Source organism: Mesoplodon densirostris, chromosome 10 (assembly GCF_025265405.1).
Source record: "Mesoplodon densirostris isolate mMesDen1 chromosome 10, mMesDen1 primary haplotype, whole genome shotgun sequence".
Taxonomy (NCBI): domain Eukaryota; kingdom Metazoa; phylum Chordata; class Mammalia; order Artiodactyla; family Ziphiidae; genus Mesoplodon; species Mesoplodon densirostris.
In genome coordinates this window covers 20,730,191-20,874,369 of record NC_082670.1, presented here as the reverse complement: position 1 = coordinate 20,874,369, position 144,179 = coordinate 20,730,191, and the positions used below count along the sequence as shown (strand labels likewise).

The following is a 144,179-nucleotide window of genomic DNA, read 5'->3' as shown; positions in this document are numbered from 1 at the left end:
TAGGGTGGGCTGCGGGGGAGGGGGTCAGGAGACATTAACAGCTCCAAGTGCTTGGTACACAGTTGACTTTGACCTGTTGAAATGCATTGCTGAGAGTTAGCAGTTCAATCCCACGAACATTTTTGGATATCTTCTAAGTGCTAAGGTTTGGGATACAGAGATTGTCCTGTATGCTGCCTTCAAGACTCCACACTTCCACTGCAGGGGGCGCAGTTTCGATCCCTGGTCGGGGAACTAAGATCCTGCATGCCAGGTGGTGCGGCCAAACAAACACACAAACAAACAAAAAAACCCCACATGACTTGTCAGATTCACAGATTCACACCATACCCAGGGCTCTGTTATTGTTTCCTGAAATCATTTCAGCGGTTCTTTCCCTGGCCTTAGCCCTTTCTCACACACACACACACACAGACACTCACACACACACACACACTCACACACACACGCCCATGGGTACTCAGCTGAATACCTGAGGGGCCCTCTGCAGACCTCAAAGTTCTCTCTTGGTGCAGAGCTCTTGTCTTTCGTGTTCTGCCCCACAAACCCTAACTGCCCCGAACTCTCCAGACCCTCAGGTGTTTCCTCAACTCAGGGAGACTTTTGGAAAGGTGTCCCTTTCCTTCTCTGTGACCTGAAAATTCTCTGAACAATAAGCTGGGGCAATCATTTGGCTTACCTTATCTGTTTGTTTCTTGGAGGTCACCATTCTTTGTTATCTAATTTGTTTTGAGAATTGTTCCTTCATATATTTTATCTTTTTTTTTTTTTTGGTTGTTTCAAACTAGAGGGTAAATATGGTTCTTATTTACTTCATCTTCCAGAAGTGGAAATGTATGAGTCATTCTTGATGCTTTTTTTTCCTACTATTTTTGGTTTTAATTTACATTTCTCTGATGACTTGTGATGTTGGGCACTGTTTCATGTGGTTATTGGCCCTTGGTTTATCTTTTTTGTTGAAATGTCTGTTCAAATCTTTTGCCTTTTTTGTTTTAGTTGGGTTCCTTATCTTTTTATTCTTGAATTGTAGGGATTCTTGAGTTGTATATCATGGACATGAGGTTTTCAGCAGATATGTGTTTTACAAACATTTTCTCCCAGTCTGTAGCTTGCCTATGACTTGTTATGCAGAAGTTTAAAACTTTTTGATGAAGTCTAATTTGTTAATTTCTTTTTTTATATGGTTATGCTTTCTGTACCATTTCTAAGAAATCTTTGTGTGCCTCTAAGTCCTGAAGTTATTTTCTGTGCTTTCTTCTAAAAGCTTCATACTTTAGTGTTTAAGTATGTTTTATCTCACATTAATTTTTGTATATGGTGTGAGGTAGGGTTAAAGGTTAATTTTTTTCCTCCATATGAGCACTCAGCTGTTCCAATACCATTTGTTAAACAGTAACAAATGGTTTGTATTGTGTTCCATCAACCTAATTTTTCAATCATTTACTAGTACCACAGTCTTGATTCTGGAGCTTTACAATAAGTTTTGAAGTCAGATAGTATAAGTCTTCCAACTTTATTCTTCTTTTTCAAGATTGTTTTGGCTATTTAGGTTGTTTGTATTTCCATATACATCTTAGAATAAACTTGTAAATTTCTACCAAAAAAAACTTAGATTATGATTAGAAATGCATTGAATCTATTGCAGTGACAGATCAGTTTGGAGAATTGATATTTTAACAACTGAGTCTTCCTACTCTTGATATTTTAATGTTCCTACTTATGCAGGGTTTTAATTTATATATTATATAATTAAATTTTAATGGAATACTGGATTTAATATTGTTCTAGGATTTTATCCATTGCATCTATATATTTATATTTATTGGTACAAAGATTTTTATATTATGTTATCTTTTTAATGTCTGCAGCATCTATCGTATATCCTCTTCTTTCTTCCCTATAATGGTGATTTATGTCTTCTTCCTTTTTTTTTTCTTGACCAATAATAGTACTAGATATTTTTCATTTTTGTTTTGACCTTTTCAAAGAACTAATTTTTGAATAGATTATTATATATATATATATATCTTTATTGGAGTATAATTGCTTTACAATGTTGTGTTAGTTTCTGTTGTACAACAAAGTGAATCAGCTATAAGTATACATATATCCCCATATCCCCTCTCTCTGGAGCCTCCCTCCCATCCTCCCTATCCCACCCCTCTAGTTTGTCACAAAGCATCTAGCTGATCTCCCTGTGCTATGCAGCAGCTTCCCACTAGCCATCCATTTTACATATGGTAGTGTATATATGTCAATGTTACTCTCTCACTTCATCCCAGTGAAGTGAGATGAAGTTTGTTTATTTTGCAGTTCTTTTTCTAACTTCTTGGAATTAATATTTAGCTCATTAAATTTCAGAGTTTCTTTTCTAGTGTCAGCATTTACCTCTAAATATTGCTTCAGTGAATCCCCTGGGTTTGTTATGTATATTTTCATTAGTACCTAGTGCTAAATATTTTCTCATCTATTATGATTTATTTATGACCAATATATCACATAAATATCTGTTTCTTAATTTCCAACAGTAAATTTTATTAGTTATTGTTTTGGTTTTGATTCTGAGCTTAGTTGCATTATAATGTATGCAATATTGTATCTCTATATGATATTATCTCTTTGAAATTAGTTGAGATTCAACCTGTGTATGATCAGCTATGGTAACTGGATAACTGTTACATATGTGCAGGAAAATGATGTATATTCTGTAGTTGTTGAGTGGTATGTTATATATGATATATGTTGTATATATCATATAGAGGCAATATATAAAATTATATATTATAAATATATAGCATATCATATATGTTATATATCATATAGAGGCATTATATATGAACAAAGGCATTGCATATGATATTATATATATACTATTTAATGTATCATACAATGTTATATATGATATTGAGGCAGTATATATGTTACATATGATACAGAGAATAAATATATATATATTTGGTTGTTTCAAACAAGAGGGTAAATCTGGTCCCTATTACTCCATCTTGGCCAGAAGTGGAAATACATGAGTCATTCTTGATACTTTTGTTTCCTATTCATTTTTGGTTTTAATTTACATTTCTCTGATAACTAATGATGCTGAGCACTTTTTCATGTGCTCATCCACCATGTGTGTGTGTGTGTATATATATATATATGTGTGTGTATATATATATATATGTATATATATATATCTCCATTATGTCAAGTTTATTAACTGTGTTATTCAAACCCTCTTCATCGTTACTAATTTTTTCCCCCTGACGTATCCCAACATGTATTTGTGCCTTTGGGGGGCTAACACTTTTCTGATGATGGCTCTAGTGAGTCTGGAAACTTCACAGATACCATCATTAGGATAAAATTCTTCCTGAAGTCACTCCCTGAGCTAATTTATTGCTTTCTCTTGAGGGAAAAGAAACACCACGCGGGATCTGCCACGAGAGTCCTGGTGGAGGGAGAGTGGGGGGCAGGGAGCCTCGGTGCGGGGCTCATGGAGCCGAGCGCCCGCTCTGCGCGCAGGGTCGCAGGAGGCACTGGGGAGGTTTCGCCTCGGCGGAGGGTGCTGGGCGGGTTCCCAGATGTCCCTGAGCCATCAATAGTCTGTGACGCGGCGGGGAGGAGCCTTTCCCGATGTAACGGGACGGGGAGGAACCGTTCCCTAGTTCCCTGTCCTGACGCCGGTACCTCCTGACCCCACGCGGTTCCCAGCCAGGCACCTCTGGTGGAGCCTATTTAATATTCCCTTGACTGGTGCCTCTCCCTCCTGCCCCTCCGTGTGCAGCCATACTCCTGCAGTGCCTGCTTCTCCGGTGGTGCATCTGATCAGGCCACTCGCCTCCTGACCACCCTTCCTTAGTTCCCACAGGTGAGAAGGCCTCACTCGCTGCTGGCGAGCCGCGCCCTCCACGCCACGCACTTCCTGCTGCGCTTGCGCACTCCTAATTGCTAAAATACATTTTTAATCGGCTTATGCTATCAGTTACTGAGGAAGCATTTACAAGTCTACTATGATTTTGAACTTGCTTTTTACTCCTTATAGTTTGTTAATATATCTTGAGGCTGTTATGAGTCCATGCAAATTTAAAATTATCAAGGTTTCTGGTGAACTGAACCTTTTATCTTTATGAAATGCCTATCTCTGGCAATGTTTATTGCTTGAAATATTCTTTCTCTATTGTCAGTGTGGCTCTGTCAGTGTTCTCTTGGTTAGAATTTGCCTTATACCTCTTTTATGCATACGTGATATATGTATAAGTATGGAAACAGACATATTTCAGGCCGCAGTTCATAGAATTGAATTCATGATAATTTTATGGACTTTTAATGCTGTTGTTTTGGCTTATGGTGCTTTGGCTGTTTAGTTATTTTGTACTACAAGATCCTCGATGCTTTAGAATTTTACCTGCAGAAATCGTCTTCATTTGGATTAGAGGTGGAGTCCTCCAGAGAGGGTCTTCATTTGCTTCTTCCAGGTTTATGGGAACTAATAGTCTAGGGTCACTGAAAATTAAATCTTTCTCCATTTCTCCCAAGTAGTGTGAATTCAGGCTGAAACCATTCATGAAGGCCAAGTTCTGTTTTTTGGTTTTTGTTTTTGTTCCTTCTAGACTGATGGTTTAACCCACCCAGATGCCAACTTTTGATGAGAAGATCTATTAGATTCCTCAGGTTGGGCAGGCTCTGGGTGGTGTCTCTGGAGTCCTTTTGAGGCTATGACTTCAAAACTCAGTCTACGTTTCCCCTTTCCCTCTTGTTTGGTAAAGAGCTGGTTATAGTGCTCCCTCAATATCCCTACAGATTTCTGTGTCTTCACTTAATCCTTGATTTGAGAAGTACTAACTTCTTCTGTGACAGCTTATTGACTCTTTTAAGATTTTTGTCTGTTTTTTGTTGTTTTCAACAAGAGGATCCATTCAAGTATTTAGCTCACCACCTTACTGGAAACAGAATCTAAATTTGGTAGATGGCACATCAAACTCTATTAGGTGGCTGACTTATGCTTTTTCCCCTGTCAAGTAATTTTATATCTCAGTACACTATAAATGAGAAAATTTGTTTTCTTTAACTGAATTCCATAAAGAGAAGTTGGAAGGGTGAAAGGCCTTAGTATGTGATAACTGTTTTAGTAACATTTTTAGCATGGGCCAGTTTAAAAAGAGGACACCACAAAGTTTTGAAGAGGATACCACAAACCATTGACATCTGTCCATTAGAAACTGCCTGGGAAACTTGACTTTTTTTATTTTTAGCCTTTACTTCCCTTTAGATTATATTTCTTTTCAGGTAGCCTTCTTTCAAAAGTAAAACCACACAAACACATGATGGTGAGTTGATTGGTTCCCCCAGCCTCCAAAAATGTGTCTAGTCAGAACCTCTGAATATGACTTTATTTGGGAAAAGGGTTTTTGTAGATACAATTAAGAATTTTAAGATGAGATCATCCTGGATTATCCGGTTAGACCTGACCCTAAATGGCAAGTGTCTTTATAAGAACAGAAAAACACAGACAGGAAGAGGAGAAACAGAGATAAGAAGGTGATTTAAAGATGGAGGCAGAGACTGAAGTGATGATCTGTGAGCCAGGGACCGTCAAGGATTGCCAGCACTGAAGCTAAAAGAGAGGCATGGACGTAAAGGCAGGGTCCTTTACAACCCCCAGAAGGAACCAACTCTGCTGACACCTTGATTTCGGACTTCTGGCCTCTAGAACTGTGAGAGGATACATTTTTGTTATTCTAAGCCACCCAGTTTGTCATCCTTGGCTATGGCAGTCCTAGGAAACTCAGAACCAAGTTTGTAGACTCCCTCTGCTCCAATAATTTTGAAAAGCCTGCAATCTAGTTTCCCTTCAAGCATGATTAAGGAATGACAATCAGGTGAGGGAACTAACATGTAATGTCTCTGGGCGCCCCTCCCAACTTCAAGAGTTTCCTGGTTGTGAGGATTAAATGTAGTGCATGCTTAAAGCTTTATACAAGTATAAAGCCTTTCCTGACTATTACTGTCACTTTTTTTTTAACATGCTAGCCTTCAAACGTGGCACTTGCCATCAGCTTCCTCTTCATCTTCAACTATGGCAGTGTTTTTAATGTTTGACCCTGCCGCTTCCTGCTTCTCCCTCCTTCTTACATAAACATTGAAATAAGGCTCCCTGAAACTTCCCAGAGTGACTCTGAACTTGGCAGAGAAGTCGTTTTTATCCAGTGAAGACCAACCACAAAATAGCTCCTGGAATTTGTGCAGCAAATTATAACTTAGAACCTAATTTTGCATATCTTGTTTATCATCATGGCAGCTCTTTGAGGGAGGTATTATCATGACCATTTTATTAATAAGAACAGTATTTCTCCAGGTAGAATCAAAGAACTGGATCTGGAAGGAACCTTGGCACTGCTGGCCTGACCATTTCATTCACTGATGAAACAGTTCTTGAGTAACTATCATATACTAGATTGAAAGAGTTTCTGGAAATTCAAATGTAATCAATATGTTCCAGGCTCATCTGCTGGTGAGCAAATATATATCATTCCCGGCAATAGTGTAGCAATTTTGTAGCATTAGTAAAGTGGATATTAATTTTAAAGCAAAGTAATTATAAGTAGAATTTTTGGCACACTGCAAGTCAAAAAATATAAATGAACAATATGTGTTGTAGAGCCCTATTTATGTTGGTATCTATAAATCTACTTCATTTCTAACTGCTATATCCACAGAAGGTTGTGCCATAATTTATTTTCTCATCCTTCTATTGGATGTTCAATATTTTGTTGGAACAGACGTCTTTTTGTACAAGTGCTAAAGTACTTCTTAAAAAAAACCAAACTTATACTAGAAGTAGAATTGCTGAATCAAAGGATACTCACATTTAAAATTTGCTAGATACTGTCAAATTTCCCCCTAAAGTTACCAATTTATACCCTATGAGCATTATGAACATACACCTTTCCCAATGTGCTCACCAACACTGAAAAATATTCATCTTTAAAATTCTGTCAAACTGAAGGGTGAAAGATAACTCAATCTTGTTTTAATTGATGGGAGGAGGGCAGAGGAGAAGGTTAGGGGAGGTTTTCAGTTTCTTCTCTTTATATCTGTTGGGAGACAAATCTGGATGGCCTGAGTACCTATCTCCTTCTACCAGGCTGAGCTGGCTGGGGCCAGTCTGTAAAGGGGCAGCAAGACTTTTGGCTGATGCTAGCATTCTGGGTATACAAAGGCACTTCAGGATAATTCCAGGGCCTTCCATATGCAGACTTTGACCTTCACTATAGACCCAGGCCCTCAATATGCATTCTCCCTACTCTTCTTGCTGGACCTAAAAATCCTGTTATTCATTTCCCAGGACCTGGAGAACCTAAGTATTCCATAGGCCAACATACCTTTGCGACAACATAAATGTGTAATGTGGCAACATCTTTGGTGTGAGATCATGTTCTTTCTCTTGTGAATCCAGACTACTGTCAGAGGCTGGCCCTTCTCGGCTGCACATTGGCCATGGTGGGTACAGATTATCTCTGCCTGGCCCAGGCTATGGGGAAATGAGAGTTGGGGGATTCCATGTGCTCTATTGCTTCTGTGTAAGTTTTCTCTAACAGACTCTATAACTGTACTGTGTGGAGCTACTTCTGTGTCTCTGTGGCCCTCTAGCCTGACAAGACTTGTAATGTTTTCCTTTTATACTAATAGAAACTTAATTTAAGTATCACGTGAGTACTTTTTTCCCCCAGTATTTATTATGCTCACAGAGCCTGTGGGTCAGGCATTTTCAGTCAGGGCACCGCCGCAGGGACAGTTTGTTTCTGCTACGTGCTGTCTGGAGCCTCAGCTGGAAGACTCGAGGGGCTGGGGATGGAGTCATCAGAAATCTCACTCCCTCACGTGCCTGGAGTTGCTGGACACCTACGCATGGTTCCTTCATGTGGCCCAGGCTTCCTTATAACATGGTGGCATCCAAGGACAGGTCCCAAAGAGAGAGGGCCAGGTGGAAGCTGTATGATTTTAGACACAGCTTCAGAAGCCACGAAGCATCACATTTGTCATATACTCCACTGTTTGGAACAGTCACAATCTCCCACCCAGATACAAGTGGAGGGAACACAGATCTCAGTGAGAGGAATGTCAGTCTCATCGTAAGAACAGCCTCGTGGGAAGGTGCTGCCATTTTTGGAAATACAATCTAATTCCTGGCAACTCATTCTTTTAATTTCCAAACTGGAAGATACTTGGTCAAATATTTCCCACCAGAAAAATGTAATATAAGATTGGAACAGCTGGAATGATAGGGGGATCACACATTTATCTCCCTAAACTAGAGTCTAGTTCCAGTAATTATTTAATCATATATCTTTCATTTATTGTAGCTGCCCCGGAAATAAATATCTTAAGAAAAATGATTTCCCTTATATTTATTATGACCTTCAAAATTGCTGATCCTAAATCTGACTACACACAAAGTTGGTATATTCCTCTTAATGCTTTCTCAGTACTTAGGATGGTCACCAGGAAGATGAGTGGCTAGAAATGCCTTTACTGCATTGTAGGTGATGACCCTAGATGTCAAATCTGGACATAAGACCTGACCATTTGAACAGGATAGTCATATTTCTTGCAGGTGGTACTCTTTAAGTATTAGTCAATGTCATATATTCTTCATTGAATTTAGTGCTGGAAGAATGTATGCATCAGGTGTTTTTTTTTTCTCTCTCACAACTTTACATTTAATTTCTGATCCTGGAAATTATATGTACCTGTATACACATCTACCCCTTTTAAACTAAAAATCCTGCCTCTCCATGTTTACATAAGAAATTCAGTTGTTCGTAGTTTGGAAACTAGAAATGGAACGGGCCTCAGAAGGAAAGAAGATAACACCCAGAGCCACAGTCTTCACAGCATAAAGGCGGAGGGGGAGTAAGTTCTCAGGCCTGAGAAACACTGCTCTTCTATTCATGTGCTAGATGGTTCCTGGCCCTGTGCATCAGATCAGTGTGTCAGTTCAAGAAACTCTGGTCTTGAACTTGAACAGAAAGAGAAGTGGAACCCAAAGAACCAGCTGCAAACTTCTGCTTCTTGGGGTTACAATTCTGCAACTTAAAAAGCATGATTTGTTTCCCACACCTTAACTTCCCTCTCACAGACAGCAGGGCAGTTCTGTATCATCACTCTCTTTTAACGCACTGCCTCGCTCCGTTCCCCAGCATACACGACGATTTAGTCAATCCTGGATTGAACTGCTGCTGTCCGTACAGGGTGTGTGTAGCTAGTAGAGCTCAGTATGGCAGCATTCGATTTCACAGGAGCCAGGTGTCACAACAGAGGAAGAGAACGTGTGTCTGTCCTCATCCGAGCATGTTTCAGTTTTGATGCATCGCAGGAAGAGGACACTGGTGCTTTATTAAGAGGGAAACTGAATAAGGTAATGTGCTTTACTGATGTTGGCTTGTTTGGAAAATAGGAATATGAATCCATTTAGCCTTAAGTTTTAACTTTTTTCTCACAAGTTGAATATTTAAAGTGTGGCTCAAAATTAATGATTACTGACTACATCAACATTAATATAGTCAAATCTTGCTCTTTTTGTTTAACGTATAGTATATCTTTTCCTATCCTTTTACTTTCTATCTTTCTGTGTCATATCTGAAATGAATTTCTTACAGACAGCCTGTTGTTGGTTCATGGTTTTTCATTCTCTTTGCAAATTTCTGTCTTGTAATGACTGTATTTAGACTACTTATATTTAAGGTAATTTTTTTTGTTTGTTTTTTGTTTGTTTGTTTGTTTTGGCCTCACGGCCCGCATGGCATGTGGGATTTTAGTTCCCCAACCAGGGATCAAACCCGTGCCCCCCTCAGTGGAAGCACGGAGTCTCAACCACTGGATCGCCAGGAAAGTCCCTAAGGTAATTGTTGATATGTTAGAGCTTATATCTTGCATTTTATTTTTTGTTTTGTTTGTTTCCTCTGTTTCTTGTTCCTTGGTTTCTCTTTTTGTACCTTCCTTTGGTTGCTTGAACATGTTTTAGGATTCCATCTTGGCTGGAACCGAGAGCTGTTGAGTAATTTTTTTTTTTTTGTATTGTAGTAAAATATATATAAAACATAAAATTCACAATCTTAACCTTTATTTATTTATTTATTTTTTTGTGGTATGTGGGCCTCTCACTGTTGTGGCCTCTCCCGTTGCAGAGCACAGGCTCTGGACGTGCAGGCTCAACGGCCATGGCTCATGGGCCCAGCTGCTCCGCGGCATGTGGGATCCCCCCAGACCGGGGCACGAACCCGTGTCCCCTGCATCGGCAGGCGGACTCTCAACCACTGCGCCACCAGGGAAGCCCCATCTTAACCATTTTTAAGTGTACACTCAGTGGCATTAATTACATTTACAAGGTTGTGAAATAATTACCACTATTCCAGAACATTTTCATCAGCCCAAACAGAAGCTATGTATTCATTAAGCAATACCTTTTTCATCATCTCAAACAGAAAATATGTCCCCATTAAGAAATAACTCCCTCTCTCCTGCCCTTGGTAACTCTGTTCTACAGTATTGCATCTAAATGAAATTGTACAATATGTGTCCTTTTGTGTCTGACTTATTTCACTTAGCATAATGTTTGCAAGTTGTATGCATGTGGTAGCATGTATCAGAATTTCGTTCCTTTTTTAGTGTCTGAATCATATTCCATTGTGTATATATCACATTCTGTTTATCAACTCGTCTATGGATGGACTCTTGGGTAGTTTCCACCTTCTGGCTGTTGTGGATAATGCTGCTAAGAACATTGGTATACAAGTATCTGTTTGAGTCCCCGCTTTAAATTCTTTTGGATACATACCTATGAGTGGAGTTGCTAGATCATCTTGAATAAGTTTTTAAAACATGAGAAGTTTTCCAAATATTCTATGACAGCAACGAGACTGATTGTCCCAGAACTCAGAAGGGACAGATGAGAACAATGTCGTACAACGCCGCCATAGAGGACTTACTCCTTGTGTTCTCCTTTATGGCATGATGTCAAGGAGTTCCTCAGAGTCCTTCAGTTACTACTATTATCACCTCCTGAGCCTTTCAGAAGTGTGGGTGGTGAGGGGAAGGTGTTATTTATCAGCACCTAAAGGGTCTCTCTATGCAGGGTATGCTGTTTGGTGAACCAGGATCAGATTAGAGGAATGCAAGGATTTCCAGAAAACCTTTTTCAGGACATAGATTGGAGAAAGCTTATAAATTCCATAAAATTAGAGTTTACTGGAGTCAAGGATCAGAAAGAATTCAGTTTCACTGATACAGAAACTGGGTTTCTATTACCAAATTTGCCACTAACTGGGCACAAAACTTTAGGAAAGTGACTTAACCTCATCCAACAGTGGCAGGGAGAAGAGCAGGAGGGTTCAACTGGATAATGTAAGGTTTCTTTCAGCCCTAAACATCTATGATTTTTAAATTTCTTGTGGATTTCTTTTTCTCTAGATCAAATTTTTGTATAAAGCCTTGATTCTAGGTCCAGGCTTTGTTGATTTATGGAATGAGCGAACGCCAAATGTCTCATTCCAGAAACTCTTGTTTGTGTTTACACCACCACGCATCTACTTAGCTCAAGATATGCACCCTGAGTTTATCTAATATAACAAATATGTCCTCAGGATATGAACCATACTACTGGCCAGAGGTATTGGATATTGTCACACTGTAGATTCTGTTGTATTTTATATTATAAAACTTCAGAATAACAGTGGTTCTCTTAAAACCCATTCAGTCTCTTTAGCTGATTTCCACAAATATTCTCACCCTTTACAAACATCCAGCTCTTTCTATAAACTCTTGCATTGGTTTTGACTGAATTTCCCCTAGAAATTATAGTAGTATAGGTTTAGACGCAGCTTGGCCCTCCTTCCCCTCTGAGGACAGGCTTAAGTGTCCCTCTTTGTTATTTTTAACAGCACTCAGTGTATCCATTCATTCATTCAGAAATATGCACCATGCTAGGTGTTGGGGATACAGCAATGAACAAGGCAAGCATGACCCCTGCTTTCATTTAGCTTAATGTCTAGGGATGAAGACAGACATTGAATAAGTAATAATAGGCATGCTGCATATTAAGAAAGAGAAATGCCAAGTTCTGAATGCTATAGGATCTTATATGGGGATTAACTGAAATTGTGGTATAAGAAATTTCTAGATGAAGTGGCATTTAAGTGGAAATCTGAGTAGTGAGTTGGAGTAAGTCAGGCAAAGATGGGGAGGGAGGACATTCAAGCAGAAGGAACAGTTGAAATGAAAAAGTCCATGGAACATTTGGAAAACGATAAGGTCACACTGGCCAGAGTGGGGAGAGGGAAGAAGAGAATGGTAGGAAAAAAGGCTGGAGAGGCAGACACAAGTCTGACCAGGATGCGTGTTAAAGCCATACTAAGGATTTTTTTTTTTTTTTTTGCAGTACGCGGGCCTCTCACTGTTGTGGCCTCTCCCGTTGCGGAGCACAGACTCCGGATGCGCAGGCTCAGCGGCCATGGCTCACGGGCCCAGCCGCTCCGCGGCACGTGGGATCCTCGCGGACCACAGCACGAACCCGCGTCCCCTGCATCGGCAGGTGGACTCCCAACCACTGCGCCACCAGGGAAGCCCCCATACTAAGGATTTTGAACTTCATCCTCAAGGAAGGTGGAAATCATAGAGAGTTTAAGGAAGAAAAGAGACAGGATTAAATCTGACATTTACAAAGCTCATTTGGCTATAATGTAGCAAGTGGGCTGGAGGCGGGTTGGCAAGAGAAGAGGCCGGAAGCTTAGTTAGGATGTTCCTGCTGCCGTTGGATAAGAATGATATGGGCTGGGACCAGGGCACTCTGTTCACTTGGAGGCGACAGGGTTTGGTGTTGTGAAGAAGTTGGGGGAGGAAGGGAGAAATGAGAGGGTGTTTCAAAAAGGAGAATGATGTCAACTGGAGCTGAGCTGTCCAGTAAAGGGCTGACTGAAAAATATTGTTTAGATTTCATGATGTGGAAGATATTGCTGCCTTAGGGAGAATACTTCTGGTGGAATGAAGCTGGTAGAATTCATATGGGGTGGCTTGAGGGGTCAATTGAAAGGAAAGAGAAAGGAGGAAGAGAGGCAGACAGTGAGTGACTACTACTTTTCACTGCTTTGACTATGAAAGTGAAGAGGAAGAATCATTGCTGGGAGATACTGGTGAGTTAAGAATTACAGTTTTCAAACTAGGAGAGGCTTCCATATATATAAATGCTAAAATGAAGTAGCAGGTAGAGGGGAGAGTGGAAGAATTAGGAGAGAAAGGGACAAAGCCAAAGTTTCCTGAAACTATGGATTGGAGGATGAATTCTGGAACCAAGGTGGAGGAATTGGTCATTTGTCACGTTTTGCTGACATTTTCCGACTAGATGTCTGTCTCCTTCGCTAGGCTGTGAACTCCTGAAAACTAGGGACGGTACCTTCTTTGATTTTATATCTCCAGCACTCAGTTTAAGGCTCACCACCCAAAGGTGCCCTGTAAGTGTTTAGCTGAACTGTGGGTCATTTGTGGTAGGAAGACCACAGATGTTTTCCCTTAAGGATATAGATTAAATGCCTTGACACTTAGAGGACTGGGGATCAACTTGAGAGTGGGCTTCTGGAATAGACTTTCAAAGTGACCAAGAGCTGGGCTTCCCTGGTGGCGCAGTGGTTGAGAGTCCGCCTGCCGATGCCGGGGACGCGGGTTTGTGCCCCGGTCCGGGAGGATCCCGCATGCCGCGGAGCGGCTGGGCCCGTGAGCCATGGCCGCTGAGCCTGCGTGTCCGGAGCCTGTGCTCCGCGACGGAGAGGCCACAACAGTGAGAGGCCCGCATACCGCAAAAAAAAAAAAAAAAAGTGACCAAGAGCTGTGGAATGGCAGCTGTGAGGCTAATTAACTTGGGTTTATACCTGATGAGAAGGCCTCAGCTGAAATTAATCAAGTGGAGATAAAGAGCAACCTATAACGTACAGGTCAAGAATAACTAAAACACGAACTCCCTCTCTCTTGGCTGTCTCGTTGGTCCAGAAAAGAAGATGAACAATCCAACAACACTCCACAGGAAAAGAAACAATGCTTGATCCTTTGGAGTCCCATTTTCATCAGCTAGGATGCAGCTGTGCACTCAGGCCATGAACACAGCAACAAATAGCTGACCTCTAATGTTTCTCCATCCAGTTTATCCTAGTGTTGTACAAATAGGGAAGTTAAACTAATTCAAGTGAAACAATTACATTAGAATGTTTCCTCTGTACTGGCAGAGGATGCCATTAACACTGATTAGCAAATGTTATCCCATATTTATTTGTTCTCCTGAAATTTCAAAATCCTTGAAAAATGTTTGATATTTATGTCAGATTCTCCCAGGAATGAGAAAAGGAGATGGATGTGGTCTTTCAGTATTTGTAGGAAGGGAAAATGGAAGCAGGATGAAAAGAACATACGGATTTGGTTACAGAAGTAAACTAGTTAATACTTCTAAGAAGGGAATATGCTGAGGATCTCTGTTGAACCAATATTTATTTAACATTTACTGTGTGCTTCTGGCCTAGGCTCTTCTCGCCAGATATGGGCAATAAAAAGGAGGTACTGCTTGTCTTTCAGAGTTCATAATCTACAATGCTCACAGTCTTAGAATGAATTCAAGTTCCTCTAATACTGTTCAGGGAGAGAGTTCCCTAAGTTCTAGCAAATGGAGCATACACAAAAAGACCCACTTGCAAATGGGCAGAAAGAATGATTTTATTACTCCGAACAGTACCCTGTAAATCCCAGTGCAGACTCCTTTGATAAAAGCCAGATTACAGAACATGGCTGAGGACAGAGGCTTACGTGGGGTCCTCAATCTTCCATCCTGGATTTCTCGTGGGGGGCTTGCATGTTCCTATGTACCTGCGGAGATATGACTGGGCTTGCAGAGGGGATTCTGAGTCCGGCCAGTAGCCTAAAAAAGAACCCCAGGCCACCCCCTTCACTGGGCCCATTCCTTAGTGGTCCTGCCCACTCTTGAACTTGATCCTGTAAATGCTAGTGTCTAGTCATCCAGATTAGTCTTTCCCCTTTCTCCCATATGCCATGGAAACACAAAGAGTAGGGGGATACGTGTTTTGCCCTATCCTGACATGAGAGGAAGAGTTCTTTGAGATTTGCTGGATCCTCCCAGCAGATCCCTCTTTTTCCTTGAGGAGGTTTTGCTCTCTGGAAACAAATGAGTGAGGCAGACAGTCTCTGTAATAAGATCAGTGAAGCAAGGGAGCCTGGGAAACAGAGACATTTAAGGTCAGGCAGAAAAGAAGGAGAAAAACAAAACAAACAGAGCTAGAACAAAACAGAAACAGAGCTATGGAGACCCAGGAGAGAATATATTTACTTCTCAGGTTTCTAGAGAGTAGGAAAGTTTCAAGAAGGAGGTAGGCAGCAGTACTGAGTGTAACAATGAGGTCAAGGTAGTAGTGAAGTAAGGCCTGACAAATGCTCATTACCCTTCACAGTGTGGAGGCTACTGATGGCATCTGTCCTGGTGAATTGGTGGGAGAAGCCAGATGGCATGGGGGAGGGATAAAGTTAGGGAACTGAGAGGAGGAAGAAGGGAAGAAAGAAACTTGGTAGATGGGGGGAAAATAGAGCGGATAGTTGCTAAAATATATCATCGGAGGTTTTTATTAGGACAATGATTTGAGGCCTAGAGACCAAGGGTATTGTGTAGGTGAGCGTGGGGACATTACAAATCTTCTACTAGAGAAGGCGGGAGGGCTTCTTTGGAGGGGATGGAGCATTCTGTTACAGAGGAGTTTGAGGCTGCAACAACTAGGATACTGTGGAACTGATTTTCTGAGGGCACAGTTGAAAAGTGTATATTCTGAGTCCTTGTACGTCTGAAAAGGTCTTTATTTTATAGCCTTGCTTGAATTACAGATAGGCTGTAGACTTCTCCCTCAAAATTGCGTAAATATCCTTCCATGTGGTTCCCTGGCATTCAGTTTACAAATGAGAGGATGTCAGCAGGTTTCTTTTCCCTTGTCTAGTGCTTGAGTCGGGGGAGTCTTTTGGTGGAGGGAGTAGGCTACGGTAGAGGCATGGTCTGGAAGCTTGTAGGATTTCTTGTAGGGTTTTTTTTTTTGTCATTTGTAAATTTCATCAGATTATCTATAGCAGGGGTTCCCAACCCCCAGGCCACAGACCGGTCCTGGCCTGTGGCCTGTTAGGAACTGGGCCACACAGCAGGAGGTGAGCGGTGGGCGAGCGAGCAGAGCTTCATCTGTATTTACAGCCGCTCCCCATCGCTCGCATTACCGCCTGAGTTCCACCTCCTGTCAGATCAGCAGCGGCATTAGATTCTCATAGAAGCGCGAACCCTACTGTGAACTGCCCATGTGCGGGAACTAAGTTGCGTGCTCCTCATGAGAATCTGATGCCTGATGATCTGAGGTGGAGCTGAGGCGATGATGCTAACGCTGGGGAGTGGCTGCAAATACAGATTATCATCAGCAGAGAGGTTTGACTGCACAGACACCATAATAAGTCAATTGCTTGCAGACTCATATCAAAACCCTATCAGTGAGTGGCAAGTGACAATTAAGCTGCATCTGGTGGCAGGCTTTATAGTGGCAAGTGAGTTGACGTACTTCAGTTGTACAGATGCATCTGGTGGCAGGCTTTATAGTGGCAAGTGAGTTGACGTACTTCAGTTGTACAGATGCATCTGGTGGCAGACTTTAAGTCAGAATCCGACACTTATTTTAGTCTGCACATGGCCCGCCCATTATTTTATTTACCACTTCCATCCGCGCCTCTTTCCCACACTGTGCACTTGTCTCAGTCACAGTTTTTGCGAGCCCACAAGCTAACCCTCGCCAAAATGAGTAAAAAATAAACGTCGCTGGAGAGCTTCTTTGAAAAGGGGGAAAGACCCAATGAGGAGACAGCAGAAGACTCTAAGACTGCCCACAAAAGGAAAGCTGCATTTAAAAGAAAATACCTAGAGTCCTACGTAAATTAGGGGTTCATTGCAACAGGTGATTCACATTCTCCAATCCCGCTTTGTATATAATATGTAGCGACTGGCTACACAATGAAGCCATGAAACCTTCAAAACTGCTTCGCCACATGGAGACCAAGCACCCTGCATTAAAAGACAAGCCTTTGGAGTTTTTCAAAAGATAAAAAAACGTGAACACAAAGAACAGGAGCAACTATTGAAGGCCATCACTTCATCAAATGTGTCTGCACTGAGAGCATCATTCTTAGTGGCTAACGGCATGGCTAAAGCTAAGAAGCCCTTTATTGTCGGTGAAGAGTTGATCCTGCTGCTGCTAAGGACATCTGTCGTGAACTTTTAGGAGAGGCTGCAGTTCGGAAGGTGGCACGTGTTCCTCTATCGTCTAGCACCATAACTAGACGAATTGATGAAATAGCAGAGGATATTGAGGCACAATTGTTAGTGAGGATTAAGGAGCCACCGTGGTGTGCAATCCAGGTTGACGAGTCTACCGGTGTTGACAACAAGGCAACAATGCTTGTTTTTTGATATGTAAATGTATTTATTTTGTTTTATTTATTCTTGGCTGCTTTGGGTCTTCGTTGCTGCACGCAGGCTTTCTCTAGTTGTGGCGAGTGGGAGCTACTCTTCGTTGCAGTGCGCAGGCTTCTCACTGTGGTTGCTTCTCTTGTTGTGGAGCACGGGCTCTAGGTGCGTGGGCTTCAGTAGTTGTGGCACGTGGGCTCAGTAGTTGTGGCACACGGGCTTAGCTGCTCCGCGGCATGTGGGGTCTTCCCGGACCAGGGCTGGAACCCGTGTCCCCTGCACTGGCAGGCCGATTCTTAACCATTGCTCCACCAGGGAAGTCCAACAATGCTTGTTTTTGTGTGATATATTTTTCAGGAGGATGTGCTTGAGGATATGTTATGTGCACTTTTGCTGCCAACCAACACCACAGCTGCAGAACTATTCGTCTTTGTATGATTACATATCAGGAAAACTGACCTGGTCATTTTCTGTCGGTATATGCACGGCTCCCAGGACTGGACGGCTTTGTAGTTTCACTACTCGGGTGAAAAGGGTCACTTTTGAATGTGAGTCTACGCACTGTGTCATCCATAGAGAAATGCTGGCTAGCCGAAAAATGTCACCCGAACTTAACAGTGTTTTGCAGGATGTGATTAAAATTATCAACCACGTTAAAGTACATGCCCTTAACTCACGTCTGTTCGCACAGCTCTGTGAGGGGATGGACGCAGAGCTCACACGTCTTCGCTTATACACAGAAGTGACATGGCTTCTAAAGGTAGATCACTGGCCGGAGTTTTTGCGTTACGAGAGCCGCTCCAGAGATTTCTTTCAGAAAAACAGTCACCACTGGCAGCACATTTCAGTGACACAGAATGGGTCGCAAAACTTGCTTACTTGTGTGACATATTCAACCTGCTCAATAATCTCAATCTGTCACTTCAGGGGAGAATGACAAGTGTGTTCAAGTCGGCAGATAAAGTGGCTGCATTGAAAGCCAAACTGGAATTATGGGGGCGACGAGTGAACATTGGGATTTTTGACATGTTTCAAACATTAGCAGAAATTTTGAAAGAGACTGAGCCACGGCCTTCTTTCTCCCAGATGGTGCATGATTGCCTGTCTCAGCTTTCAAAAGAGTTCGAGCATTACTTCCCAACCACAAAAGACCCATTTGTGAATAAGCCAGGTGAATCGATTTTGTCTGTGTCAGGAGAGGATCAACTGCTTGAGATTGCAAGTGACAGTGGCCTTAAAAGTATCTTTGAGACAACTTCAAATCTCCATACGTTCTGGATTACAGTCAGGGTGGAATATCCTGAGATTGCCATAAAAGCACTGAAAAGCCTGCTTCCATTTCCAACATCCCATCTTTGTGAAGCAGGGTTTTCTGCAGTGACAGCAACCAAAACGAGATTATGGAGTAGACTGGACCTAAGCAACACATTTTGGGTGTCACTGTCTCTCATCACCCCAGATGGGACCATCTAGTTGCAGGAAAACAAGCTCAGGGCTCCCACTGATTCTGCATTATGGTGAGTTGTACAATTATTTCATTATGCATTACAATGTAATAATAATAGAAATAAAGTGCACAATAAATGCAATGTGCTTGAATCATCCCCAAATCATCCCCCCTGCTCCTGGTCCTTGGAAAAATTGTCTTCCACAAAACCAGTCCCTGGTGCCAAAAAGGTTGGGGACCGGGGGCTGATCTATAGGATGCCTTTTTTTCAGTATTTCTGCCCTACAATCATTAGATCCTTTAAATATGAAATCAACTTTTTCTTTAGCTCAGAAAAAGTTCTATTATTTCCTTGATCATTCCTTCTTCATTTATTGTCTTTTCTCCTTCTGGAATTCCTGTTATACAGAAATTAGTTATCATGTTTTTCTTCCTGTTATTTTGTTTTTCATAATTATTCTCTCTCACTTCCTTGTTCTCTTTCTTTCACTCTTTTTTCTGTTGCTGTTGTTTTAGATTCCTTAAATTGATTTTCTGTGTCACAGATTCTAGATTTGGTTTTTGCCATATTATTCTGCTACTTAAGGCCTCTACTACTTCTGTTTTGTTTGGGCACTCTTGGTTTTATTTATTTTTTTAACTTTTTGTTCTCTTGTTGCCACTTTTCATGGCTCCTGTTTCATTACACAACATCTTCCTGAAGGCTACCCTGTCCTTTGAGATTTAAACTAAAATGTCTAATTCCCAATATCATATGTGATGAGAAATGTAATGCCTCCCCTAGGGTTTTTCCATTTTAATTCTGACGGGTTTTGTACTTAGGGTCCCCTCTGGGTCCAGTTTTCCTTGACCAATGATCTCCTGATCTCACTACTTCTTACAGCCCATCCTGACCTGAGCACATCTGTCTCCCTTGTATTTCCCAAATGACATTCACCTTGTGTAAGGTGAAGTCATAAGGAAGTGGAGATATCACAGCCCTCCGGAGAGCACCTACTGTTCTTAAAAGTCCTTTGGCCACCCCATCACCAGGGATTTCTCACCTTTCTCAGTAGGACCCCTCTCCTGTCCTGTTGAGAGGCTATTGGTTCACAAACTGGTCCCATACAAGGAGGGCAGGGGAAGACCAAAGAAAGGCAGACCGCTCAGATTGGTAGGTGGCAGGTTTAATAAGCAAGGAAACTTACCTATGAGGCTTGTCTTGGGCGACTGCAGGAGTAGGTCTCCGAACCCACCCACCAGAATCTTAAAGTGTATGTATCAGTAGAAGCCTTAACTCGGTTCAGTCATGTATTCAGTCCAGATGGTCTCAACACCCTACTCTCTCAAGGCTACGACCCTGGAACAGCTCCCACTGTGGGAAAGGTGGGCAAACATACATTCCAAGGATGGGCAAGGAGCGATGAGCTTCCCATTGCCCAGATCCAGCTCAAGGGTCAACCGCGGGTCATGTCCTCCTGATGACCCTCACAGGCCTGCCTCTCTTCTTACCTCACACTTCTCTTTGTCGTAGTTCCAGAATTTCCTTCTCTTGCATTCTAAAGTTTCCTTTGTTTCTCTGTCAATACTCAAATAAGTCAGAAAGGTGTTGCCAAACCTCGTCTCTCCTCAAGAGAATTCAGTGGATTGAATTCGGGTTCCTGCTGTTAAAATGACAATTTTTATACCTCGATACGCTAATGAAAAAGATGAAAGTCCTTTCTTGTTTCTTTTACTAAACCCATCTTGGCGAGAGATATCTTTGCTCTGATTGCTCAACTTGTTATTTTTTCTGATAGCTAATTTTTCTCTACCCTTCCTGGATTTCTCTTATTTCTAAACAGGGATCTAGGTTCCTCTTGGCAGTTGCTGTGGGTTTCTTCAGCAGTGTGCATGTCATGGTTCAGTTACTTCTGGTGGTTTCCTGCTTCCTTTCCCTAAATGAGGCTTATATAGGATTTATTAACCATGTAATAAATATACAACCATACTACCTCCAGCAATAAAACATGGACCCTAGAGGGGGCTGTTCTAACCTGAACTATTGTTTCTCTCTCAGATATTTGAATCACTGTTAGCCAGGGGTAAATAACAGACTCATTACTGTCTATCCTCCTGTGTTTACCTGATTTAGATTCATTTTTCTGATGCATCTGTTGGGTTGACCATATGCTTGCGTTAGGGCTGATAAACCAATCACAAAAGTTCATAGTCGCTTTGCATGCAACTGGCAATGTCCAGTTGACTAATTGCACACTAAAAAACACGCAAAAATGTCTGATGCAAAAAGCTGTGATAGTGCAACAGGAACTCTTTTGCATTTGCTACTGGGAGTGTAATTTGGCACAGCCTTATTGGAAAATTGGTTGACAGTGTCTACCACAGTTTAATGTTTATGTACCATTTGACCCAGAAATGCCACTCCAGAGATGAGGGCTTATGTCCACCAAAAGTTATGCACAGGAATGTTTATAGCATATTTAGTCAAATAGCCAAAACAAGGAACAATCCAAATATCTAACAATAGTAGGATAAAGAAAATGTAGTGTGTTTATGCAATGGAATATTATACAGTAATGAAAAGGAACACACCACTGCTATGTGTAACAATGCAGATAAATCCTACAGTCATAATGGTGGGAGAAAATGCCAGATATATTACTGTATGATTCCATTTATATAAAAGGCAAGAGTGGGCATAACTAACCTATGGTGATAGAGGTTAGAAGAGTGATTACTGTTTGAATGGGTATTTTTTTTTGCATTTTATTTTATTTAATTTTTTATACAGCAGGTTCTTATTAGTTATCCATTTTATGCATGTTAGTGTATATATGTCAATCCCAATCTCCCAATTCATCACACACACACCACCCCACCACTTTGCCCCCTTGGTGTCCATACGTTTGTTCTCTACATCTGTGTCTCAATTTCTGACCTGAAAACCGGTTAATGTGTACCATTTTTCTGGGTTCCACATATATGCATTAATATACGATATTTGTTTTTCTCTTTCTGACTTACTTCACTCTGTGTGACAGTCTCTAGATACATCTACATCTCTACAAATGACCCAATTTCGTTCCTTTTTATGGCTGAGTAATATTCCATTGTATGTATGTACCACATCTTCTTTATCCACTCGTCTGTCGATGGGCATTTAGGTTGCTTCCATGACTTGGCTATTGTAAATAGTGCTGCAATGAACATTGGGGTGCATGTGTCTTTTTGAATTATGGTTTTCTCTGGGTATATGCCCAAAAGTGGGATTGCTGGGTCATATGGTAATTCTATATTTAGCTTTTTAAGGAACCTCCATACTGTTTTACATAGTGGCTGTATCAATTTACATTCCCACCAACAGTGCAAGAGGGTTCCCTTTTCTCCACACCCTCTCCAGCATTTGTTGTTTATAGATTTTCTGATGATGCCCATTCTAACTGGTGTGAGGTGATACCTCATTGTAGTCTTGATTTGCATTTCTCTAATAATTAGTAATGTTGAACAGCTTTTCATGTGCTTCTTGGCCATCTGTATGTCCTCTTTGGAGAAATGTATATTTAGGTCTTCTGCCCGTTTTTGGATTGTGTTGTTTGTTTCTTTAATATTGAGCTGCATGAGCTGTTTATATATTTTGGGGATTAATCCTTTGTCCGTTGATTCATTTGCAAATATTTTCTCCCATTCTGAGAGTTGTCTTTTTGTCTTGTTTGCAGTTTCCTTTGCTGTGCAAAAGCTTTGAAGTTTCATTAGGTCCCATTTGTTTATTTTTGTTTTTATTTCTATTACTCTAGGAGGTGGATCAAAGAAGATCTTGCTGTGATTTATGTCAAAGAGTGTTCTTCCTATGTCTTCCTCTAAGAGTTTTATAGTGTCTGGTCTTACATTTAGGTCTCGAATCCATTTTGAATTTATTTTTGTGTATGGTGTTAGGGAGTGTTCTAATTTCATTCTTTTATATGTAGCTGTCCAGTTTTCCCAGCACCACTTATTGAAGAGACTGTCTTCTCTCCATTGTATCCTTGCCTCCTTTGTCATAGATTAGTTGACTATAGGTGCATGGGTTTATCTCTGGGCTTTCTATCCTGTTCCATTGATCTATATTTCCGTTTTTGTGCCAGTACCATATTGTCTTGATTACTGTAGCTTTGTAGTATAGTCTGAAGTCAGGGAGTCTGATTCCTCCAGCTCTGTTATTTTTCCCTCAAGACCGCTTTGGCTATTCAGGGTCTTTTGTGTCTCCATACAAATTTTAAGATTTTTTGTTTTATTCTGTAAAATCTGCCATTGGTAATTTGATAGGGATTGCATTGAATCTGTAGATTGCTTTGGGTAATATAGTCATTTTCACAATATTGATTCTTCCAATCCAAGAACACGGTATATCTCTCCATCTGTTTGTAGCATCTTTAATTTCTTTCATCAGTGTCTTATAGTTTTCTGCATACAGGTCTTTTGTCTCCTAGGTAGGTTTATTCCTAGGTATTTTACTCTTTTTGTTGCAATGGTAAATGGGAGTGTTTCCTTAATTTCTCTTTCAGATTTTTCATCATTAGTGTATAGGAATGCAAGAGATTTCTGTGCGTTAATTTTGTATCCTGCAACTTTACCAAATTCATTGATTAGCTCTAGTAGTTTTCTGGTGGCATCTTTAGGATTCTCTATGTATAGTAGCATGTCATCTGCAAACACAGACAGTTTTACTTCTTCTTTTCCAATTTGTATTCCTTTCATTTCTTTTTCTTCTCTGATTGCTGTGGCTAGGACTTCCAAAACTATGTTGAATAATAGCGGTGAGAGTGGACATCCTTGTCTTGTTCCTGATCTTAGAGGAAATGCTTTCAGTTTTTCACCGAGAATGATATTTGCTGTGGGTTTGTCATATATGGCCTTTATTATGTTGAGGTAGGTCCCCTCTGTGCCCACTTTTTGGAGCGCTCTTACTATGAATGGGTGTTGAATTTTCTCAAAAGCTTTTTCTGTATCTATTGAGATGATCATATGGTTTTTCTTCTTCAATTTGTTAATATGATGTATCATATTGATTGATTTGCATATATTGAAGAATCCTTGCATCCCTGGGATAAATCCCACTTGATCATGGTGTATGATCCCGTTAATGTGTTGTTGGATTCTGTTTGCTAGTATTTTGTTGAGGAATTTTGCATCTATGTTCACCAGTAATATTGGTCTGTAATTTTCTTTTTTGGTAGTATCTTTATCTGGTTTTGGTATCAGGGTGATTGTGGCCTCATAGAATGAGTTTGGGAGTGTTCCTTCCTCCACAATTTTTTGGAAGAGTTTGAGAAGGATGGGTGCTAGCTCTTCTCTAAATGTTTGATAGAATTTGCCTGTGAAGCCATCTTGTCCTGGACTTTTGCTTGTTGGAAGATTTTTAATCACAGTTTCAATTTCATTACTTGTGATTTGTCTGTTCATATTTTCTATTTCTTCCTGGTTCAGTCTTGGAAGGTTATACCTTTCTAAGAATTTGCCCATTTCTTCCAGGTTGTCCATTTTATTGGCATAGAGTTGCTTGTAGTAGTCTCTTAGGATGCTTTGTATTTCTGTGGTGTCTGTTGTAACTTCTCCTTTTTCATTTCTAATTTCATTGATATGAGTCCTCTCCTTCTTTTTCTTGATGAGTCTGGCTAATGGTTTATCAATTTTGTTTATCTTCTCAAAGAACCAGCTTTTAGTTTTATAGATCTTTGCTATTGTCTTTGTTTCTATTTCATTTATTTTTGCTCTGATCTTTATTTCTTTCCTTCTACTAACTCTGGGTTTTGTTTGTTCTTCTTTTTCTAGTTCCTTTAGGTAAAGATTAGATTGTTTATTTGAGATGTTTGTTGTTTCTTGAGGTAGGATTGTATACACTTCCCTCTTAGAACTGCTTTTGCTGCATCCCATAGGTTTTGTATCATCGTGTTTTCATTGTCATCTGTCTCTAGGTATTTTTTGATTTTCTCTTTGATTTCCTCAGTGATCTCTCGGTTATTTAGTAACGTATTGTTTAGCCTCCATGTGTTTGTGTTTTTTACATTTTTCTCCCTGTAATTGATTTCTAATCTCATAGTGTTGTGGTCAGAAAAGATGCTTGATATGATTTCAATTTTCTTAAATTTACTGAGGCTTGATTTGTAACCCAGGATGTGATCTATCCTGGAGGATGTTCCGTGCGCACTTGAGAAGAAAGTGTAATCTGCTGTCTTTGGATGGAATGTCCTATAAATATCAATTAAATCTATCTGGTCTATTGTGTCATTTAAAGCTTGTGTTGCCTTATTAATTTTCTGTTTGGATGATCTGTCCATTGGTGTAAGTGAAGTGTTAAAGTCCTCCACTATTATTGTGTTACTGTCGATTTCCTCTTTTATAGCTGTTAGCAGTTGCCTTATGTATTGAGGTACTCCTATGTTGGGTGCATATATTTTTATAATTGTTATATCTTCTTCTTGGATTGATCCCTTGATCATTATGTAGTGTCCTTCCTTGTCTCTTGTAACATTCTTTATTTTAAAGTCTATTTTATCTGATATGAGCATTGCTACTCCACCTTTCTTTTGATTTCCATTTGCATGGAATATCTTTTTCAATCCTCTCACTTTTAGTCTGTATGTGTCCCTAGGTCTGAAGTGGGTCTCTTGTAGACAGCATATATATGGGTCTTGTGTTTGTATCCATTCAGCAAGCTTGTGTCTTTTGGTTGGAACATTTAATCCATTCACATTTAAGGTAATTATCAATATGTATGTTCCTATTACCATTTTCTTAATTGTTTTGGGTTTGTTTTTGTAGGTCCTTTTCTTCTCTTGTGTTTCCCACTTAGAGAAGTTCCTTTAGCATTTGTTGTAGAGCTGGTTTGGTGGTGCTGAACTCTCTTAGCTTTTGCTCGTCTGTAAAGCTTTTGATTTCTCCATCGAATCTGAATGAGATCCTTGCTGGGTAGAGTAATCTTGGTTGTAGGTTCTTCCCTTTCATCACTTTAAATATGTCATGCCACTCCCTTCTGGCTTGTAGAGTTTCTGCTGAGAAATCAGTTGTTAACCTTATGGGAGTTCCCTTGTATGTTATTTGTCATTTTTCCCTTGCTGCTTTCAGTAATTTTTCTTTGTCTTTAATTTTTGCCAGTTTGATTACTATGTGTCTTGGCGTGTTTCTCCTTGGATTTATCCTGTATGGGACCCTCTGTGCTTCCTGGACTTGGGTGACTTTCCTTTCCAATGTTAGGGAAATTTTTGGCTATAATCTCTTCAAATATTTTCTCGGGTCCTTTCTCTCTTTTCCTTCTGGGACCCCTATAATGTGAATGTTGTTGTGTTTAGTGTTGTCCCAGAGGTCTCTTAGGCTGTCTTCATTTCTTTTCATTCTTTTTTCTTTATTCTGTTCCGCAGCAGTGAATTCCACCATCTGTCTTCCAGGTCACTTATCCGTTCTTCTGCCTCAGTTATTCTGCTTTTGATTCCTTCTAGTGTAGTTTTCATTTCAGTTATTGTATTGTTCATCTCTGTTTGTTTGTTCTTTAATTCTTCTAGGTCTTTGTTAAGCATTTCTTGCATCTTCTTGATCTTTACATCCATTCTTTTTCCGAGGTCCTGGATCATCTTCACTATCATTCTGAATTCTTTTTCTGGAAGGTTGCCTATCTCCACTTCATTTAGTTGTTTTTCTGGGGTTTTATCTTGTTCCTTCATCTGGTACATAGCCCTCTGCCTTTTCATCTTGTCTGTCTTTCTGTGAATGTGGTTTTTGTTCCACAGGCTGCAGGATTTTAGTTCTCCTTGCTTCTGCTGTCTTCCCTCTGGTGGATGAGACTATCTAAGAGGCTGGTGCAAGTTTCCTGATGGGAGGGACTGGTGATGGGTAGAGCTGGCTGTTGCTCTGGTGGGCAGAGCTCAGTAAAACTTTAATCCGCTTCTCTGCTGATGGGTGGGGCTGGGTTCCCTCCCTGTTGGTTGTTTGGCCTGAGGCGACCCAACACTGGAGCCTACCTGGGCTCTTTGGTGGGGCTAATGGCAGACTCTGGGAGCGTTCATGCCAAGGGGTACTTCCCAGAACTTCTGCTGCCAGTGTCCTTGTCCTCACGGTGAGACAGAACCACCACCCACCTCTGCAGGAGACCCTCCAACACCAGCAGGTAGGTCTGGTTCAGTCTCCTATGGGGTCACTGCTCCTTCTCCTGTGTCCCGATGCACACACTACTTTGTGTGTGCCCTCCAAGAGTGCAGTCTCTGTTTCCCCCAGTCCTGTTGAAGTCCTGCAATCAAATCCTGCTAGCCTTCAAAGTCTGATTCTCTAGTAATTCCTCCTCCCGTTGCCCGTCCCCCAGGTTGGGAAGCCTGACGTGGGGCTCAGAATCTTCACTCCAGTGGGTGGACTTCTGTGGTATAATTGTTCTCCAGTTTGTGAGTCACCCACCCAGCAGTTATGGGATTTGATTTTATTGTGATTGCGCCCCTCCTACCGTCTCATTGTGGCTTCTCCTTTGTCTTTGGATGCGGGGTATCTTTTTTGGTGAGTTCCAGTGTCTTCCTGTCGATGATTGTTCAGCAGATAGTTGTGATTCTGGTGCTATTGCAAGAGGGAGTGAGAGCATGTCCTTCTACTCCACCATCTTGAAACAATCTCCCACAAATCATTATTGTATTAGAGGCCAGAAGTCCATGATCACAGCACTGGCATGGCTGGGTGAGGGCCTCCTTCTAGGTCACTGACTTCTTGTATTCTCAGTAGGCAGAAAGGGCCAGGGACCCACTTCTGATTAATCCAAGCATGGATCCTTGAGTGGGTATTGATTGGAGTACTAGAGTACTAGAATTGAGTGGAGTTAGCTGGAGTACTAGAAATGTTCTATACCTTGGAAGTAGTTACATGGATATATACCTATGTACATGTGAGATTAGTACACCTTACTTTGTTATACCTCAATTTAAAAAAGTCATGTGATGTCTTCTAGAACAAGAGAAGGAAGGATTTGAGAGAGCTTCTTGATTTGGGAAAGAAAAGAATACTTTCAGGATAAGGTGTTAACTAGAAGAATTGCCTTATGTAGAAGCCCTTTCTTCCTTTATCCTATTAAAAGACATTTCTCCAACTAGAACAGGTGTGGTTAAAACTGACCCATGCTCCTTTAGTGGGAATTTGCCCCTGAGTTTGCTTATATATCATTGTAAGCAACGTAGTGAATACAAGTCCTAAGACACATTCCCTGTACTCCATAAGCTTATAATCTAATAGACAAGACCAACACAAATAAAATATTTAGAGAACTTAGTATTACTTTTTTTCTAAAGTTCAAATTGTGAGGGGCAGAATTCTCTAGGAATTCAGGAGGAAGAAAAAATGGGTGAGAAATGGAGTAGGTGATTTTCATGAAGAAGGAAGGACTTGATATGAGTTTTTAAAACTAGATGGGCAGACAAAATGTCAGAGAGCTCTTCACTTTATTGTACTTGTTTAAAGAATCATAGAAAACCTGTTTTCTAGAGCTGGAATGGTGACCAGCCAAAAGACAGGATATTTGTCAAACCGGAGGCAGCTGGTTCTTTGGGAGATCCAGGACTGGACCCTGAATTGACACTGGTTGGGGCTCTAGGGGTGGGAAGACAGAAATACAGAGAGTGTAGGGATCAGGAATAAACTGAGGCCAGAACTAAACCACACCCCAATGGGAAATATTCTACAGAGATCCTTTCTTTTTCTAATAAAGCAATTATTCTTATTGCATTAAAAAAAATTTTGTGTGTATGTGACAGGCTGAGTCACTTTCAGAAGAGTTCAGAAAGCTTGGGGAAGGATATTAATTCTTCCTTAATGTGTTTTCCTCTTTCACCCCACTGAGGGGTCTGCCAAACACCCCCCCACACCCCACCGCTCCCCTCCACCCCTCAACACACATACACTTCATATTCTGGTGTTGGCAGGGAATTAGGAGTTTACCTAAAGTTGCTAGGCTGTGGGTGGAGCCTGAACACTAACAGAAACATTCGAAGATATATAAAGACAACTGAAATTCACATCAGCTGACTGAGAGTGCATTTTACCAGAAGTCTGACTTGCCTGCTCTGCTCTCATAATTGCTTTTGAGAGGGTTTTCTCTGAAGAAATCAAATCAAGTCTGTTACCAAGCAGATTGAAATTTCCAAGTTGCAGCCATTCTAGAAATTCTAAACATCATTTAAAAGAAGATCTCAATCTCACTCTGTTTCTGCTTTCTCTAAGGAGCTGTTTTTGTGCTGTTTGGCCCCTTTCTACCTGGAATGGAACAAAGGTACAGTTGAAAATTGTTTTCCTACTGAATTTAAGATTGATATTTTTGGTAGTTTGTCTTTACTTCTTCTGGTGGAAAGGTACAAGAACTGAGAGCTCTTGGGGGATGGGGTGGAGTTCATGATGTTAAAACAATTTTTGTGGATATAGTATGCACTGTCTCAGAAACATCTGCTTCACAGCTCACCCAGTTATTTGGGTACCGAGCTTGCCTTCCTCATGCCCTGCTTGCCCTGGATAGTCTATTTGCCAGAGCCCCTCTCTCCAAGCCCTGTCCTCTTCACCCAGCCCTGTCACTGGTGACATCTTTTCTGTAGATTTCCCTTATTTTTCTTCTGGCTGCCAGTGTATCTTGTCTTTTGGAACTTTCCTTCTGTCAATACATGACCTACTGCTTTGCTTGGGCCTCAGAAAGCCATAGGACCAAAAGAGATGCTAAAGATTCAGGGCTGAAAGAGTCCAGAGGACTCAGGGTTTGGAGTTGAGGTGTGGCCTGGACTAAGATGTGCGTGCCCTGAATTCATGGCTCAAAGCTGCAGTCCGTTTTACAGCTCCTTACGGGAAAATGCTGACTTCTTCAGGGCATAGATAAGATTTTGTAGGCTGGATTATACATTAACAACTTGTTTCTATGGGGAAATATTAACTGCAATACAAGTAAACTTTAAGGTTGCCACCTAGTCATAATGGGGCACTGTCTGTAGGATAGTTAATTTTTAAAATATCAGTGTCACATTTGGGTACATGCCAGAGTCCAGCTCCAGCGAGTCCAGGGATACCCCAGAGATGGATAGCGTTGGCGAAGGAAATAAATCTATTACACTTCTTAAAGTATCAGCATTGCATATTTCTCTCTCTCTCACCTTTATTGTTTACAATCACAGGTTTATATATTGTAGTTGATTACATTACCAGGTACGTGACCAAACAACCTTAGCACAATCAAACCTCAAAATGTTCTATAAAGATTTAAAAAATATATATATCCCCTAGTTTCTAGATGTCCTATTAAAATATTTCCCCAAGTTCCCATTAATCACAGGTTATTTCTTAGTAATCAAGCCAAGCAGTTATATAATTATTTTAATTGTAGAAGTTGGAGCTACTTGTTCCTATTTCTCTTCTTGCATGGGCAACCTTTTACAATGGTTCCATGAAAATATTTACAATATACCCTGCATGCCCTTTCTTGTTGCTTCCTCCAACTGAGACAGTGTTTTCTCCCTATCCTAGCAACCAACTCTGCTCTAGGTATTTGCTTTTCTATAATTAATCTTCCTTTATAATAGAACCATAAATTTCCTATGTCATCAGGAACTCCGGTCCATGGCCATAACTCCATACTAGAAGGAGTATTAAGTTCCAGGCTCTTAATTCTTTACCCATTTCCCTGGGGCTTTAGTGGGTACTTCCCATTCTGTGGTAGTTTCAGGAGGGTGAGTCCTTAGAGGAATTTTTCTTTCACGTGGAGCAACATCCCCCCCAGATTGCCCCTATATGTAAATTTATTATCATAAAACATAACAACAGAGCTGTAGTCCACCTTCCTGGCATGGCACTGCCTTGCAGTTTCGCCTTCCGTTGCTTCATGACTTTGTCATGGTGCAATGGCTCCAGGATGGCTTCCGACATCTCCCCCTTTCTCATTTTTTAAAAGTGCAGTATGTAGCTCCACGGAAAGTTGTTTGATGCTTTAAATAATTATTCTGACGATGACTGGAAGTAAAAATATCAGAGTTAGTACAACTCCTGCAATGATTCCTCCATTAATGAGCATTGAGAATAAGGTTTTATGTGACACAAATGACTCAATACTTTGAAAAAAATTCTGAGCAGACTGTGCCGGAGATGAATCTAAATTTGTATTTCCTATGTCATGAATCTCTTGATGTAATTTAGTAAGGTCTAAACTAACATCCGTTTGATTCCAAACTCCCATAATATGAGTTTGAATTTGTTCCCAAGAATATAATGATTCATTCACTTTTAGAGGAGTAACACAAATCCATCTATATTTTTTATGACTCCTCAAAGCTAATCTTACTTTGAGTGCTGTTAATTCCTGCCGTATGTGTAAAATTGCTTCTTCTAAGGCATCCACCTTTGCTTCTAACTTTCTGTCTATAACTTCCTGAGTAGCCAGAGCTAAAGATACATTTTTTGAAAGCTTATTTACATGTTGAGCTGTATGTACTTGTTGAGCTAAGGAACTTATTGAAAGAGAAAATGATGCTATTACAGCTATAAATGTAGATATTCCTAGAATTAAAGCTGCAACAAATCGCTTTGAATGTAATAAAACTTCAGTTTCATGCAAAACTTGTAAGCCATAATCATCATACCAGGCAGAGGATAATTTTACAGGCAACATAATGTATGGTGGTCGTTTAAGAATCATTAAAACTCGTACATTCATAGAGGGATTTATACAACTTGTCAAAATACAATCATAGCAATGTGTCCAAAAAGTAGAATCAGAAGTATTATGATAAATATTTAGATCCACATATTTTGGGGCTACCAAGAATACATAAGGTGCTGACACACAAGCCTGCATAGGATAAATGCCCATATTTTTAGGTCTATGAAGAATAACTGGCAATGGTGCAGCAATAGCTTTCCAAAGCTGGGTCTGTGCATAATACATATTATCGTGAGCCATAGTTAGGATAGGAGGCACCCATCCTCCAGTGTGCCATCTATTAACACGCATAGAAGCAGGAATAAATGAATTATTCCAATCATAACGTGCATGATGTTGTAAATAAGATCTATAATCCTTAGATGGATCAGGATTACTCCAATCATGCACATTTTTTGTGGTATCCTGTATGGGAATATCTATTCTTGAAGAATATATACAATAATTCCATGTAGGAAATCCTGTATTGGTATCTATAGCATCCCAATTACTATCCAATTGGTTTTCCAGAGATTGTAATATAGATGATTGTACTCCTGTACGAATACCATAAGGAGGATTACAAGGAGGAAATTTTAAAGGATGAGGGGAAGGTTGATTATAAGTTGGATCCTCTCCAGGTGCTAGATAAATCAAAGACCAAAGAAGTCTCTTATTAGATTGACTCAAAGGAGAAGCAGTAAGCTGTCCTTTAAGAAAAACCAGTATACATCCATCCTTACGAGAGGCTACAGAATTATTAATTGATGGATATATAAAACATGTAGATTGGAACCCTGATTTTCCATGAAAAGTAAAATTATTATTTGTTTTAAATTTATTATATGGATAGGAGCTTATGGCTCCTCCCATTAACCTGGGCATAGTAGTAGATACTGGTATATCCTCATTATCCCAGGCTACAGTTTGTAAAATCGGTGGATCAGGGAGATAAGTCCAATAAGAATTACCCAAAGCATTTCCTCTTGTTACCTGGCAGGCCAATATAGCAAGCATAGCAACAAAAAGATTTCCAGGTGTTAAGGTAGCTCCCTGGTCTGTTATCACTTTCTTGGCGTCGTCAGCAAGTCGTTTAATCTGACCCCAAGTTGGTGGGTTCGAAGTTCTCATAGAGATGGCTTGTCTCTTGCGAGGTCTCGGGCGCGGACGTGGCAGACAAAGAATTGGTCTCTCTCCGATGGTGAGGTTTTGTATCTGCTGCAGCAGCGGTTTCTATATGAGGAAATAGCTTAACCACGCACTGTGAGTCTGAATATAAATTGAAAGTCTGGTTCTGCAGCTCAGCGAAAGCATGTATTATTGCAATTAATTCCACTTCTTGAGCAGAAGTTTCCTGAGTTTGAATTACCTTTGGAGCATTATTAATAAGTAAAGCAGCTTTTCCATTAGATGATCCATCTGTAAAAACTAAAGCCGCATCTTCTATTGGCTGATCAACGTAGCATTTAGGAAATATAACTGGATGGGTAGCAAAAAATTGTAATAGCGGATGTTTTGGCAAATGAAACAGAATTTGTCCAGTATAAGAACTAAGAGTTATTTGCCAATCTTCATCATTCTATAATAAAATTTGTAGTTGATCTTTATTATAAGGGATAATTATATTAGTTACATCCTTTCCAAACAATTCCTTACTTCTTTTTCTTCCTTTAGCTATTAAAGTTGCTGTTAACATAGGATAGGAACTAACTATTTTCTTTGAAGTAGCTGGTAAATGGATCCATTCCAAAGGTCCTTCCTGTCAAAGTATACCTGTAGGTGTAACTGGAGTAGGCAAGATTAGCAAACACCATTCTTTTGTGTAATCTATTCTTTGTAAGAAGCAGTTATTTAAAGCAGATTCAATCGACTGTAAAGCCTTTTCTGCTTCAGGAGTCATATTTCTAGATGAGGTTGGATCTGAATTTCCTTGTAATATGTTAAATAAAGGCTTCAATTCTGCTGTAGTTATTTTTAAATAAGGTCTAATCCAATTAATATCTCCCAATAGTTTTTGATAGTCATTTAATGTTCGTAAATTATCTTTCCGAAGTTGTAATGGTCGATGTGTCACAGTTTGTGTATGTATTATTCTCCCTAAATAAGTCATAGGTGGTTCAGTTTGAATCTTTTCTGGAGCTATTTGGAGTCCATTTTTTTGCAATGCCTCTGTTAAATGCTGTAAGACTTCTTGTAAATATCCTCTATCTGAATGGGTCAACAAGATATCATCCATATAGTGTATCATATATACTTCTGGATTATTAATTCTTATTTCTGTTATAGCCTTATCCACAATTTTTGACATAAGGTTGGACTATTTTTCATTCCCTGAGGTAATACTTTCCATTGATATCTTTGATAAGTTTGTTTAAAGAGGGTACACTAAAAGCAAATCTTTTTCTATCTTGAGGGTCCAAAGGAATAGTAAAAAAGCAATCTTGTAGGGGCTTCCATGGTGGCGCAGTGGTTGAGAGTCCGCCTGCCGATGCAGGGGACACGGGTTCGTGCCCCGATCCCGGAAGATCCCACATGCCGCGGAGCGGCTGGGCCCGCGAGCCATGGCCGCGGAGCCTGTGTGTCCGGAGCCTGTGCTCCGCAACGGGAGAGGCCACAGCAGTGAGAGGCCCGCGTACAGCAAAAAAATAAATAAATAAATAAATAAATAAATAAGCAATCTTGTAAATCTATAATAATTATATTATCATTTATTGGAACAGCAACAGGAGAGGGCAATCCAGGCTGTAAAGCTCCCATATCTTCCATAGTATTATTAATTGCCCTTAGATCTTGTAAGAGTCTCCATTTTCCTGATTTCTTCTTTATTACAAAAATTGGTGTATTTCATGGACTGTTGGAACTTTCAATATGTCCTGCTTCTAATTGCTGTTGTACCAATTGTCTTGCTGCTGACAATTTTTCCATAGTTAATGGCCATTGTTCTACCCATACAGGAAGATCTGATTTCCAAGAAATGGGGTCAGCAGCTCGAGCAATGGCCATATTTATAAATTTGGATAACCCCAACCTTGCCTAAATTTACATTGTTTAGTTAGTATGGGCAACATATCACCTAATCCCTTATTGGGATCATATCTCATATTTAACATTTGAGAAGTAACCTTTTCATCTGGGCTATATAATAGCATTCCCATTTGTGCCAATATATCTCTTCCCCAAAGGGTAAATGGCAAAGAAGGTATTATATAAGGACAAAATGTACCTGATTGACCTTCCTCATTGGTCCAATGCAATATTTGCAAACTTTTTGCTACAGATGGAGCTTTCCCCAAACCTGTAAGCTCATTATGAGTACTTTTAGTTGGCCAGGCTGGAGGCCAATCCTTACCAGCCACACAGGACACATCTGCTCCAGTATCCAATAATCCTATAATCTCTTTTCCATTAACCCTTAGTGCTTTTGTAGGTCTAGACTGGGTAATTTCCTGTACACAAAAAGCCATATCACTAGATCCAAAACCTCCTTCATTTCTAGGTTTATCAATTACAGATTGTCCCGTCTGATAATATGGGAGCAAAAGCAATTGAGCTATTCTTTGACCTTTAAATATTTGTTGCATTTTTGTAAGGGGAGCCACCATAATTTGTAGTTCTCCTGTATAGTCAGAATCTATAACACCTGGCAGAACTGTTAATCCTACAAGAGATGATGAACTTCTTCCCAATATGAGACCCAATACACCTTCTGGCAATGGCCCTTTGATTCCAGTAGGAATTTTTATTGAAGGAGCATCAGGAGTTAATATTGTTGAGGTGGTGGAACACAAGTCCAATCCTGCACTGCCTGGGATTGCTCTGAAGAGTTCTGAGATGGAACGAAAGGAAGGAAGGGGTTCAGATGTTGGGATGTATTTATTTGTGTTGCCCCTATCATTTTTGGGGCCTGGGGCAGGCCCCCCTGGAAGTTTCCCAAATTCCCTGTGTCAGAATTAGGTGGTGAAAGTTGTCCATTCTTATGAAATTTAGATTTACATTCTTTTGCCCAATGACAACCCTTCTGACACCGTGGACATAAAGTCTTTGGAAGATTGACTTTTGAATTTATAGGTGAAGGAACCGATAGTGGAGGCATGTTAGGTGCTTCTTGTTGGTTATCTGCATTCTTTTTATTTTTGCGGTACGCGGGCCTCTCACTGTTGTGGCCTCTCCCATTGCAGAGCACAGGCTCCGGACGCGCACGCTCAGCGGCCATGGCTCACGGGCCCAGCCGCTCCGCGGCATGTGGGATCCTCCCGGACCGGGGCACGAACCCGTGCGCCCTGCATCGGCAGGCAGACTCTCAACCACTGCACCACCAGGGAAGCCCTATCTGCATTCTTATAAGGACATGTTCTACTAAAATGACCTGGCTTACCACAGGCATAACAATAATTTCCGGGAGTACCCCCAGCCATAATGACAGGAGCTTCTTTTTTCTTTATTATATTTTGTACATATTGTGGATACATTTCCCCTTTTAATGCAGCTGCTATAGCAACGCCCTGTAAAAAGGCAGGTCCTACGTCTGCACATTGTTTAATAAAATCAGTTATATTTCCAGTTTTCCTAATAGGTTTCAATAATGCTTGACAGGTACTGTTTGCATTTTCAAATGCCAATTGCTTAACAAGCATATCAGCTGCTTCTTCATTGGTAATTACTCTCTTTACTGCCTGTATTAATCTGACACAAAGTCTTCATATGCTTCATCAGCCCTTTGCTTAATTTCCCCCAAGGTAGTTGCTTTCCCAGCCACCAAAGGAAGAGATTTCCAGGCATTAACAGCACAACTAGTGACCTGCATCAAGACTTCCTTATCTAGGTACATTTGACTTTGTGCAGTATCATAATCTCCCTCACCTATTAACATATCCAACAAGATATCAGCTTTCCTTTGTCTTTTATTAATTGCAGTTTGTTTTCTAGCTAAGTCTTCGTATTCTGTTCTCCACAACAAATACTGCCCACCTGAGAGACAGACTCGAGCCACTTGGACCCAATCATATGGTGTCATCCATCTGTTAGAAGAGCATCTAGCAAAGTGAGTGTATAGGGAGCTAATGGTCCATAATCAGCACATGCAGCCTTTAATTCTTTGAGAATCTTATAAGGCAGAGGTTCCCATGTCACCCCATCATCAAAGGCTCCTTCAAAACCTACAGGGAAACAAGCAGCAAATTCTGGATCATCAAAGACCTGCATTCTTCCAGAATGCATCTTTGGCTTAATATTAAATGTATTTTTAATCATTTTGTTAGTTGGAGGAGGTGGAGGTGGTCTCAAAGGCATCTCTTGTTTATAATCTGGTAATGCAGGATAACTAATTTTTGGCAAAGGTGTTTTTCTCTCAGAATTAATAACAGGAAAATCCCAAGGATCTGGCTCTCTGTGATAAGCAGCAGCAGCCTCCTCCAGGTCTTTTTGATCCTGAGGGGACAACTCACCATCATCATCATGTATTTTACATTTTTCAAATGTAGCTGCCAATACTTTCTCAGGAGGTGGTTTTGGAGGTATTAAGGGAGTACTTTCATCTGGAGGTCCCATATAAGGTATTCTCTGTCTTTCTTGTACTGGATCTAAGTTATCTCTAATGAGATTCCATAGAGCAAAAGTATCTACAGGAAGCTTTTCAGGACCATGAAGTGAATAATATGTTTTTAATTGATCCCCTACCTTAGCCCATGTATCCAAATTAACTGTACCTTCCTCTGGGAACCATGGACATTGTTCTTGAATAAAGTTAAAAAAGTTAGCTAATTGACTAGTAGTTACCTTAATACCTCTTCCAGATAACATATGTTTAATAATATCAATAAATAATTTTCTCTCTTTAGATTCCTTATGACCCATAGTTAACTTACCTTTTATATAACTTATTAGATTATCCACCCTTCACTTACCTTGCCTATACTCTGCAAGGGGGTCTGCAGCACCCTAGGTGGAAGCCTAGCTATCCCGAACTTACTCTATTTACACTTACCCTTCAGGTCCCTGTTCGGGCGCCACTTGCCGGAGTCCAGCTCCAGTGAGTCCAGGGATACCCCAGGGATGGATAGCGTCAGCGAAGGAAATAAATCTATTACACTTCTTAAAGTATCAGCATTGCATGTTTCTCTCTCTCACCTTTATTGTTTACAATCACAGGTTTATATATTGTAGTTGATTACATTACCAGGTACGTGACCAAACAATCTTAGCACAATCAAACCTCAAAATGTTCTATAAAGATTTAAAAAAATATATCCCCTAGTTTCTAGATGTCCTATTAAAATATTTCCCCAAGTTCTCATTAATCACAGGTTATTTCTTAGTGATCAAGCCAAGCAGTTATATAATTATTTTAATTGTAGAAGTTGGAGCTACTTGTTCCTATTTCTCTTCTTGCATGGGCAACCTTTTACAATGGTTCCACGAAAATATTTACAATATACCCTACATGCCCTTTCTTGTTGTTTCCTACAACTGAGACAGTGTTTTCTCCCTATCCTAGCAACCAACTCTGCTCTAGGCATTTGCTTTTCTATAATTAATCTTCCTTTATAATAGAACCATAAATTTCCTATGTCATCAGGAACTCCGGTCCATGGCCATAACTCCATACTAGAGGGTGTTTTTCATAAAAACATCCCCTTAGTTCCAGGCTCTTAATTCTTTACCCATTTCCCTGGGGCTTTAGTGGGTACTTCCCATTCTGTGGTAGTTTCAGGAGGGTGAGTCCTTAGAGGAATTTTTCTTTCACGTGGAGCAACATCCCCCCCAGATTGCCCCTATATGTAAATTTATTATCATAAAACATAACAACAGAGCTGTAGTCCACCTTCCTGGCATGGCACTGCCTTGCAGTTTCGCCTTCCGTTGCTTCATGACTTTGTCATGGTGCAATGGCTCCAGGATGGCTTCCGACAGGTACGTGCTAGAAAAGGTTTTGTAGGAATCATTGTGGGCCAGTAATTGCAATGTTCATTTATTCTTTCACCAAATATTCATTGGAATCCTCATGTGTGCTAGGCTCTAGGGGTACAATGCAAACTCATACAGGCATGGTTCCTTCCTTCATGTGTCTGTTAGTTATCTTTAGGGGATACAGGTATTAATCTCATAATTAAAGATGAAATTAAAAGTTTGATAAATCACATGAAAGCACAGGTACATAGTGCTGTGAGTGTTTATAATAGTAGGATTTGACCTTCTTTGGGGTGTTGGGGAAGACTTCCCAGTGGAGTTGATGATTGAACTGAGATCAAAAGCATAAGGAGAGTTAAATCTGTGAAGAAGGCATCAAGGAAGTATATTCTGCGCACAGGGATGTACTTTGAGCAAATGAAAGGTCAGGTTTCATAGAAGAAAGAATATAGTTCAAAAAGAGCTGGAGGGGCTTCCCTGGTGGCGCAGTGGTTGAGAGTCCGCCTGCCGACGCAGGGGACACGGATTCGTGCCCCAGTCCGGGAAGATCCCACATGCCTGCCGCGGAGCGGCTGGGCCCGTGAGCCATGGCCGCTGAGCCTGCGCGTCCAGAGCCTGTGCTCCGCAACGGGAGAGGCCACAACAGTGAGAGGCCTGTGTACGGCAAAAAAAAAAAAAGAGCTGGAGGAAGTTATTAGGGGTCCCTATGCGTCACCTCTTAGGCCATATTAGGAATGTTGTTCTTTCTCCTGGGAGCAATGGGAGGATATGAGGCATTTTTAAGAGGTGGGAGAAGGATTGGCAGGATGAGGTTGTTTTGAAATTTCCATTTTAAATATGTTATTCTGGCCGTAGTGGAAAGAGCAGAGAGTGAATGCAGGGTGACCAGTTAGGGGCCCATGGCAGTGGTCCAGAAGGGAGATGATGGTAGCTTGGATCAGGGTTGTAGAAGGGGATGCTTATGAGATAGACTTAAAAGTTAAATTGACAGACTTGAATTGAATATGGGATAGTGAGAGAAAGGGGAGGGTGAAAGATAAAAGGGCTGTCATGGTGGACATTTCAAGGTTTGGGGATGGGTGAGATGTGCTGAATTGGATTTTGGATGCACTAAGTTTCAGGGGTCTTTAGGACATCCTAATGGACATGTACAAAAGGCAATTAGCTCTCCACATAGGGCTTCCTGACTCAGGTCTGCTCATATGGGAGTCACTGTGTTCTGGAGCCATGGGTATGGATGATCCCTTAGGGGGAAAACGTCAAATGAAGAGGATACAGAACTGAGCCTTGAGGAACTACAACATTTCATGACCAGGTAGAGGAAAGATGAGTCTACAATGGAAACAGAAGAACGGCCAGAAATGTAGGGTGAAAACTAATAAGCTATTAGGTGTGTAGAAACCACCACCACAGAAAGTATGTCTGACTGTGAAGAAGAGGAGAAAGGGAACTAGCTGGAGAGTATGTGAGGCTGAGCTGTAATTTTTTTTTTTTTTTTTTTTTTTTTTTGCAGTATGCGGGCCTCTCACTGTTGTGGCCTCCCCCGTTGCGGAGCACAGGCTCCGGACGCGCAGGCTCCGGACGCGCAGGCTCAGCGGCCATGGCTCACGGGCCCAGCCGCTCCGCGGCATATGGGATCCTCCCAGACCGGGGCACGAACACGCATCCCCTGCATCGGCAGGCGGACTCCCAACCACTTGCGCCACCAGGGAGGCCCTGAGCTGTAATTTTTTAAATGGGAGACATCTGGACAGTTTAAAAGTCAATTTAATGCTGTAGGATTCCATTTATATATCATTTGTGAAATGACCACATCATAAGGATAGAGAACAAATCAGTGGTTGCCAGAGGATAGGCGATAGTGGGGGTATGACTATAAAGGGCAGTCCTTGGGAATTGTATCCAGCAAGTTTTTTGGTCTTGATGGAAGAGTTAGATGTCTTGATTTTAGTGGTAGCTACGCAAAGCTCTAAATGGAATAAAATTTCATAGAACTATCTATGCAGACACATACACATATGCAAAAATGGTTGCACGTACAAACTGGTGACATCAGAATAAAGTTTGTACTCTAGTTAACAGTATTGTACCACTGTCAACTTCCTGGTTTGATATCGTAATACAGTAATAAAGTGATGTAAGATGTCCCTATTAGGGGAAGCTAGTTCCCCTAAGGTACAGGGGACTCGACAATCACTGCAAATTCCTGTGGATCTATTTTATTTTCATTCGAAACTTTATTTCAAAATAGAAAGTTGTAAAAAGTCAATGAGACAGAAAGATATGAAATTTACAGTGAAAATCATGGAGTAACGTCTTTTTCTCTTTTTCTTTAGTACTTTGTCCTTCAGGTGCAACCTAATTATTATCATCATCATTATTACTCATGCATAATGTACAAGAATCACTTCTCATTCATGTATAACTCAAAACTCCCAAGGTCTTGCTACTAGAAGACACTTTCCAGAGGCAATCTGGCAGACTTAAAGAGCCAAATATGTGCATGGTAGGACCTTACGCATTGATTATAGCTGGTGGCAGGAGTGGGCTGCTCCCTCCTGGGAGGGCAAGCTTTACCCTTCCACATCTGTGGATTCAACCACCTGGGATCAAACATATTTGAAAAACAACTTCCAGAAAGTTGTAAAAAGCAAAACTTGAAATTGCTGCCCCCCACCCTACCCCATCAACTATTTACATAGCATTTACATTTTATTAGATATTATATAAGTAATCTAGAGATGGTTTAAAGTATCTGGGGGGCTGTGTGTAGGTTATATGCAAATACTATGCCATTTTACATAAGGGACTTGAGCATCTGCAGATTTTGGTATCTGCTTGGGTTCTGGAACCAATCCCCCTCAAATACCGAGGGACGACTATATACATCAGAATAAGTGAGGTGTGCATATGCTTTGAAAGAGCATGTTTAAAATATCAGCTTCTCCATTATTTTTATTGTGCAATATAATATACATAAGAAAAGTTTATAAAATATAAATAAAATTTAGCACTTATAAAACAAACACCAGTTTACCCCAGGTCAAAAATAATAACATTACCTACCAGCACCCCAGAATTCTCTCATGTGCCCCTTTCTTTTTTTGAAAATATCTTTATTGAGATATGATTTAGTACTATGAAATTGACCTGATTTAATTGTACCAGTCAATGATCTTTAGTATATTTGCAGAGTCGTGCAGCTATTTCCACAATCTAATTTTAGACTCTTTCCATGACTCCCCAAAAAGAATGCCCAATCATCAGTCACTCCCCATTCCCATACACACCCCTACTCCCACCCTTGGTAACTACCAATCTACTGTCTATCTCTATAGATGTGCCTATTCTGGATATCTCACGTAAATGGAATTATACTATATGTGGTCTTTTGTGTCTGGCTTCTTTCACTTAGCATGATTTTTTTTGAGGTTCATCTATGTTGTAGTATGTATCAATCACTACTTCATTCCTTTTTATTGCCAAATAGTACAGTTGATCCTTGAACAATGTAGATTCGAACTGTGCTAGTCCACTTATACACAGATTTTTAAAAATAGTAAATACAGTACTACATGCTCCACCATTGGTTGACTCTGGATGAGGAAGTGTGGATATGGAGGGCGGACTATGAACTTATGTGCAGACTTTTAACTGCTCAGAGGGTCAGCATCCCTAGTCCCCACACTGTTCAAGGGTACATGTATTCCATTGTGTGGACATACACATTTTATTTATCCACTAATCAATTGATGGACAGTTGGGTTGTTTCACTTTTTGGCTATTATGAATAATTAGCTAAATGAATGTTCATGTACAAGTTTTTGTGTGGACATATGTTTCCAGTTTTTTTTTTTTAATTCTCAATCTCCTTTTCTCTTTTTTTAAAATTTATTTATTTTATTTTTGGCTGCGTTGGGTTTTCGTTGCTGCACACGGGCTTTCTCTAGTTGCGGTGAGCAGGGGCTACTCTTTGTTGTGGTGCATGGGCTTCTCATTGCGGTGGCTTCTCTTGCTGTGGAGCACGGGCTCTAGGCACGCAGGCTTTGGTAGTTGTGGCTCACGGACTCTAGAGCACAGGCTCAGTAGTTGTGGTGCACAGGCTTAGTTGCTCCACAGCCTGTGGGATCTTCCTGGACCAGGGCTTGAACCCGTGTCCCCTGCATTGGCAGGCAGATTCTTAGCCACTGCACCACCAGAGGAGCCTCACAGTTCTTTTGGGTAGAGACCTAGGAGTTGAATTGCTGGATCCTATAGACACTATATGTTTAACATGTTGAGAATATGCCAAACTGTTTTTAATCGTCCCACCAGCAATAGATGTTGGATCCTGTTTCTCTACATCCTCACCAACACTAATACTACCTGTATTTGTTATTATAGCCATCCTAATGGATGTGACGTGTTAGCTCATTGTAGTTTTGATTTGTGTTTCCCTCTTGGCTAATGATGTGAAGCTTCTATTCATGTGTGTTACTGACCACTCATATATCTTCTTTGGAGAAATGTCTATTCAAATCCTTTGACCATTCCTAATTGGGCTATTTGTTTTGTTATTGAGTTTTAAGAGTTTTTAAAAAATAAATTCCTGATATGTGATCCTTATCAGATATGTAATTTGCAAACATTTTTTCTTGGTTTGTGTGTTGTCCTTTCACTTTCTTGGTGGTGCCATTATCAAAGGACTACCTTTGTCTTTGTCGATACTGTCTAACATATGCAGAGTTTCTGTTTTATAATTCTTCTTTCTTTGGATTATTTTATCGTTCTTTAACATTCTTGAGATGGATGCTTTTTAGTCTTTCTTTTTTTTTTTTTTTTTTTTTGTGCAGTACGCGGGCCTCTCACTGTTGTGGCCTCTCCCGTTGCGGAGCACAGGCTCCGGACGTGCAGGCTCAGCGGCCATGGCTCACGGGCCCAGCCACTCCGCGGCATGTGGGATCTTCCCGGACTGGGGCACAAACCCGTGTCCCCTGCATCGGCAGGCGGACTCTCAACCACTGCGCCACCAGGGAAGCCCTAGCCTTTCTTTTTTAACGTTCACATCCAAGGCTATATATTTATCTCTGAGTACTCCATTACCACATTGATCATTCTAGCTTCATCCTCTTGCTTATCTATTGAGTCCCACTCCAACAGTGAGAAAGCTGGCTCTCACCATTGTTGTCCATGTATTTAATTATGCAATTCCAGTATACATGTATAGAAGTATCAGAATTGCTAACCCATACCCCTATGCAAAATAGCTTTATCAATGAGAGTATAATAGTTCCTATGTGCAGCTCCTTGTGCCTCTAATCTTACAGACTCCATTCATTTCCAAAGATACTTGGCCAGCACTTTTCCCCTCACCCACTTCAGTTAGTTTGTTTCATACATTCGTAATAGTTAGATTCTCTTGTCAGTCTATATTCTTTCTTGGGATTCCTCAACCTCCTAAATGATTTATTTTTTTTCTTGTTCTTACTTTCTCAGAGCCTTAAAAAAAAACAACAACCTTCTAGATCTGAATAAGTGTAGATGTTACTACATTTATATATTTTACCTGTAACAACTACTCTGTATTTTCTGACTAATGGATAAAATCTTCTTTTATTTGCCTACATCTTTTATTTGAAACTTCAAAATGCTGCCCTCTCCTCTCTAATATTTTGAAGCTTGATGAATAAACCTGTACTCCATTTATGCTTCCCCTCTCCCCTAAATCTTCATCTCTTCAGAATAAAAGAGTTCTAAATTTTAGGCTCTAAGTGGAAAGCCCTTCCATCTACTTTATAACTTCAATCTCATTTCTCAGGACCTCTCTCAACTCTGGTATGTCTTCCTTATGGTGTAGGGAACCAAAAATGCACAGCATATCTAGCTGTGGAAACTGAGTGGTTTTTGAATAAACAAATTTCATTTTGCTTCCAGTGTCCTTTCTGGTAACACTCAGTGTTTAATGGCCTTTTGTAATGAAACATGCAATGTGGTGTCTTAAGGGAATAGTCTAAGCTGGTGCCTTTTAATTAAATAGTTTAGGTTAGAACCCATTGTTCTAAAAGTATAATTGGAATTACTTTTCCCAAATGTTTCTTCATATTTGCCTGTTGCTTTTTTGCCCTAATTCTGCCTATTCAAACAGCCTCATGAGAACTTGTTGTCTCTCAATTTCTCATTTTGATTTCTGGAACAGCGTGAAGGCCATTTGCAATCTTGAAGGTTTCATGTTACTGGTTCAACAAATATTTATTCAGTTCCTAATGGAAAATGCAGTGATGAAAGATTCCCATATGAAGCTTGCAGCCTAATGTTCTTCTGCTAGATCATTGGTTACTAAAGCATTTTGAGTATAGACCTCCGTTTTAAATTAATTTTTTATTGGCCCTCATTCAATAGTGGTGTTTTTAATGGCTGGTCATTGGGAACACTATGTAGATTGGGAACTATCATTCTAGGTAATTTATGAAAGCATTAAGCTCCAGTCCGGAACTGGTCAATGGGTTTCAAAACTCCACTGTTTCATGGTTCCCCATAAGTGACAGTCACATAAACACACACACACAGACCCACACACCATAACATTTGCCCAAGTTCTGTGGAATTCAGGGTCTTTTTGGTTTGTTTTTTGGTGGAATTTGGGCATTTAAAGTCTATAGAAATTCTGTCTACTAGCTTTGCTCTAATCGTATTGTTTTTACCCATTCAAAGAATTCTAGTAGGCTAATGAGGCCCTTTCAAAATTAAGATATTCCCTCCCCTTCACCCAGTTGATATGCTTCTTAAGTATTTGGAAAATTTCCTAGTCAACTAGTAGATCCTGTAATAAAAACTGAGAATTTATATTCACTTTTTTTTTTTTTTTTTTTAGTTTCCAGATCTTCCTTGAATAGAAACTTATCTTGAGAGAGGACACAGTGTCAATCTGCCAGTCCTGGAGTTGTTATTTACCCCCAAGGGGGTTGTACTTACTGTAGCATGGTTCCACTGTGTCTCACTTTTGAGTGAAATTTGCTCTCAGCCTAGACTCCAGAGAACTGAGGAGCCTGCTTTGTCTGTTGACTAGGCCACACTAGGTCACTAGGTGAGCTCATCATGCCTTGGTCCAGCTTGTTCCGATGCTTCAGGGTGAGCCCTGCTGAGTGTTCTGCAGGGTAGGCCATGGTCCCTGCTGGTATTCATGGACATGGGGCAGGGGCCATCACCAGACTCTGAGCCCTGAGTACGGCCCCCAGGCAAGGTAGGCAGCTGTCTGTGGTTTGCTCTTCCTAACTTTGGCATGCCACTTGCCACAGGTTGCAGAGACTGGTGTATGCTGAAGCTTTTAATCTTGACTACACCTTTTATTTTAATTAAGTTACTTCATTGATTTTCTATCTTGCTGAGTCATGCCAGTGCTTTAAGAATTTTATATTAATGATTTTTAGAGTCTTCTGTAAGAAGCTCATTAAATTTTTTGACTTGTCTAATGTCTTCTTCTTATATATTAAATATATAATTTAATAAAATTACATAAGCAATATAATTTGAAATAAATGCTTTGAAAAAAAATTGAAAATACAGATAAACAAAAGAAAATAATCTAATCATCTGTTGAGATACATTTAACATTTTAGAGTATTCCTCTACCCTTTTTCATAAAAATTATATTTATTAAATTTTTTTGTTAAATAGAGATTTGCTGTATATACACTTCAGTATCCCTTTTTTCTCATTTTATATTAGGAGCATTTCTAATAGCCTTAAACATTGATCTATAGATCATACCTATCACTTAATTGTGTTAATATACTGTAATTTACTGAACCAATTTCCTATTGCTGGAACTTTAGGTTGTGTTGTATTTTTTGTTATAATATAATTTTGTTATAAATAATTCTGTAGTGATTATCTTTGTCATGTGCGTCTCTATTTCCTTAGGATAAATTTCTGGAAGTGGAATTATTGAGGCATATATATATATATATATATATATATATATATATATGTATGTATTGCTAAAGTTCTGTCGAAAATGCCATTGGTATCTTGGAAAGTGATTGCACTAAACCTATAGATTGCCTTGGGTCCTATGGTCATTTTAACAATATTAATTCTTCCAATCCATGAGCATAGTTTATCTTTCTAATTGTGTCATCTTCAGTTTCTTTCATAGGTGTCATAGTTTTCAGAATACAGGTCTTTTACCTCCTTAGTTAGATTTATTCTAGGTTTTTTTTTTTTTTTGACACGACTGTAAATGGGATTGTTTCCTTAATTTTTCTTTCTGATAGTTCATTGTTAGTGTATATAAACACAATAGATTTCTGTATATTCATTTCATATTCTGCAACTATAGTGAATTTGTTGATGAGTTCTAGTAGTTTTTTTGGTGGCATTTACAGGGTTTTGGTATCATATCATGTACATACACTAACAGTTCTACTTCTTCCTTTCCAATTTGGATGGCCTTTATTTCTTTTACTTGTCTGATTGCTGTGGCTATGACTTCCAATACTGTATTGAATAAAAATGGTGAGAGTAGGCATCCTTGTCCTGTTCCTGATCTTAGAGGAAATATTTTCAGCTTTTCACCATTGGGTATGATGTTAGCTGTGGGCTTGTCATTTATGGCCTTTATTATGTTGTATGTTCCCTCTATACCCACTTTGTTGACAGTTTTTTTTTTAATCACAAATGGATGTTGAATTTTGTCAAAAGGTTTTTCTGCATTAATTTAGATGATCATATGGTTTTTATTCTTCAATTTGTTAATGTGGTGCATCACATTGATTGACTTGTGGAAAATGAATCATTATTGCATCCCTGGGATAAATCCCAGTTGATCATGTTGTATGATCCTTTTAATGTATTGTTGAATTCATTTTGCTAATATTTTGTTGAAGATTTTTGCATCTATGTTCATCAGTGATTTTGACCTGTAGCTTTCTTTTTTTGTGGTATCTTTATCTGGTTTTGGTATCAGCATGATGCAGGTCTTGTAAAATGAATTCAGAAGCATTCCTTCTTCTGTAATTTTTGGAACAGTGTGAAAAGGATAGGTGTTAACTCATATTTAAATGTTTAGTAGAATTTACCTGTGAAGCCATCTGGTCCTGGACTTTTGTTTGTTGGGAGGTTTTTTTGTTTTTGTTTTTGGTTCAATTTTATCACTGGTAGTATATTCACATTTTCTATTTCTTCCTGATTCAATCTTGGGAGATTGTGCATTTCCAGGAATTTGTCTTTCTCCTATGTTGTCCATTTTATTGGCATATATATTGTTCATGGTAATCTCTTATGATCCCTTTATTTCTGTGGTATTGTTTGTAACTTCTCTTTCATTTCTGATTTTATTTACTTGAGCCCTCTCTTATTCTTGATAAGCCAGGCTAATTTTCATCAATTTTGTTTATCTTTTCAAATAACCAGCTCATAGTTTCATTGATCTTTTCTATATTTTTAGCCTCTATTTCATTTATTTCTGCTCTGATTTTTATGATTTTTTCCCCCTTCTACTAAATTTGGGTTTTGTTTGTTCTTCTTTCTCTAGTTCCTTTAGGTGTAAGGTTAGGTTATTTATTTCAGATTTTTCTTGTTTCCTGAGATAGGCTTCTATTCCTATAAATTTCCCTCTTGGAACTGCTTTTGCTGCATCCCATAGATTTTGGATCATTGTGTTTTTGTTTTCATTTATCTTCAGGTATTTCTTGATTTCTACTTTGATTTTTTTCAGTGACCCATTGGTTTTTTTAGTAGCATATTGTTTAGCCTCCATGTATTTGTTTTTTGCAGTTTTTTTCTTGTAGTTGGTTTCTAGCCTCATAGTGTTGTGGTTGGGAAAGATACTTGATATGATTTTAGTCTTCTTAAATTTACTGAGACTTGTTTTGTGGCCTAGCCTGAGATCTATCCTGGATAATGTTCCATTTGCACTTGAAAAGAATGTGTATTGCTGCTTTCGGATGGAATGTTCTCTATATATCTGTTAAGTCCATCTGATCGAATGTGTTGTTTAAGGCAAGCGTTTCTTTACTAATTTTCTCTCTGGATGATCTGTCCATTGATGTAAGTGGGGTGTTGAAGTTCCCTACTATTATTGTGTTACTATCAATTTCTCCCTCTATTTTAATATTTGCTTAACATATTCAGGTGCTTGTATGTTGGGTGCATATGTATTTACAATCATTATAGCTTCTTCTTGAACTGACCCCTTTATCATTATGTAATGTCCTTCTTTGTCTCTTGTTCCAGTTTTTGCTTTAAAGTCTATTTTGTCTGATATTGCTACCCCAGCTTTCTTTTTTGTTTCCATTTGCTTGGAATACCATTTTCCATCCCCCTCACTTTCAGTCTTTGTGTGTCTTTAGATCTGATGTGAATCTCTTGTAGGCAGCATATGTATAGGTCTTGTTTTTGTATCCACTCAGCCACTGTATGTCTTTTGATTGAAGTATTTAGTCCATTTACATTTAAAGTAATTATTTATAGGTATGTATTTATTGCCATTTTGTTAATTATTTTCTGGTTGTTTTTGTAGTTCTTCTTTTGCCATCTTCCCTTGTGATTTGATGTCTATCTTTAGTGTTATGTTTGGGTTCTTTTTTCTTTTGGGTGTGTGTATCCATTACAGAGTTTTGGTTTGTGGTTACCACGAGGTTTATATATAGCAATCTATATATATGGTCAATTGCTTTAAGTTGCTGATCTCTTAAGTTAGAATGCATTTTAACAACTCTGCTTTCTTACCCACCCCTCTGTATTTTGACACCATATTTTACATCTTGTTTTGTGTATCCCTAACTAGTTATTGTGGATATAGATGGTTTTACTACTTTTGACGTTTAACCTTCCTACTAGCTTTATAAGTGTGTTATCTACTACCTTCTCGGTATTCTGCCTTTACCAATGAAATTTTTCCTTTCATAATTTTCATATTTCTAGTTGTGGCCTTTCCTTTTCTACTTAGGGAAGTCTGTTTAACATTCCTTGTGGTTTGGTGGTGCTGAACTCTTAGCTTTTGCTTGTCTGTAAAATCTTGATTTCCCCTTCAAAGGTGAATAATAGCGTTGCCAGGTACAGTTTTCCTCGTTGTAAGTTTTTTCATCACTTTAAATATATTGTGCCACTCCCTTCTGGCTTGCAGAGTTTCTGTTGAAAAGTCAACTGATAGTCATGGAATTCCCCTTGTACATAACTAGTTGCTTTTCCCTTGTTGATTTAATATTCTCTCTTCAACTTTAATTTTGGCACTTTAAATACGGTGTGTCTTGGTGTGGTCCTCTTTGGGTTGACCTTGTTGGGGACACTTTGTGTTTCCTGAATGCCCGTTTCCTTTCCCAAGTTAGGGAAGTTTTTCAGCTATTATATCTTCAAATATGTTTTCTGTCCCTTTCTCTCATCTCTTTTGGGACTCCTATAAGGTGAATGTTAGGATGCTTGATGTTGTTCCGGGTCTCTTAAGTTGTCCTCATTTAAACAATTTTTTTTTCTTTTTTTCTGTTCAGCTTGAGTGATTTCCACCACTCTGTCTTCCAGTTCACTGATCAATTTCTCTGTATCATCTAATCCACCATTGATTCCATCTAATTTTTTTTTTTATCGAGGAGAAAGAAAGAGTGGCTTTATTTCTTTGCAAGGCAAAGAGGGAACACAGTAGGCTAGCACCTCAAGAACTGTGTCCCCAATTCCATCTAATGTATTTTTTATTTCAGTTATTGTGTTCTTCAGCTCTATTTGATTCTTGTTTATATTTTCTCACTCTTTGTTAAAAACTTCTAACTTCTGATTTTGTTCATCCATTCTTCTCTCAAGTTCTTTGAACATCCTTTCTTTAAAAGCTAAATTTATTTATTTATTTATTTATTTTTGGCTGAGTTGGGTCTTTGTTGCTGAGCACAGGCTTTCTCTAGTTGTGATGAGTGGGGGCTGATCTTCGCTGCAGTGTGCGGGCTTCTCATTGTGGTGGCTTGTTGCAGAGCATGGGCTCTAGGTGCATGGGCTTCAGTAGTTGTGGCATGTGGGCTCAGTAGTTGTGGCTCGTGGGCTCTAGAGCACAGATAGGCTCAGTAGTTGTGGCACATTGGCTTAGTTGCTCCACGGCATGTGGAATCTTCTCGGACCAGGGATCGAACCCCCTGCATTGGCAGGTGGATTCTTAACCACTGCACCACTCAGGAAGCCCTGAGCAGCTTTTTGATCATTAACTTAAACTATTTATCAGGCAGATTGCTTATCTCCATTTCATTTAGTTCTTCTTCCAGGGTTTTATCTTATTCCATAGTTTGGAATATATTCCTCTGTCACCTCATTTTGCTGAATTCTCTGTTTTTATTTCTAGGTATTAGGTAGGTCAGTTACACTATTGATCTTGGAGGAGTGGCCTTATGTAGGAGATGTCCTATGGGGCCCAGCCGTGCACACCGCTTTGGTCACCGGAGCTATGTTCTAGGGGCACCCTCTATGTTGGTTGCCTGAGCCCTACTGTCGGGGTGAGCTTATTACTATGGGAACTCTAATAGGCTTGGCTGGCCTGCAGCCCAGTTTGGTGCCAGACCACAGCTAGTGAGAAAGCTGCCAGCCCATGGAAGGGTGAGGCCAGATCCTGAGATGGCTGAGGGGCTCAAGGTGTCCTGGAGCTGGTGTTGGCCAGCTGGTGGGCAGAGGTAGGTCACAGGGGCAGCTGACTGCAGAACCCTAGGGAATCCTGGGGCTAGTGCAGAACCTCTGGTGGGTGGAGCTGGGTCCCAGGGTGGCTGGCTGCAGGCTACAAGGCTGTGAGGTTTCCAGGGCTGATATTGGCTTGCTGGTGAGTGAGACCAGTTCCTGGTGCTAGTGCTGGCCAACAGGTGAGTGTAGCCAGATTCAGGACAGCTGGCTGAGGGGTCCAAGGTATCCTGGAAATGGTGTGAGCCAGGTGTTGGGTGAGGTTGGGACACTGGGCAGGTGAGAGCAAAGCCCCAGAGGGTTCAGGAGCTAGTGTTGGGCTACTGGTGTGGAGGGCTGGATCCTGGGGCAGCTGGCTGAGGGGCCCAAGGTGTCCTGTAATTGGTGTCAGCCAGCTATTTTCTAGGGCTGGGTCAGGAGGCTGTAGAGCCCCGGGGAGTCCTGGGGCTAGTGCTGGCCCACTGGAAAGTGTGGACGAATCTCAGGGTGGTTTGCCCAACATGTCTTGGAGCTGTTGTCAGCCAGCTGTTCCAAAGGGCTTGGTATAGGGTAGCTGATCACTGGGTCCCGGGTGGCTGGTTGTGGGACCATGGGGTTCCTGGGATTGGTACTAGTCCCATGGTGGATGAGGCTGGATATAGGGTGACTGGCTGACAGTCCCAAGGTGTCCTGGAGCTGGGGTTGGCCAGCTGTTGGGTAAGGCTGGGGCATGGGGAGGCTAACTGAAGAGCCCTGGTGGGTGCTGTGGCTACTGCTGGACTACTGGTGGGTGGGCCCAGATTCCCAGGTAGCTGGTTGAGGGGCTGTAATGTTCCAGAGGCTGAAGTCAGGCCCCTGTTGGGTGAGGCCAGATCCCAGGGCTAGTGATGACCCACTAGTGAGTAGGGCCAGAGCTTGGGGTGGCTGCCTGGGGGGCCCAAATTGTCATGGGGCTGTTTCAGCCAGCAATGGACAGGACTAGGTCACAGGCCAGCTGACTGAAGAGCCCTGGTGATCCGAGAACTAGTGCTAAAGCACTGGTGAGTGGGTCCAGATCCAGTGCCACGGGTTGAGGGCCTTGAGGTGTCCTGGAGTTTGCCAGCTATTGGGTTGGGTTGAGTCATGGGGCTGCTGGCTACAGAGCCTCAGGGGGTCCCAAAGCAGTGCTGGCCCACTAGCAAGTGGGGCCGGATCCCAGGGCAGGTGGCTGACAAGCTGCAGGGTTTCTGTGATGGTGTCAGCCCCCTAGTGGGTGAGGCTGGGTCCCGGGGCTAGTGCTGACTCACTGGTGAGGAGCCAAAGGTTTCCTGGAACTGGAGTTGGCCAGTCTTGCTATACCATGTCTCCACCCCTCCTACTGGTCTCATTGTGATTCCTTCTTCATATCTTTAATTATAGAAGATCTTTTCTTCTAGTTGTCCAGTCTTTCTCATTGATAGTTGCTTTGTAAATAGTTGTAATTTTGGTGTGCCCATGGGAGGGGGTGAGCGCAAGTTCTTCCTACTCCACCATTTTGGCCACTCCCCATTCTGACCCATTTTTTAATTGGGTTGTTTGTTTTCTTGTTGTTGAGTCTTAAGAGTTCTTTGTGTATTTTGGATAACAGTGCTCTATCAGATATATCTTTTGAAAATATTTTCTGAACAAAATATGATACATACACACAATGGAATATTATTCAGCCTTAAAAGGAAAGAAATCCTGTAAGTACATGTTAGTTACAATATAGATGAACCTTGAGGACGTTATGCTAAATGAAATAAGCCGATCACAAAAAGACACATACTGTATGATTATACTTATATCAAGTAGCTAAGGTAGTCAAATTCATAGAAACAGAAAGTAGACTGGTGTTACCAGGGGCTTGGTGGGGGGAGGGAAATGGGGAGTTGTTGTATAATGAGTATGGAGTTTTGGTTTTGCAAGATAAAATATTTTGGAATTTTGTTGCACTTAACAATGCATATATACTTAACACTACTGAAATGTATGCTTAAAAATGGTTAAGATGATCAGTTTTGCATTAAATGTAGTAAAACAATTAAAGTGCAGTAAAGCAATTTTTAAAAAATTTGTTACATCTCTCTACCAAGAATAACTGATCCAAAAATAAAATTACAATGATACCAATTACAATGGCAGCAACAGCTATAAAATATCTAAGAATTAGCTATGAAAAAGTAAAATTTCAAAACCATAATAAAGAGCAAACAAGATGATTTGAATAAATGAGGAAGTGCCCTCTGCTTTTTCATGGGATTAACAACAACAACAACAACAACGCTCCTAAGTTGCTTTTTATTATTATTATTATTATTATTTTTTTTTTTTTTTTTTTTCTTTTTGCGGTATGCGGGCCTCTCACTGTTGTGGCCTCTCCCGTTGCGGAGCACAGGCTCCGGATGCGCAGGCCCAGAGGCCATGGCTCACGGGCCCAGCCGCTCCGCGGCATATGGGATCCTCCCAGACCGGGGCACGAACCCGTATCCCCTGCATCGGCAGGCGGACTCTCAACCACTGCGCCACCAGGGAGGCCCCTATTATTATTTTTTATTTGGCTGCGCCACACGGCTTATAGGATATTAGTTCTCCGACTAGGGATTGAAGCTGGGGCCCCAGGAAATGAGACTGCTGAGTCCTAACCACTGGACCACCAGGGAATTCCCTTAAGTTGCTTTTCAAAACTTGTATGCGCCATTAATTCGATTTTTCCCTTAACAGATCTGTGACCTTTGGAAGCATTTTCACATCATTTGTCTACATGGAGTACACATTGCATTCTTGTGAGTGTATTCCTTCATTAGCCAGATATTTACTGGCACCTACCATGTGACAGACACTTTATATCTCAGCTTTCATGGAGTTTACATCCCTGTGAACAGAATACTGAACATCTTCCCATTTAAAACAAAACTAATCTAATTAAGAAATTATTATATTGAGCTGCATGAGCTGCTTGTAAATTTTGGAGATTAAAGGATTAATCAGCAGCTCATGCAGCTCAATATCAAAAAAAAACCCAATCCAAAAATGGGCAGAAGACCTAAATAGACATTTCTCCAAAGAAGATATACAGATTGCCAACAAACACATGAAAGAATGCTCAACATCATTAATCATTAGAGAAATGCAAATCAAAACTACAATGAGATATCATCTCATACTGGTCAGAATGGCCATCATCAAAAAATTTAGAAACAATAAATGCTGGAGAGGGTGTGGAGAAAAGGGAACACTCTTGCACTGTTGGTGGGAATGTAAATTGATACAGCCACTATGGAGAACAGTATGGAGGTTCCTTAAAAAACTGAAAATAGAACTACCATATGACCCAGCAATCCCACTACTGGGCATACACCCTGAGAAAACCAGAGTTCAAAAAGAGTCATGTACCAAAATATTCATTGCAGCTCTATTTACAATAGCCAGGACATGGAAGCAACCTAAGTGTTCATTGACAGATGAATGGATAAAGAAGATGTGGCACATATATACAATGGAATATTACTCAGCCATAAAAAGAAACGAAACTGAGTTATTTGTAGTGAGGTGGATGGACCTAGAGTCTGTCATACGAGTGAAGTAAGTCAGAAAGAGAAAAAGAAATGCCATATGCTAACACATATATATGGAATCTAAGGAAAAAAAAAAAGAGGTCATGAAGAACCTAAGGGCAAGATGGGAATAAAGATACAGACCTACTAGAGAATGGACTTGAGGATATGGGGAGGGGGAAGGGTAAGCTGTGACAAAGTGAGAGAGTGGCATGGACATATATACACTACCAAACGTAAAATAGATAGCTAGTGGGAAGCAGCCGCATAGCACAGGGAGATCAGCTCGGTGCTTTGTGACCACCTGGATGGGTGGGATAGGGAGGGTGGGAGGGAGGGAGACGCAAGAGGGAGGAGATATGGGAACATAGGTATCTGTATAACTGATTCACTTTGTTATCAAGCAGAAACTAACACACCATTGTAAAGCAATTATACTCCAATAAAGATGTAAAAAAAATGGCACACTTGTAAAAAAAAAAAAGATTGGGGTTTGAGAAATGTAACATTTGTATTTTCCTTGAAAAAATATGAGAGATCAAATGCTTTGCTGCTAGAGCTTTTTATAAATTACTCAGATTGAGTGCAGTTGGTTCAGTCTTTAAGTAGCTAGCTCTTAAAGATAGTCTGCTAAGTGGTGGGAAGAGAAAAGCAGAGAGAGAGAGTGTTTTTAAAAGCATCTATGTGCAAGTAAGCAGAGCAGTGCACTGGTACTAGGTTATAATGTTCTACAGAATAGTAATACACATTGAGAAGTGCTAGACTTATGATAACTAGACTTATCATGGTGACCATTTTTAAATGGATAGAAATATCGAATCACTATGTTGTGTACTGGGAACTAACATAGTGTTCTAGGTCAATTATACTTTAAAAACAAACATAAAAAACCTCACAGAAAAAGAGATCAGATTTGTGGTTACCAGAGGCAGGGGGTGGAGAGAAGGGGATTTGGATGAAGGTGATCAAAAGGTACAAACTTCCAGTTGTAAGATAAATATGTACTGAGAACGTAGTGTACAACAGGATCCACCTAACTAACACTGCTGTACATTATATATGAAAGTTGAGTAAATCAGCTAAGAGTTCTCATCATCTGTAATTTTATATCTCTATGAGAGGATAGATGTTCACTAAAAGAAAAAGAAAGAATAAATTTCAGTGTCTTCTGGAAAGTACAAAGAAAGAAGTGTTAGACTTGACCTGGGGGTCGGGGGGTGGTGGGTAGCTCGGAAGGCTTATCCCAGGAGGGGATGATTGAGTTATGTTTGAACCTAAAGGGTGAGTCTCGGTGGGAAAGGCGAGCAGGTGCAGAGACAAAAGCATGGAGGTGGGGAGAGCGGACTGGGTTCTTGAAACTAAATATAAAATTCGGCTTCTAAGAGAGATATGGTAGAGGAAGCAGTAGGACGGAAATACTGAGCTGGGCCCACACCCTCTTTATCCGCACAGACTAATGCCTCCTGGGAGCGAATGAGTCATAGAAGCTGAAGGAGCAACTGCCGTTCTTCTGAAATACCCAGAGAGAGGCGACAACAGACCATGGGCAGGCAAGTGAGAGGGGCAAGTGGAGATAAACCCTCCACAAGTCGGATGGACATTGAAAGGAGGGGAGAAAATTCACTGTCAGGTGCCACCCGGCCTGGGTACTTGGAGGGATGGCCTTAAAAAGTATTTTAATACAAAAGAGGTCTTTGAGGTGTCCATGCCAGATTGTTCTCTCTTAAAACCTAACAGTATCCCTCTTTCCAAATGTTTGCCTTTTCATAGCATCGAACAAACAACTGAGATCCTGTTGTGTCTCTCACCTGCTGAAGTCGCCAATCTCAAGGAAGGGATCAATTTTGTTCGAAATAAGAGCACTGGCAAAGATTACATCTTATATAAAAGTAAGAGCCACCTGCGAGCATGCAAGAATATGTGCAAGCACCAAGGAGGCCTGTTCATAAAAGATATCGAGGATTTAGACGGAAGGTAACACGAGTCCTTTGCTTTCTCCCTGGTGACCTTTCTTACAATTAGATTTGGCAGGAAATGTGTTCATTGAGAAATCAAATGAACCAACTGACAAATTATTTCTTTTCGCAAATTCATAACTTTTACTTGTGCTCACTGAGGCGACTCTCTGATCTCAAAACGTTATGACCTTTTCTTAATTTCCCACTCTCTCTTAAGAACTCTGATTGAAAATCGATTCCTAGCTTGATAAACAGTGAAATTTCTAAGGTACGTGTGTGTGTGTGTGTGTGTGTGTGTGTGTGAGTGAGTGGTTGGGTGTATGTAACAGCTTTTACTTTCCAGGACTCAAGCCGCCTTTGGGTTTCCTTTCCCACTCCCCCAGAAGTATGAGTGGGGCAGGCCCTTAGCCAAACACTGCTGGGCAGCAGATAGACTTGCCTTGACTGCCTCATGGTGATTAAAAACCCAAAGTAGCAGAGCCCCAACTGTATCTGCCCTGAACAGCAGCCCTTCTAATCATTTCTTGGAAGAACTAGTGCTGGTACCCCTCCCCCCCCACTTGATGAAGCCTACATATAGATCACCTTCCTCCCCAGTTCAGGAGCAATACCAGGACAGGATGGTTGTGGGTTTTGTTTGTTTGTTTGTTTTCAGTGACTGCCAAAGAGATAGCAGCACTGCCTGGCAGAGACAGCGGGAGTTCTGGGTGAGGAATGCTTTGTCAGCCTGATGCTCAACACCAACAACGAATGAGCGGCTGACCGCACCTTTCCAAGCTTTGCTTCAGCCTAACTTGACCTGGGTGCTTTTTAGCTGTTCCCACGTCAGGCTTGACTTCCACCGTGTTGTTGATCTGATTTCTCGGGTCATCTGTGGGCAGTTTAGTGCAGGTGGACTCAGAGGGAGCTGAGTAGTTTTCTAAGAGCTCCCCGCTATAATCATATAAAAGACCATCACACAAGTCTAGAATGTTCTTACACCTGCACACAGATTTGCTTCGCTGCATACTTAGTTTCAGGGCCCAGATGCATACTCTTGGATTTCTAAATGCTGATAAACACTGTTGCGCCTGTAGCTTGCTTGGCTCCTTCGATGGGGTTGCTAGATTAGGCAAATAGAAGGCACCCAGTTAAATTTGCATTTTGGATAAACAACGAATATATTTTTAGCATAGGTAGGTTCCAAGTATTGCATGGGACACAGTTTTAGCGACAGCTCTACTCTAGGAGAGCCTCATGGTTATTTGCTGACAGCCCTGTTTGGAGTCCCTTCCATCTTCTCAGTGGATTCAAGTTAGGGAAACCTCAGACATGGCTTGTTCTGTCACTGGTAAGTTTCTGCAGGCATTCTTGGACCCTGCGGTTTTCTGACTGTTGCAGTTTGGGGACTCCGCGTTTCCTCTCTCCCTTTCTCTCCTAGTGGGCTTTTCACGTGGTGCTCACTGAGCCAGCCGTTTAAGGAAGTGTTGCAGCTTTGTGATTAGCAGCGTGATCTTTCCTCACAACCTGCCCTGTTCAGAAGCCTGCCCCCACCACTTACAAGCTCCGTGACCTTGGACAAGTTTCTTAGCCTTTCTGGACCTCAATCCTCTCCTCTATACAGTGAAATTGAGAGTGTTACCTACTCTGTCTGACTGCTGAGAGGACTAAGTGATTTCAAACACATAAAGCACTTAAAACAATGTCTGGCCATATGATAAGTGCTCAATAAATGTCAATTACGTTTACTGTTATTACTCTGTCATGAGCTTCTAGTGTAGCTTAGGAACAGAGGTTATTTACAGGAATTCAGATTGTTCTTGAACCTGGCTGGCTCATCTTAACAGAGTGATTGCTTTGCCACAGGCTGGCCTTTCTCTCCTTCACCCAAAGCCTTGGGGGTGATTGATCCTAGTTTCACCCTATTCTGTTGGCAGGCTAACCTAGAGCTGGCATTGTCTTAGTGCTCCGGCACATGAGGAACCAGCTTTATCTCCTGCACATTCTCCTAGCTTTATTCCCAGATGCAGCTCACCAAGCATTGATGTGCTGAAACTCCATCCTTAGAGTAACTCACACCCTATACTCCCCCATCCATCGCTCCAAATTTGACTGCTTCTCTGTGTAGCAATTCACCCGAGGAATCTCTCACCTAGGAGACAGTCAAGAGTAATGACCTACCTCTTCTACCCTCCCTACACTTTTCTTCTCCACACATTTTTCCTAGCCATTTTTCTTCTTCACACGTAACCAACATCAGCAACTCTCATAAGCTGTGGTTCTCATTTTCTAAATCTAACAACTTTTCCCAACCTCTTTGCACATGAAGCCGTCGCCTCCCTCCTGTCTACTTGCTGCCTGTGAACAGTTAAGATCCTGCCACGTTTCCCCTTTAATGACCCAGCATGCTGAATAGCTGCGTTTGGAATGTTCTCAAGTTTTGAAATGTTGTTGGCTACTCATTGATGAGAAAGTAGATGTTTCAGGATAATCCTCTATAAATTGAAGTGCGGAATATGTTTTTTGCCTTATTACTAGAAAAGAGAGTAAAAAATTCTTGATACAATGAAGCTTGGAAAAATCAGTGTAATTTACTGATATATAAGTTAAAATAGACATTGTTAGATTAAAAAATCTGATGTTTCCGGTTTGAGACATATTTGTTTGTAAAAAAAACTCTTTAACTGTGAAAAAAAAAAACCTTCACAAGAAACACTACCAAAATAGAGAGGAAATGGAACTTTTATGCCTCATCTTCCACCACCACAACCCCCTTCAAGAAGTAATGGTAAGAAATGGAAAAAAATTACTAAGCCTCCTATTTTGCTGCAATCTAATTCTCATTCTGAAATAGGGTTGCCAGAGTTAGCAAATAAAAATGCATAACACTCAGTTAAATTGCAGGTAAATGATGAATTTCCAGGATATGTCATATATTGTGTGAGTTGTGTTTTTAAATTATTTCTTATTTATCTGAAATTCATAGTTAACTGGGCATCCTGTATTTTATCTGGCAACCATGCTCTGAAATCTTAAACTTTAAGGAAGTCTTTTCTCTTCTGAAAACTTGAGTTGAACTTAGGTTTAGCACACTATACTAGGGGCTAAGGGTTGTAAAGTGATTATAAATCATAGGTATATCTTTATGACTGCATTCTTTCCTCATATTGGCCCCAGTTGAATCTTAACCAACTTAGCTTTTGTATGAGAGCTATCCCTAGATGACTTTATTCTGACAGCTCTGTTGATCTCTAACACATATTATTTTGTGACATGGCATTTATCTTCACTTTAAAAATTACCTACTGATGATTAATCTATATTTCCTTGGATATTTGAGTATGAGCTATTAGTAGTTTTTCTTTCATGCATTTTATGTTCAACCAATTACAGTTGTTTATAATGCATTTAAGCCTAATAAGATTAATTTTTATTTTCACCATTTCATAAACCTAAGTATAATTTTTCATCCAGGTCTGTTAGATGCACAAAACACAACTGGAAGTTGAATGTGAGCACCATGAAGTATATCAATCCTCCAGGCAGCTTCTGTCAAGACGAACTGGGTAAATATAATCCATATCAATCAATGTTTTCTGCTATTATTATTATTGGGGTCCTTCTTGTCAACTTGTTTCCAATCTCACTTGAAGCTTTGAGTATATTCTGATTTTAAACTATGGACATTAGGTCTTTTAAAAATAATTAACACTGAAAATTCTAAACAGGATTTCTCCAAAAGATCCCTTCATTCATTCATTTGTTCAGTAAGTATCTGATGAGAACTTACCAGGTGTAAACATTGTATTGGGTATTAAGAGATACAAAGGGCCTCCCTGGTGGCGCAAGTGGTTAAGAGTCCGCCTGCCGATGCAGGGGATACGGGTTCGTGCCCCGGTCTGGGAGGATCCCATATGCCGCGGAGCGGCTGGGCCCGTGAGCCATGGCCGCTGGGCCTGCACATCCGGAGCCTGTGCTCCGCAACGGGAGAGGCCACAACAGTGAGAGGCCCACATACCGCAAAAAGAAAGAAAAAAAAAAAAGAGATACAAAGATGGATAAGATAGAGTCCGTGTAAATGAGATGATATTAACATGAGGTGGTGGCAAAGACAAGCCTGTGAAAGCTAAGATCAGGGATACTCTGATAGGTTTCTTTGGTACAGTGTACTATAGAACAGTGGCTCTGAATATTGTATCAGTGAAGACACACAAGATAGATATTCAAGTGCATGATCTTTTCAACAGTTATAATGAAACGCCACAGTTTCGGTTGGGAAATAAAGTCCTTCAAATTCCATGGCTCTTTCTGGCATAGGTAAGATGCTACAGTTTACATGTGATTCTCAGTATGCTGGCTCCACTTCTACTTTTCCCTTCCTCCTACTCAAGAAAGCAGGTAGAAATATGAGTAAGGAGGGCTTCATAATAGGAATAAATTTGTCTTTGACCTAAGTGATTAAAAGCGTGTTTTATCAGTAGAAAAAGTTACTTGGGAAGAGTCTTAAAACTGCTCATGCACACTGTTTCAGAATGTCTGTTATAAGAATAAAAATATAGATTTGATCTAATTGGGGGAATCATAGAAAGCTTCATGCCAGAGATGGCATTTGTGTTGGGTTTCGAAAGATGGGCAGAATTTCATCAGGCAGAGAAGAGAAAGGAGGACATTTCTGGTAGAGCGGACAGCTTGGGCTGTTTTAGTTTATTTGGGGCCAAATGTGTAGTTTAGTTGGCTGGAGTACAGGGTATGTGTATCAGAGTAGTAGAACATAAGATTTCAAAGGTACATTGTAGGGAGGGCCTTGAATGTAGTTGAAGAATCATGACCTAATCCAGAATGTTATTAAGTGTGTGTTAGGTGTAGTATTAGGCACTTTGTGTGAATTATTTCACATTATCTTCACATTGACAATGCGGTAATGGGACTCAGTAATGGAGAGTCATTTTACCACCAAAGTGTTCAACCCATCTGCCTCTGTGTCTGCACATTCTTCCTTGACTCCTGTGACAGTTGACAGTGGCTGCACTGACCCTGCTCCTATGGCTCGCCCTGCTCTTGCACCCTGGATCCCACCTCGCACCTACCTGAGGACTTCCCTCCTGCAACTGTCCTTCTCTCTCCTGTATCATAAATTTTGTCTTTGCCTATTAGCCCACATGTACACACACACACACACACGTGTGCACGCACCCTAGTGTTCAGATAAGCCCTCTTATGTTTCCATTTCTCCAACTGTCTAAACAGCTAAACCCCTTGAAACAGGCATCTCACACTCGTTGTCTCTGCTCCTTCCCCTCCCATCGTCTCTCAGTGGAGCTTCCATCCCTACCACTCCGCTAACACTGCTCCTGTCAAGGTCACCAGTTTGCTAAATTCAGTGGTCGCTTTGCCATGGCCATTGTACTCAAACTCTTGGCATGCAGCACAGCGGCCCACTCTCTACTTAATATGCAGCTGACCCTTGAACAATGCGGTTTGAACTGCATGGATATTTTCCAATAGTAAATACTATAGGACTACAGCAGCCAAGCTTGGTTGAATCTGTGGATGCAGAAGAACCACAGTTAAGAGGGGCCAACTATTGAGTTCTACATGAATTGACTTCTTTTATATATATATATATATATATATTTAATTTATTTATTCAGTTGCACTGGGTCTTAGTTGTGGCATGTGTGCTCCTTAGTTGTGGCAAGTGGGCTCCTTAGTTGCGGCATGTGAACTCTTAGTTGCAGCATGCATGTGGGATCTAGTTCCCTGACCAGGGATCGAACCCCGGCCCCCTGAATTGGGAGCATGGAATCTTAACCACTGCGCCACCAGGGAAGTCCCATGAATTGATTTCTAATAGGCATTACAAGCTGCAGCCAAAACAGAACTCCTAATGGCCAAGCCCACCTTATCCCCAGACCTGTCCCTCCTCCAGCCTTCTCCATCTTGGTAAATGACGCTGCCTCCACTCAACTGAACAAAACCTGGTGGTCACTCTTGAGTCTTCTCTTTCCTTAAACCCCCATATCCAAACCATTAATAAATCCTGTGCCAAAACACCTTCAGAATCCATCCACTTCTCTCCGTCTGCACTGTCTCCAACCAAGTGCAAGTCACAGTTACCTTTTGTCTGCACAACTGGTCTCCCTGCTTCCATGCTTGCTTCCTGCAGTCCATCCTGCTTACAGCACACAGCTTGACATTTTATTTTTGTTAATTTAATTTTATTTTATATTGGAAAATAGTTGATTTACAATGTTGTGTTAGTTTCAGGCTGGTTAGTACCAGACTGATATTTTAAAAATTCAAATAAATTCATGTCATTCCCCTGCTTAAAACTCTCCAATGAGCTTCCTATCACACTGAAGAAGGTGCATCCCTTTGACCCGGCAATTCCACATCCGAGACCATATGCCTAAGATCTTAATAATAACCGATATGTCAAAAGATATGGCTATGAGAATGTTCATTCACAGCAATACTATCTACAAAAGAGAAAAATTGAAAACAATTTAAACACTAGAAGTCATTCCACTGTGTCTTAAAAGTGATACTATTCAAGAAACTAAAATAATAAGAGTGATTTTTGATAAGTAAAGCAGATTATAAATATTACATATAGTATGGCCCTATTATGAAAAAACATGTACGCATAAGCACTTATGGACGGGGGTAGGCCGACCACTGGTTACCTGTGAGGGGAGCTGAATAGTGGGCTTCCTGGGCTGGACCTCCAGTCTGGGAACTTTGATTACACTACCTCTACATCTTTTTCTGGCTCAAATTATTGTATATGGAATAGGCTATCAGGGCCAGTGTTGTCCAGGTGTCTCGGTGAGACCAACTCCTAATCACTTTTTAAAGAAGGGTCTGACCTACAAAGGCATTCTCCCAGTTCCCAGAGCAGAGGTGTCACTTACTGAGGTACATGTCCTTTTCCGGTCATCCCCCAAAAGAGATAGAATACTATTCTGGGGAAAGTTGCTAATTGCTTTGACTAAAAGTTCATCCTCCCCCTGCCCCTCAAAGGGATGCCTCGGTTACTAGGTTCTTTTGCCAGTAAGCCTCATTCCATGTCTGTTGACCTAGCCTAGGAAACCTGCAGACTGCATTGTTAGCAGGAGCTGTACCAATACTGTTAAATTTATTTGGCAGAAAACAGGTAAGAAGCAAAGGTTTGAACATATCAAACTGTTTGTGTAAGTGAGAGGACAATAGACGATCAACTTTATGAGTATGTAACCCAGAAATCAATAGCTGCTTAGGGGCCTTTATAAAACCTCTAAGTCTTTTGGACAAAACCTATAGCGAGACATTATAGCAAAGTGGTTAAGAGTGAATGGTGCAGGACAGCCTGGGTTCAGATCCTGATGCTCAAACACACAATTAAATGACTTGGGGCAAGTTAGTCAATCTCTTTGTTCTTTAGTTTCCTCACTAGGATATAATATTGGTAGTAACTATCTTATTGCATTGTTGAAAGAATTTTCAAAGTGAACAGCTGTTAAATTCTCAGAACTTGGTACACAGAGCATAATGTTTTATTTGTATATGTATGTCTCAAATGATCTGCACATCACCCCTGTATCTGGGACCTTAGGAGCAGGAGGAAGGGATTTCTCACCCAGCAGAAAATTGGATCCATTGAAAAATAGATCGAGGCTGGGAACTGATGCAGAGGGCTGATGTTTGCTGCTATGGCAGGTGAAGGGCAGGGCTAGAGGTGGCAGCAGGGTCAGTGGAGGGCTGGAAATAACAAGACCCAGTAAAGTTTTTAGCCTTTGCTCCAGTGAGGAAATGCTGTGAGAGTGGAAAATTTTGTTAACAGAGCCCACTTTTCAGTCCAGTGCTACCTACACTGTAGTGATTTCCTACCACATCCCAAGAAAGAGAAGGATGGCTTGATCTCGTACGAACTTAGATTATTTGATTTTATTATTATTATAAATAACAATATATGGCCATCATTAAAAAGGTAAAAATCAGGAAAGTAGAAGGAAGAAGACGCTCACTTGCACTCCCATCACCTCAAGACAGCACCTGTTTTGGGATCTTTGCTTCCAGTCGTCACCGAGGTCCCCTTCCTTCCTCTCCCCAGCCTTCTCCTCCTCCTTCTCTTAACTGAGATATAATTCATGTACCATAAAATTCACCTTTTTAGAGTGTGCAACTCAATGGTTTTTAGTATTTTCACATGTTGTGCCATTACCACCACTATCTAATTCCAGAACATTCTCATCATCCCCAAAAGAAACCTTGTAACTATTAGCACTCAGTCCCATTCCCCTCTTCCCTCATCCCCCGGCCAACCACTAATCTCCTTTCTGTCACTATGGCTTTTCCTGTATTGAACCAGGCTGGCATAAACCCCACTTGGTCATGGTCATAATTATTTTTTATATTGCTAAATTTTATTTGCTAGTATTTGGTTAAGGATTTTTATGTCTATATTCATAAGGAATGTTGGTCTGTAGTTTTTTGTGTGTGATGTTTTTTTTCTGATTTGGGTATCAGGGTAGTAACACTGCCGTCATAAAATGAGTTAGGATGTGTTCCCTCCTCTTCTGTTTATTGGAAGAATTTGTGAAGATTGGTATTGATTCTTCTTTAGACATTCGGTCAAATTCACCAGTGAAGCCATCTGGGCTTGGGCTAATGTTTGTGAAGTTTTTTGTTTACTAATTAAATCTCTATTTGTTATGGGTCTTCTCAGATATTCTATTTCTTCTTGAGTCAATTTTGTTAGTTTGTTTCTTCCTAGGAATTTCTCCATTTCATCTGGGTTATCAATTTGTTGATATATAATATTTATTATATTTCCTTATGTTCTTTTTTATTTCTGTAAGATTGATAGTAATGTCCCCCTTTTCATTCCTGATTTTAGTAATTTGAACCTTTTCTCTTTTTTCTTGGTTAGTCTAGCTAAAGGACTGGAAATTTTGTTAATCTTTTCAAAGAACAAACTTTTGTTTTCATCGATTTTCTCTTGTTTTTCTAGTCTCAATTCCATTTATTTTAGCTCTAATTTTTAAATATTTCCTTCCTTTTGTTTGCTTTGGGTTTAATTTGCTCTTCTTTGTCTAATTTTATAAGGTGGAAGGTTCGGTTTTTTACTTGAGATCTTTTTTATTATAGGTGTGTGCCTTTTATGCACTGCACTGTTTTAGCTGCATTCCATAAGTTTCAGAATATTATGTTTTCATTTTTCCTTGTCACAAAGTATTTTGTCATTTTCCTTGTGATCTTCCTCCTTAAACCATTTGTATTTAGAAGTATGTTGTCTGATTTCTACATATTTGTGAATTTTCCAACTTTCTCCTCTATTGGTATCTAATTTCATTTCATCGTGGTCAGAGAACATACTTTATATGACTTGATCCTTTTAACTTTGTTTTATGGCCTAACATATGGTTTGTGGAGAATATTCTACATGTACTTGAGAAGAATGTGTATTCTATTGTTGGGTGGAGTGTTCTGTCTATGTCTGTTGGGTCTGGTTGGTTTATAGTGTTGTTTGAGTCTTCTATTTCCTTGTTGATTTTCTATCTAGTTGTTCCAAATTCCAGTCACCTTTTTAAGCATACTTTTACAAATAATTATAATTATTCTATATATTATTTTTGCATCCTGTTTTTGTCTTGTTAATTTATTATATTAGTCATATTATGTCAGATTCTATATATACATAATTTTAAAGTATGCTTACATTAAATATTAACTTAAATAATTTATTTAGCCATTTCTCTGTTGTTGGAATTTAGGCTGTTCACAGATTTTTTTTTTTTTTTTTGCCATCAAAACCAAAACTGTGATCTTTCTGCTTAAGAACTTCTCTGTTTTTGGAGTTTTTTCTGTAAGATAGGTGAATTACTGGCAACAGGGTATGATTAATTAATGCTTTTACCCATATTTAACACCTCATACATCGTAACATAAAGATGGGCTTCACATGGACTAATAGCCTGAATGAAAAAGGTCAGACTGTAAAAGTAACAAAAGAAATGTAGAATATCTTTGTGACCTAGAAATTGGTGGCACTTCCTGACTCTTCAAACAACACTTCAGAAGTACAGCTCAAAGGATAACCCCCCACCAACACACACACACACACACACACACAAAACCCTGGTGAATGTGATTTCATCAGCACTAAAGATTTCTGCTAAATGGAGGACACCATGGGCAAAGTTAAAAGATGTATGACAGTTTGAGTGACTATTTTGCAATATTGGCAACCAACAAGGGAATATTATCTAGCATATAGGAGGAAGTAATGCAAATTGAAAAGAAAAAGATAGGAAATCCAATATAAAAATGCAGAAAGGATATGAACTAGCATTTTACAGAAGAATCCGCAAAGGTCAATAGGCACATGAAGATATGCTCAAACACGTTAATTATCAGAAAACTGCAAAGTAAAGCAATGAGGTGTTACTCTATGTCTTTTTGACTGATAGAAACGAAGGTGCTGTGGAATGTTGTCAGAGATATAAGGGTATAGAAATAGTCATGCCTGTGGTGGGAATGTGGCTGGTACAGCCACGCTAGAGAGGAACCTGACAGTGACTAGTCAGGGGAGGTTTATGAAAACTCCATGGCGTTTATGAATATGCCATAGGAATACCCCATTCCTGTTTGTATACCAAAGAAACCTTGTTGTGGCAGAGTCTATGGGTCCACCACTGGGAGAGTGAATCAGTAAAATGCGGTGAACCAGGGAATACTAAACTGCAGTTAGAGGAAGTGGACTAGATGTACACGTGGTAACATGAATGAATCTTAAAAACAGAGTATGGAGTGAAAAAGAGTAAGAAACAGACTGGAGACCCAATACCGTTTATATAAACTAAAGATGCACATATACAATATAATACATATTTTGCACGACCATTCGTAGCCTGTAGGGGAGGAGGGGGAAATAAAAGTGGGAAACAGAGATAAAGGGAATAAGTAAGTAAGTAAGTAAGTAAGTAAGTAAGTAGCGTTGCCTGGACCGAATATCATGTGTCATGAACTGAAAAATATGATTAGCACAGTCGTCTTTACTTGAGGTACTAAATGAATGAATGGGTCCATTATTCATTCATCCATTCTTTAATATATATTGCATTAGAGTCTATTTTTTAGAATGAACCAGTTTTTGTTCCCTCTAACTAGTTAATAAGCCTGCCTTTTCTCTCCATGCCTTACCAGCTCAGGGCATTCTTACTTTTTCAGACTTTCCTCATTTGAGTCAAAAAGAGCACTGTTGTTTTAGATTACACTTGTTTCTCAAATATGTTGCTAATATTTTCCAAACATGTTTGCCAATTTTCTTTGGTGGTAGAACTTTTTCATTTTACATTTGTATCTATTCAGATTTTCCATTGGAATTGTTTCCATTGCTATTAAACTTAGAAGTCCTCCCTTTGATATTCTATTTTTTCATATCTTTTAACCACTTGGTTGCTTTTCTTTGTGTCTTTAATCAACTGGAATACTTAGCTAACCAGCTGCACAGCACCATTGTTAGATAGCCCTTCCTTTCCCACCAATCTGTGATCCCTCTCTTAGAATATTAAACTGTTATTTAATTAGGATCCTCTCCTTGACTGTCCTTATGCTAATAATCAATGATTTAATTATTACAGTTTTCTAAAATGTTTTTGCTCTAATTCTTCTTCATTATTCTTCCTTATAAAAAGATTTTAATGAATTCCATTTGTTTGTTCTTCTGGATAAATATTAAGTTATAACCCAAATAACCTAGATTGCATCAGTTTGTGCAGTCAAAATAAGGATAACACATTCTCCTGCTTTATAGAGGCAGGAAGTTGGCAGATGTTATGCTTTTCTTCCATGCCTAAATGCATTATCTTTGTGCGAGGGGCATAAAAACTTTTATGGTGTTTGCTTTGAAATAATAGTTAAGAGTTACAGACTCATTTTCTTCTACTTTTCTTAAGAGAGAACAATTCTAAAGAAGGAAAATCCTTAAGAGTGGATATCAATGCAGTTTTCTGAGAGTCTTCCATAATACCTTGTATTTTCGAAATGGTATTTGCTAGTATATAATTTTGTTTGTCCAATACTGAACTTTCTTTTTAACTCTTCATTCTTTGAAGGTAAAATAATTGCCATAATAATTATATTATTTTTTAAATCCCTTCTCTGTGCCAGGCATAGTGCTAGACCCTATAGGATTTATTATATAATTTAATCCCTACAACAACTCTGCAAAGTATGTATCATAATCCTATTTTACAGATCAGGAAACTGCAGCCCAGGATGCTGATAATAGGCAGCCCAGTCATAATCCCAACCCAGATGTTTCCAAATCCAGCATTCTTTCTATTTCATGACAATGTTTTCTGGCAATCGTATAGCCTGGAAATAATAATAAGATGTATCTTTATTATATCACTTGCATTTTCAAGGACATAGTTTAATAAGAATAGTGCTATTAAGCATCCTTTGTGTGTTCCTGATTTTATTAAGAAAGCCAATTGTGTTTTACTATTAAATAAGTTGATAACTATTACTAGGAAAAATATTAATTAATATGCTTCTATTAAATTCTTAAGCAATATTTAAAAAGTATAAAAATAAGAGTGAACAGCCATTTGCCCAGTGCTCAGCTTAAGACATAAAACATTAACAGCAGAAGATCTTTAAATACCTTTCCTTGATCATATTACATATCCCCTCATCCCCCAGAAGTAATCACTCTTCTGAATTTGGGGTTTCAGGATAGCGATTCTTAATTATTGTATTAGTTATATTCACAAAAGGAACAAAGATGTCACCCTCAAATTGGGATAATTTGTAGAGCGTGTTTTCATCAAAGGATATTTTATAAGGTGTGGATGTGGGAGAATCACAGGGAAGGTGGAGTACCCTGGAGTTGATAACAGCCAAATTATCTGTCTTTAGGCCCAAAGGGATGAGGGGGGAGCAGTTTCCAGAATCTGGAAGAAGAGAGAGTCATAAAGAATTAGCTTCTATGAGATGAGCAGTGACCTCTGTCCATGCCCAGAGCATAACTAGTTCAAGGTGACCTTACAGGGAAAGAGCCAGAGGTATAAGTGACCCAGCCTCACTGAGTTCTCTTACCATCTCACCCTGGAGCTTCCCAATAGCCAAACTCACCTAAAAGGAGGAGAGTGTGGGAGCCCTTTGATGTGGTCCAGCTAAGTCAACCTCCTGAAGGAGACAGTAGGTGGACAAGGGTGCAGACAGGTAGAGAAGAGGGGGTTTGTAGGGACCAACTGAAGCTATCTGGTGCGATCATGTTTCTAGCTTTTAAAGTGCTCTTTTAAAAATGAAAAAGTAATATACTTTATTTGGGGCTTTTGTTGAGATAATCTTATATCTAAATTTCCCAACTTGAGGTGCCCAGTCTGGGCAGGAGCAGTGCCTGGGTTGGGAGAGGGGGCTGTGCACCCCAAGAGAGTCTTGGGAGACATGGAGTGATGACCATTAATTAATCAATTAACTCAACAGATATTTAACAAATGCCAGTTGTGAGTCAGGCAACGTTCTTGGCACACTACTGACAGAGCATCAAACAAACCACGATGCCAGCTCTCACAGAGCTCATAGTCTTATAGGGGAGACAGACCATAAACAAACAATATACAATACGTCCAGTGACAATAGGGCTAGGAAGAAAAAAATGAGGGTAGAGGGCTGGAGAGTGCTCTTTGAGATGGAGTGATCAGAGAGCCCTGTCTGATAATATGACAGCTGAGTCCCAGATGAAGCCAGGTAGCGGGCAGTGCTGATACTGAGGAGAGCTTTCCAAGGAGATCGTCTAAATGTGTCATCAGTGTGTCAGGGGCAGAGAGGGAGAATATGTAGCCATGAGGGTGAAGCTAGGGCAGTGAGAGAGCAAAACAGATTTTAGAGGAGGTAATTCTTTAAGTTTTCAACTCTTCTTTATTACAGTCCCTCCAGTTGACCTTGAAAACTGAAATTTGACAGCATATATAAGTTTTTGTTTTCAACTATTAGGGAATATTAAAAAAATGCACCATTTTTCGTTTTAGGGGTAATTTTTACCTCAGTTTCTTCCATTAGCAGTTGTCTTAAAGTGAGTATAATTATTCGTTTGGAAAGTGTAGGCAAAATATTTTTTTATATGCTTTGAAGAAAGTAGGAAAATGCTTGGCTTTGAGGGCAGGGCAATGATGCCATTTCCATAGGGACTGCTTTGGTCTAGGACCTCATTTGCTTTCACTGAGCAGTTAGTAAAATTGCTGGCATTTATTAGGATGACTGTCCTTGGAGGGGGCTAGGGTTATAGATAAAAACACTGAAGAGTGGAGAAGTCAAGTAAGTTGTCCAAGGTCATCCAGCTGTTAAGCTATTAAGTGGGAGAGTGAGGGCTCCAAACAGGCCATCTTTCTCCTGAGTGCATGTCCATCAGTGGTTTGCTGATGGCCTCCCAAAACAATGGGGAGGGCTCTCAAATATGGTCCTGCCTCCCTCCAATTGATCCTCTCCATGTGTCTCACAGTGGTCTTCCTAAAATTAAGTTCTGATTTTAATATTCCCTTCCTATAGCACTTAGGTATTGCTTTCAGCCATTGTAATAGAAAACGCAAATAAGAGTGGCCCAATCATATCTGAGGTTTTCTTACATCACAAGAAGTTGGAAAGCAGCCAGTCTTGGGCATTATGGCTGTTGGTTAATCACGGAGCCAGGTTCCTTCTGTCTTCCCATTCTGTCATCCTTAGTATCTGACTTTTTTCCTCAGGGTCTCAAGATGGCTCCTGCTCCTCCAAGCATGGCAACCAAGTTGCACACAAGGGGCAGGGGGAAGATGAAGGGTGAACAGTCCAGATCCGTTGAGTTTGTCCCTCTTTGTCAGGAAAATAAACGTGCTCCTGGAAGTCCCACTAGTACACTTCTGCTCACATCTCACTGGGCAGAACCATATAAACTGTACGTAGAGCTATGGCCACTCATAACTGCAAGGGGGCCTGGGAAATCATGATCTTTAGATAGGTGTATCACCACTCCTTAAAATAAAAAAAATTAGATGCTAATAGTAAAGAAGGAGAAAAGAGATTTTGTGCAAGCCACCAGCACGTCTGCTACAATTGCTTAAAATACTTCATTGACCGCTCATTGCCACAAGATAAAATCCAAACTCCTCCTTAGCAGGGAAGGTCCTTCATGGCCTTCTCTGACCTACCTGTCTATCCTGGCCTGGCTCAAACACCATTTTCCTCGGTCATAAATGAGTCGTCACTTTGTGCATATCAAGCTCTCTCGTGCCTCTGTGCCTTCACACATGCTGTTATCTCATCCTGTTTGCTTCACATCATCCTATGTCTTTTGTTGGGCCCAGATACCTCATCTTTCAAGTCTAGCTGGAGCGTTACCTCCTATATGAAATCTGCTTTGACTCTTAGAACCAAACTAGGTACTCCTTCCTAGACACTTCCATAGCACCTTGAACTCATCTCTAGCAATCATTCATTTGATGGTAATGAAGCTGTTGGTGTGTGGCTGTGTCCCTGATACACCTGAGATCGCATGAGTTCCTTAAGTGTAATATGAAGAAAGAAATGAATGGGGCGCCCTCCCAGAGGTGCCGGCTGGGCGAGCTGCGCAGCTGGGGCGAAGGCTCTTCCGTTGCTCCCCCCACCCGCCCGGCCAGGCTCCCACCGCAGCCGCCCGCGCCCCCAGCCCCGCGGGGCCTCCCGCCCCCATCCAGGGGGCGTCGCCACCGCCATCACCGCTGCGCTCCACGGCCCGTCAGGCGCCCTCCTTCCCTCCCCCACTCCAGCCCGCCGGCTTGCGAGGGCGGTGGGGCGGCCGCCGGCCATGCATTCGGCGCAGCCCGCGCCCCCGGCCCCCCGCTGAGCCCCGCCGCCATGGCGGAGGCCATGTTCCCCGTGTTCCTTTGTACGGTGCTGCCCCCCACCCCACCCCCCGTTCCCCGTGCCGGGCCTGGACTGCCGGGGGAGGGGGGGGTGGGCGGCCTCTTGAACTCCTTCCTGCCACCTGAAGGTCACGCCCAGAACCCCCCCCGCAGGTCGGGGCTGAGCTCCATCCCGGCTTCTTTGCCTCCAGGGCTGCGCCCAGAGTCCATTCCAGGCCGCGCCGGCGCCCCCACCCACGCTCCAGGCCCCGGCGGCCGAGCGCCTCCAGGTGGGCTTGCTCCCGGTTCTCGTCGCAGCCCAGGAGTACGCCGCGGCCGCCGCCGTTGCTGCTGCGCCCCCGGCCCCGGCCGCCGCCTCCACTGTGGATACAGCAGTTCTGAAGCAGCCCCCGCCGCCCCCTCCGCCGCCCCTGCGGGTGTCGGCGCCCGCCGCCGAGGCCGCGCCCCCTGTCTCTGCCGCCACCATCGCCGCAGTTGCGGCCACCGCTGTCGTTGCCCCAACCGCGACGGTCGCTGTGGCCCCAGTCGCATCTGCCTTGGAGAAGCAGCATAGAGCAAGGGGTCCTACCTCTGCGCCCTGTGCGCCACGGAGTTCAAGAACGGCTACAGCCTCCGGAGGCACGACGCCATCCACACGGGAGCCAAAGCCGGCCGGGTCCCCTCAGGTGCTATGAAGATGCCCACCATGGTGCTCCTGAGCCTCCTGAACGTGTCCCAGCTGAGCGGAGCCGGCGGCCGAGCGGCTGCAGTGGCCATGGGTGCGGTGGAAAGCGCATCCTGAAGAACCACGCCTGCGAGATGTGTGGCGAGCCCTTCCGCGACGTCGACCACCACCGGAACCGACAGAAGGACCTTAGGAGCTACCACATGTGCTCACACGACGGCACAGTGCACAAGCCCTACAGCTGCTCGCACTGTGGCAACAGCTTCCCCCCGGCGGGATCACCTCGCCAGTCACGTCAGACAAGTGCACTCAACAGACCGGCCCTTCAGGTGTGAGAACTGCGAGGCAGCTTTTGCTACGAAGATCAAGGATCGACTGCGGGTCTGCACAGTACGACACGAAGAGAAGGCGACGGGTCATGTGCGTGGCAAGACGTTGAGCTCGGCTTATATTTCGGACCACATGAAGGTGCGTAGCCGAGGCCCTCACCACGTCCGTGAGCTCTGCAACAAAGGCTTCACCACGGCAGCATTCGGGCTGACCTCAAACTGTGCAAGCTGTGCAGCGTGCACTGCGAGACCCTGCCCAGCTGGCCGGCCACATGCGGACCCATGGGGGGGCGGGGCGACGCCCCTGTCCCGGAGACGCCTCCCCGGCCACAGCCCACCAGCTGAGGGGGACCCCCGCACCCACCAGGTACAGGTGAGGCCTGTCTGGCAGCCCCTCCCAGAGCTGTGGCTCCTTCTCGGGGGCCGAGGGTGTGCGTGTGAGCTCTCAGCCTCTTCCCTCCCAGCCCTGGTGAGCTCCAAGTTGGTTGGGGGGAGAGGGGAGAGTGGAGGAAAGCCCCTCGGTACCATCTCCTCTTCCCCTGTCTCTTCCCACCAACTCCTCACTACTTGCCCTGCCAACAAGGAGCCTCCAGAAGGAAAGGAGGAAGAAGTGTTTTTAGGGGAATTTGCTAGGTTTTAACGATTTGTTTCTCCTGCCCCTCACTTCTCCCTATCAGACCTGACCCCATATGCACACCTGGCCCCTCAGTCGTGTTGAAGCCCCCTGGACAGTGGGCAGGGGTGGCAGAGGACAGGAGCAGCCACTGCCCTCACCCCTTCTCCTCTCTGTAACCCCCTGCCCTGCCAGGGATTTGTGAGCCTTCCTCTTGATGGTCCTCCTTGCTGTCCTCCTTCCAGTGTCCCCCTACTGTCTACGGCCCCTCCCTGGGGAGTTGGTGCTTTTTGTTTTTTCCAGGAGGAGGGAGGAGGGGAAGGAAGGAAAGCAAAGATTCCGTCCCAGAGAGGGGGAAAGGTGAGATCTGAGGAGGGGCAGGAGCAGGGAAGGCACAGTCTGTACCTTCATAAGGTGAGGTGGTTTGGGGTCAGGCCCTAAACATCATCCTGCTTGAGAATTTGTCAGGGGAAAACAAGTCAAGGGGAGCAAAAGAAGGAGCCACTAGGGCCAGAGGTAGGGCAAGAGATGGAATCTTAGGGGACCAGGGTAAATGGGAGGATCCAGGGACTAGAGGTGCTTCCTGGGGGTGGGGGGAATGCAGCCACAGTGTCTCTCCCGTCCCTCTTCCACCCCAGCTCCAGCCCTGGCCTTTTCATCCCTTCCCCCGCGACAGAAGCTGTGGCCCTGGCCATGTCATCGTTTTCCTGTGTCCCCTTCATGTTCCCTACCCTTCACCCCCTCCTTTTGTGCAGACCCCATTACAATAAATTTTAAATTAAAAAAAAAAAGAAATGAATGGGTGATGGTGTTCAGCTCTCATCTCAGTAGACATTGCTTGACCCAAATGAGCATTGCCTTTTGTTTTTATTTTCCTTTGATTTTTGTACTCTGTGTACCTGAGCCATGCATTTCCATTTCAGTGATGGTTTTTAACAGTCATTTTGTTATTGTTGTTAATCCAGATTTGTTCCCCTTTGGTCTAGTTGTGGAAAAGAATGAAGAAAATGGACTTTTGTTTCTAGAACTGAATCCTCCTAACCCCTGGGATTCAGAGCCCAGATCTCCTGAAGATTTGGCTTTTGGGGAAGTGCAGGTAAGGAAACATTAAATTGTAATAATCTTAAAAACAAAAATAGAACTAAGATTTCCTCTTATATATATATTTACATCCTGTATTACCTTGAATATTCTTGGAGGTGGCTGGTTAGGACATATAATATAGTTATTCTGAACTCTTGAGCAAATTTTTTAGGAACCTCCAGAACTTGGCAGGAATTACAAGGGAATACATCCAGAAAAAAACAAAACAAAAAAACTTTTAGCGGAGGTCCCAAAGGAGAGTCATGCAAAACTATTGGCGGAAGTTCAGAAATTGCCCTTGATACCAAATCACTATCAGGTAAAATGGCCAGTTGTATATTTCTGCACATTGCCCTGAGAACTTTACAAACCTTCTTGTGCATTTTCCTACCTTTAGAAGAGAGTTTCCTCCAGAGAAAACACTTTGATAGTTTGAGAGGTAAGCAATCAAAAATTAATTTTTCTGGAGTATTTGAGAATCTTTTCATTTGAGAAAATGGGCTATTACTTTTTTGAGGAAACAAATGAGAACCTATTAGAATAGGCATAATCACCTGAATTTGATTTCTTTTTTTTTTTTTTTTTAATAGATTTATTTATTTATTTTTGGCTGCGTTGGGTCTTCGTTGCTGTGCTTGGGTTTTTCTCTAGTTGCAGAGAGTGAGGGCTACTCTTCGCTGTGGTGCGCGGGCTTCTCATTGCAGTGGCGGCTCTTGTTGCGGAGCATGGGCTCTAGGCGCGTGGGCTCAGTAGTTGTGGTTCGTGGGCTCTAGAGCGCAGGCTCAGTAGTTGTGGTGCACGGGCTTAGTTGCTTCACGACATGTGGGATCTTCCCGGACCAGGGCTCCAACCCGTGTCCCCTGCATCGGCAGGAGAACTCTTAACCACTGCGCCACCAGGGAAGCCCTGATTTCTTGACCTCTCCTTACCCTCTTTATTGGCTTTTCACACTGGAGTTTCTATTACTTTATCCTTGCTCCTGGTGTTTTCCTTCTTCCTGTGGATATGCCAGATCAGGGGAAGGAAGTGAGGGATTGATTTAGAATCTTCTAGTCTGTGCCAGTCTCTAAATCATTGTTTATAGCCATTCTCAGAAGACCCTGACATCCTGAGTGAGTCAGCAGGTAATTTAGAAGAGAAAGCCTTACAAGCCTGTTTAGCCAGGCTGCATGGCTATGCCAACCCAATCTCGGGTGGCCTCAGCCTGCAGCGGCTTGAAGCAGAATCTCAGTTCCCTGACCAGAGATTGAAGCCAGGCCACGGCAGTGAGAGCACTGAATGCTAACCACTAGACCATGAGGGCCAGTGACAAGGCCTTGGCTTGTCTGCTTTGTAGAAATAAATTTCAACAAAGAGACGAAAAGTAGTGAAACAAGTAAAGTGTTTATTAGGAGGAAGAATGTACGTGTGAATAGACACACATGGGCGGGCTCAGAGAGAGAGAGTTGTCCCTTCGTGGTAGTTTAAATCACATATATGGGGCATTTCTTCTGGGTTTCCTCTGGTCAATCATCTTGCTTTGCCTGGCTCTGAGTCCGTATTTGGTTATAACTCAGGGTCCTCCCCTGTGTGTGTGTGCATCTCTTAGCCAAGATGGATTCTAGTCCAGAGGGCTATGGGAAGGTTGACATCACTTACTGTGGGGTGGTGCCCCCTCCCTTTTTGGCCCTCGAGGAGCCTTTCTGCACAGGTGTAGTCTGGAAGGTCTCCTTGACCTCGAGAATGAGGCATATGTGGTCTCTTTATCTCTTATCTGGGCAGGACTCAGCACCTCTCTGCTCCAGCTATTATCTTTGTCTTAGAGTATCTGTCCACAGGTGACAAACTCCAGCTGCTCAGCCTGGGGCCCATCTATCTCCTGCCTTAAACCCACCAGGAATCATTCGTTTGTGTACCTATTCCCAGCCACTCCAGCATTTAAATCCCCAAGTGTCTGCCATAACATCTCTAATTGCCCTTCCTTGTAAATTGTGCTTTGAAGGACTGGCCACATACGCTATTCTGCAGTGCAGACTATAAATAAATATTTAGGAGCTTATTTAAAGAGGGTAGAGCTGGGTAAATCAATTGGTTTGACACCTAAAACCCACCATGAACATTTCTATTCTACTAAACTAGTGACCTGCGCTGAGAGTTATATTCTATATAAACACTCCTGCTGGGTCTCACTTGCATCCTGTTTCACCGAACATACTCAGGACCAAGTTCTCCAATGTAACTTGTCAGCTAAGCAGCCGAGTTCATTTTTGCTGACTGGGAATGATTTAATAATCTGAATCTCACTGTCTTCCGACAGATAACATACCTGACTCATGCCTGCATGGACCTCAAGCTGGGAGACAAGAGGATGGTGTTTGACCCTTGGTTAATCGGTCCTGCTTTTGCCCGAGGATGGTGGTTACTACATGAGCCTCCATCCGACTGGCTGGAGAGGCTGTACCAAGCGGACCTAATTTACATCAGTCACATGCACTCAGACCATCTGAGGTAATGAAGTCTGAGCACTCAACTCTGAAGAAAATGTTGCAGTAAAGGCATCGCTGGTTTTCAGGTTCTTTTGCAATCACTGCTCATTCTGAGGTAGATTCAGTTGGGCTGATGATAAGAGGACTAATTTAGATAAATGCTTACACTTGCATAGCATAATTTTTAAAGTGCTTTCATGCTTTATACCACTGGGAATGCGAAAGGAGCTATTGTGGGAAGGAGGACAGGGGTTAATAACCCTCCACCCTCTCACTTCCCACCCTCAGGGCACTTGGTGAAAGTCTAGGTTTAAGGATTATTAATGTTGACTCCCTTTTTTTTTTTTTTTTTTTGCGGTACGCGGGCCTCTCACTATTGTGGCCTCTCCTGTTGCGGAGCACAGGCTCTGGACGCGCAGGCTCAGCGGCCATGGCTCACGGGCCCAGCCGCTCCGTGGCATGTGGGATCTTCCCGGACCGGTGTCCTGTGTGAACCTGTGTCCCCTGCATCGGCAGGCGGACTCTCAACTACTGCGCCACCAGGGAAGCCCCCCTTTTTTAGTTCAACATTTATGGTAGGAATCAGCACACGTTTCCTATAAAGGGCCAGGGTGTAACTGTTTTCGGCTTCACAAGCCATATGGTTGGTGTTGCAGTGACACAGTTCTGCTGTTGTAGCACAAAAGCAGCCATAAACGGTCCTGAATCAGCCTGATTGTCTTCTCATAAACCTTATTTATGGACGATAACATGTGAATATCACAAAATTTTAATGTGTCACCAAATAGGATTGCCCTTCTGTTTTCCTTTTCAACCATGTAAAAGGGTAAAAGGTATTCCTAGCTTACAGCAGCAGGTCACTGTGGTTTGCCACCTCCTGATTCGTAGCATTGCAGCAACACTGAGCTCCCAGCTTTTGAACCCTGAGTCTACTTCATCCTTCATTGAAACCAGAGCCATGTGATACTAAGGATAGGAACTGAAACTTCCTTAACCCAAGCAATCAAAAAGGAGGGAGAAAGAGGAACTTGGATTTACAAAACCACACACATTTGTGAATGAACTGTTACCGGAAGAGGCAGGCTCTTACTCCCAATCCCCTGGTGTCATTTCAGGGTCCTGTTTGTTCATGCTCATTCAGAAGTTCGTGTCACGACTGCTGGGCTGCCAGTGTAAACATCTAGCAGTGCCCACAGTGTTCTAAAATGAAGCAACTTCACCATATTTTTTTCTGTGACTTTACATGACAAAATTCACATGAAGGACATACTTTGATCGAAATGTCCATGGTGAGGGAAAATATGTTGTTTGCTGGTTGACTGGACCCTTGATTTTTCTATTGAAAGCATATGAGATCTCTAAGGCACGAGTATGTTCTCTTTTTTAAGGAAACGGTTTAAAAACAGTAATTTAACTGCTTTAGTAACAAATTACCTGCAACACACTTAAAAATTGAACATCACCCACTGGGATATTGTGGTGCCACAATTAAAAATCGACTTGTCTACTGCACAATACCTTTGTTCCATACAAGCTTCTGGAACCAAACACATACAACTGCAGAATTATGAGAGGCCTGGGTTCATGCATTGTGTAATAACAGTATTGTGTGGTACTAATTTTATATAGCTTGTATAGAGAGAACAGTATCACATAAACCAGGTGATTGCTTTATAGTACCTGTTACAAGATGCCATTGCCTAAGGTCCTGATGAGGGACATTCCATGGGAAAGTCCTGAATTTTAGGGAAGATAAGAACTTTTCAAGTCACTTAGCCCAGTTATTTCTCAACCACTGTCCTGAAAACCAGTTTCATTTTAATTTCAGGGAATTGTGTGGGCAAAGTTGCCAGGCATTAAAACACTGGTCCTCTACTGTAGTATCACAGTGCATTGGTTGTGTAGTGTACTGTGGATGGTTTATTACTGAAAGTTACCGAAACTTATAATTTTCACTCCTTTGAGTTTTATTTCTCTGATATAGAATAGACCCTTACTTTTTGACTCTTACCTAGTCAACCAATAAACACCAAAGTCATTTGTCCCCAGTCCTCTTGTCTGACCTTGATTTACTGAATAAAACCTTCTTTATTTACAAAAACAAGGGGGAAAGGCCAATGTGCTTTAGAAAACAGTCTTTTTTTTTTTGGTAGAAAATAATTTGATATACAAATTTATTTATTTGATTGTATTAAAGCAGGGCAGAATCACATTCATTTTCTTCATAGTATCACTGTAAATAGACTGAATTTCAGAGCTCTTAGTTTGCTTTGGAAACTTCTAAAAAGAGAACTGTTAGCAGCCTAGGAAGCATTTTCCTTCCCCTCCAGTCTCTCTTGCTCCTGGGGGTAGGTGGGGGTAATTGGTCACATTTGATGCTAAATAAATAGCATGTGGTGGATTTTGCCAAATCCTTTTCAGCTCCTCCCGTAGGCAACAGGATAACTTGGCTTATTCTTGATCTGAAGTCATTTGAATAAACAAGCAGGTTATGAAACACAGAGTGGAGTGAAGTTTCCATCGTAGATAATTCCCAAAGTTAGGATGAGCTTTACTGTTCAATCCCTTCTGCTGATCAGAGAGAGAGATGCTAGCAATGGATCTCAGATCTTTGATCCTGTGAGACATCAGTGTAACATAATCCATTCCTTTTCTTAAAATGCATTGGAAAAGAGATGTCTGAGTAGACAAGAGTAGTTTATTACAGTGATGGTACTATAAAAGGAAAATCCAAAGTGTAGGCAGTGTCCCTTTCTTGTTGAACTCCAGTGGTCACTCCACTCCTGTCAGCTTTACAGTCCAAGCAAATTCAGTCGGAAGAGCAGAGGGTGGTAACTGGGACAGGTACATGAGGAGACCTTTACCTGGGTTTGTGGACCACTTCAGATCGTTTTTGATTCCCAGCTTTGTCCACTCTGTAGTCGAAGTAGTTATGGGGGATTTAAGGCTTAAGATCCCATCTTCTGGCCATGCAGGAATATGGCATAAACAGCTGATCCTTTTGAGGTAGACCACACAGAGGTCGTGTTTTCTTCAGATTGTACCCTCCATGGTTTGGAGGCATAGATAGCCTCCCCACTGATGCTCAGCCACTCCCCAACAGCAAGAAGCCTTTCTTGGAAGATGCGAGCAATCAGTCCATCTTTAGTTGGTCCAGTGTTGAGAAGATAGTTGCCTCCCAAACGTACTGTCTGAATCAGTTTAGAAATGACTCGAGATTCACTTGTGATGTCACCCATTGCCACATCGTGACGATAGCCCCAGGACAGCTTGTCTATTGAGGTGCACATCTCCCACTTGTGATCTGGCAAGGTCTCTGGCTTGAATTTATCTTGACAGTTGTAGTATCCTCCATGGCAACAGTAAGTGACCCCATCCTTAACTGGCCTATCATTGTAGAGCCAAGCAAGAAAATTTGTAGAGTTCCAATAAGTATCAGGACATTCCCACTCTCCAGCAGACCAAATCAAGTCAGGTTTGTACCTGTTTAAGGCTTGTAAGTAACAAGAGCCAGGAGTCAAATACAACTCTGCCAGATGCCAAATCCTCTTCAGGGTCCGGCCGACCATGTTGCCCTTCCTCAAGGTCATGCTAGCAAGGTCATATAGCTCTGGCATTGTTTTTGCACGGACAAAATGCTGTGTTTTGAAGCCATTTTTCTTATCACATAGGTAGAGAGGATGGAACCATTCTAAGAGTGGGTGTTAGAGTCCATAGCGTATGTTCCTCCTTTGGATGGCTGTTCCCAACTCACCAGCCAAATCACGATGGGGCCCCAGATCCTTAGAGTTCCAGTTCCAAGACACAGGACTTGGCCAGTTTTTGAAGCCTTCGTGATGCTTTGTTGTCAGGACTACATACCTGCTGGTGTTGGAGGGTCTCCTGCAGAGGCGGGGGGTGGCTGTGGCTCACTGTGAGGACAAGGACACTGGCAGCAGAAGTTCTGGGCTAGAAAACAGTCTTTAGTCAAAGAAATGTGATTTATTATGTAAATATATGAGTATCGTAATGGATGATATTATTAATAGATGCCTGTAAGAATTGTCAACAATTTAAAAATCACAAAGCAATAAACATCCATTTTAGAATAACTTATCCTAACTCCTAAAGTCCTTTAAAGTAGAAGATTTAGGTGGTTAACCCAGAGACTGAAGACATGTTCAAAGAATCCTTGATTTTTTGAATCCTTTGTTTTTAGAGAAGAAAACCTACTGATTTTTTTCCTCTGGATTCTACTTATTTAATATAGTTCTGGAACTTGAATATTAGTGAAGTTAGTAAGTGCTGATATGCTGATTTTGTTTATACTTTTCTTATTATTAAATATCTTATTTCACCTGACATTATACTCTATGCACAAGTCTGATTCTTAAACCAGATAGCACATTCATTAAAGTTGGAATTGCCTTCTTTTTTTTTTTGAACCTTTTATTTTATATTGGAGTATAGTTGATTAACAATGTTGTGCTAGTTTCAGGTGTACAGCAGAGTGATTCAGTTATACATATACATGTATCTATTCTTTTTTAAATTCTTTTCCCATTTAGGTTGTTACATAATATTGAGCAGAGTTCCCCGTGCTGTACAGTAGGTCCTTGTTGGTTATCCATTTTAAATATAGCAGCGTGTACCTGTCAATCTCAAATTGTCTTCTAATAGAAGAAGCACTAAGTTTAGGATCAGAAAACCTGAATTTGAATACCAATTTACTGTCTGTTAGTCGTGTACTTCTGAATATGTGTCCTCATTTATTAAAAGCAAACAAAGAATTAGAGGGTTTTTTTGGTGAGAATCAAATAAAATAACATGTGAAAGTGCCTGGCACCATGACTGATATATAATAGACATCTAAACAGCCATTTATTTGTTTATTGTTCATGCTTTACCGTACCCCACAGTGGTATATAATTCGTTTATAATTCATTTTGTGCTCAGAACTGAGAATTGACAATCTATGTAGGTACTAAAAAAATGCGTGGATGGTTAATGGTGTACTGAGTTGGGATTACTACACATGGTGAATGTCATTTTCCTCTACACTAAACTTTACTGTCTTGCCTACCTGCTAACCATCTCTCCTAAAGGACAAAAACCTCATTCTTTATACCACAGTGTGACTATCAACCTCTGATGATTGAAAAACTGTCTCCAGTGATGGGCAACTCATAGGTTCACCTTGTTTAATGGCCAAGACCTTTCTCTTATTGGGAGCTGCTAGTTGAGGGATGAGAAAAAACAAAGCTCATGGAGACCTTCACCTACCAGAAACCTCTTCAGCAGGACTTTTCCACTCTGCAACTTCTGTTAGAACTACCCTTGCTCAAAGCAGCATCAGTGTGGAAGATGGAATCTGCACTCCTGGTTTGATATACACACTGTGGTTTATGGTATGTTCTCACAATAAAGAGGAATCTCCTAGGAAACTCCCCTCATTGTTACAGTCAACCTTGAGAAAATACTCTTCTTTTGGACTCTGCAGAGAGTCTGGTTTTTCAGTACCTGTCTTCTTGGTCAACATGTTGGTGTAAGGAGCAGACTGTCTCTTATACTAGATGATTCTATTTTTTCACCTTGCAACCTTCGAATTCTTCTGATCCTAGTTACCCCACACTGAAGAAAGTTGCTGGAAGAAGACCAGATATTCCCATTTATGTTGGAAACACGGAAAGACCTGTCTTTTGGAATCTGAAGCAGAGTGGTGTCCAGTTGACTAATATCAATGTAGTGCCATTTGGAATATGGCAGCAGGTCAGATATCTGTGTTCTTTCCACACTTTTCAGTTATGCTTTCTGGGGTAAATTTTAGGTGAGGTAGTCGCTTTAAACACTAAGGAAACAATGGCCTACTTTTTCTGTACATAGTACTGTGTAAATACCTAGTACTGTGTAAATCTATGTTTGAGCTAAAATAAAAGGTGGCTTTTCTCTCCATTTATCAATGGTATGATTCTACTGGATAATAAATCCAGTTCTGAATAAAAGGGATTTCTTTCCAGAAGAGGTGACAATTTCTTCAAATATTGAATTAAAAGCCAAACTGACATAAACAGTTGTTGGTTTAATTGTTAAAATTCCAGGTAGACAAAAATCTTCGATTCATGATCTTGATGGATGGCGTTCATCCTGAGATGGACACTTGCATTATCGTGGAATACAAAGGTATTCTTATTCTCATTAACAGTGAAAAGTGAAAAATATTCTTGGTAAGAAGGATAATAAGAGCTATCCAAAATTTCATCCTATGTTCATCTTCTTCTTCCAACTTCATTTTCCATAGAATATAATATAGTCTATCCCTGTCTTAGGAAAAGGGGCTCTCATTCAGATAATCTTACAGAGAACAAATTAGCAGTAACGTGCTCGATGTAGTGACAGGTGCAAAGATTTTTTTTCGTAAGGCAACAGATATTCTATATTTCACCTATAGTAACTTATTCAAAACTGCCTTTATTGAATAAGTGTTTTACTTTCATCTTGAAATATTATGATGTAACATAATCATACACTTCTGCCTTTCATGTGAGAAGATGGCTTTATGTCAACAATCATTGAATAGAATTTCCAAGGGGTTGAGAGATTTGTGTTGATTGGGTTACTCTTTCCCCTGCATCCTTCGGGCTCAACATCTGAAGATAGCCGGCCCAGGAAAGTAGTCTATTCTACAGTCCGGAGTGGAATCAAGCTAGCGCTCCTCACCCAGAACCCACCAATCAGACAGGATGAGTTTATTCACTTGAAAGTTCAAAATGTGCTATTGAAGAGTTTAGATTTTGAAATCTTACTCTCTCTTTTCCTTGGACATAAGCAACTCTTCTATAATTGAATGAGTCAGATTATACAGACTTACATGGAAGACTTTGTTGACCTGGGATTTCAGACTGTGGTTTTCAAGATTTCACCTTGAGTATTGATGCCACTTTATTTTCCCACAGGTCATAAAATACTCAATACAGTGGATTGCACCAGACCCAATGGGGGAAGGCTGCCTATGAAGGTTGATCTAATGATGAGTGATTTTGCCGGAGGGGCATCAGGCTTTCCGATGACTTTCAGTGGTGGAAAATTTACTGGTAATACTTTATATCAAAGTGATGCCAAGGAGCAGGCATGGCACTTTGCTAAATGCTGTGCGAATCAATACAAAGATAATTAAGACATGATCCTTCCCCACAAGAAGCTTACAGTCTTATTGGGAAACCAGACTTGCAAATCACAGATATACAAGCTAAAGTTTCCAGCTCAGAATTTGCTGATGGAGCATGAAGGAAACACTGAGGAGATTAGGGAGCATCTCAGGAAAAGTCAAGAAAAAGAATCATTTGGATCAATTTGATTCCTGATGTAGACTGTAGAGCAGAATAGGAAGAGTCTGACATTGGTAATCCAGGCTTAAATGCTCTTGGTATGTGGTTCAGAATAGGGTATGGGCAACTCGAGGTGGGCACATCCCCTTGGACTTGTGGAATGCCCATACAGGGGAGGGATGAGGCAAAGGAAGCCCCTCTAAAGTATGGGGTTTCTAGGGGCCGGGGAAGTAGTGGTCAAAGAGTACAAACTTCTAGTTATAAGATGAGTAAGTTCTGGGGATGTAACGTATAGCATGATGACTATAGTAAACAATACCGTGCTATATACTTAAAAGTTGCTAAGCGGGTAGATCTTACATGTTCTCATCACACACACAAAATGGTAATATGTGAGGTGATAGAGGTTAACTAGCCTTATCGTGGTAATCATGTAGCCATACATGCCTGTAATGAACCCATCCTGGTGTATACCTTAAACTTATATATCAGTTATATCTCAAAGCTTGAAAAAAATGTGGGGTCCAAGGCAGAAACTCTTATGCTCTGGGTCTAAGGGTGGTGCTAGGGTTGGGATGGGGAGGGTGCGTAAGTGGTATATTTTGTTCCTACTTCTGCTCAGTATGTAAGCATTGCTAGCATTGTAAGTTCTCAATATATGTCCACTTAATAAATTAATATTTTCTGTAAGCAATCTCTGTTTAGCAATGTGGCAGAAATGCCCTACTTGCAGTATGAGGAAAGCCTGTCCAATTCCTTCCTTTCTTCTCTGAGTCTGTGGTCATTGCCTCCCAGAATGAGTCACCAGTGAGAGATAGAGGGGAGGTGCTGTCTTTACGGAGTTAACAGTGTGACAGGGGAGGTGACATACACCTACTAAAGGGTAGCTAGCATAACTCCATTCTTACGTGAGTGTGTGTGCGTGTGTGCACGCACACGCACATACATTTAAAAAGGTCTAAAATATACCAAAATGTTAATAGTGGTTATGTCTACCTTATGGATAACTTATTTTTTTCTGTATCCTTGTCTGTGTTTATCAGATTTTCATAGCATTAACAGTAAGAGCAGTTCCCTGACATGGTACCCCACATGCTCTGGGCCCTGCCTAATTTCAACTTCCTTCAGTGCCTGTATCCCCGTTGCTTGACAAGTGTCAGCCCATACTGGCCCACTTTTTGTTCCTCAGACCCAATACACCAAGTCCATCTGTGCCCTGGACCTTTGTATGCGCTGTTTCCGCTGCCTGGAGTGCTATTGCTTTTGACCTGCACATGGTCGGCAACTTCTATGTCTCTGTGTTCTATGATTCCAATGTCATCTTCACTAACTGCCCTAATACGCCCCTCCACCCCACACCTCATCACCCCAGCCACTCTCCATCCCATGGCCCTGTTTTATTTTCTTCCTAGCTCATCACTCTTTGAAATGAACTTATTTCCTTATTCCTTATTTGCTTCTTTCACTAGAATGAATGCTCCATAAGAGCAGGGACCTGCTTTATCTTGTTCACCACTGTATTCTCAGTGCCTAGAACTACATCTGGCACATAGTAGGTGCTCAATAAATATCAATCGAATGAATGAGCAAACGAACAAATGAACAACCTGTGAGGTAGGCAACATGATTCTATTTTACAGAGGAGAAAACAGACTTAAAGAATTTAAGTGGTGGAGCTGCATTTTGATCTTAAGTCTTAACTGACTCCAACATCCATGCCCTTGGCCACTGTGCATCGCCTGGGTGTAATGAACATGCTTTGCTTTTATAATCCATGCAAATAGCAAAGCCATTTCCATGTTAGTAGAGAGTTAAGCATTACAAGAATTACAGTGCCCTTAAAATGTGCATGCATGCAAGATACAACTACACATGACACCCTGTTTATTCAGCTAGGGTCCAAATGAATTGCCATTAACAAGGAGAGGATTCAGTGTCTCTGGCTGGTTTGGAAACATTTTCCTAGTAACCAACTGAAATTTGCAAAATAAAGCCACTAATGACAAGGAGCTTTGCTCTATGTCTTCATTAGTCAGCTGTCAATTTTTATCTCCTGAAAGCCTTCTAATCTACTAGAACTCTTGTTTTTCTGTGATTTCTGAACAGAGGAAATTCTAATCCAAACCCTGTTATTCCAGAGGAATGGAAAGCCCAATTCATTAAAACAGAAAGGAAGAAACTTCTGAACTACAAGGCTCGGCTGGTGAAGGACCTACAACCCCGAATTTATTGCCCTTTTGCTGGGTATTTTGTGGAATCTCACCCATCAGACAAGTATGGCTGGATATTTTGCATAACATATTTACACATGAGTTAATGTATGCTGGGATGAATGATTTAGCTGTGAATACAACATGAAACGAGAAAAAGTAATTAGTAGGAGTCTGGAGCTTATTTAACAAGCTGCCTGGGAACAGAGAGCCATGCTTGACAGCTAGAGTTAATTCAGATAGATTTTGTCCAAAAGGATCCTGGAAAGATTGAAGACAACGGTTATGTATTCAGTATACACTAGGGATTGAACTGGGGCTTTTAATCATTTAGTCTTCCAATGACACTGTAAGGTAGGTGTTATTATACCTGTTTAAGTTAGGGAATCTGAAACTCAGAGAGGCTAAGGGACTTGCTTGAAGTCACCCCGCTGGAAACACTGGAGGTGAGAAATGAATCCTGGTATGCCTAGCTCTAAAGCTATTTTCTCTATACCACACTACCTCTCAGAATAGAGACTGTATCGTTATCAAGTTATTTTCTCATTTTTGAGTATCTAAAAGGACTTCTCTTGCAGCAACATAACTTCTAGATCTTGTTTTTCAAGTGTAGTTTTGGAGGTCAATGAGTTTTCTTTGAGAATGTTTAAATGTTGAATTTTCATTTTAATGCTCAAATGAATGACAGTCTTAATACTGGGTATTGCACAAGATTTCACAAATGTGAATATTCACACTTATGGTTCTTTCTTGGTCACTTTGATACCAAGTCATCCTTAAAGATTTAGCAGTTAACTTTTAATACAATGTTTCTCAAACAGGAGAAACTTCAAATTTAAGGAACACTTTTTTTAGTTCAGCTTAACCACTGTTTTTAGATTGGATTGTCCTTCTTGGGACTTTACTGCTGTCAGGTGCCTGAGCTGGGGAAGTGCTTTTCCTTTTCTCTCAAAACATGGACCCTGTGATCCAAAATTTCCTATGAATTACTAAAGCCAAACTAAACATTTGCAAGATTGTTAGTGTCCTTTTGAGGTTTTGAGTAGACCTGCTAGGGCCGAACTATGAGAACACTTATTATTTATATTGCGAATACATTAACTATATAAATTAGTATAGTATAAATGATATCATTTTGTTATTTAGTCCAAAAACAAGGCATGTCTTTTCATTTGTATAGGTTTTCTTTTGTGTCATTCAGCGGCATGTTAAAGTTTTCTTTATATAAGACTCACACACTTCTGGTTATGTTTATTCCTAGATATTTTCACTTTTTCTTTTGGTTGCTATTGCAAATGCAGTCTTTTCTATAATTATATTTCCTAAGTAGTAGTTGTTTTAATTGTTTGGAATAGTTTTCAGCTGATTCTCTTTAAATCATCTGCAAATAGTGGTAGTGATACCTCCTTTCATTACTTTATATGTCTGATTCATTGATGTTGTTTTTTTGGATTATTTCAAGTAAAATATTCCTGACTTAGAATGTTTATGCTCACTTAACTATGAAGGATGGAAGATGGAGTAGGTACAGTGGAATGAATGGCGGTAGACAGCAAATGAAGGTCTTAGTGAACCAGGGGAGGGTTGTCTGTGTCAAGTGACAATGATACAGAACCAGGGGAATGAGCTACTCCAATATTACTAGAAGTTGATGGCCCTGGAAAACTTCCCTTCAGTTCCCCCCAAACCCTTCAGTTTTCTAAAGAAAATACTAGTTATCAGTGAATAGGTGTGTCTCACACTCAATCTTGACCTAGGGCAAAATGACAATCAGTTAATGAAACAAAAATAAACTTCTCAGTGCCTACCAATGTAGACATGGCACAAAGGTTTCACTTAAATGCACTAAGATTCAGTGTAGTTAAGAACCAGTATGGCATAGACACCAAGCAATCAGAACAGATAACAGGTAGTGCTGGATAACAGGTCCTGGAGGCTCTGCTCTCTCAAACTTTAATCCTTTAGTTGACTGAATGGAGAGAGAGCTAGGAGGCCCCAGGGGAGGGTCAGGTGCCTGGGACAGCAAAGAGGGCACTCAGGGAAGCAGCTTTGAACCAACTGGCATAGAACTATTTCAGTATTTTAGCAACTGTTATGCCTTCTGGCTGAACATCAGTCTGTCTTTAGAGCAATGGAAAAAGGAGGAGAGAAGAGATTCTGCTGCCATTTCCCGCTCTCACATCACACTACGTGGAAATACCCAAGAACTAAGGCATTAGACTGGGTGGTATTTTGCATACCACACTACTTTGGACAGTGGTGAGCATCTGTTAAAAGATATAAAGAGAAAGCATGTCTAAGATAAATCCAGGAGAGTCTGTTGAAAAGGTGAAAACAGTGGGTTGTTCTATCACTTTCATGTTCTTAGTTATGGGTCACTCAAGTAAAAAGTACAAAATCGATAGCAATATTTGCCACATGACACTGTGGAGAGTATTAAAGTCAGCCAGTGAGGAAGTATTATTGAACTTGAATTTTTTTAAAAACTCAGAGAATTTCCTAAATTGGCTTCATGTTAAATGCTCCATGTCAAAGCATGTAGTCTGAATGCAGATAAGTTAAGCATCCTTTGGGACGATCTTACGGTCTAAGGTTTAACTAGAGAAGAGGAACCAGGCAAGATAATGGACATATGAAGTGACTTAATCTATTACCTAAAATGTGAGAAGGAAATAATTTTTCACCTTGGACCCACAAAGCGTTCTCTGCCTGACAGGTTAAAAATGGAATTGTACCCCAGACTCAGGTGTATTAGAGAGGAAGAGAGATGGTCTGTATCTGTGGAAAAACAGAAATACAAGCAGAGAAAAGAATGCATTGTACATATGGAAAAATTCAAGTAACTGGATTTCTAGTCATAAACCATGGAGACTAGAAGGTAGTAAGATACTATTTTTAAATTGCTTAAAGAAAAGAATGGTCAACATAGACTATATCCAGTGAAAATATCCTTCAGGAATGAGGGTAAAATAGAAACATTCCCAGATGAAGAAAAACTAAGGCAATTCATTATAAGAAGACCTACTTTAAAAGAAATGCTAAAGAAAGTTATTTAGATAAAAGGGAAATGACACTAGAGGGAAACTTGTGGAGGGACCACACTACCCAATTGTAAGACTTGCTATAAAGCTCCAGTAATCAGGACAGCATGATATTGATGAAGGGATAAACACATAAATTAATGGGATAGAGTCCAAAAACAGAGCCACCCAAATATAGCCATTTGATTTTTGACAAAGGTACAAAAACAATTCAGTGGAGAAAAGACAGTCTTTTCAATAAATGTTATTGAATGATGAGCAATTAATTGGACATTCATATGCAAAAAATGAACCTCAATATAGTAGACCCTGCACTGTATACCAAAAAATAAGTCAAAATGGGTCATAGATCGAAATGTAAATGTAAAACTATGAAATTTTTAGAGGAAAATATAGGAGAAAATCTTCATGACCTTGGGTTAAGCAAAGACTTCTTAGATAGGACACCAAAAGCACAATCCATAAGTGAAAATTTTAATAAATTGGGCTTTATCAAAATTAAAATCTTTGCTCTGCGAAAGACACTGCTAAGAGAATGAAATGATAAACTACAGACCATGAGAAAAAGTTTGCAAATCATATATCTGATTAACAATTTGTATCTAGAATATATAATGAACTTTCAAAAATCAGTGTAAGGAAACAGAGAACTCAATAATAAATGGGCAAAACATTTTGAACAGATACTCCACCAAAGAAGATATATCAATGCAAATGAGCATAAGAAATGACGTGCCCATATCACTAGTCATTAGAGAATGCAGATTAAAACCACAATGAAATAAGAATTAAAGTTAATAAAATTTGGAAAGATTAACACTATCCAGTTTTGGCAAAGATACAGAGCAATAGGACCTCTCAGACATTGCTGTTGAGAATTCAAAATGATACAGCTATCTGGAAAGCAGTATGGCTGTTGCTTTAAATATGCATTTATCATACGACCCAGAAATTCCATTCATGGGTATTTACCCTAGAGAAACTAAACTTTTATTCACACAAAACTATACACAAATATTAATAGTAGTTCTAGTCGTAATTACCAAATCAACTCAAATGTCCTTCAACAGGTGAATGGATAAACAAACCGTGGTATATCCACACCATGGAATACAATAGAAAATAAATAACTATTGATATACACACAACCTGGTTGAATCTCAAGGTATCGTGCTAAGTGAAAGAAGTCAGTCTCAAAAGATTATATATTGTGATTCCACTTATATGACATTCTGAGAAAGGCAAAACTATTGGGATGGAGAAAAAAGTCAGTGGTTGCCAGAGGTTAGGCTGAGGGGAAGGGAGAGTTTGACTAAAAAGGGCCAACATGGGGGAGTTTTGAGAGAACAGAATATAGAACAGAGAGAAGGGCTCTGTATCCTGATTTTAGTAGTAGCACAAATCTATACATGTGTTAAAATTCATAGAGCTGTTCACCAAAAGAAATCCAAAAATTGGATCTAAGTAAATCTTAAAAATAAACAACAACAACAACAAAAAAGCTAACAGTTATTCTTAACACCTCAGTCATGTTAATTAAAGCTACATATTTAGGTCATATTTGTGATACAACAAATATATGTGCACATCTTATATAATACACAAGCCCTTGAAAAAACCAAAATATACAATTAATCCATTTGGTAGTATTTGAAGCATAGTTTTATTATTTTAAATGTTATAGTCTTTTAGATGTTTTAATTTTGCTTTTATAAGAGTCTGTCAATTGTATAGAGCATCTGTTTGATCACGAAGTGACTCAGCCCCTAACATTGATAGTGTTTTTATGAGCAAGTACCAGTACCATCTGCTTCACTGCTGATCACTTTACGATCAGTACCTGGAGCATTTTGTGAACAAAGGTCAGGGACTGCCCACATGCAGATGGAATGCATATGTCTTTCTACTCTTGAGAGTACACTTACCTGTAAATTTGTTGGATAGTAAAGAAACCAGTCCTTGAGCTCAGTTTTTATGACAAAATCCTGTAAGTACTGGCCATGATTTCTCATCCATTTAGGCAGCAGAGTACAGTAGGGGAAATAGTGTACATGGAATTTAGGGTCGTTCCTAATACCACTTACTAGGACCAATGTTTTTGACTTCTCTGGGCTTCATGTGACTCATCATTAAAACCTGACTGTTTCCACTGTGAAGTTCTTTGTCCTCTGATGACATATCTCTATGTGTCTAGTCGCTTAATGTGTCCTTTTGCTGATATGTTTCCTTCTTTATTACCTTCTTGTTGATATTACTTAGCTGTCTCTCATCTTCCCAATATTTCCAGAAAGGTTGGCCTAAAGTTAAAATATAATTTATTTCGATCAATGCTGTTCATCATTCATTCATTCATTTATTGAGCAGCATGTGCTAGGTGCTGGAGAACTAGAGATGGAATGACTGTCTTCAGAGTTGGAAGAGAAAAGCAATAGTAATACAGAATGATAAATGTTATGGTACATGTACGTTCTGGAGGCAATGGGATACAGAGGGGAGTCGGAAAATGACTACTGGATGAGACTATGAAGCAAAGTTTTGAAGTATGAGTAGACGCCCACCAGCAAAGATGGAAAGGTGCTGAGATGAGTTTGCAGTTCAGTGTAGGGGACTGAGGCGGGTGTATTTTTGGGAGGGGGCAGTGGAAACCAGACAGTGAACACCGCTGTGTGCCACTCCACATGGCTTGGATTTCGTCCTTAAGAATGAGGAACCTGGTAAAGGAGTCTAACAAGGAACAGAGACATGATCAGATGTGCACTGGAGAGGCTAGGTTGTATGTCTGCATGGTGGGAAGGGAGACAGGAATGTCGATCCTGGAGTACAGTTTGAAACTCATTACAATAATCTCGGAAGGACTGATGAATGACAGTGGGGATTGAGAATTCAGGTTCTAGAACTATAAAGGAGGTTGAATTGCAAGAACTTGGAGACGAACTGTATATGATGGTTTCTTACTTAAGGACACTTGACCACTTAGTGTGATGCTGCCATATAAAGCAGTTGTAAGTCACACTTCTTTGTATTAGTAGTTGGCAGATGTTACCCTCTGTACGCACAATACCCCTCAGAGGGCAGCGTCTGGGTATTAATTTTATTATTATTTTAGAGAGGCAGACAAAGAAGCATCAAGAAGTTAAAGACTTTTGTGAACGCCACACATTATGTTTTAGGAAGAGTAATCTGATAGCATCCCGGATCAGAGGCAGGGAGATCAGTTGGTGAACCATTCTGAGACTAGAGGTAGTAAGATGATGAGACAAAGAGGTGACACTGCTTCAAATTGAGGACTGCGCCAGTGGGAGGACATTCACGTGTGTAGGAGGGGACAAGTTCGACATCTTTGGGTGGAGAGATATCTTTACTCATGTCTGCAAGATCATAAATAATGTAAGTCACCTTGGTGCTATAGAAATACAAATGCTTACATATGTTTTGTGTTTGTCTATCTGACTGAAAATATCTATCCAGTCTAGGTAACCCAGTTGTGGCTCAAGAAAGTACAATTCCCTTTAACGGAAATGTCTGTCTATGTAACCCATGTCTGGTGAAACACAGTGACAAATCCTGGATCTCTCTTTTTCTGCTCCAGCATCACCACAATTACCTTCCCATATGACATTAAAATTGATGATCTACAGCTTTTCCAGAAAGACTGTGCCTTGGAATTAAATTTGGGAGATACCCAGCACTGATCAATAGCACAATTAGAGACTAGATCTCAGGATGGACTATGACTGAGGATGTGTGTGCTCTTTTGTAGCAGGTGGATTTTAATGGTTTTGAATGGAAAGCCTTTTTGGGGGGAGGGTGTTTATAAACAATAGAAATTTATTTCTCAAACTTCTGGAGACTGGAAAGTCCAAGATCAAGGCGCTGGCAGATTTGGTATCTAGTGAGGGCCCACTTCCTGGTTCAGAGACGCCTGTCTTTTTACATATAACCTCACATGATGGAAGGGGTTGGAAAGACTTATCAGACTTTACTCCCAAAGTTGGGGAAAGGCTCCTCGTGGCCTCCTGGGAAGGATAAACCCTGTTTTGGCGGTGGAGAGCTGGGTGGACACTGCCGACCTGGGGCAAGTCACCTGACCCCTCTGATCCTTAGTCTCTTTCTCTATAAAACAAGAGTAATAATGGCAGGTACCTCGGTGGGTTGTGAAGATAAAATCAGTTAGTTCATGTTAAACGCTTAGTATATACCTGCCAAGTAATATTTAATCATCTATATATTTCATTGATATTAAATATAAGAAAATGAATCACTATGCTATAAACTGAAACTAACACACTACTGTAAATAACTATACTTCAATTTTAAAAAACTGGAAAAAAATTAAATACAATATTGTGCTATTCCTACCTCTTTATAGTAGTCTTGCTACATCTAACTTCAATTCCAATCACTATGTGATTATACTAAAAAACAAAGTATAAATAATAGCTGTTCCCTAATTAGGGACATTAGCCCAAATGTAGTCTTTATTTTTCCTGGGATAAGTGCAGGGGGATTGGGAAATAGGAATGCAGAGGAAACAAACAAATAAAAATTCTGTCATTGTTCTAATCAAAATTTCATCTGAGAATAAACTTTCTTACATGGGAATTTTCTTATTTCTCAGGTATATTAAGGAAACAAACATCAAAAATGACCCACATGAACTCAACAACCTTATCAAGAAAAATTCTGATGTGTTAACATGGACCCCACGACCTGGAGCCACTCTTGATCTGGGTAGGATGCTAAAGGATCCAACAGACAGGTTTGGCTTAAATACTTATAGAGAAAAAAATGATTCAGGGATTTTTTTCAATATTATGAGAAAATAAAGCACATACCTGTGGTCTCTTGGTAGGTCCCTATTTGTCAGAATATTAAGTTTTTATTGAGTAGCATCCTGAGCTTGTCATGCATTAAGATCCACACATCACTTTTTAAAATGGAAGTCTTACTGTTTAAAGAAAATAAACTATTAAATAAGTATCTTTCAAATCTAGGGGAAAAAAGGTTGAGTTTTTTCTCAGTCCTATATAATAATTTTCTCATCCTATGTAATAATTACTCAAATGTTTTCCTCGTCTCAGAGCCTTACTTGAAAACAAAGAGTGAGGAAGTTTTTTCTATGAAGGACAATTGATGCAGCTCAAAAATAAGTTCTCTGAAGTAAAAAGCAATAAGCATGAGAATTAGTTTTCATATCAGTATAAACATTACCCAACTGCCAATTCCACAGACAGCACCTTTGAACAAGTAACAGTGCACTGGGAGTGCAATTCAGGAAAAGTTACTATTGATGTCACAGACCTATATTTTTACACATACTTGTCTTGAGCCAAATGGAAATGTTAGTTCCTCACCCTTATTTAGAAATGGACTGAACGTGTTGGAGAGCTGGGCACACAGTTGCCAACAGCACACCCCTCTCCTGGCCTTACCTTTGCAAAGTTGGTGTGAATGGTGCAGCCAGCTGATTATGCCCTTTTGCTAACTTCCCATATCCAACTAGTTACCAAATCTGGTCAATTCTTCATAAATCTCTCACAAATCCACCACTCGTCTCCAGCCTCTTCCGTCATGACCTTAATTCGCCCTCCCACAATTTTTTTTCACCTAGATTCAAGCAGCGGCCCTTGACTTGGCTCTGTGCCTCCACCCTGCTCTCCTCTGATCTATCCTCCATGCCAGCCTTTTTCAATCTGCTGGCCACAGTCCACTGGTGGGTTGTAAAATCAATGACATTGATCATGACCAGCATTTAAAAAAACGAAATAGAATAAAACAGAATAGACCTGAGTACATTGCCCGAGTACATATAACAAGGAGTAGTATTATTTCAGGAGACTTTGTTTCACAGGTACGCTTGGTATGTGGACCTCCAGGGTCCTCAAGTAAAATATAATTCTTCCTGGGATCATAAGCAAGGAAAGCCTCCACTCTGCATTGTTGCCGAAGAAACCTTTTTTAAATGCAAAACTCTTCCTTTCCCTGCTTAAAATTCCTTAGGATCTCCCCAGTACCTCTAGGATAAAAGCAGTTTGTATTCTCCAGATCAAGGGTGAGCGAAGTTTTTAATTATTTCAGGTTTTAGCAGGACATTCAAGAGTCTGGCATTTGGCACTGGCAGAATTCTCCATCATCTCTCTCCAGTTCCCCAGATGTTATCCTATGGTAATAATCCTCAAACTTGAATGAACATCAGAATAACTTGAAGCACTTGGATAAATGCAGCTCCCTGGGCTCGACCCCCTGAGATTCTGATTCAGTAGATCTGAGGCAGAGCCTGGGAATCTGCATTTGTATCATTGTGTCACACCAAAGCATTCTGGGTAACAAGAGAGTCGATATTGTTGGATTCTCAGTAGTAATACAGAGTGTAAGGATACAGGGAGGCTAAGTGCTTAACTCTGCCTTGTGAGAGGAAGAGGGGCCAGGAGAGAACAGGACATGTGGTCAAGGGAAGCTCAATCTGAAGTCTTAGGCGTTTGAGCTATGTCTTAGAGATCAGGAGGTAGGTTATAATTAAGAGAGACGGATGGAGATTCCGCTCAGAGGGACTGACACGTGCTGGAGAAGGAAGGTGTAACTAGTGTCATGAATTTGGTGAGTGCAGATCCTTTAAGTGAATAGACCTATGCCATTCATTTGGAGATGATTTATTGAGATCCTTCTGTATACCTGGCATCATACTAGGTACAAGGAAAGAGCTGTGAAGAGGTCCTTGCCTCATGAATCCAACCATCCACCTGACTGTAGGGTTGGTAAGTGAAGGTGGAGGAAAAGGATGAGACGGGAATGCCCTGTCGGGCCAGGGTCGGAAAGGACTTGTGAGACAGTCCAAGGAACTAGCCTGTGAGTAAGGTGAGCTTGAGAAAGTTATAAAGCGAAGAAGGAACATTACTGCGTTGTGTTTTAGAAAAACTGTTTTACTTTTTGGAAGACCATGTCCTGGGGAAGAGGCCACAGGGGGAAGAACTGGAGTCAGGGAGGCCAGCTGGAAGACTGAGGCTTTATCCAGGAAGAGATTAGTGAGGCTGTAAACTGAGATGGGGGAGGAGTTGGAGAAGCAGCCTTGACATTCATTTAGAAGTTAGGAACTTTAGGTTTTGATAAGTAATTTATTATCGAAACCAGTGCCTCTCTAGCTTTGGGCAAATAATGGACTAAAAGTGTTGTTTTGATAAGTGGGACATAGTTACCAAATCGCTACTAGCCAGGTGCCCATTTCCCTCCTCATCTTTCCCTTATCCAGATCACATCCTATTCTATTGCCAGGATTCAATATTCCATGTTCCATGCAATGATCCATCTTCACACCAGATGGACAGCTCTAGGAATGTCAGAGAACTCTCTCGTCCATATTGCTGACTGGGTTTACATACAGAATTGCCCATCTGTCTGAGAGCTGTGGTTTGATTAGTATAGTGAGAGGACCATATATTAGAGACACAAAATTCTACGTATATCTCAAAGATAGGCTAAAGTCATTTCTATGTTCAACAAATATTTATGGGGCCCCTTCTATGTGCCAGTCATGGTTGCTACTCTCATCAAACTTATATTCTAGTGGAGGTGGGGGGCAGGGCAGGAGTGAGCAGACTTCCACAAAATCAATGTGCCACTTATATTCAACATTTCCATAATTTAGTTACTTGAGCCGAAAGGATCCGCATCAGTGGTTTTCCAATTTTTGTTTCCCCAACACGGACTTTTATCTTTAAATGTATTCTGACTTGGAGAGCCATCACACTAAACAATTAACAGGAGCTGTTCTGGTTTAGGCTGGGGTGGAACGCTACCCCTCAGTGTTCCCCGAGGCACTTCTGTGAGACCCCTTGGTATCATCTGAACAGTCTTAAAGCTGCTTGTCTGGTTGACTGTTGAAATTGAAGTGCTAATTTCTGCCTTCCTTATTTGTTGCTTTCTTCTTTCCTTGTTCTCTCACGTTTTTGTCTTTAAGCAAAGGCATCATAGAGCCTCCAGAGGAGACTAAAATTTACAAGGATTCCTGGGACTTTGGACCATATTTGAGAATCTTGAATGCTGCTGTAGGAGATGAAATATTTCATCACTCACGCTGGATAAAAGAATACTTCACTTGGGCTGGATTTAAGGATTATAACCTGGTGGTCAGGGTATGCTATGAAGTATTATTTGTCTTTGCTATCTTGTATTATGAAGTATTCCAATTTGTTTCTCAAAAAACATTTATTAAGCCCTACCATCTGCTTCACAGAAAATAGACTGGACAATGTGCTAAAGCAATCCCTTGTTGAAAATGTAGGGAACGTTCTGAGGTCCAGCTCAGTTTCTCTCTGGGAGCACTTTTTCCTTCCATCACCATGTATTAGTTTTTGTTTTGTGGGTGTTTTGTTGTGTTGTGTTTGTAGTAGAAACAGGTACTTAAACTCTGGAACAGGCACGTGGGCTCCACTGGAGAGGTGGTGTCGTGTAGCAGCAGAGAAGCAGGTAATTCTTATCTGCAGCTGTGGTAACGAATGAATTGCACAAACCACGAGGTCAGCTTAGAACTTAAATTAGCCCCAACATGTACGCACAGAGCTCGCAAGCCCAAGTGGTTCACGTTATAAGCTGGTCACCAAAACTGAGGAGGTATCCAAAAACAAAATAAGTACCAACAGGCAGGGGGTGAAAGAGAAAGAGGAGGCCTGAAATGGGCTGGAAATCGCTGCAATACTTATATGTATATTTTATCCCACTTACATATAGTGCCTGAATTTGTGCATGGGGAGCAAAGTTTAAGGAAAGCATCAGGAAATGGACAGCATTCATACCCTTAGAAATAAAGACTGGTTACCCTCAGGGTGAGGGCTGTTCTCAAGTTTACCTTTCAACACCTGAACATTAATACCGGGTACCAGGCAACACTTAGCATTCTCAAAATCAGTGAGTCCTAAAAACCTACCTGGGGGTCAGAGCCAGTCTGTGACAAAGTTTTTGATGGTCAATAATGAAACAAGTATGAGTATGCATGTGAGTGTGGTTGCAAAGATGTCAACTCTCTTTTCTTGGGATGAATTGTCATTTCTCCAAGATTAGGTCCTTTCTATTTTTGAGGCATGAGAGCAGTCTTCCTTTAATGAAATAGAAGGATAGTAGATGTAAGAATTTTTTTTAAGTCCTCACTTAGCAAAATGAACTGTTGATGACTACATGAGCTACCAAATATTTTTTAGAAAATTGTCTTTGAAACCCAAAGACCTGGGAAACATTGGTCTACATTATGTTTTCAGTTGAGCAATTAGTATGAAAAAGAGAAAACATTTGGAATTTTCAGTGACACTCTTTATGTTTAGCTGCTATGTGATGGTGAGAAAAATTTCACATTTTATTTATTTATTTATTTTTTATTTTTTTTTATTTTTTTTTTTGCGGTATGCGGGCCTCTCACTGTTGTGGCCTCCCCCGTTGCGGAGCACAGGCTCCGGACGCGCAGGCTCCGGACGCGCAGGCTCAGCGGCCATGGCTCACGGGCCCAGCCGCTCCGCGGCATATGGGATCCTCCCAGACCGGGGCACGAACCCGTATCCCCTGCATCGGCAGGCGGACTCTCAACCACTTGCGCCACCAGGGAGGCCCTTTATTTATTTTTTAGCCTGCAAACATACAGTGGTATTTGGTATCTCATTACTAATAGTGCTTAAGATAATGATATCCTTCTCTGTAAATTTGATTGAAGCTAGTGATATGAAGCAGTTTTGCTAGTGTAGAAGAGTAGGATTAGAATTCAGTTCAGGAAAGAAGAGGGAGAGAGGGATTGAAGGAGGGGCTAGAGGAGGGGGGAATAGAAGAGAGCAGAGAGGAGAGACTCTTTTTATATTAACTCCACTTCATTGCTATCATTTAAGAGCATTTGGGTCTTGTACGTTCCAAAATTTTTTAAGGACCTTGACCACCAGATTGATGTGCTTCTTCCCTTTACCATGTTGTCATTTGCACAGATGATTGAGACAGATGAGGACTTCAACCCTTTTCCTGGAGGATATGACTATTTGGTTGACTTTCTAGATTTATCCTTTCCAAAAGAAAGACCAAGCCGGGAACATCCGTATGAGGAAGTAAGCCGGAACACCAGTGGAAATGCTCCTTCCTTCCTTCCTTCCTTCCATCTTTCCTTCCTTCCTAAATAAACTTTTTAGTTTGGAATAACCTTTAGATTTACAGAAAAGTTGCAAGGATAGTACAGAGAGTATTGTTAACATCTTACTTTACTGTGCTACATTTGTCACAACTAACATGCCGATACTGAAACATTATTATTAACTAAACTCCATACTTGTTTCTTTTTGAGTTATTTGCAAAGCTTGGCTTTTCTACCTGCTTCCTTCCAAACAGCTGACCCGCCTGCACTGTTATCAGACCTGCAAGCACTGATCTCTGCCTTCCTTGCCTTCTCTCCAGTGGTGTCTCCTTCCCCAAACAAACCCAGTGGGTGGCTCTCTAAAGAAAGGGAAGTCAGTATAAACCAACACATACTTTGTTGAGCTCCAATTTTTAACAAATCCCTAACGCACGGCAGGCACGGTGTTAAGAGCCGGGGCTTTGGGCACAATGTTAAGACTGGGATTAGTACCCCATCCCTACTGATGAGGATTATTGATTATGAGGCTTTGAGTCCCTGTCCGAGCCTTGGTGGTTTTTTGTTTTTTGTTTTCCTTCCATTGGGCTTCTTCCCACCTTATCAGTTTTTTTTTTTATTATAGTCAAATGACATAAAATATGTGAGCATACATTGTAATTTTAAATTCTATATAAATGCAAAAATCACTAAATAAATTAGGAAGGTGTATAGTCTGCCCTTAAGTGTATTACACATGCCATATAAATGTGTAATGCCTTAATTATAGAGGTTTAAATGTACCTTTATAAAATAGATGTATTCTTAAACTACATTTTAATAATTTGACTTGTATTTTTATGTCTAGTACTTGCTGTTGAAGAGAATCTTATGGTGAAACTTTAGTAAAACCAATAATCCACTGCCTGCTTTATGGGTTTTAAAAAACTGGGTTTTCACATATAGGAAAACCCTACATAAAAAACACCCATTTTAAGCAAAGTGAATCTGCTAAATTTATTGCTTTATTTACCAAACACATACATAACACAGCTTCATAAATCTTAGGTCATTTAATACGACCACCTCATTAGTCCATATTACTATACTCCCCATTTATGGGTGGTACAGCTAGTGAATACGTGGTGCAGGGCTTTGACCACAAGTGATCTAGCTCCAGAGTCTGTGTATTTAGCCACTGTCTTGCTTCTTAACTGTGAATTTACAAAACTTATAAATTAAGGTATCTGTTGCCATAAGCGAGATTTTTCTTTGGAATTTTTAAAATCACAGTTCATTAAAAATATTTCATTGAAAAAAAGTCACTTTTCCACAGCTATTCATAATGCATCTGTTGGATAAAGCAGGCAACAGCTCTCTTGCAGATTTAATACACCATGGGGTAAACCATCATGCCTGCTGTGTACGTGGTGGCCCCTATTTTGACTCTCAGTGCTTTTGTCTCCCAGGATTTTAGTGAGATTTCTGTATGTTGAGGTTCATATATAGAGGATATGCCTAGACTTGGAAGAGCTCCTTTTCTTGTCACCTGGAGCCTTCTCATATTGCCTTTTTTTGAAGGCGGGGGCCATTCATTGCCTTTTAAACTCATAAATATATTTTCTATCACACCAACTCTCCATCTTTCCTAGATGCATGGCTCCTGTACCTGACCATCCTCCTGTTCCAATCTGGATGGGCCCCTCTCTAGGTCTGCTGCCAATCTGTCACCCTGTGACATCCCTTACCCACTGCCAGACCCCACCCATGTCTTCACCTTCTTTGCTTTCCTCCTTTGTGGGACTTTCTGCTTAAGTATCTGCCGAAGAAATGTTACACGGGAGCTAAACTTCAAGTACTTTCCTGTCTGATCTTGCACGATAGCTTGGCTGAACCCATTATGCTGGGTGGCAATCACTTTCCTTGGTTACCTGAAAGCATTGCTCCTTCAGCTTCTACTGTAGTTGCATGCAGTGTTGCTTACCGCAGGCTGACCTTTCTTCCATTGTAGGTGACTTTTAAGAAATTAGGGATTAATCTATATTTACCAAAAAAAAAAAAAAAAAAGACCTTTTCAAGCAGCAGGCTTTACTTGAAGGCAGGGGTTACACGCTTAAATGCTCACAGGCAGACCCGAGGCAGATCCTGTAAATAGGGGGAGCTGGGTGGGGACTGTATCAAGTGGAAAGCATGGGAAGGGAGGAGCCCCTACGGAGCTCCAGCTGATCTTCCGAATTTTCCAGAAAACTTGGAAATCTGGATTTTCATGTAAAATACCCAGATTTATAAATGTGGAAAGTTAATTCAATTTTTTAAAAAGGGACTGTAAGCTATCAACTAAGACCTAGGTTGTATTTGGACAGGGGGTCACCCGTTTAAGTTATGAAGTTGAGGAGCCAGCTATTAGGCTGAGGGACCCCTAAATACCAAAGTGTGGAGGTCCTTGCTCTGGGGCATCACATATACACTCCTGCCCTCATTCTTCCTGCAAAATTGATTCCATTTATTCAGAGAACTGTCTGAATGTATTTGGCCCAGGAGCCACGCATAGGCGTAAGGAAGGGGTTGACTGTTTTGTGTACATACTTTTGTGCTCTGTGTCCCTGCTGTCATCCATGTCATCTCCTGAATCTGAATGTCCCTCCATATACTCTCTGGGATTCTGCAGCCTCTGCCCTGGTCTTTAGATGCCACTCACCCTCCTGCTTTCCAGATTCACATTAGTTAATTGAAATCTCCTGCTGTCAACGACTCACTTCATTTCTTCTTCACTGTGACAGTTCATACCTGTACACTTGCTTTTTTTTTTTTTTGGCAGTACACGGGCCTCTCACTGTTGTGGCCTCTCCTGTTGCGGAGCACAGGCTCCGGACGCGCAGGCTCAGCGGCCATGGCTCACGGGCCCAGCCGCTCCGCGGCATGTGGGATCTTCCCGGACTGGAGCACAAACCCGTGTCCCCTGCTTCAGCAGGCGGACTCTCAACCACTGCACCACCAGGGAAGCCCCTGTACGCTTGCTTTGTCAACACTTCAGTTGCGTCTGGAAGTGGGCAAAGGCGGGTTATGTATGGGATCTGTCCATCATTTTGAATTAGAAGTCCTTTCTCAGCCCCAGTGACACTAGCCCTCGTTTTCTTCACTTCTTGACTGTTCTTCTACATTCTTTCAGGGTTTCTCTTTCTCCAGCCACCACTTCAATCTCTTGCTTTCCCCCAGGGTTCTGTATTCCACCCACTGAACACATCTGCTAGCACCGCTTCTCTGACGCCAAAAATCCACAGGTCCTGCCCAGACTTTGCCCAGCTCCCGCTAACTCTGTCCAGCTTCAGATTCATTAGAGTTAATCGCCTGCTAGATACCATCACCTGGATATCCAAATCCCTGGTACCTACTTTTCAACCTGTTCAAAATACGACACATCATCGTTCTCTTACAACTGCTCTTTCTCCTTTTCTGTCTTGATCGTTGGCAATATCAATTCCCCCTCCCCACTCCCCCCACAGTGAGCCCGGCTAGTAACGGGGGTAATCTTCAACTTTTTCCTTTTCCCTCATCCCCAAGTCTAATCAATCACCAAGACCTTCCCATTTTACAGTCTAAACGTTTCTCAAAACCTCCCCAATGCTTCCACGTGCTCCTCTCTAGTTTGAAAGGTCAAGAAAGGCCATCTCCCCTCCACTGTGAGGAACTAGATCTTGACACTGCACTTTAGCTGGGCAATCCTCAACAAACTGTGCAGTCATGTTTCTAAGTCTCTGTTGGCAAAACAGGAGATCTTCTGACCTGTGTTTGCGATCTCAGTTCACAATGGATGTAATGGTTTTGTAGGAATGGTGCAGGAAAGAGAAGTAAATCCTAAATGCCAATCTTCTGATCATTCCGTGTCATTTAATAGCCTGTCATTTGTGATAAAGTTGCCTCTACTGGCCTTAGCACGATATTGATCAGGAAAAAAAATGTGACGCCAGATACTGAAAAAGGCTCCTGGTAAACTGGAACCTGTGTACCTATGAAGTGTTAAAACCATTTCCTATCTTAATAACCTCCCTTCATGCTACCTCATGCTCTTTTTTTTTTTTTAATGAATTATCTCTTTTTTTCTCACAACAGTAACAGAGGAGACCGAGGCTTAGCAAGGTTAAGGTCACATGATTAGTAAGTGCTGGGCTGAGACTCAAAACCATCTCTGCCTGTCTCCTAACCCTGTGCACCTTTGACTATTCAGCAGATCCCGTGTCAGGAGTTGGGATTCTTTAAAGGTAAGGGCCTGGCCCACCGCATTAAGGTAATCTTGCTCTGTGGCAGGCCTTGTTTTCAGTATTTTATATACACTGACTCAGTGAATCCTCACAGTAATCCTCTGAGGAATGTTCTGTTATCTCCATTTCATAGATGAGGAAAATGAGGCACAGAATGTTTGCCAGGATCACACAGCTAGACCATGGATTTGAACCCAGCAATCTGATTCTGTCTGTGCTCTCAGCCACTCTGCACCACCTCCCAACCCCGGCTCCTGATCCATTTCCTGTTTTCCTTCCCTCAATTTCTACTGCACTCAGGAGCCTCTCTTTCCCCCTCTGCCTGTGATATCTACTTCAGTAGCCTTTTCTCCTTGACTCCTCAGACCCCTGCCGTTATAGGCAGCTGTTTCTTTCAGGGACACAGGGGTCAGTACCAGTGCTCCGTGCTGGCTGGGTCACCCCTGCTAGTTGTTCCATATCTGTTTCAGATTCGGAGCCGGGTTGATGTCATCAGACACGTGGTGAAGAATGGTCTGCTCTGGGATGACTTGTATATAGGATTCCAAACCCGGCTGCAGCGGGATCCTGACATATACCATCATCTGTAAGTCTGAAAATGCCTGTCGTGCTCTAGGCCACTGCAGAGGATGCTGTGGATATATAAGCAGAGTCGGTGACCAACTATGACCCCAGATTTTGATGGGTGTGTGAGATTCCGCCATTAGAGCTTTATTTCTTTGTTAACGTGTTAAAAAGCGAAACTGGTTAGGAAAATAACATTTTAAAGAGTCATTGTTTCCATACTCATGCAAATGTGTTTCAGTCTTTTCTGAAAGTGGTTTATGGTATAGGAAAGGGAAGGACATTACTAGAGGGAAAGGGTGTGTTTGGCCAAGACAAGAACGAGGAGGGGGTTTTATGTGGCAAAGATGTGATCATCGAAGACCATTATTTCCCATGACAAATTTTTGCCTGTGCCCCACTCTGAGCATGAATTTGGTGAACTAGTTGGTTAACGGGAATGGCCCTCCGAGTCTCTACCTGCTTACACTTCAAAACCATGTAAGTTTCTCATTGCAAAACTGTATATGTGGACTTCCCTGGTGGCACAGTGGTTAAGAATCTGCCTGCCAATGCAGGCGAACACGGGTTTGATCCCTGGTCCGGGAAGATCCCACATGCTGTGGAGCAACTAAGCCCGTGCGCCACAACTACTGAGCCTGCACTCTAGAGCCCCTGAGCCACAACTACTGAGCCCGTGTGCTGCGACTACTGAAGCGTGCGTGCCTAGAGCCTCTGCTCAGCAACAAGAGAAGCCACCGCAGTGAGAAGCCCGCGCCCCACAACAAAGAGTAGCCCCCGCTCGCCACAACTAGAGAAAGCCCATGTGCAGCAACGAAGACCCAATGCAGCCAAAAACAAAAACAAAACCCAACTGTGTATGCCTTTAAGGCTGTAGTTGGAATATTTGAGTTGAAGTGTCAGAAGGGCCCATTTGCTATTTTCATATTTGCAACATAATCAGCAAGAGGGAGAATACTTCCTTATCATTACCACTGACCCTCTGAAAAGTTCAGGAATTTAATTTTAAATAAGCAAAGCCTACTATCTTGCTTCTGCCTTGAGGTCCCAGGCACAGGCATGTCTTGAATTTTCTTTTTTATTTATTTCTTTTTGAATGTTTTGAAATGATTTTTTAAATATTTAAAGAATGTAGACATTGTAAAATAAAAGGAAAGAACCGTACCCCACACTTGCCAGAAAACCTTGTCTGTTTCCTGTCTTTCCCTCCACCCACTCTCCAGGGTAACACTTGATCACAGCACAGTGTGTGTCATCCCAGGCCTAATTCTGAATACATCAACATTTAACTAAATATATGTGTTCTCAATAAAACGTCCCAGATAGTTGGGGAAGGAAGGTTATTGTTGCTGTTTTTTAATGTAATCCTAGTACATCTGTAACTTGCATTTTTTACTCATTAATATATCTTTGGTATCCCTAGTGTTAGGACACACAGATCAACCCCAAACATTTTAACAGCGGTAGAACATTACAAGTTTTGTTCATTTTCAACAAAACTTATACGTGTCTTCTTGTTCTGGAAGAAAAGGAAATGTAACAACTTTGGGGGAGATTCGAATGTTACTTTTCTTAAAAAAATAATTCCATCTTGGAAGCTTCTGGGATATTGGTGCTGAAGCCTATTTCTTACGTTGTTTTGATAGCAAAGGTCATAAATGTAAGAGAAGCCCATAATGAATCTTGGAAAGCAGTCACAACCCAATTTATCTTTGTTGCTTTCAAAATGGGATTTATGAGTTTATTAAATATTTTTCTGGTCATAAAACTAATACATATCTACTGCAGAAAATTTGAAAAAAATTTTAAATACAAAAACGAAACAGAAAACAACAGTTAAAAACCACAAATGATCACACCATCCAGAGAGAGCAATTTGCATTTTGGTATCTAGTTAATCTTTCTTCACATGCAATTATTTTTATAAAAATGGGATAATACTGGACTTCCCTGTGGCACAGTGGTTAGGAATCTGCCTGCCAATGCAGGGGAACACGGGTTTGATCCCTGGTCTGGGAAGATCCCACATGCCGCTGGAGCAACTAAGCCTGTGCACCACAACTACTGAGCCTGTGCTCTAGAGCCCGTGAGCCACAACTGCTGAGCCCGCGAGCTGCAACTACTGAAGCCCGCACACCTAGAACTTGTGCTCCACAACAAGAGAAGTCATCGCAATGAGAAGCCCGCGCACTGCAACGAAGAGTAGCCCCCGCTTGCCACAACTAGAGACAGCCCGCGCGCAGCAATGAAGACCCAATACAGCCATAAATAAATTTATTTATTTAAAAATAAATCAATCAAAAATTTAAAAAACTGGGATAATACTATACATACTTTTGTTCCTGCATGTTTACTGAACAATCTTTGATCCACCCTGTAAGTTTCTAACTTTCACTATTTGAAATGATGTTTTGCCAAATAAACACGTAGGCGTGTCTTGCACACTTTCATAGTGATTTCTTAGGATAAATTCCTAGGAGTGGAGCTGCTGGATCCAACACGCACTCAGTGTGTAGACTTTTGCTGCACGCTGCCAGTCATTCTTAGGAAGCCAGCTCACCTCCCCAGAAATAACGTACAACACATTTACCTGCACCTTCACCAATACCAGGTCCTTTTGTGTACAGAATACAAGTCTATATTTTTACATATAAGAATTCCTTAAAGCAAGGCGCATCACAGAAAAATAAAAATAAGACACAGTTGTCATGTTTTAAGGGACTGCATTCAACACACTGGAAATGTTAAGCTACATTAACATCTGAAACAGTACAGGAAAATGCTGCCTCAGGGAGAGCTGAGTACCAGGTACCCAACAGATCTTGGCAAAACAATAGACATGGAAGTTTCAAAAACATATTTTTCTGCTTTATCTCTTTTCAGGTTTTGGAACCATTTTCAAATAAAACTCCCCCTAACACCACCCAACTGGAAATCCTTCCTGATGTACTGTGGGTAGAGAGGACCTGAGATTTCCCAGGTAAAGCATCCTGTAGATCTGGGAGACACCTTTATATCCATCCCATCACACTCTCTTTGGCATCTGAATTAAGCAGGCACCGTGCCTATCAGAAAACCTGACTTTTGGGGGAATGAGAGGAGCTAACATTACAGGAAGAACATTCAAGTTTAAAAAGTAAATGAAATGAGTAGTGAGTGCCTCCAGCCCAAAGTCCATGGAATCTTTGGTCTGGTTGAGGTGAACATGCAGCCAATTAATAGACAAAACAAAAATTATCCTAGGTGGTCAGTGAGTGTTCAGAGCTAAATCCTGAACATATGAAGGAAGGCAGCAACGAAAGACAAATACTGTGTGATTTCACTTATATGTGGAATCTAAAAAGGAAAACAAATGAACAAACATAACAAAACAGAGACAGTTACAGAGAATGAACAAGGTGGTTGACAGAGGGGAGATGGGTGGAGGGAGGAAGGAAATGGGTGAGGGAGATTAAGAGGTACAAACTTCAGTTTAAAAATAAACTTGCAGGTGCAGTCACAGGTATGAAATGTACAATGTGGGGAATATAGACAGTAACAATGTCATATCTTTGTGTGGTGACATTTCATAACTAGACTTATGGAGGTGATCATTTTGAAATGTATAGAAATATTGAATCACTATGTTGTGTGACAGGAACTAACACAGTGTTATAGGTCAATTATACTTCAAAAACAAACAAATGGAACAAACTCATAGAAAAAGAGATCAGATTTGTGATTGCCAGAGATGGGGGGTAGGGGGAGGAGGAATTAGATGAAGGTGGCCAAAAGGTACAAACTTCTAGTTATAAGATAATTAAGCACTAGGAATTTAATATACAACATGATAAATGTAATTAACACTGCTCTATGTTACATATGAAAGTGGTTAAGAAAGTAAGTCCTAAGAATTCTCATCACAAGGAAAACATATTTTCTACTTCTTTAATTGTGTCTCTATAAGAGATGATGGATGCTCATTAAACTTAATGTGATAATCATTTCATGATATAGGTAAGTCAAATCATTATGCTTAAACTTATATAGTGCTGTATGTCCATTATATCTCAATAAGATAAACAAAAACACTGGAAGAAAAAGATAAACACAAAAAAGAAAAGCAGCAACCAAAACTGAAAGGAGAAAAACTAAAAACAGAGTGAGATGGAAAACATCACCTCTCCATTTCAATAGACTCCTCTCTTTTTCAGACTGATGGAGATCAGCTTGTCTGACACAAACCAGACTTGACATTCCTTCCTACCACTCAGGATGTGATTTTATAAAGTGAACTATAAAACCTGTTTCCATACATTTGTTATTGGAAAGGTCACATAATATTACTACAAAGATAGTAAATTCCTTGACTCATGCATTTATTTATTTATTCCACAAACAGCTATCCCATCATGTTGCATTGTAATAATCTATTGTCTCTTCCAGTCAGTAGACTCTGAATTTCTTAAAAGTAGACACTTTTGCCTGCGTAACCCTAGTACTCAGCACAGTGCTCTGTGCACACACAGTATTATGCATAATATGCATTTAAGGAAGGAAGGAACAAGTGAATTTCCATCTTTAACTGTCAGTGTGACTTACATCTTAAACTAAGCTTTGGTGTCCTTACCAGTAAAATTAAGGATCTAAATAGAATATTCTTTTCAGTTGTAATGTTCTTTATTCCATACTCTAGCCTAGATCTTCTAAGTTACCATAGGCTAGAAGGGATGTGAAAGGAATTCACATACAACTAGATTATAAGGCAGACTTAGTAAGCACTATATTTGTTGTACCAACTTAGTGTTGGGAGTACTGAGGAGAGAGAAATTACATCTGACTTTTTGCAATGACCAGGAAGAACTTTACAGAAAAGGTAGTATTTCAGGGGGGAGGGCGTTAGGAGAGCACCTTGAAGGTTGGGGAATACTTTTAATAAGCTGAAATGGAGGGAGCAATGATAGAATATTCCAGACAGAAGGAGTGGGTGAAGTTAAAAAGTAGAAAAATACAAGGTGAATTAGAGCAATGGCAAGTCCTCCTGGTGTGACAGAGAAGGAAGGGAAAGCAGGAACGAGGCCTGAATGGCCCTGGGAGAATAAAGAGAGTCAGGAGTCTCAATGGGGATGCTGAGCGTCTTCAGTAGTTGCGAAAAAGCAGGAGGCATTAAAGGTAAGGAGGCAGCTGAACGAGACAATGCCAAGTCCAAGGTCTTGGAGATGGAGCAGATCTGAAAAAAAGGTCAAATATCAAGGAGGCAGTAGTACAGTGGTCAATACTTCAGACTTGGAAACTGACTTCTTGAGTTAAAATCTTGGTTCTGTCACTTACTGTGTGACTTTTGAGGAATCTGTGTCTCAGATCTTCATCTGTGAAGTGAATATAATAATAGCACCTACGTCACAGGGTTGTGTTGTATTCTTAAGGCCCTTCTAGAAGAGTGAGTGGCACATGGTAAGAGAACAATAAATGTTGACTATAACAACCTTATGAAATAAACAGGAGAGTCATGTGACCTACAACCAGTCATTTGGTGAATCTGTAAAAAGTTGGGAGAGTCAATTCCAGTTTACATTTCAGCTTTAGATCCTCTTTTAACTTAAAGCATCATAGACTATATAACCTGAACTAAAGACTAAAAATAAAAATTCACCCCAATGCAATAAAAAAGAAAAAGTATTAAAATGAGTTTCATACTGCTGCTCATTAGTAATATCTTTAGTTCACAGGGATACCAAGCAACATGAAAAATTCAAGTATTTACTGATGCTACATCTTGAACATAGAAGCTTATACCAAAGAGACCATACCTTATTGACATCAGCAGTGGATAATTACATGTTGCATTTGTGAAATGTTCACATATCTTATGTTTGTTGGATCACTACATAGCCAGATTATTAATATTTTACTTATTCCGTCCATAATTTTCTATAAAAGAACCAATGAATGCAATAGGAACAACTTCCCTGTGGAAAAGAAAGATAACAGGAGATGTAAATCCAAGCACAGAAGAAATAGAACGGGCGGAGAAAAGGTTTCCTAGAAGACAGTGAAGAAAAAGGAAAGGGGTGGGGGAGCAGAAGTTAAGCTAGGAGAAGAGAAGAAAGAAGAGAAATAGATAAATGAGAGGCTATAAGAAGAAAATAGGGAAGAGAAAAAATTAAGACGGAACTTAAAAAGGAGAATGTAAAAACAAACATTTTGTTCCTTAATAGATTGATTCCCCAAATAGAGTCCATGAATCTAATTGAGTAAGAAATGTTCATGAGCTGTTTTCAATTTTTCAAAAAGCATTGTTGAAATCATCTACTTACCAAAACAAGGCTGCGGAGGCTACCCTAAAATGTAATACTTTCATTGGGACTGAAAGTATTTTAATTTGGTAACAAAATCTGTTATTTAATGTAACTTATAAATTCTAACAAATGGCGGTATCTTTGACTAAAAATATGAACACTAGCTAGTGATAAAATGAGTTTTATAGAAAATAATTTTCAAAATCGATAGAATAATCAACAATAAAGACCCATATCTTGAAAAAATTAGGAAATCCTCTTCTGAACACTTGAAAATGCTGTTGCAATGGTTGAAATAGGCAACCAATTTATTTCTGCTAATGTCTGTAGTTTTTGATGATATTCCCATGATTATCACATTATCCCTAGGAATATGTGATTGTTAACTACATTTCTATTTTACATATTGCTATTTCCAGTAACACAAACCCCTCACTGATCTGAACATCAAAATTGATTTTCTGATTATGTATACTACCTCTTTAATTCTGAAGTTACAAGAATCCAGTGATGGAATTTATCTCCTTAAATCTCTTGATTATCTACTTCTCATAAAGATGAACACCAATGAAGTTTGATGGCTCTGGTTCACATCACACATTATGCATATATTTTGTGATTTACATTATGCATATATTTTATAAATTAATTATCACCAAAAAATAAATGTATATCAACAGAATATGTGTTAAAATGTATATGATGAGCAAATAAAAGATTATTTTAAAATACGAATTTGTTTTCTCGCCACCAAGCCTATCTTTATTCTCTTGCTGTCTTCCTAGTTACTGCCGTCTGATACCCTGACTCCAGCAATTTGATATTACCAAGACCTTCAATCCATTGACCCTACATGTCCTCACTTCTCTCCTTATTCATCTTCAACGGTTCTTTTCTACCTGTGTCCACATCACCCCCCCTTTCTTTTTCTACCCCACATCACCTGCCCTCTTTCCCTCTCTCATATTCCAGATCTCATTTCCATGACTTAAACCCCAAACTATGAAATCATTCTTTATACCTTGCTCTAACATCTACTGCATCAGCAGATCCGTCACCTTTACCTTCAAAGTATACCCAGAGTGTAACCACTTTCAACCATCTCCACTGCTATCAAATCAGGAGAAAAAGGAAACCCACAAAGGTAATCTTGGCATTAGGAACTGGTTTTCCTTATGCCATGAATAGGCATCTGTCCGTTCCAAAAAAGGCTGACAAGCTGAATGCCTTGAAACTGGCTTAGAGCCGCTCAAGGGGATGCTGGGAAAGCCATTCTTGGGGAGGTGACTTGCAGGCTGCACAATCCTAAAGCCACTTTAGAGGGTCCCAGGGTAACAGCTAGTTGCTGGGCGCTGCTGCTCATGGAGAAACTAAGGTGAGCCAGAACAGAAACCATTTCCTTCTCTAGTGCCCCTCTAGTGCCCTCTACAGACAAAGCTTCATACTCGCTAGCAAAAGAGAAATAATTCTTTTTTGCATAGCCGGCAATAAAGAGTGGATTTAAAGCTGAGAGCCAATAAATTGATAACTGACACACACTTGATAATAATACATTTTGTAGTCTCTAGGGTAACCACTTAAGGAATTTTAAAAGGATGTGTAGCCACAAAGGTCATAGAGGGAAAATTAAATAGTTTAAAAATATTAATCTGTGAAAGAAGCCAATTAAAGAAAAAAAACATAAATGAGACAATAGAAAGTAAAAATCAAGATGGTAGATTATATCAATAATTGCATTAAATGTAAATGGATTAAGTGCTGTCATTAAAAGACAGTTTGACAGACTGGATTTGAAAAAACACTCTTTGCTTACAAGACATATAATTAAAAGATAAATACACTGAAAGTTTGAAAGAAACAGAGGAAATATATACTATGAAAATACTAATAAAAAGATGGCTTAGCTCTCTTAAAGTCAAACAAGGAGGAACACCTCATAATGTAAAAAGTCTTAGTTAACCAGGAAGCTATAAAAATCTAAATTTATATGCACATAATAAGAGCCTCAAAATGTATAAAACAAAGAATGACATAACTAAAAGAAGAAATAAATTCAAATCAAAGATATTTGAAAATACCCTTTTCAGTAAATGATAAGTCAAGAAAATTTTCAAGACTATACTTGTACGTCTTTTCTTCAGAATTTTATGATCAGTTTATCATGCTCCAACTTGCTTTTGGAAAAATTTATTATCAGCAAGTTTATTTCCATGTCTGTTAAGGATCTAAGAGATTCTAGTGAGGGAAATGCTGAGACCTGGCCTAACAGAGGTGGAGCTGCAGAAGGAGGGGGAAAATAGACACAGTAGAGACATTCTGTCTTGAAGACGTCACAGTTTAAATGCCTAAAGATTTTGAAGGACCATTAAGTAACTGGAATTATTTTCCTTGATGACCCAGCTGCCCAAGCTGGATACCCCACTTGGCCTCCTTGTTTACTGCCAGGTAATAAGTAGCTTGCCAAAGAAAGGAAAACAAAGTTTACTATTCCCAAACTGTGGTTTTTCTTCTCTCTCCCTCTACTTTTTATTTTTTGTATCTAAATCCCATTTTTGGTGTGTTAAGAGGACATGAAAACAATCTGTTGATTGATTTCCCTTGTATACAAGCAAATTATAGGCTGATGATTATACTTATTTGAGTTATCTGACAGATCATTATAGCTTTAAGAAACTGCTGTGGTTTCAATTGGAGCTGGTAACTGTTTCAGTTAAAAAGTATTTCAGTTATGTAAATAGCAATTGAAAATTCCCACAAGAAGTGTACAGGATCTAAAGAAAACAATAACATTTTGTCAAGGGATATAAAAGAAAACTAGAACAAATAGGGAGGGATATTATGCTCTGGATGGAAATATTTTATGTTGTACCAATCTCTAAATTCAGTGAAATCTCAATAAAAATCTAAAATTCATAAAGAACTCCAAAAAAATTTTTTAAATGTAAACAATGAAATAGAAACTTTTGCAAGAGATATGAATAGGAAATTCTCTAAGGAAATACAAGTGGCCAATGAATAAATGAAGCTTAAATTCATTAATAAGGTGTACCAGGATAAGTATACAGGAGAGCTAATTTGCAAAATTATTTAACATTTTTAAAATGAGAAGAAATACTTGAGGATATGGGGAGGGGGAAGGGTAAGCTGTGACAAAGCGAGAGAGTGACATGGACATATATACACTACCAAACGTAAAATAGATAGCTAGTAGGAAGCGGCCGCATAGCACAGGGAGATCAGCTCGGTGCTTTGTGACCAGCTAGAGGGGTGGGATAAGGAGGGTGGGAGGGAGGGAGATACAAGAGGGAAGAGATATGGGAACATATGTAAATGTATAATTAATTCACTTTGTTATAAAGCAGAAACTAACACACCATTGTGAAGCAATTATACTCCAATAAAGATGTAAAAAAAATGAGAAGAAATAAGTATCTATCAATTGTGAAATAATTAAATGTACTAGAATAGATCACATTCAATAGTGGTTAAAAACAATATAAATAGTAAATATATACTATTGATCCAGAAAGACCTATAATGCAGATTTTAAAAAGAATCAAGTTGCAAGTAATAAAATATTATGACTTTTATGTTAAAATAACACCATAGGGAATTCCCTGGCGGTCCAGTGTTTAGGACTTAGTGCTTCACTGCCGAGGGCCCGGGTTTGATCCCTGGTCTGGGAACTAAGATCCTGCAAGCCGTGTGGCCAAAAAAGTCTCTAAAAAAATAACACTACACATAGTAATGTGTACGTGTGTGTGTGTGTGTGTGTGTGTGTGTGTGTGTGTAACTCCAAGGAAGAAGATCTGGAGAGCTTACATCAATCTATTAACAGGATCCTTCATTTCTTAATATATTTCTGTATAACTTAAATGTAATAACAAGAAGGCATTCCTGTATTTATCATGTAATTAGGAAAACATAAATATTAGTATACATAGCATTGTAGACTCTAAATCCACCCTGTAACTCAGTTTTGATATTTTAAATATTCTTTTCCAGTCTTATTCAATATTTCTATTTTTACTATTTTATATCTTCTTGGGTATGCATTTTTTAATATTGCTGTGTTAAGATAATTTTCATGTCTGCAATATTCCATATTTTGAATGAACAATAACTCTTCTTCTGTTGCTGAGCATGAACTAATCTTATAAAGACTATCATCCATATTACTTTTTTCACATTTTGGGATTCTTTTCTCGGGATAGAATTCTTGAAGTTGGATTACTGAATCGAAGAATACAAACAATTGGGCTTCTGGTAGCACCTTCTCAATCTTCCAGCTAATGTACAGACCGCTAAAACATACGGACAGTCTCCCATGCTATACTTGCGTTTGTTCATTCCCCATGGAGCTTGATAATGTTAATTCTGCAGGCCCGACACACTCTCTTGCTTGCAAATCTTACTCATGTGCTATTCCTCTTTTAAAAATTCCTTCATTACCTGTACGGTGATCATTTTTTCTGAAAAGCAGCAACAACAAAAAAATACACAATACATTATGTATTCTAAAGCATTAAGCTAATGTAAGACAGACAACAAAACTCTGCCTACCTCTTACTCCCATATATTATTATTTTGGCAGCTGAAAATCAGAGCTAATTTACTCAGTAAAATCAGCCATCTAGATTTTAAGAATATGTATTTTCCCTGACGACTCAATAAATCTATATTAATTTGAAGGCAGAAAAATGTGCCTTGAATGGTTTTAAGTTTCCTGGACTGCTCCTTATCCTGATTTGGTCCACTTCATAAGGAGCCTAGGGCCCTTTGGAAACTGCAATGAGCTGATGTCGTCGATAGGTGGCGGAAGAGGAGCGCATCCAAACCTCGCGGCCCGCGAGACTGAGCCTTTCGGCGGGTTTCTGGATGGGGCCTGCGTGCTGGGTGTCGTTCGCTCAGTGATGTCTTCAGAGTAACTCAAGCAGCAGCTCTCATTCTTTCAAGAACCCTCTTCCTCTGGTGTTTCTGGGAAGAGAGGGGCTCAGTGGCCCCTCGGAAGCTCGCAGTCGTCTTCCCCGGCTCCTCCGCAGGGCACGGGACACTTGTCGTCCGGTCTCCACGCCACCGCCTCGCAGACTGAAGGTACGGCCACTTCACCCCAGTGTTGGGGTAATTAAGGGAACAGCGGAGCAGGAGGTTAAAACTTAAAAGCTGTGCGCTAAACATGGCTTTCCCCTGTGTTGGTGGGAAAACACGTGAAGCATCAAATCCTTTACAGGAGGGCCCCTGGAGTGGCACACGATCCCAGGCTTCACTGTAGGAGAGGAGACAGGTTAAACACCCTGCTTCCTATATCACCCAGGCATCCCTCACCCACCATTTAGGGGACCCTTTCCCACCCGTTGAAACGGACCCAGGACCACGCCTGTTCCCAGGTAGTGCATTTCCTCCAGTCTGAAATATTTACTCAGTAATTCCTCGAGGGCGTCAGTGGCGCAGTCAACACCGCCTTTACGGCTGCAAGACCTGCAGGCCCTGCCGCTTTGGCCTCAAGGGCCCCCATGTCCAGAGCAGGTGTGGGCCTCTTAGCCCAGTCCACTTAGAGCTTCCTCTGAGTAAACATTCAGGTTACAGTTGAATCAAACCCACCATTCATGGAGGGACAAAGGTTTGTTTTTGGAAAAAGCAGTTTCAAATTTTCAGAAGGAAGGGATAGTTTCCTAACTTGCTAAACAGCAGAGTTCAGACTTTGCTTTATGGGTCAAAGCAGTGTTACTTCTTGTCCTGTGACATCATCACGCACCCGCTCCCGTCCAAACCTTCTTTTCAAATTGGGCAGCTTTGGGACAAGCGGGCATAAGAAAGAGCTTTGTGTCTGAGCCATTTCCCTCTTAATGGACCCTCCCTTTGGTACACAACCCTAGAGTCCCTTAACTTTGAAATGTCATTTTGTAAGGGTTAGATGCTTAGTGTCCTCCTCAGGCTCAGTCTATGGGAGGATGAGAAGTTGGGTAGTTTTATTCTTCTGTTTACATAATTAGAACACCAAGATGGGAGGATTGTACTGCTATGTGTTACCACAACTATCACACAATTGAAAGGCATAGGCCTGCTGAAAGGGCCTCATGTGTTCCTAATAATCTGATAAAGGATGGTGCACCTGCCCAATAATAATCCGGCTAAAAGAACAAAGAAGAGATTTTTTTTTCCTTTTGGAGGCGTGGACCTATCCAAGCTGGACCTGGGAAGCCCTTGTTTCCATTAAAATGGCATTTATAGAGCTGATTATTTCAGTAGCTAAAATTGACTCAGGCGAATGGAACCTCTTCAGCAGTAAAAACTTTCATTTATCCCTTTTGCATGAAAAAATTCTAGGACCAGGGTTAATTTGCCCTCACAAAAATAGATCAAGCAAATTCTTATAAGGACAAGCAATGAACAATGTTCCCAGATCCTCAGGCTAATATTTCCCTAGAAAAAAAATTAAAATATCAGTACCCTCACAGTCCAGGAACAAACATTCTGTTGCCCTCTGGGTAGACAAACATTATTAAGTATGAGGTTCAACGAGACATTTGGGACCCACTGACCAGAGCATTTATGACTATTGCAACAGTGGGTCCCAGCTGCCCTGCCCCCACCAGCTGAAGTGCCCAGGAAGTCAGGTGCAACTCTATGGAACTTACAGTGAATTCTGAAAATGGCACATGTCCGATAATAATGATCATTGTTATTACTGTATACTTTTTACAAAGTATTTATGAAGCCAGATAGCTTATTATTCAACAACATCACCCAGGAAACGTGGCACTTGTGTTCCTACCTAAAAAGAGAACCATTTGGAACTTGAGTCCCATCTAGGATTTACTTTTCCTTTCAAGAGGACGAAATACCAAAATTCATTTTCATCTCCCATCAGTGACTAGGGGAGAAAAGAGGCAAATGGGAGAAAAAAGTGCTCTGAAGAGCAGTGCTGCAAAATTGGGCAAATAAAGGAAGAAATCCTTCCCAGGACAAAAATTCAGCCGAGACTGATAGTTTGCAAAGCTTATTAGAGAAAGCAAGAACTCCTTAGGAATATAATTGCAAAATACTCTGAACCTATAGTGCTATGCCAAAATGAAGAATTTTCATTGATGAGTAATTAGATAGTTATAGCCTTTACCTGAATTTAGCCCCCAGTAGAATAACTGCGGACGCAGAGGGTGGTAGGAACTGGAAAGCCAGAGAACAGTAAAAGCCCAGACAGTTCAATCTCATCATCACACTCAGCTAAGAGTTTTCATCAATTTATATTGGAAATGAATGAGCGATTCACATCAGAAATTTGCAGTATCGTCTGCAGTTTGTTGTATGTAATGTCGCTTTAGAGAAACCTGCACCCGGCTGTCGTTCCAGAGTGTGGCTTCCATCACTCTCAGCTCCTGTGCTGGTTTTTAGAGGCTTGTGATTTGAAGAACCCTTGAGTGGTGGGTGGTAGACATGTGACTCCTGTCAGAGGATCTGCCTCACCACTGGGACCAGCTTCTGGGTCTCAGCTGGGATAGCTCAGATGAGGGGAAAGCAGCTCCTGTTTCCTTCTGGAGTGCCACCTGCCCCGTTGACCCAGCATGCCTCTCCTCCAGGCCTGTGCTGGCTTCCATGAGCTTTTCCTTTCTTTACATCTTTCAAAACCCCAAGCATCCTCATTGCTTACCTCCTGGGCATGTCCAGCCTGCACCTGTCTGCACCCACTTCTTTCTTCTCTGAACCCTCATCACACCAAACAGCTGAGCACACGCTGGATGGCCGATCATTTTATGTGATTAGTCTTGTCTCCCCTTTGAGTCCATAAGCTGTGGAGGTCAGGGTCTGTATATTTCTATGCTCACGCTTCCTAACACAGAGATATTTTCCATGAATACTTATTATTAACAATAGTTAACATTTATGAAACTCTACTCGGTGTCAGGCATTTTGCTAAGCATACACTATACATTGCTTTTTCTTTTATTGAAGGATGGCTAATTTACAATATTATATTAGGTTCAGGTGTACCACAGAGCAATTCAAATACATTGTTTCTTTCAAGATAGGAGGAAGGTTTTATTATCCCTATTTTACCAATGAGGAAACCAAGGCTCAAAGAGCTAGTTAACTAACTTGCCCAAGGTCACACCATCCATTTGATCTAGAAACTTGAATGGGCGTCTTCCTGCATATGAAGTCCTGGTCCTAACCCCTCAGGTGCTACTTCTCTGGTAGGTGGACTGGAGGCCGGTGGCATTTCCCAGTGACCGTGTTTCTCCCGTGCCCTTTGCCTGGGCGTCAGTCAGGGCTTGAGGGAGGTGCTTCTGATTAACTCATTTGGCCGCAGGACCTTTGCAAGGACTGGAGGGAAATGTAGCATTCTCCCTGAGTACCTGTAAAACAGGTGCTTTGCAATGCTAATGGCTTTTCTGGAGACAGGTGAGCAGCTAGCTCTTGGGGGTGGAATGGCCCATGATGCCTGGTTATGCATTCCTAGCACACGAGCCTCCTTTTGGGAGGAACTGGGGGAGATGATTAAACAGCTCTTCTCTCTCTCCCTCCCCACCCCAATCTGCTGCCTTCTGTCCACCGAGGATACTTGCTTTTTTAAAGAATGACTCTCTGGGTTTAAGGATACATGTGAATATTTTCTTTTTCCAACTGAAGTTGGGAAAAGTACGTGGATCCAAGAAGTACGTGGATGTTTCAGATTCTTGGGGCTCTCAGAGATGGTTCACGTCAACAATGCTGTCCTCTTAGGATATGGCGGGTTAGAAAGATGATCCAGATTAGTGCCTTCCAAATTACAAATGTAAGATAACAATAACCTGAACATTAAATTATCATCCTTAAGGACTAACATTTATCCAGGGCTTTCTCTTAGCTTTCAGTCAATATACTAAGTTTTTAATAAGCTTTTTCTCATTTAATCACCAAAAAGCTCCCACCAGATAGATATTTATTAATTGTGTGACCTGGATTCTTAACCTCCCTGAGTTCTTAACCTAAGTTCTTAACCTCCCTGAGCTTCAGTGCCTTGGTGTGCAAAATGGAGATAATAATAGTACCTGCCTCCTAAGTTTGTAATGATGACGGAATTAACTAATCCATGTAAAGGGTTTAGCCCCTAAAGACAAAGTAAGAGCTCAGTGTGTGCTCTCATCCCCACCTTACAGAATCAGGAATCTGAGCCCTCCAGAATCTTGTCTAAGGCCTCATGTCTGAGATCTAAACCTCAAAGTAAAGTCCATTAACCAGTCTGATATACTGCCTTCCTTAGTTAATTGCTGGTTTAATTTAAAACGGTAATTATTTAAACTGTGTCTTTTGTCCCCTGACTACACTGTGTCTGGTTGGGTAGGGAACAGGGCTACCTCCCTCAAAAGGTTTACATTTTAACAATAGACATGTTTTCAGCCCAAAGAGGTGGATTTGTGCAGTAGGCGTTTAGTCTTCAGTGTCAAGCTGAGGTGGCCAGGATATTTTGAAGTGGGAAGAGGAAGTAGAGATAGCCCAGTTCCACCATGCCAAGGACTGTCTTACCTGCTTGGCATTGAGACTGGCCCAAAGGAGAGCCAGTCCTGAAGCTTGTTTGACTTCCGGCCTAGGACACAGCCAGCCCTGTATGATCTCTCCATGTAAGAACCGTTCTCGTTGAAATCCACTCGAAGTGTTCATCCTCATAACCAGCGGTAGCAATCCCTGCAATAGGCATTAGGAGTATTACTATGTAAGAATCAGCTAAGGTGGCAGCTTGTCCTAGAAATGTCACCTCTTATGCTGCCTTCATTTACTGGCCTTCCTGTGTTTAGCTTTCAGACGGGCAGCTTGACTTGGCAGGAAGAGTCTATTTTTCTGAAAGTTAAAATGGCTCTCCCAGCTGGCGGGAGGCAGGGGGCCAGCAAAGAAGATCAGGTCACATACCAGACCAACCGTCTTTTTTTTCTTTCTTTCTTTTCTTTTCTTTTCTTTTTTTTTTTTTTTTAAATCAGAGTGGCTGTCCTCCTTGTTTTCTTTGAAAGAAGATCATTTTCTGAACGCAGAGAGATTGGGCTCTCCAGCAGCCTCTCTCGGTGGGTGGGACCTGCTGAAGAATGCAAGGGTGAGAAACAAAACCAAACCTCAGAGGATGGAAAGAATCCCTTTCCCATGGACATCAGTTACATTCATTAATGGCTCACAAATGAGTTCAGACTCATTTTTTGATCTGTGGGATTGTTTTAAATTGAGCTCCAGAGACAGGTCCTGAGAGCAGGATTCATGTGTAAGTGATTTATTAAGGAAATGTTCCCAGGGAAGCCAGGAAGTTAGGGAAAGATGGACAGAGAAGGGGAAGAACCCAAGAAAAGCTCCATCTCAGGTCAAATACCTGCCTCAGCCCGATCCTCTAGGGGAGCTCTGGGGGATGAATTATGCCTCAGGGTGGGTCCTCACTCAAGGGCAAGGTTGCTGGGCTTTCAGACTCCCTCACCAGCAGTTGACACTCCCAGTTATGGGCCACCCTGGAGGAAGGGAGAACTCCCAGGCCTTTCTGGCTCTTTATCAGGAAAGATTACAAAATGCAGGCTTTCTGGGCTCACCCCTTCGGGGAGAATTAACCAGCCCATAAAGACACCCTTTTTTTCTTTGAGAACTACCATGGCCCCCTCCACTCCCCTCTCTCCACCCCTGTGCCCACACACACATGCACTGCCACCCTCCACAGCTGAGTTCCTCTGTCTCCATGACCACAGTCCAGCCAAGGAGATTCTTTCTCCCGAGATTTTGGTTTGGGGACTGAGAGAATCCTGTGCCGTCTGGCTGTTGGCCTGGGTGGGGATCCTGTGGACTTAGAAGTGAGGTCCCCATGTGGACATGGGCCCAGTGAATCAGAGAAAACCAGTCTACGGAGAGAAAAAAGAGGATGTAACCAGATTAATAGCTAATAAATATGAAGTGCTGGCACTGTTTTCACATGGATGAGCTCATCTGATCCTCACCACAACCTTGTGGGGTCAGAGCTGTAGTTGTTCTCATCCAAGGTCAGAGACACTCAAGTCTCAAGTGATTTAGTAGCTTATCCAAGGTCACACAGCTTGAAGGGGTGCAGTCAGGATTCACTCCTCTGGTTTAACTCCAGTGCCACACGCTGCCCACGAGGCCAGGAGGGCAGCTGAGTGCTCAGAAGCCCAGGTTAGATTTTGTGATTCTTGAGAGCAAGTGAAGGCCAGGCAGAGTCTGACTGATTGCTGCCCAGGTCCCTGGTGGTGGTCCTCTCCTCAGAGACCTGCTTGAAACATTTGCTGTAACATGTTATTATAAATACTCCCCCCTCACTTAAAAAAACGAACTCGGATAATGTTTATAGTGGATTTCTGTTGCTTGCAACCTAAAGACTCATAGGGAGAACACCTGCTCTTGATGAAATGAGTAAGAAACTGAAATTTGTCTCCAGGTCTTTTCAACTCCAAAAGTTCCTCTTCTGGTCCTTGTGCCCCGGGTTGGGTGCACAGGAGTTTCACCCACATTAGACTCCGGGTGTCATAACAGGCAGTGCCTGGGCAATGTGATGCTAGCAGCTGCATGGCCTATAACATCCCCACTACAGCCTCACCTTTGGGCCCTCTGAGTTTGAGAGTAAAAATCTCCCGGGGAGAGAAAACCCCTCTTAAGAGAGATGAGCCTTTTCAGGTGGAGGTGATACAGGGGAGAATCAAGGAGGAACCCCAGATTCTAAGAACTGTCAGAGAAATCATGCTGTGTGTTGTATTTAGATTATGTCTGAGTGGCTTGATTAATGCTCTTACAGACATAAGAAGAGTCAGCCAAAGTGCTCACTGTCTAACAGGAGAAATGAGCAATGTATATAGTGGAAGAGAAAATAACGCAAGGCTGATAATTTCATTCATAGTTTAAGTGAGAAGATTCAGTTTCCTATAATAGTCATGTTCTACGGTCAAGGGAACAAATACAATTTCCTCTTTCAAGCACATATTACAACCTTTATACAGGATTAAACAAAATTTTATTCTAAACTATTGGATAGTAAAGCAAATAGTAAATGAGTATAAGAAATAGAGATTTAAATTTCAGTAAGATCTTCATTCCTTCTCTTTAGCCACTCTTTACAACACTCCTTAAATGTCATATGTAAATACTGTAATACATAGATCTTTATAGTGAATACATAATACTCGCTAGAATGTACCATTTTTTCATCTTCTTTTTCTTTGCTGAGCAGGAGATTTTCAACAGAACATTTACATTCTTCAAGAACTTAGGTCAACAATTATTCAACCTTTGATATCAAATACAATTGTAGCTTATACTTATAAGATTAAATTTATCCATCTAAAATTTCTGATCTCCAGTGTTAAACTCACAAAATCAACACCTTAGTAGAAGATACCTTTAAGATGACAGTATTGTTGTAAAACGAAAGGAGAAAGACATGGTTTTGTCAATAGTCTTAACCACAGATGGCAAAACTGCAATTATTCCCCTTAGGTATCCTAACAGAGACCCCCAATCCATCAGGGCAGCCTTGCTCACTGAGCCTGGATGAGGCCTCAGAGAAAGATCCAAAGCAGCATCCAGGAAGCAAATATTAAGCTGTTGGTGATGGCATCTTATTTACCTTCTGTATCAGCCTGTGTTTCCTTGTAAACTACAGGGTCTTCTGGCTAATTTATGCTAAAGAAGAATTATGATAGCTCATAAAATCACTAAGAGGGCTGAAGGTACACAATCTAGCCTGAACTTCTCAAAAGAACTGGGAGCTATAGCCAGCAGGGCCCCAGAAGCACCATGCCTCTGGCACGATCTGGGAGCTTCTGAGTCTACAAGCTGCCCTGCTCCTGACGGTTTTAGCAGAATAAAAGCCATCGATCACACTGGCCAGAAGGCCTACCCTCCCTACACAAGGCCAGCAGCTTGCTTTGCCCACTCGCTCCACCAAGACTCACATCAGTGCACGGGCCTGGCCGACTCTAAGTCATGTGAGGAGCCCTAGCTGCAGGACGCTTGTAGGTTTCCACCACTACAGAGCAGGAAGGTGCACTGCAGGAGGGAAAGGTATTGAGGGAGACAATCTGTAGGTCTGCTTCACAGTCTCACGATGAATCTATGGCATTAGATATAGGAAGGGAGCACGGGAGAATAAGGAAGAACTATAAAACAATTGGGATTTGCCAGAGTTCATTCAGCACTGTCCAGGAGAGAAGGTGCCCCAGTGACATAGATGTGCAGTCCTTTGTAGAGGTAAACCTCTAAAGAGAGGAGAGAGAAGCTCTGGGCCATTATAACCTGACAGGATGATCAACCGTCCTGGGTTCCCCAGGACCGGGGGATTTCCCAGAACGTACAGCTTTCAGCTCTCAAACTGGGAGAGCCTCTGGCACACCAGAATGAATTCGTTCTCTTAACTCGATGACAGTTACCATTGGCATCAGCCAACTCACTCACCTGGTTCAGATTTTACTCTCACTAAGCAAAATTCTGGTTAGCATTTGGCTTTCCCGATGTGTGGGAGATAATGCCGCCCAAAACATTTAGCCCAGTGTCTGTTTTAACTTTATTTCACTTTTGACTGTGTCTCGACCAGGTATCTACATGTTTCATTTCCTTGGCAGTTTTTCTTCCTCTGTACGTGAACATCCTTCCTTTCTGATTTGCATCTATCTTTCTGTTGAGATTTTGCTTAGTGTGAGGTAGTTCCTGCAGACAGGTCTTCCGTCGGTGCGGTGCCTTCTTCTCAGGCTCCCAACCTCAGCACCACACGTGGGAACCAGAGGGGTCCATGAGGGCTGCTTCCCACTCTCCGAGGCTCTAAGTGAGCAGCTGCTGCTGTCTCGAGATATCACCTCCCCCGACTCCTTTACGTGGCAACACCCTGTGGTCTAAGTAGCATCTTCGACACTTCCTTGTCAGGCCGGCCCTGGTGAAGGGAGGAGGCCTGAGAACTGAGGGCTCCTGGGGGCTGGGAGGCAGATCAGCCAATGGGTGAGGGAGGCCCACGGAGGCCAGAACAAGTTCACCTCCTTTACCACGACCAGAAGGCTTGTTCCACCCCCGCTGTGGTGCCTCCCCACAGCCCTGCCTTTGCGGGCCACACTCTCTGCTCGCACTTCCCTCCTCCTTTCACTCGGTTCACAGTGCCCCCTCATTTCCTCCCATGGCCTTTGCTCATGTGAGTCTTTGGCTGCAAATGCCTTTTTTTTCTCATTCCTCTCCATCCCTTGATATACAGCCCATCTTCAAGGCATAGCTCAAATGCCTTGGATTTGCTCTTCCGGTCAGAACTGGTTCTCTGACAACCAGGCTCCCAAAAGACTTGATGCTGCTGCTCTAATACCAATCACATTGGATCTGGTAATGGAGTTAATTTGTGCATCCGTCTACATTCCCTGATGGATTTTAAGTTCTCCAGGGCAAAGCCATGTCTTATTCATCTTTGTGTACCCAGTGCCTACTGCATATTTAAAACCTGAATTAGATGAACCGCGTAAGGAAGAGACCTCCAGGCTCCTTTGAAGACCTCCCTCAAGCAGCCTAGATAGATCCCCACAAGTCCAGGACCCCTGGCAGAAACATCACGGAGAGGAGATTCCCTTACTGTTTCTTTATCTCCCTTCAGTCTCTTCCCCCTCCATCCTAAAGGTACATAAAAATACACGTTACTCCAATTAGATAAATATCCCTTTGGGAGCAAGCTGGGTGAAACTTGGAGAACGTCTCCTTTTATAGCACAATTTAAAAATATAGTCCTTGTTATGCTATTTGTTCACACATAAAATACAGTGTTTAAAACATTGCTGAAAACCACAAATATTTTATATCTAAGACGTCTTTGTAATGACTTGCGAATATGGAAAGAGCCCTGAACCATGAATCAGAACAACTGAGTATTAATATTGCCTCAGGAACTGAGTGGTTTTGTGCCACTGACAAGACATTTATCCCCTTTGAGTCTCTGCTGCTTCTTCTGTGAAATGAAAGAGTGGAGCAGTGATGTCTGAGGTCTCTCCAGCTCTAAAGGTCTGGAAGATTCTGACGCTATGGTTTCTGAAGGTAAAAAGAAGAGAACCTGCCCTTGAATCATGGAGTCTTTCACTCCCTCCTCATGTGACAAGACTGGGAAGAGTCCAAATCCAGTGACATTAAGATCAAAGAAGAGTTGAATTTTCTTTTTTTAACATCTTTATTGGAGTATAATTGCTTTACAATGGTGTGTTAGTTGCTGCTGTATAACAAAGTAAATCAGCTATACGTAAACATATATCCCCATATCCCTTCCCTCTTGTGTCTCCCTCCTTCCCTCCCTCTCCCACCCCTTTCGGTGGTCCCAAAGCACTGAGCTGAGCTCCCTGTGCTATGCGGCTGCTTCCCACTAGCTGTCTATTTCACATTTGGTCGTGCATATATGTCCATGCCACAAGAGGAGTTGAATTTTCTAAAAGTAGATGTAATAAGGAAGTATTTCTCCTCCACATCTTGAGTATTCCCGGAGGAAGCCACCACAGTGGTTACACCAATCACTGCTCTAACATTTTTCTTCTGCCTAAGTCAAGGCTGCTCCACTGCGCTGGTGGAGTCAGCTGGGAAAACGGACCTTGTTCTTATCCCTACTGTGCCACATAAGGGCAACTCTGCCCCACTGATGTCACTCAGGCACGACTTGCATAATAAATTATTTTCAAACTAAAAATATCTGGGCCCTTAATCACAGAAGAAAACAAGTCTCTTCTGTGAGGCCTCATAGTGGTTGTAAATTTCGAGGGCTCTTGGGACAGACATTGCATGGCCGAATTAACAACCCCACACCCAGCTGCTTTCTTAGTCATTCCTGTATCTGTTTCTCTGGGCGTGGTCTGGGTCTCTGCCTTCTGAAGCTTAAACTCAGTGCACGGGCACTTTCTCTCTTATGTGCCCAGGTGGTGAGTGCTTCAAATTGAACCCTGGATGTCATCTCCCAAATGGCTCCTTTCTCTCTCTCTCCCAATAAATCAATCATCAGTTCCATTGGTTTAACATCTTCATTACGTATCTTCTCTTCTCCACTGTTGTGGGAGTAGTTAGCTTGGAAGTAAGATTAAGGAAGGTGGATTTTATCCTGAGAGGAAGTACATTACTAAAAGGGTTTGAGTGGTGGCAGTCTATAGTCAGACCTGCATTTTCCAAAGATTACTCTGGCTATAAAGAGCAAATGGATTGGGGTGGGTGGCAAAAGTGGGACAGGAGGACACCAATGAGGAGGTTGTCAAGGCAGCTCACATGACAGACGGTGGTGGTTTGGTCCAGGATCATGGCTGTGGGGACAGCTAGAGGGAGGATCTGGGAGGGAACTAGGAGGTAGATTCCATTGGATCAGCTGTTGGCCTGAATGTGGGCAGGAGGCTGAGGGCACGAGGAGGATCACCTACGTCTCTGGTGGGAGCAGCGGATGGAAGGTGTGGCTGCTTCACTGAGATAGGAAGTGCTGTTTAGAAGCAGTTTGAGAGGGAGGAAGAGGAGGAGGGAGAGGGCAGGGATGGGCTGTGTCTGACAGGAGGAGAGCAGGTAAAATGCAGGCACTGCCCTCTCTTTGGCTCATTGCCTCTCTCTTATCATCCAACTCAAAACTCTCTGTCTCTACTCCACAAAAACCATCTTCCAAAAATGTTCTAGGCCTAAAAGCTCCTGGAAAATCTGATCTCAGCATCAGAGGAAAGAACACTGTATTGAGGTTGGGAGATGGGGTGGGGGAAGACTTGGCCTGGACCCACCAACCTGCTGTGCAAACTTGGATGTGTCCCTTAACGTGTCTGAGCCTCAGTTTCATATTCTATAACATGAAGCTTTTGGATGTGGTGTTGTCTAAGATAATTCTCTAAGAGTTGTCAAATGTCCTAATTCTTTATTATTCAGTAATAGCCTTTGCCAAGGCTGCATGGGACATATTTCAAAAACAGAACGGTATTGCCAAACTTAAGAAGCACTGACTATGTAGAGCATAGTGCATAGTTACACTACAGTGTTTTTAAATTACTTAATGTGAAGAGTTAATATAGGTTGTGGTTAAATACAGAGCTGGGCTATCTGAATTCAAATTTCATCTCAGCCACCTGCTGCTGTGTGAACCCTGCAAGTTACTGAACTTCTCTCTGCCTCAGTTCCACCACCTACAAAATGGGTACAGGATTATCGTGACAGTGATCTGAAATTAAAATCTGTAAAGTACTGTATTAGATCATTGCTATTTAGAGTAACCACTCTTTAGCCTTCACTCTTTTATCTGTAAAATAGGATTACTAATAACCACTTATTAATAAGAATATGGGGAAATTAAATAAAATTGCATAGCTACTTAAAGCATGCAACACAAAGCCTATTTCTTGGTAAGTACTCAATCAATGCAGGTAGATAGACAGCCCAATAGCCACAATTAGAATCTGGCTCTCAATCCCATTCCAGTTTCCAAAGAATAAACAAAACCCTCTGTCCTTTTTGGGTGTGTTTGTGACAGGAGAGAAAGAAATCAGATGCCATGCTGTTGTTTTCTCCTGGTGTTTAATAAGCTTTTATTTTAAAAGAATACCAAGTTTTCCTAAATGGCTTTCGTTAAAAGGAGCACAGTGTGCCTTGGCTTAGCAATTTCCATTCTCCACTGAGTAATTGAAGGTCTGTTTCTCCCCAGGACAGTTTTAAAGTAGAAACAGACATGCTGGTGCTCCTTATATTTCTCCTGAATATAACACTTAGCTTCCATTTATTGAAAATGAGTTGAAGGAAAAATGTAACAGCAAGGATCACATAATTATGCTTTTCTCCATATTCTTTTTAACACGTTTCTCCTAGCAGACTCTCTGTATTTCGCCATGAAATTCTGCAACTTATGAAAACTTAATAGCATCACAAGCCCAGAGAAGAGTAAAACTTGATATCCTACGCTTAACACAAATGAAAATGTTCTTTGGGAGAATAACACTCCACACACCATCTACTGCAGGCATTTATGAGTGTGTACTTGATAAAAGAAGAGATAAAGCTGGAAGAGTCAGGAGAAGGAACCATATGGTGTGAGCCAGGGATTTGCAGCGTTGCCAACCTGACTGGAAGGAATGACAGTAAGAGATGGAGGCGAGTCTTCTGTTTCTGGTTTCGCCCGCACCTCCAGGTCCCTCCATGATAGTAAGGAGTAAACTGGCAAGACTTGTATGTAAATTCACAAGAGAAGAGGAAACGCAAACTTTTCAGCTGCCTCTCATTTTAGACCTCACTGTACTTTCCGCCCCCTCTGGCCCACTGTTCCCTCTCATCTGCTCTTGTAAATTATGTACATCAGAAAAGCAGTGACTCATGCAGCAGAAGCTTGAGGAAATGTGTGGCTTAATGAGGAGGAAAGAAGGTCTGATACTGATTGCAAAAAAAACAAGGGTACTTCATTTTGTACGACATGCTCCACGTTCAAGTTCATCGTGGGCGCAGACTTGCAAGAGCCAATTGGTGAAAGAAGGTGACAACAGAAGGGAGCATGACGACAACACCCTAACAGCCTCCCTGAGTTTCCCCTCGTCTCTAATTTGCCTAGCTGGCGGCTACCTGATTTTATTTATGGTAAGTGACATGATGAGCAGAAATGTGTTGCGGTTAGCAGTTGTACAGGTCAAGACCAGACCAGACTGTTGGAAGAGCCATCCTAGATCTCTCAAACGTACAGCTTTCTTATGCTGCGTGTGTCACTCTAGGGAATTATGTCCAGTTGCAACAATAAGATCTCAATGGCTGCCTTCCATAGCTTTTGTCCTCATCTTGGTGTCTACCCTCCCCTCGCTTCAGAAACTGAAGCTTGGGATGCAGGCACATCAGTGAGGGCTCAGGGTCCAGCAGCAATTGTCTGGACCAACAAAGTCCCACGAGACCCACAATTGCCAAGTCACTACATTTGATTTAAAGGCCCAGGTCATGGTCCCTCAGGCTAAGAAAGATAACCTGGAAATCGATTCAAGGAATACTCTAGAAGTTGGACAAGGCAAGGAACAGATCCTCCTCTGGAGCCTCCAGAAGGAATGCAACCCTGTGGACACCTCAGTTTTAATCCTGTTAGACCCTTTCAGACTCTGACCTCCAGAACTGTAAGATAATAAATTTGTGTTGTTTTATGCCACTAAATGTGTGGTGATTAGTTATAGGAGCAATAGGAAACTGAAACCCAGGACTCTTGATGTAATGTATCCCAGACCACCTCATTTTGTAGATAAGGAAAGTGAGACCCAGGGAATTTGCTAACTTTCACAAAATTGCGTGGCTAGTGACCAATAGCCACTGATGACATGGAGCAGTTTGCCGATGCTAAACCCAAAGCCCTTTGAGTGTATTAATTCACTAAATCATCAGCATGACCCTAAGGCAGCAGCTCTTGTTCTTATCCTGATTTTACAGATGAAGAAACTGAGGTACAGTGATGTTAAAGTCATGATGCTACTAAGAGTCTGCACCTGGGCACTGCGGCTTTGGAAAGTACTCCCTTCACCTCTAGGCATAGTGCCAATTGGACGAGGAGTACTCCCACACTCTACCAACCCCTAAAGAATTATTTTTTTTTATAAATTTATTTTTTATTTTTATTTTTTGCTGTGTTGGGTCTTTGTTGCTGTGTGTGGGCTTTCTCTGGTTGCGGCGACCGGGGGCTACTCTTGATTGTGGTGCATGGGCTTCTCATTGCAGTGGCTTCTCCTGTTGCAGAACAGGGGCTCTTGGCGCGCCGGCTCCAGTAGTTGTGTCACGCAGTCTCAGTAGTTGTGGCACGCGAGCTCTAGAGTGCAGGCTCAGTAGCTGTGGCACACGGGCTTAGTTGCTCCGCGGCATGTGGGATCTTCCCAGGCCAGGGCTCAAACCCGTGTCCCTTGCATTGCCAGGCGGATTCTTAACCACTGCACCACCAGGGAAGCCCCACTAAAGAGTTATTTTACCTTTATCTCATTTCATCTCCACAACCCCATGGGGTGTGCAGGTTATTTCCATTTTAAGACGAAGAAAACAAGGCACAGAGACTAAAGCATACCTCTAGTTAGTTGCGATTATGACCCTCCCAACCCCCCTCTCTTGGCAGTTTTGCCTCAGTGGCACCATGAGGGATACAAAAGATAGAAGGCAGAGTTTCTGCCTTCTGCAAGCTTATGGATTATCTTGGGCTAAATTTGGTAACGTGAATGTCACTTTTTCCAGCTCCGACCTCTTGGCAAGACTGTTCCTGAGGCTTTGATCAATAACTGCTGTCTGGAGCAATCTGACATCGCACATTGAAGAGCTTAGAGCAAAGTAAGCAATCAATCATAAACAGCAGTTCCCCTGCCAGGCACAGCGCCCACTGGGGCTTACGATTTGAGGCTGTGTTTTTATAGCCGATACAATGTATTTCGTTAGACTGTGTATTTATTTGGGGTGGCTTGAGGAGTGGCTGGCGGAGCTTTGGAGACCAGACTCAAGCTGCCCCAGCCACTCCTCAATGTCACCAATTTCCTATGCAAACCACTGTAGGCTCAGGAGAGGAAGACACAGTTCCTGCCACCAAGAAGCTGACTCGCTATTTGGGCGTGCTCATTAAGACAAACCAGTGAACAAACAAAAGCCCTAACAAGTCAGCGCCATCCGGGCATGAGGCGCATGAGAGGCACGGGTGCGTGGGTGCCGGCCGCATCAGTGTGGGTGCAGGAAAGCCTCACAGGAAAATGAGGTTTTGAAGCATGAATGGGTGGGTGAGGAGGGAGTGTGATCTCAGGTGGAGAGAAAAGTGTGGGCAATGGGATGGGTGAGAACGTTCAAATAAGCATTTTGAAGACAGTGAGTATAGCAGGTCAACCGGTGTAAAGGGCTCGTGCAGGCACAGTAAAGTGCTGATGTTGGTTACCACTGAACCATTCATTTAGTCAACAAATATTTATTGTTCACCTACCCTGTGCCAGGCGCTAGCCTCGGCACTAGAGACCCAGCAGCAAATAAATCATGTGCCCTAAAATGTGACGACTGTTGCTCTGATTTGGGCTCCAGCAGCCCTGCCCCATGTTCCTGGCAGCCAAGCTCTGATCTTCAATCCTGCCTGCAGAGAGGGATCCTCATTTCAGCCATTCTTCCTGCAGACAGATTACACCTGCCCTCCCCCAGCCTCTGACGTGGGGCAGACACAGGAGCCCGGTGATCGGCTCGGCTGGAATAAATTACTGGCCCATCATCTTCATGCATAAAACATGGCACAGGAGGCCTGGGCTGGGCAGCCCAGCACAGCAGCTGCCTTCGGGCCAGTCAGGAGTTAAGGGAAGGAAAGAAAAGGCAAGTTTCAAGATAAAAGAAGTCAACGGAAGCCTTGGATATAAAAAAGGAGAAGAGAGCTTTAAAAAAAAATTTTTTTATACGTCTGGCCTTGACTTCCTGTACTGCGACAAGCACTTTTGCTCTCCAGCCATGAAAAGGTATTAGACCCTCACTTTGGAACCATGGTGTTACCTTCACGATTGCACTGGATCAGAAACAGGCCATGGAGGGACAGGATCCGGAGGCGGCAGCTCAACCGTGAGTGTCCCGGGGTGTTGCCCGCTCCCCCCAACCCCCCCCGCCCCCATCTTCCTTCTCCACACCTTTCCCAGTACACGCATTTATGCCCCTCCTGCAAATCCGCTCCAAGCTTCCCCCCACCCATCTCCTCCTTCATGTCCTGTGCACCCTCTTCAATGGTCTTAATTTTCATCCATTCCTCCTCTCCCTATTTCCTTCCTACAGCTCTATCCTAATTGGAGGTAACTAAACTCACTTTGTTTCAAATAGCAAGCAAGAGAGGGCCTCTTTTCTTTATTTCTCCACTTGATGGAAAATACAAATACTTATACCAGTCAAGGGGTTGTGTGGATCGGAACTTTTGTTTATTATGGTGGGGGGGAAAATGCAGTGTCTGAATCAAACAGGTATCAGTGGTGTAGTTAGAATGCGTGAAACTCAAGGATCAGCGAGTCACATTTCCTTTAAGGACCCAATCATATGGTTTCTTAAATTATCAAACTGATACTAAGATTCCCCTTGAGTTGACAGGAACTCTAACCAAAAGTGAGCTTTAATTAAATTAATTTATTTATGATTTATTAAACTATAGTTGATTTACAATATTGTTTTAGTTTCATATGTACAGCTTCAGATTCTTTTCCATTATAGGTTATTACAAGATATTGAATATAATTCCATGTGCTATACAGGAAACACTTGTTTTTTATTTTATATATAGTGGTGTATATCTGTTAATCCCATACTCCTAATTTATCCATCTCCTTCCTCTCTTCCGTTTAGTGACCATAAATTTGTTTTCTATATCTTTGAGTCTGTTTCTGTTTTGTAAATAAGTTGATTTGTATTATTTTTTTAGATTCCACATATAAGTGATATCATATAATATTTTTCGCTACCTGATTTACTTCACTTAGTGTGATAATCTCTGGGTCCATCATGTTGCTGCAAATGGCAATATTTCATTATTTTTTATGGCCGAGTAATATTTCCTTGTATATATATACCGCATCTTCTTTATCCATTCATGTGTCGATGGACACTTAGGTTGCTTCCATGTCTTGGCTATTGTAAACAGTGCTGCTATGAACATTGGGGTACACGTATCTTTTCAAGTTAGCGTTTTCATCTTTCTGGATGTATGCTCAGGAGTAGGATTGCTGGATCCTATGGCAGCTCTATTTTTAGTTTTTTAATGAACCTCTACTGTTTTTCATAGTGGCTGCACCAATTTACATTCCCACCTACATTGTAGGAAGGTTCCCTTTTCTCCACACTCTCTCCAGCATTTATTATTTGTAGACTTTTTGATGATGGCCGTTCTGACCAGTGTGAGGTGATCAAAAGGGAGATTTTAGTGTTGACGTAATCTGAGAAAGAGAAAGCATTCTAAGATGTATGTGTCAAGACCACTGTCCTTCAATAAGTAACAAATTGGTGTGTGTCTGTTGCTGGAAAGGTGTATTTAACTCAGATGTCAGCAAATTCAAATGGTTAGAGGGGCTATGCTGCTAAGTTCAGTGAGCAAAAGGGCTGTTTTCAGGGTGGTAAGGAATAGCTCACTTTCTTCTTATCTCTATCATGGGAAAAACAATAGTGAAACCACGATGATAAATTACAACTGCCACTTGGCCTCAGTCTGAGGAAGAAATAGGGCATGTTGGAGACTGTGGTACATGGGAAAGCACTTGTACAGGAGGGCACCCACCATTCAGTGCCATCAGATTATTTGCATGAGGAATGGGGGTCTGACCGGTGGCCAGATTTCCCAATTTCCCTTTTTTGTTTTTTCAAGGAAAGCAAAAAAATGCTATTTTCTAAGTGAAAGCTCTCAAGCTTAAACATTGGAAATTAATTCTTTAAATTGCAAATATAGCCCATAGGGTGCTCTAATGCAAAATGTGACAGCTGTGGGGCACCAAGCCCTGGTTTAGCTGTTCTCATTAAAAGCCCGTCACATAGTTTATTTAAGTCTAGTTGTATGTTGGCAAGCCTTTCTAATGTGTTAAGAGCCCCTGGGGAAGACAGTTAAATTATGATGAATGAGTGGTTTAGGAACATAAATAAACACAGTCTACTAGCTTAGGAGGGCAAGCTGGGCTGGTTGCATTCCAAATGGCACCCCAATACGAGGAACTGCACCCAGCAAAATCATTCCTTAATATAATTGAAGAAGCTCTTAGTACTTTTTTCAGAGTCTCCACCTTATTCATCTGCTTCTTTCAGCTGCACCTACCTTTGACTTTAAATTCCAGTTTTTGTGACACCTCATTTTGTGTTGGTATGAAAACAGTTGTGCTCCCACAGATTTAGGGCAACCTCTCTGCTGTCACTGAGAAAGGATGGAGTGTGATCTGCATTATTGCATACTGTTGGCGGGGTGGGGTTGGCCTTCCCTCTAAAAACAAGAACTTGGGAGAAAGGCCTGCTTCGTTGTACTGATTTTGCTTAAATTACGAGACTAAAATCTGGGTACTGTGATACGGTGTCTGCATGGTTTTAATATGAAACAATGATGTGTTAATAAATGTTTAATCCAAGCTTGATGTTCAGCAGGCTAGTCCTGACCTCTCTGGCCTATGTGTCTGAGGAAGGAGGGATTCTGACATTCCTCCAGGATGGTCAAGAGCTCTGCTGTATCAGGGTCAGGGTGAGTTAGAAATAGCAGCAGGATCAAGTGACTTTGTTTGGGGTTGATTTTTCCAACTCATGGAACCACTGAGCATGTTTGAAGGCAGAGAATTAGAGGCTGTGGAAAGGGAGAAAGCATGAAGACACTGAAGAGGGAAGGAACAATGGAGAAGCCTCTCACTGCAGACACCGGCCTGCAAGGCTAGTCCTAGACATTGTTTTTCAATTGCTAAGATTTGTCTTGGATAACTTTTCCCGTCCTCTTTCTCTGAGGCCTTTCTCACAGGTCAGCATCACCTCTGACTTGGAGACCTAAGCATTGTTGCCTCTTGGGGTTATTCTGTCATTGAGAAAAATAAGTTAATAACCCTTTTTTCTTCAAATATACAAAGTGACCTTGAATGGCCATAGAGGGTATACAATGCCACCACTCACCCTTTCCATGCCTGTGCAGACATTGCTAATCAACCACCGCTTTCTCCATATCTTTCTTTCCCAAGGAGGCCATGCCCAATCTTAGAATCCTTTCCAACATAGTGCTGCTATTTGCAATCAATTATAATTGCCACAACAGTTGAAACCTGGATTTGTTTTTTTTCTATTGCTTCATAACAAATTGTCACAAGCTTATTGTCTTAAAACAACGTGCATTAATTATCTCACAGTTTCCGTGGATCAGGACACTGGGTATGAAGTAGCTGGGTCTTCTGCTCAGTCTCCCAGTGCTACAGTCAAGGTGTTAGCCAAGATCACAGTCTCCTGAGGCTCATTGTCTCCTTCCAAGTTCAGTGGTTGTTGGCAGAATTCAATTCCCTGTGGTTGTAGGACTGAGGCCCTGAGCAACTAAAGGCTACCCATTGTTGCCTGCCACGTGGCCCTTTCTACAGCATGGTAGTCTGCTTCCTCAAGGCCAACTAGAGAGTATCTGTTGCTGCTTGTAATCTCTCCTTTAAAGGACTTGCCTGATTAGGTCAGGCCCACCCAAGATAATTTCCTTTTTGATTAGTTCAAAATCAACTGATCAAGGACCTTAATTACATCTGCAAATCATTTATTTATTTATTTATTTATTTTTGGCTGCATTGGGTCTTCGTTGCTGTGCATGGGCTTTCTCTAGTTGTGGTGAGCGGGGGCTACTCTTCATTGCGGTGCATGGGCTTCTCATTGTGGGGGCTTCTCTTGTGGAGCAGGGGCTCTAGGCCTATGGGCTTCAATAGTTGTAGCACGTAGGCTCAGTAGTTGTGGCTCGTAGGCTCTAGAGTGCAGGCTCAGTAGTTGGGGCGCATGGGCTTAGTTGCTCCACGGCATGTGGGATCTTCCCGGACCAGGGCTCGAAGCCCTGTCCCCTGCATTGGCAAGCGGATTCTTAACCACTGTGCCACCAGGGAAGCCCTGCAAATTTTTAATAGTTACCACATACCAAAACCTAATAATGGAAGTAAAATCTCACCATATTCATGAGTTTTGCCCGTACCTACATAAGGGAATGACACAGAGCATGTGTACCAGGGGGCAGGAATCATGGGGCCATCTTAGAATTCTGCTTACTACAAAACCCAGTTGTCATCCTTGTAATAGAACCTTGATTCTGAGCTACTGGCTTTGTTTTTCTTTTTTACTTTTTATTGTGAAAAAATTTTAAACATACAGGAAAGTAGAGAAAATACTATAATGAATCTCATATGCCCATCTAATTTAACAGTTGTTAACATTTTGCCATATTTGCTTCTTCTATTTTCCTACTGAAATAGTTTAAAATAAATTGCAGGCATTATGACATTTCAACTCTAAATATTTTAGTAAGAGCATCCCTAAAAAATAAGGGCCTTTTTCTACATAACTGCCTAATAAAATTAACAGTAATCCCCTAATATTGTTTAATACATAGTTTATATTCAAATCTCCCAGGCAGAATACAATTCTTTTTTTTTTGCGGTATGCGGGCCTCTCACTGTTGTGGCCTCTCCCGTTGCGGAGCACAGGCTCCGGATGCGCAGGCCCAGCGGCCATGGCTCACGGGCCCAGCCGCTCCGCGGCATATGGGATCCTCCCAGACTGGGGCACGAACCCGTATCCCCTGCATCGGCAGGCGGACTCTCAACCACTGCGCCACCAGGGAGGCCCAGAATACAATTCTTAATGTGCTCTCCTAATGCCTTTAAACTCTTACAAAATGCCTGGCACCTAGTGTACTCAAGAAGGTTTGAATTCAATCAAAATTATATTCATATTTTATAATCATGTTAAAGCAATGACTCCCAAAGTCCAGTTTCCCCTAGTCCCTCTCACTTCTTTTCATTGCCAGGGTCTGTAATGAGATATTTACACTATTTACAGTCTATAATAGTGTGGGGTGGAAAATAATGGAACCCAGGTATGAGAGCTGTAATGTGTTACCCTTCTTAGGGATATTCAAATTTTAAAAGAGGCCATCAATTAAATACATTGTTTAAATAATAAAATAAAAGATACCAGCAGAGAAAGACCCAAATATGTGATGGCGGGCAGATATCTTGAGGAGAGGCTTATCTGACACCCTGAAAACTGTATCAAGCTGCTTACTGAGACCTCCCCAGGTAAGAAGGGGTCTAGAGAGAGCACAGTGGGCACTTGGCTTTCTGAATGATGACAGCAGTGTCAGGTAGGCACAGATAAGAGGGTGCCCTGTGACCCTTTCTTCCCTTGAATCTGCTAAAGTTTAGGGGTGATGAAAGGGAAGAAAGCCTGGAAAGTGTATAAACTTTGATAACAGGGAGATATGACTTCACATCCTACTTCCACATCTTAGCTCCTGGCCTGTGGGCAAGTCATTCTACTTCCCTGAATGTCTACTTCCTTAAACCCAAAATGGTTGTTATACCGACACCAACCTCACAGTGTTATTAGGGGGATTATAAGACATAAAGTATATCAAGTGCCTGGCAAGTGGCAGCGGTAGCTATTGGGATCCGAGAGACTGGTAACGGTAATGGTGACCTTTGGGACAGGGTAAAGGGGCTACCGTTGCCACCACCACGCTTTTGGGTTGGGGAAAATGCCGTGCTGGAGAAGGCAGCCCCCTCTTACTCAGATCCTAACATCACCCCACTTCACCCCCATACCCGGCCAGCTTGCAACACACCAGGTAGGAGGCAACCCAGCCCTGCCAGGGGAAAACCACTGGCCCCTGGGGGTGCAGTTAACTCCTGTTCTTCTGGGAAGCTGGGGTGAGTGGTTTCCCCAGTGGTGGATCCCCAGGCTGTTTGCAGTACAAGTAAATGCATCCAGGTGACATAGCCCAAGTGGAACTTATTGCTTTGCTGCCTTGAAAGGTGGAACTCCATGTCTGGGGAGAGCTTTGTTGGAGGAGGCTCAGGATGACACCCTCTGTGGAGCCAGCTGAAGCAATGGGAATGCGTTCTCTCTGTCCCTGAAAAGACAACAGTGACAAAGCTGATACACGTTTGAGATTTGGGAACGCTGCTGTCGCAAAGATACCACTTGTCACTTCCTTCCCAGTGTTGATGTGACGTGGTTGTCTCGTTCGGCCGTTCTCCTGACTCAGTGTGGTGGTGTTCTCCATTGTGATGGGGCAAGAAGGAGAGCCGTAAGCAGCAGTCTGAGTTCCACACACCCATCCCTGGACAGTGGTTGGGAGAGCGGGTGTGATTTTGAAAGGGGGCCCTCCCGGGCTGACGGTTCTCCTACACAAGGAGGTAAGAACCCCACCGGTTATTCCTTACCCGGTTTGGCCTTGGAGTCTTTTCTAAATACCTCTGCGTCTCCAGGTGAAACGGAAGACAAGGGCTGGTGCTGGGCAGGCCCCAGGTAGCCAGGGGCTGATGGATGGAGGAGTGTGCACGGCGCCTTTCCCAGCCTCTTCCAACTGCGCAGGGCCGCCCACTCTGCAGATGGCCCCTGCTCGCCAGAGACCCAGCATCAGCTTACAGAGCAGCCTGCTGACTATCGGTTTTCCGCCCAGCTCACCTGTTATCTGGGGAGGGTCGGCAGACGTGCTGTGGGGCTGGAACGACTCTCACGTTTCTCCTCGGGGCTCCTCCCCTCCGGGATTTTGCACCAGCTTAGGGAAGCCATATGGCTGCAGATTGACCTTTTCAGCCTGGATACAGACACCCAAACGTCCTAGACCACAGCAGAAGCCCTGTTGCTGCCTTTCCTGACTTGCTGCCTCAGTATCTTGCCATTGATCTGACTTAATTAGAATTACTCCCAAATGTCAGATTCCTGGTGCTGCTGTTGCTGGTTCAGGCTGGTCTTCTCTGTTTTTGTTTTTAATTGAAGTATAGTTGATTTACAAAGTTGTGTTAATTTCTGGTGTACAGTAAAGTGATTCAGTTATATATGTATATTCTTTTTCATATTCTTTTCCGTTATAGTTTATTATAAGATATCGAATATAGTTCCCTGTGCTCTACAGTAGGACCTTGTTGTTTATTTTATATATAGTAGTTTGTATCTGCTAATCTCAAACTCCTAATTTAGCACCCTCTGCCCCCTGCTTTCCCCTTTGGTAACCACAAGTTTGTTTTCTATGTTTGTGTGTCTGTTTCTGTTTTGCAAATAAGTTCATTTGTATCACTTTTTTAGATTCCACGTATAAGTCATTTCACATGATATCTGTCTTTCTCTGTTTGGCTTACTTCACTTAGTATGATCATCTCTGGGTCCATCCATGTTGCTGCAAATGGCATGATTTCATTCTTTTTTATGTCTGAGTAATATTTCATTGTATATATGTACCACATCTTCTTTATCCATTCATCTGTCAATGGACATTTAGGTTGCTTCCATGTCTTGGCTATTGTAGATGCTGCTGCTGTGAACATTGGGCTGCATGTATCTTTTCAAATTAGAGTTTTCTCCAGATATGTGGCCAGGAGTGGGATCACTGCATCATATGGTAGCTCTATTTTAAGTTTTTTAAGGAACCTCCATACTGTTTTCCATAGTGGCTCTGTTCTGTCTTACACCCCATGAATCCCTCGCTTGGCTCCTGTTTCCTGTAAAGCCATAAGCTTAAAGATTTGGGAGGAGGTAAGCAAGGGGATCACCCCAAGTGTAAAAAAAAAAACCAAATAAAGAAGTCTTTTAGAACATTTCTGTAAACCACGGGTCACATGTTTTCCTAGGTTCCAGTCTACCCACCCGCTCAAGTCGCCCGTGAACAGCCTCAGCCCAGACAGCAGGCAGGCTGGCCCCCCAGGGCCTGCGTTTCTCCACGGTTCTGCATCCTGTTTACCAGCTGTTCTGTCAATTACTGAGAATTTGACTGTATTTTGTTTGGGGAGCCTAGTATTCATATTGGTGTAAGAGTTAGTTATATAGCTTCCAACACGACACTACCTGTTTTCTCATCAACCAGAAGATTAATTGCTTTCCATAGAAGCCTTACCCTGAGCCTTCCTGCCTGAGTGATTGAGTCCCAGAGGGCTACTTCCAAATGCCCCATTCCAGCTTATACTGTCAAGGATTAAAAAGCATGGGAAACCCGAGAAAGGGAGATACTTTGAATAATTCAAGGGGGTTCTGTTGGTTGAGAAAGTGCTCTCTTTGTATGTACATTGATCTGGACAGATATTTTAGCCATCTCCAGCCAAGGACAGACAAAAGAGAGGGTGTGGAGGGAAAGGGGAAGGAGAGGAAGAAGAAACAAATTCGAACACAACTAACTGAAATTAAAAAGGATGAAAACAGCAGTGGGATTAGAGGACTCAGAGCTTGGTGGCGGGTCTTAAAGCCTTTAATCCTCAGATTGGCTGTTGGTGGACTAATCTAAAGAGCCCAAAAGTTAACTACTGGAATAACAACTTGGACTCTGATTGGAAGCAGAAAATTACCAAAATAGCAAATTTTCTCAGTAGCATTAAGCCACTGTATTACATTGGGGGGAAGGAGGGTCTTAGGGGATAGGAACCATCTGGAAATATGTTAGCCTAAAAGCAAGCCACTCTGTGAATACCAGTTTTTCTATATCAAGATCCAAGAAACTGTTTAACTGCACAGGAATATGTGCGCATGTTTGTGTACACATACACAGACACACACACAGACACACCCCAGTTGTCAAGAATGTGATGACTGTGAGCTTGGGCTGCGGCACTAAAAAATAAATGTCTTTAGTTTGTTTTGATCTGATACAAAGCTGTTATGTCTTTGTTGTATAAAACTCAAACAATTCAGAAACACATAAGAGAGAGAGGGAAAGTCATCTAGAATTCCCAGCCCCCTCATTGTACAGCATAGTGCTCCCATTTCTTTTTCTAAAACGTACTCAATATATTATTTTCATAGGCTCTGTTCTGCAACTTGCTTGTTTCACTTAACAACATAACTTGAATACCTTTCTGACAGTCAATGGCCATAAATATCTTTAGACTGGATCCATACAGCCAAATTCAAATGGAGGCCTGCAGAGTTTGGGCAGTTTAAATGTATCTAATCTGATTCACTTATTCCTGAAAAAATTATTATAATTATAAAAGTGGATTGTATTGGATGGGGACTGAACTGTTCGCTTAATTATTCACATAGCCTGGGTGTCTCTGACTCTCCAGCCGTGCCGTGCCGGCCTCTCTGTATTCAGATGGTAAGGAGGAGTGTTTAAAAGGCCAGGGTAATCAGGAGAGGGTTTATGTATCTACTTTCAGAAAACTATCCTACACATAGTCCTTGAAGGGTAAATCTTTTCATCCCCCACCAAAATGAAGGGTGATTTGGGAACAAGACCATTCCCTATCCCATTGCAGGTTGGTGCCCTTGCTGCCTGGTTCCCAAGGCACCAGGATGTCCTTGTGCTTAGGGGTGGGTAGCTTGGCACTTAGCTCCATCATAGAATGGAATGAGAAGAGGCATCTTAAACCTGAGCCTGCACCCAAAAAGAGTCCGGCAAGATCAAGAAAAACAGAGGCTAGGATATTTGCTAATAACTCTTTGAGGGCCTCCCTGGTGGCGCAAGTGGTTGAGAGTCCGCCTGCCGATGCAGGGGATACGGGTTCGTGCCCCGGTCTGGGAGGATCCCATATGCCGCGGAGCGGCTGGGCCCGTGAGCCATGGCCGCTGAGCCTGCGCGTCCGGAGCCTGTGCTCCGCAACGGGGGAGGCCACAACAGTGAGAGGCCCGCATACCGCAAAAAAAAAAAAAAAAAAAAAAAAAAAAAAACTCTTTGAATTGCTGCTGCCCAGAGCTTTGTTCCCTGAGGTTTTGTGTACGAATAGAGTCAAATTAATCCAATCCTTCAATTTTCAAGCAAGTTACAAAAACCCATAAAGGACTTACTTGCTAATATTGTGTTAATGGGAGGATAGCAAATTCATGTAAATGAGCCTGCAAATAATCTCAAGAGATTTCCCCCCTGTGGACCAAGAGGAAGCTTTGCTTCTGTCAGGATGGCTTCAAAGGGAGAGAAAGGATGCTCTTTTGAGCTATCAGAAACAATGAAAGCCATTTTGTGGGCCTGCAAGCACCCTCTAAATGGTACAGATGATGAAGGGATGTGTTAGATGTATTTTTTAATGTTTTCCGAGATTTCACAAGCAACAGTTTTTATATAACAGAAAAGTTAAAAGGATTATAGAGGGAACATCCATATAACTACTACCTAGATTCTACCACTAATATTTTATTATACTTGCTGTATCTTATATCTACCCCTCTATCAATCCATCAATAAATCTTATTTTTAATGCTTTCAAAGTTAGTTACAGACATCCATACACTTCACTCTAAACACTTCAATATGTATGTCATTTAATCTTTGTTACTGGTTCTTTAAAAATATTTAGTCAAGTTTTTTGAGGTTTAATTTACATAGAGTACATTTTTTATAGGAGCACTTTTACTTTTTAGTGTACAGTCCTGTGAGTCTTGGCAAACACCTATGGTTGTGTAACTACCACAACAATCAAGATATGAAAAGTTCCACCACCTCAAACATCCCCTCATGCTCCTTTGTAGTCAAGCCATGCCTTCGTCAACTAATGGTCTGCTTTCTGTCCTTATAGTTTTGCCTTTTTCAGAATGTCTTACAAATGGAATCTATAACCTGTAGCCTTCTGAGTATGGCTTCTTTCATTTAGCATAATACATTTGAGGTTCATCCATGTTGTTGCATGCACCTTTGTGCATCTTCATTGCAGAGTAGTATCTATTACTGGATGTATTTTTATAAGGTATAATCATGTGCAGGTGGTAAGATCTCTCATCATCAAAAAGCATGGGCAGGGCTTCCCTGGTGGCACAGTGGTTGAGAGTCCGCCTGCCGATGCAGGGGACACGGGTTCATGCCCCGGTCTGGGAAGATCCCACATGCCACAGAGCGGCTAGGCCCGTGAGCCATGGCCGCTGAGCCTGCGCGTCCGGAGCCTGTGCTCCGCAAGGGGAGAGGCCACAACAGTGAGAGGCCCGCCTACCGCAAAAAAAAAAGCATGGGCAAAGAGCAATCACCAGAGTGGAGAGCCCCTGAGGTCTCCATGGTCCTCATGGCTCTGTGCCTGTCTTGGGAATCTCTAGGCAAATCAAGGACAAGGAACCTCTCTGGGGTCCCAATGTGCCTCATCTGTGCCCTGGGAATATTAGTGGGAACTACTCAGGGATACTTTATTCAATCAGCACTAAAGGATTATGGTTCAGAAGGTAGCAACCCTACATTTTTTTTCTTTGACATTGTATGTGATTGCAGAACCTGTACACAAGTCAGGGATTGTTCCT

General features: G+C 41.4%; 1 protein-coding gene and 2 pseudogenes across 1 annotated transcript; 2 read left to right on the top strand and 1 right to left on the bottom strand.

The window, feature by feature from the left end:
* The first annotated feature begins 56,231 nt into the window (after nucleotides 1-56,231).
* On the top strand, nucleotides 56,232-108,055 carry LOC132497837 (cytidine monophosphate-N-acetylneuraminic acid hydroxylase). The gene is made up of 15 exons (XM_060111381.1): nucleotides 56,232-56,335; nucleotides 56,460-56,663; nucleotides 60,101-60,192; nucleotides 75,085-75,194; nucleotides 77,478-77,668; nucleotides 83,247-83,394; nucleotides 83,724-83,805; nucleotides 84,579-84,716; nucleotides 87,089-87,224; nucleotides 94,820-94,960; nucleotides 98,156-98,330; nucleotides 100,158-100,274; nucleotides 103,490-103,657; nucleotides 105,003-105,118; nucleotides 107,980-108,055. Exons 1-15 carry the CDS (start codon nucleotides 56,232-56,234, stop codon nucleotides 108,053-108,055), a joined length of 1,998 nt encoding a protein of 665 aa, XP_059967364.1.
* On the top strand, nucleotides 72,470-73,830 carry LOC132497232 (myc-associated zinc finger protein-like; annotated as a pseudogene).
* LOC132497230 (tissue alpha-L-fucosidase-like) lies at nucleotides 80,419-83,164 on the bottom strand (annotated as a pseudogene).
* Nucleotides 108,056-144,179: the final 36,124 nt, after the last annotated feature.

Coding starts and splice junctions, on each gene's coding strand:
- LOC132497837 (XM_060111381.1), top strand. CDS start 56,232: ATGGGCAGGCAAGTGAGAGGGGCAAGTGGAGATAAACCCTCCACAAGT. Junction 56,664..60,100: donor ATCGAGGATTTAGACGGAAG/GTAACACGAGTC, acceptor TTTTTCATCCAG/GTCTGTTAGATGCACAAAAC. Junction 103,658..105,002: donor CCTGGATATCCAAATCCCTG/GTACCTACTTTT, acceptor TATCTGTTTCAG/ATTCGGAGCCGGGTTGATGT.